This window comes from Triplophysa dalaica, chromosome 7, assembly GCF_015846415.1.
Source record: "Triplophysa dalaica isolate WHDGS20190420 chromosome 7, ASM1584641v1, whole genome shotgun sequence".
NCBI lineage: Eukaryota > Metazoa > Chordata > Actinopteri > Cypriniformes > Nemacheilidae > Triplophysa > Triplophysa dalaica.
In genome coordinates this window covers 11133657-11263401 of record NC_079548.1, presented here as the reverse complement: position 1 = coordinate 11263401, position 129745 = coordinate 11133657, and the positions used below count along the sequence as shown (strand labels likewise).

General features: G+C 38.8%; 3 protein-coding genes across 6 annotated transcripts; 2 read left to right on the top strand and 1 right to left on the bottom strand.

Moving 5' to 3' along the window:
- Nucleotides 1-20353: 20353 nt before the first annotated feature.
- Nucleotides 20354-35446, top strand: gsg1l (gsg1-like). Its single transcript, XM_056753783.1, has 5 exons — nt 20354-20893; nt 24610-24657; nt 27154-27306; nt 29806-29917; nt 33417-35446. The coding sequence occupies exons 1-5, from the start codon at nt 20605-20607 to the stop codon at nt 33727-33729; spliced, it is 915 nt and encodes a 304-aa protein (XP_056609761.1). The 5' UTR covers nt 20354-20604; the 3' UTR covers nt 33730-35446.
- Nucleotides 35447-51573: 16127 nt separating this feature from the next.
- Nucleotides 51574-69030, top strand: fbxl16 (F-box and leucine-rich repeat protein 16). Of its 2 annotated transcripts, XM_056753917.1 has the most exons (7): nt 51574-51681; nt 52154-52369; nt 58140-58803; nt 60495-61003; nt 63581-63665; nt 63751-63814; nt 64808-69030. In XM_056753917.1, exons 2-7 carry the CDS (start codon nt 52338-52340, stop codon nt 64954-64956), a joined length of 1503 nt encoding a protein of 500 aa, XP_056609895.1. In that variant the 5' UTR covers nt 51574-51681; nt 52154-52337; the 3' UTR covers nt 64957-69030. The 2 variants fall into 2 exon arrangements, with proteins under 2 accessions (XP_056609895.1, XP_056609894.1); XM_056753916.1 differs by lacking the exon at nt 51574-51681 and having other exon boundaries at nt 51996-52369.
- Nucleotides 69031-70309: 1279 nt separating this feature from the next.
- Nucleotides 70310-122894, bottom strand: septin12 (septin 12). 3 transcript variants are annotated; one of them, XM_056752687.1, is made up of 11 exons: nt 122623-122894; nt 114689-115966; nt 88351-88599; nt 83262-83390; nt 76798-76879; nt 76145-76282; nt 75426-75543; nt 73993-74088; nt 73567-73663; nt 73306-73357; nt 70310-71494 (listed from the first exon to the last, which is right to left on the bottom strand). In XM_056752687.1, the coding sequence occupies exons 1-11, from the start codon at nt 122675-122677 to the stop codon at nt 71335-71337; spliced, it is 2454 nt and encodes an 817-aa protein (XP_056608665.1). In that variant the 5' UTR covers nt 122678-122894; the 3' UTR covers nt 70310-71334. The 3 variants fall into 3 exon arrangements, with proteins under 3 accessions (XP_056608665.1, XP_056608667.1, XP_056608666.1); XM_056752689.1 differs by lacking the exons at nt 114689-115966; nt 122623-122894 and adding an exon at nt 94710-94845; XM_056752688.1 differs by lacking the exons at nt 114689-115966; nt 122623-122894 and adding an exon at nt 92623-92850.
- Between the last annotated feature and the right edge of the window lie 6851 nt (nt 122895-129745).

Here is a 129745-nt window from a genome sequence, read left to right as displayed (position 1 = left end):
TCTTGCAAATCATTTAAGATTTATAAGCCTAATACTGTAATGAGGGTAGAAGAAAATGTGTTAAATAGCCCTGTGGTATAATCATCTCTTATTCCTCCAAGTATTTTGAGCTACAATAGGTTTTACGACTATAATTTCAGGGGTGTGGTATTGCATTTGAAAGTTATTGAAAATGTGACAGTTTTTTCCTTTGTTCGTTGTTTGCATTTATGTAGTGAAACAGCAGCAACAATGTCTATGGCCAAATATATGCAGATGCATAGTTGTACGTGATAGACATGTATTGTAAAATCAATGGGCATAAATATGGAGTTTGTCCTCCCTTCACTACTATACCAGTTTACCATCTTCCAGGAAGAATTTCAACTAGATTGTGGAACATGGACACTTGCAGAGATTAGCTTCCATTTATACACTTAAGCAAAATAGAGGTCAGGCACTGATGAAGGGTGTCTCCAAACCATTCGAGTTTTCTCACATCAGACCTTTGCATGAACTTTATTTGTGGACATGCCATTGTCAAACTGATTTAATTTTCTTTATTATGTTAGACATTAAATGTTTGCTGAACAAAGTAAGTTGTACACATAATAAATTAAAACCTAATTGCAAACAGATGGGGTTTGCAATTGTATTCCAAGTTCCTTTAATAATATTAGGAATACTAAACTGTGTTTGGTTGCTTTAAGATTGGTTTACAAGGAATTTCAAACCAAGGTCAGACATTTTGTCCATGTCCAAAAACATCTAATATTTCTATAGCTTGAGCACCTGGTATGGATTTAACCTTGAGTCACGGAGGACTTGTGTCATGCAACTCTCATTGCTCTAGGAAAATGGCCATAAGGGGCATCTTTTATTGATTTCTCAGTCATTTACAGAGCGTAATCAAAACCTCAATTGTAAAATTGAGATGGAAAAAAAAGTTGGGAAGGACAGAGAATGCACAGAATGTTTGGAACACAGATGAGAGACCATATTTATTAGTTTCTGTTGAGTTTTATGGTTTGATTCAAGGCCAGTGTCCAGCTGGGGACATGGCAATTAAAGAGCACCATCTACTGCAAGCTAAATGAACTGCAAGATATTGTTGATCTTATAAGATTTCAATGGGGGGCATTTGGTTTTACTGTCATAAATCTATAATATGTGACAACAGTTTAGTTATGACTTTAACAATCAATGCGAATACATTTGTGATTGTTTATGATAAAATATCATACAAATTCTAATTATATATCTTACATGAGTAACATAGTTTGCAATCTTTATAAACTGTTGACATAATTATGCATTAAATTAACAGTTAAACTTCAGGTAAGAAGTTTAAATTCATATTACATGTTCAAAATACTCCTTCATTTTTAAATATATTAATTAAATTTAGCATTAAATTGACTATGTACATAACTTCAGCTAGGCCTTCACATCGTTCCCCTTTTTTGTTGAAATCTCTTCATACAGTAAAACTGGATTAGTCAGAATATTCAGACTACATTTATAAAGATGCTAATCAATTGGCTCCATACAGAATATAAATATCTATCTTGGATTTTCTTACGTTAATGGTTTCATTGGGGTCACAATGATGATAATTGGCACATCAATAAAAAGTGGCGATAGACACGCTTTAATTCAATTTTGACCCAATCAACATGCACATCTTAACTGAAGATTAAGCAAGCTCTTGGAGTCTGAGAAGTTAATCCAAAGATATTGGAGTCCTAAAAGCTGCAAAGGCTGCCAGGAAGATACAATCTCAATAATTATGTGAACTCATTTCAACACCAAAACCACAAACTGCAATGACCTCGCCCTAAAAGCCCAAATCAGAATTATTTTTAGACTATAAGAAAAATCTATTTGAATGAAAATGTCTGTTAAAGCTCTCAGATTCAAATGGTTTGACATCTGGGTGTGTGACTGAGTTAGAGTATTTTTTTGTTAATTTATACAGTTCCGCTTCAAGTGTATTATTTTTGAGACTTGCGGAAATACAGATAATATATACGATATACAGTTAAATAGAAGCGCTTCCACACATGAAAAACATAAAATCATATCCTAATATATATCATAAGGGTTTAATCTGTTCACTGTCCTTTCAAAACATTGATTTTACAGAACTTCTAGCTCAATCTAGCTCAAGACTAAAATGTGACCCAGTCTGTGAAAACCCACACTCTAAAAAAATAATTTTACATATTTGTTCTCTTATGTTTTAATAAAGTAATATTTTTTGATTTACCATTTATCTTTTTTTTAATAATGTGAACATTTTGTGAAACCTTGATATGTTTAATATTGACTTGAGTTAGGGCATATCAAAGATTAAAATCATAGAGAAATTAATAGTTCACACTTTGATGCTCATTATCTTATGTCACAAATTATGAAAAGCAAAGAGCAATATTGTCAAAAAAGACATTATGGATAAAAAACAAAACAAAGGAATCAAAAGAGTAATAAACAATTTTGTTAAAATGTCATTTGCATTCAACAAAAGATAAAGACTAACCAAAATGGACCAAAGTAGCAGGGCATTCATTTCTGTTTAGGTGTATAGAATCTGGCCTTTATTCACTGTTCTGTCTCGAGCCACAGAGATAAGAAATTGACTGCAATGAAGCTGGAGAAACACTTTCCACTTGAGGATTCCTTATATAACGTGCGACTGCAAAGATGTTTAAGAACAGAAGCAGGACTCATGTAAATAATTCAGTTTGATGTTTGTACATTTTTGAGGATAACTTCAGGCAGTAGTCAATATAAGAACAAAGTGTCAATTTAAAGAATGATATGAATGGTAAAGAACATTGTTGCTCTTACAGAAAAGAACTTAACTTAATTTGGAATTTAATTGGTTGCAATGCAAACTCTGACATCATGTCATTAACTAACAAGAAAAACTTGTGGCTAGATGCATATATTTTTTCAGTTTGACAACTCCTCAGGCCCATTCATCACTAAACTGGACATAAATATAAAATATTGTTGATATGTTATGAAAGAAATACAAAACTTGACATTACGTCAGGTCCGGAAGGGTTAAAGATGTGCTCATGTTGCACTTGATGGAGAGATCATTTTTCAATTACAGGATAGAGGGTGAAGGAACACACATTACACAATCTTACAGTGTCTCAAACAGCTGTGCAGGGGATTAATGGAATAAAAAGGAGATGGAAAGGAGATTAAATGGTCCCCCTCGTGCGCAGCTTTCAACTTCAAGAGCATCTTTGCAGTGTTGCCAAAAGATTACAACCATTTGACATGACGTTGATGGAAGCCCAGCCTGCTGTCATATGCCTTGAAAAAAAACAAGACGGAGAGAGAAAAAGAATTAGGCCTTAAGATACAGGGCTTTCTACGTTGTTTCATATTTTTATTGGCTTTTTGCTTTTAGTAGACATCAGTAAAAAAGACAGAAAAATGGCCGAGACAGATAAAAGTGGATCAGATTGATTCTGAAGCTGGATTCCCAAAAGTACTTTATGAACAGGTAGAAAAATATGAAATACATGAGAAAAAACATAAAAAGAATAAGACCAGTGAGATGAAGAAACAATATTTTCATGTATAAAATTTGTTGATTATGTTGACCTAAAGGAAAGTACTGTTGTTGTCCTGTGGTGTAAATCTGTCACTGTACAAGAAAAGTATTTGAGTTTGGTCAGACAGACCTACATTGTAAAAACTGAATTATACTGTATAATGTAAATTTTTTATTGTTTTCTTCATTTATACATTCAGAGAACTCTTTATAGGGAAGCTTTAAAGGGATAGTTTACTCAAAAAAGAAAATTCTGTCATCATTTACTTATTATTTCAAACCCGTATGACTTTCTTTCTTTTGCAGAATACAAAAGAAGATATTTTGAAGAATGTTGGTAACCAAACAATGCCCACTGACTTGCATTGTTTTTCAGTAGAAGTCAATGGGTCTTTTTTGTGATTTGAAAAGACAAGAGTAAATGATGACAGATTTTGTGATTTTTGTGAGTGAACTATCCCTTTAAGGTTCCATAAGGTCTTCCGTCTTCTTTTAGACTCATTTCCACAAGACTGACATCTACCTTTACAAAAAACTTTGACGAAATGCCAGAAGACAAATAAAGGTCATGAGGGCAAAACTGGGCTGATAAAGTCTCTCTATTAAAGCAAATGCTCTCTAAATGCTCTACAGATATAAAATACTGACGTTTATGGATGGTCTGGTAATGAAGTCAGTGAATCAGCCTCACAGAGGTGTCCTAAGACTAAGGATTCACTCGACAAAATGCAGCAATTAAAGAAATGTATTACTAGATGGTTAGTCACTATTACTGAACTCTTCCTTATCATACGACGGTGTGGATCATTAAAATCCAAATAATTTACCCATCATGCTTTGCTGCTCCCTGCAGCTTCCTCCGGGGCTGTCAATTCCCACAGTAACTTGCCAGGCTTGTTTGGGGGATCTGGCCTCCCTCGGGCTGAGGAATGTAACTTTCTGGCTGTCACATTATTGTGCTGATGCAAACATGACTGCCATAAACAATCCCAAAAAACTGCCATTCAACAATTCGTGTATCCAAGGAATCTCACTTGTTTATTTTCCAGGAAAGTGATGATGATTCAAGGAAAAAAATCCATCCATGGTGCACTGCACTTATTTATTGAAAAAAGTAGGAAGAGGAAAGATTTCTGGCCTTGACTGACAGAGGTGCAAGGCCAGTGTGACAGGGGTTGATAGGGAGGCTAAAATAGCATCAGGTTACTGAATGGCACTATTAAATGAAATGAGGTGGTACGTTTTATAGGGTGGACAAATTCCATTTGCTGTTTTAGCCACACGTGAAATGAGTTTTGAGGAAACAGTCCCTATACCCGAGCAAGATGCTCCACCGTGCTCTCTTCTTATAAGAAGATTTAAGGAGGCTGACTATTGGATTACAAACTGAAGCCAAGTCACTCTTCTTGAGCTGAGGAACAAATTACGTATTACTGATTTCTGGTGTCTGGGATGTTGAAGACCTCAAATGACACTCAGTTAATAGACCTTGAATGACACTTATAGTTTGCTATTGGCCAAACATTCTTATCATATCTTGTCTGGATGCTCAATAAAACAGAACAATGCTTCAACTAGGCTATAGATTCACAAGGTTTACACCTTTCGGAGAAATCGGCATTTGAATAGTTTACTTACAGGTGTCTCTTCACATTAGGATGAGATATGAGAAAAACAACAACAACAACAAAACTTAAAGGGAAAGTTCACCAAATATAAAAACTATATGTCTTTGAGTTATTACAAATCTGTTAACATTTCTTTGTTGTGATGAGCACAGAGAAAGATATTTGCAAGAATGTTTGTAACCAAACAGTTCTTGGCCCCCATTGATTACTATAGGGGGGGGGGGGAAATAACAATGGTAGTCAATAGTGCCCCAGAACTGTTTGTTTTCCTACAATCTTCAAAAGATCTTCTTTTGGGTTCAACAGAACAAAAAAAATACAAAATGCATTCTCTCAAATATCTTTCTCTGTGTTCATCATAACCGAGAAATGTATACAGATTTGGAAAAACGTGAGGGTGCATAAATGATAATATTTCATTTTGGGGTGAATTGTCACTTTAAACGAAAGCTTAATAAAAACATGAGAATCTTGAAATCCATCAGTTCTGACAAAAATGAAGCAAAATACCGATCAGACATATGCTATCTGAACTTTAGTAAAGGGTAGTTGAGACACATAGAAAAGACACTCTCATTAACCTTTCCAAGTGAAATTTGTAAATTAGAAACAACATGGTGTATTCAATTATTCATGAGAAGTCGAAATTTTCCAGTGCAACCAAATTCTCTGGCAACCCCTTTGTTTAAAGATTTCCATTTTAAACAGTCCTTTAAAGCTCCTGTGCCTGTGGTGCTGTAATTAATGACTTAGAAGAGAGGTGCAAATTGACTTCATTTGTAATTGACAGGTATTTCATTAAAACGCAGGTTGGCATCAGAAGTGTCCACTCACAGCCACATTTTCAGTCAGTTGTAATAGATTCATCGGGGTGGGACTCACAGGGACTGAAGCACAAGTCACTACTTGAGATGTTTTCGGTTAGACGGAAGCTTCATGTCTCTTGTTGCCATCTCAAGAAAAATCACAAGTGAGAGCTCTCAAGTATCTCTATACAGTTTCTCCTAGATATAGATTAAAGTGATAGTTCGCCCCAAAATAAACACACTTCTTTGATCATTAACTCACCCTTGTGTCATTCCAAATATGTATGACTTTCTTCTGCAGAACACACAAGATGTAAGATATGGCTCCCATTGACTTCTATTCCACTGAGACTTATCTCAAAATATCTTCTTTTGTGGTCCACAGAAGAAAGAGACACAGACAGGTGTGTCCAGTAATCTCATGTGTATTAAACAGCCTGTGCAGTCAAAAACTGTGATACTTCTTACCCACGCAAGAAATATATATGAACATTGACAATTACTTTAAAGCTCTGTATATTTACTATATATGTCAAAGAAACAAAGTTGATACTTGAACTAAAGTGAGATCTCCATGATGTCTTCTTAATTTTAAAAGAACAAGTTCTGAACTAAAAAAAGCGTCTTCACAATTTTAAAACATCATGTCACTGTCCTTAACAGTTACATCCCTGCGGTTGTCGTAATCATGCTTGTTGGTGCCAGGACTGTTTTTCACTTTCTGAATCAGTAAGCCTGACACAGCTGAGCTGTAAAGCACACACAAAATGCCTGGACTCTTTCTGGAACAGAGATCATGGGAGATTGGTTTTCACACAAGAAATGAATCACATGAGATACAGCTCTCTGGTGAAGTCTATTTTCGATGGTGCTAATTATATCAAATGTGCATTGTTGAAATCCAGAGGACACAGAAGACTCGAACTGTTGTTGTGTTTTTTAATCAGTATGCATAAACCAGCTCTACACAAACCCGGGGGATTGCGTCTGACCTCTGACGCAAGCTGTGCCAGGTTCAGCGATTCGTTCGCAATAAAGTATGCAACCGGGGCTATTTTAAGAACATCCAAATATGATTGACGGTCACAGTTTATCACCACTGAATCCACTGACGTAAAGTGCGTTCAGCCAATTGAGCTTTAGATGCACCTAGCTGAATAACAAAATAAAAGCAGAACAGAATACAAAGAATGCGTCATTTATTTTGCAGTAGACTTCTGTCTCCCAGTGGGATGGGTAAGCAACCTGCTCTGTCCCAATGTAGGACACTGATCCATCAACCACCTGCCTATTCTGTCAACCCGTTCACACTCCAACAGACGTTCAGCCCTATGAGGCCGGGACCTCCCCCCAACTCATATTTATAATCTGCTCGAGGTGCATGTGGCACCACGCCTTTAGCAGTGAGTCGGCCTGAGAATGCGGTGCGTCGCAGACTCGCACACCCCAGGGATGTTGGTCATTTACATGCAACCTATTCATCCCAGAATGCATCGCCTTTATACTCCTCTCTTCTGTCTGGTCTCTTTAATTACGGCTCAGACCAAACGGATGGTGCAGGGAGAGATTAGACGCCTGTTACCAATGGGACAGCGAGGAGGATTTGGCCGAAGGTGCATGTCATACGCAGGCATCCATCACTCACAGATTTTTCATTCACTCGCGCGGACGAGTCGTATTAAAACAAAGACAAGACTTTTCTTAGGAACGGGGAACAGGCTGCTGCTAAGAAACTTTATAGGATGAGACAAAAACAATGAAGGGAGAGCTTTTCCCAGGAGCTTCAGTCACCCTTCAGTGGAGCTGGCAAACACATTCGTGGGCTTGTTTTTGTCAGTCTGGTTTCAGCGATCGTTCATTACGTAGGCACACTGCCAAAACGCTGAGGGAAATTTGTTTAGCTTTTGGCTCCTTCAACACCGTCCATTTAAAAAATCGTGGCACATTCTTTCAGGTGCCCTTAACTTATTCAATTTCTTCATGTCCATTTAGAGAATAAATTAAAAATCAAATCAAACATATTAAAGGTAAGGAAATAATGAAAAATATGTATATTCTATTTACGTCTTTTCTTTATTTCAAAGTGTAAAACAGTGTCTAAACCAGACGTGGCGTGACGCGACAATCCCATTAAAACAAGCTGTGGGTCACGTCACGTTGCGTCCAGTGTGGACACTGTGTTACACTTTGAAATAACAGCATACAGGTTTCTGCGCCGCATTCAATGTGGACAAAATGTAAAAATATAATAGTTCTAATGGGTTTGATGTCTTTTGTTGCGCCGTGTTAGGTGTAGACACGGTGTAAGGAGAATTCTGTACAAAACAAAACACCAAACAACAAAACAAAACAAATACATATATATATTTTTTATATATTATATATGATATATTCCAAGTTGGACTTCACCGGTCACGTTACAACTTCGTGTTACACTAAACAAATGTTTGAACAAAATACAACCAATAGAGTTTTTATAACCGATTCAAAATATTAAAAACTTAATTATCTTAATTATATATGTATTCTAAAAAAATACTTATAATAACCTAACAGGATAGCGTTTCTCAATGGGGGGCGGTACCTAGGTGTGAACAAAGGGGCCAATGGAAGCTAGATGTTTGAAAGGGGGGCTTTCAGGTGTTCATTGTGGGCCGTTAGCAAGTTTACACCAAACATCCATGCAAGACGAGATTAAAAATGTACGTGCAAAAGATTAAGATCTGTATCAGGAGCAGCTAGAGCGCAAACTGTGGTTTTAATGCAGCCGTGAATGTTTATACCACACGACCACCACTGCACATCACAGTGCTCGTGATGTGTACCCAAAATCCTAGCTCTTCACACGACACAACTCGAAGCCGCGGCAGCTTTAAGCAATTATTGAAAAAACATATAAATAAATTCTTGTTCTCCCGAGATGCTAGCACCACCTTGACTGTACAAAACATTACGCTACGAGTCCTCACCACATCGTATGTGAAAAAAAAACATTTCAAACAGTCCACTAAAAGGCCATGGAGAGTCAAGAAATTAAATGTGACCCTGGATCACAAAACCAGTCTTTAGTAGCACGGGAATCTTTTTTGAAAAAGCCAGAAATACATTGCAAGGGTCAAAAATATAGATTTTTCTTTTATTCCAAAAATGATTAAGATATTAAATAAAGATCATGTTTCATGAAGATATTTAGTAAATTTTCTACCCAAAATATATAAAAACTTTATTTTTATGAGTGGGCAGCCTGCTACAGTGCCTCTGATTAACAACATCTAAGGCAATTTTCTCAATATTTTGATTTTTTTTAACTCTCGGATTCCTGAGTTTTAAACTGTTGTATCTCAGCCAGATATTGTCGGATCCTGACAACCCATGCATTAATAGAAATCTTTTTAATTCAGCTGTCAGATGATGTAAAAATCAAAATTTCGAATGATTGATTCATAAGACTGGTTTTGTTGTCCAGGGTCACAAATGGGTAATCTTTTTTTTGGGGTAGAACATGAATAAAGACAACTATTAGCTGTTCTGAAATGTTCTGAAATCCAAACAGTGATTGCAGCTAACGCCATCACAAAATAGCATTCTCTATTAGTGACGCAGTTCGTCCTGTATAGGATACATCCGGGTTAGAGAGGCTTATAAATGTGCTACTAGTTTGCACATGTATTGATGGCCCAAAAAAGGTTGAGAATCACTGACATACAAGTTGAGTACAACATGAGGCATAATCCACAACAATCTATTTTTAAAGATTTTTGTCGACACTAGTAAAAAACGGCTTCTCTTGGATGAATTCTCTGAGAGATTACATCATCTTGAATCATGTCCCTGTGCTGACTGCATGTGATACTATATTTAAAAAATTCTCTGTCAGCCCAAACACAGCAGAATTCCCTGTGCTCTCATCTCCTTCCACTTTATTCCAGTATTTTGTATTTACATGCAAAGCCTTGGCAGAGGTCAGGGGCATGTGGCACACAGGTGGTGGGATCTCACAGCCACCCATACAGGATACAGGCATGATTCCCTCATCTATCCCCTATGGCCAATGGGCAAAAACCTTAATCTGGTCTCACAGCACAGCATTATTGTTGTTGGTAAATTGTGAGACCATTTGCTGAACCAACGGGAGGTTCTTCTACATCATCTTACAGACCGCCTCATCTGATGGCTGGGATGCTGGACAGCATAGAACGCTATAGAGGGCCATGATTTAAAATGTGTTGCTGCTTCAAAGTGCTTCAACATAGTGTTCTCAAGATATCATGCAGCCAAAAAAAAAAAATGGCAAAAACAATACTATGAGCCAATCTAGCAGGTGGTCGATACTGAGGGGCAGCATGAGGGCCAGTATGTGAGGGCCACTTCTGAGGAGGGCCAGGTGGTAAGTGTCATTCTCCACCACCTGCAACACTATGCCAGCCAGATGCTTCGTCCTATGGTGGGCTTAGGATGACTTTGCCCATCATATTTATTTGTATATGTGTGTGTTGAATTACACTTACGTACATGTATGCATTTTGCAGACTATTTTATAAGCATTAATGCATTTTATCAGTTATGTGTTTCACAAGAAACTCAAACCCCTAAGCGTGGCGTTGCTAGCGCAATGCTCCACCGACCGAACAACAAAAAGAGAATTACACCCTGCATGAAATGGTCACCTCGAATGACTCACTTGTGTTAACATTGGCCTTGCCAGCACCAAGGTAAGTGATTCATTAAATCTCAGTGTCGGTGGGTGTTGAAAGAAAGTCTCGTTTACATTCTATTGAGGTTACACGTAGGTGGTCTGTCCCATCCCGGAGCAACCATCCAGTCCAAATATATTGCTTAACAGTATACTCCTACCTTCAAATATAAAACTCAGTACTAGAATATCTGAAGGTCCTTCTCACATATTGAGGGCTGCAGATGCCACCGCACGGGTTCCATCCCACGTCATTCTGGGACAGAAAGAGGGAACCTGATGTCTCTCTCTCTACGTCCCCAAACCATCTACTCAATCAGAATAGCAAATGATGATCTGCTAGAACTGAACATAAGCCGCAGCCGCTGAGAAACTCTGGGAAACACCTTGAGGCGTACATCTCTATCACAGCATGTGTCCGGTGTCTTCTCTGCTTTCTTCAGCCAGTTACAAACATGCACTTCTTACTTGGTCACGCAGGACGTGGCCGTGCTAGTTCTAGAAGAGAAACAAACAAATTTTAGAATACGCATAAATATCTTTCTCCTAAACCCCTCGTCATTATGGTATGATGATATATGATATGATATATGGGGACAAACAGTATATGATCGGATAAGATGCATTGCAATATAAATATAATCTTTACACATTAAATAAAAAGTACATTGGTATAAAAATGGTTGGAAAACTAGAAAATATATAATACTAAAATAAAAAAATTGTTGAACAAATAGTACTTTTAACAGGTGTAACAGATCTTTTAAATGAAGTTCTGTAACAAGTGTTGCTTCATTTATCACCTACGGGACTCTTAATCCTTCATAAAATCTTTGTTATTTTACGAAAAGCCCCTAGTCAGGACCCCTGCCTCTCACTGGATGACTTGATCTACACAAACTCAATCTAGGGAGAGGACCCTGGCTTTAGAGTGTAAGTACTGGTCTTTGAACTGGCTCATCACGTTGACAGCTCTTGCCCAAATTAACATCTGTTCCTCAGGCAGATGAGTTCTAAGCCAAGAGGCAATGTGCTTGACTGCTAGATAAGATACAGGCCTTGTCTTCGTATTAAACAAGCACAAATCTTTTTCCCAAAAAACTAAAAAGATTGGAGCTTAGTTCCACATCACAGTTACGAGATACGTAGCACAAAAGTCAAGACCACTACACACTTTGCATATAAAATATACCAGTCCATCAGAAGCTCTACGTATTCCTTAAATTGTTCAATGTTTAAATTAAAGTTAATATAGCAAGAAAGTTAATATTGTGTTTAGAACTTTTATGTCTTAGACCTTGTGACCAACCTTTATCATGTTTATATTAAAGGAAATTAAAAGGCATTGCTGTAAATGTTCAATAAAAAGCAACACAAAAAAGATCCATGTATATGAGAAGCACAGTGCTGAGCGGAGGATTAGAGAGGACAGCAGCACACAAGTCTGCTAAACCCTTGGGAATTAAATCTCATAAGTGTTTGACCAGTGCACAACATACTGCTGGAAACAGTCACTTTACTGAACCGAGGGATGCAGACTCACACACACTAAACACAAGCAAAACTGTGCTGCGAGGAAGGAAAGATATGATAAATCACAATCCACAAACTTCATTAAAAATTATACCACATTATTATCAACAACAAAACAACAAGAGACTATTTTAAATACTGCTGTAAGGCAGCAGTCTGATGGAATCCCAAATAAAATCATTTGCACGGAGTAAAAATAATAATAATGATTAATATGTTATGATATTTGAATTACCATTAAATTCTGCAGGAATATTTGAAATATACATTAGGAAAAATAACAAAAGACACAGAGTCAAAACAAACACATTTTATATCAATAACACCACCGAGTTAAACAGCGCTAACTAACTAATATAATATACTTCCACTATTTTACCTTGCATAACATGGTTATAGATGTATGGTTTACAAATTCAAGGAGAAATGTGTAATTTCTGTGACATAAGTGTCAATTAATGATCGTTTTTAGCTGGAATGCAAACAAAGCATTATTTTGATTGTGCTATAGAACAACAGTGTTTATACCTTTCACTTAAAGTGACCACTTACACAAACACTTATGTCATTCCTACCCGTTCTAATAATACGCGGTTGCACAATTTTATAATATCTCAATGGATACAAGATGTTGTTTGGTATCCAACGTTCTTCAAAGTATCTTCTTTTGTGTTCTGCAGAAGAAAGAAGGTCGTACAGGTTTGGAATGATATGCAGGTGAGTAAATAATGAGACAAAAATGTAATATTTTGGAATAAAGCTTATTCCTGTCATATGAGGCAAGCAACAAAACCGAGTTGACGCTGAAGCTGTTCATCTTCCTGTGATGAATTTGTCTCAGTGGACCTCTAAGGTAATCTAAACAAGTGAAGAGGTCAGACTCTGCTTTTGCCTGAGCTAAACAGCCTAATTGTTGGGTATAGAGATTAAAGCAATGGCCAACATTTATAGAGGATTGAATTGAAGCAAGACTGATAACTCTGCATCATCATTACACCGGTATTACACAATGGCCAGAATTCACTTTACTCTCTATTGCGCTTCAACGAAAGCAAGGACCGAGAAAACAATAGCACTGATTGAATTGAAACCTACAATAACCACAGAGATAGATGGCATATACTTTCAATTTACTTGCGAGTCAGAAGTCCATGAAAACAAATGAAGCAGCTGTTGCATTTCAGATACTTTATTAATATTATATCAATGTTCCGGTGCTGTAATCTGATTAGTGTTCCAAGAGTGCAGACATTTAGTATTACAACATTGAGATACACTGTTTGTGTTTGACACAGTAATAGCTAAAAGAGTCACTTCACTATGGGAATCATTTAATTATCAAACAAATCTTTAGCCACATGAATACAGATGAGAAAGCATCATTTTCAGCTTCATCAAAAAAGCATCAGTTATGAAGAGAAAGTTATGAGAGTAGTACAGAATAATCAGGCAGGAAGCGGAACCACATGGATTAAAAAGTTGAATGAATTCAAACCAAAGTACAACTAAAAGAACAAAGTAACAAGGAGCAAAAGTAATCCAAAGCATGGCTAAACCCAAAGCACAGAAACAAAGACAAGTGAAACACAAGGCCTTATAAAGACAGAACCAAACTGGGTAACAAGATAAACTTGAGAGTATATCAACAGGGAACCAATGAACAAAATAAACTACTACAGACTACACAGGAAACAGGAAGTGACAAAAACACAGGGGAAAACAAAGACAGAATCTCTGAGAAATGTGAGTTTTCTTCATTAGAGTTTTGTATTTTGAAGAATTGATCTATTCTTATCTTTTCATATTATTGGTTTCAATCTAAACATATATATATATATATATATATATATATATATATATATATATATATATAAACCCAATATAAAGATTATGGTCAGCTTCATGACTGAAATGTTCCTCTTGACCTTATTAAATTGTTTTTATAGACAAAACATAATTGTGTACACATTCTATTTTCATTACAAAATAGTATTAATTAAAGAATAGACATAGAAACCAACATTCTTGTTTTCAAAAGCATTTTGAGGATACCACAAGCAGATGGCTGATAAATTCCAGGAGTACTTTTCAGCAAATTTTAGGCAAAGGGTGATTTCACAAGAGATGCCAAAATATAACAAAAAAAATTTAATCGAAATTTGTATAGTTCCTATTATGTTATTTCTAGTGGTGGGCCGTTAACGCCGTTAACGCAGTGAGACTCTTATCGCGCGATAAAAAAAATGTCGCCGTTAATCTATTCTCAAAGTTGGGTTGGGAGCTGGGTCTATACTACGCAAGCTATGATGACTTTCACCTTGATATTTTAGCGCGGATGTATACCAGCTTAACTGCACTGTACGGGGCGAGAACGAGATTTTTCAACTCGCGTGATTCGCGTCATTCGCGGAAGCAGAAGCCGCCTCATCATCTCATAACCAGGGCTTCATTCGCGCGATTTGCGCAGCAAGTAGGTCTATTGGCTCTTTGCATTAACACTTAAATCACTCGCGCTTGACACGCCATTCGCGTTTGGTCTGAACACAACATAACGTTACTGTGAAATTACCGCATCAAACGTGACGTGCTAACATGGATCCAGCTATGAAGCCGCCGGGTTTGCTTCAGGGAATATTCATTTTTAAGAAGCTTCCCAATAGAAACATCGACAAGACTAAGGTTGTTTGCACCTTGTGCAATGCGGAATTGGTTTAAAAAAAACACTTTCTCTCAACAGGTACTGGTCTAGCTTTAGTTGAAACCAGTAACTTTGTATTGAGATCTAATGTATTATGGCTCCTGTATGACATATCGCTTGTTGCTCCCTCACTCTTTGTAAGTTGCTTTGGATAAAAGCGTCTGCTAAATGACTAAATGTAAATGTACTTTAGGAGCTCTTACAGTCTCAAGTACCACCTAAACGCAAATCATCCCTTAGCTAATGCGAAAGTAAACACAAGTACATCTTATTGAACATAACTTATTTTCATCACCAATTATCATAGTAGAACAGCTTTCTCAAGCAGTTTGTGATGCATTTTGGAAACAGGAGATGAGCCCCTGGTCTAATGCGCCACCTGGCTTGAGAAACCCGTTCTCAAAGACTTACTTTTAGTCATTATTTGGGTAGCACACATATTCTGAATGCCTTCGGCAGAATTCAAATGAGCCATTTTAATCTAGATTAATCTAGATTAAAAAAAAAAATCTATGCCCACCACTAGTTATTTCACAGTTTTGAAAAGGTTTTCTTACGTTAAAATATTAATCAATTGGAAGATGACTTTAAATTTTAAATGGTAGTGTATGTAAAAGATATTATAAAATATATTAAATTATATATTATATATGATAACACACTATAATCAAGTAATGACACAGCTAAAAAGAAAACGCGTGACATAATTCAAGTGTTTTGGGAAGCATATTAAGATTCAAGTGCAGTTCATTAATGTGTCCTCCATGAACCATTAATCACTATCTTGTCATTACCAACGCCCTTCCTCACCTGTTTGTCTCTTTCTCACACTCTGCCTCTGCTATCCTCTCCTCGATTTGTAGCACGCTTATTCCCTTAGCTATAAAATCTTAACATGATTTGTGTACCTGATGTTGTCTATTCTTCAGGTGAAACAAGAACCCTTTAAGTTTGATAATATATTGTAAATAAAATCATGAGTCGCGGGTTTTGGGAGAAGCACATTAAAGATTAAATATTGATCCTTCACCGATCTATGGTGTGTCATATTTCCCAAATGCTTTAGGACGGCTGTGGGCGCCTACTAGACAAAGACACAAATCCGTACACGGGCAGGGGTGTCTGGATGCGCACGAGGCCCATCTATCAGTCTTTTACAATCCCTTTGTAAGAGGGGTCTGCTCAAAAGTTAGTCGAGGCATCTGATGGCTCGTAAAGATTTCTATTCCAATAAGCCTCAGCTGGGGAGAGGAAAGTATAATTGGAATTGACAAGCTGGCAAGATATCAGAGAGAGAAAGGCAGTCGTTCTTTTTGTGAGAGAACAGAGGAAGGTCTCTGGAAAAGAAAAATAGAGCTTCTCTAAGGTTGGCCACACATCATATTCATAACTTCTGAAGACCTTCTGAGCTTGACCCTTGGAAGCATAATACAGTATATCCCTGGTTTTATAGCTTGGAAATATATAGCGTCAAACTCACAAGTTTGGAGAAGTGGAGGAGCAGGCGAGTTTCACACAACCTTAAATAATAATGAATAAAACATGGGGAAGCAAAGCCAACGCTAGAGAGATTCAAAGTGAGAGAGAAATTCAATACATTATTCCGGGCTGGATTTGGGTTGAAATCCCAGACACATTTCTTACAAAGTAAAATTTATGTAGTAATTGGAGACAGGCATATTTTGGACACTGTCACTGTCTGAGCACAATGGGCAACTGGTATAATAACCAACGGGTCAAAAAGTGATGTCAACTACTTTAACTCTGTTTATTTATGTAGATAAATTGTAATTAAATCAACTGCTTTTGAACACAAAAACGCCACCTATCATTATTCATGGATAAATTATTCACTACATGGCATTTCTCCTCTTTTCACAAATGTCCCTAGCCCTAATACAACCTGCATCCAACAAGTAGATATGTCCAAGTTTATGTCCAAGAATTGAAGAAGGCTGAACTCCACGGCCAAATTCCAAGGGTCATTAGTTCACCCAAAAATAAAAATTCTGTTATCATTTACTCACCCTATTGTCATTTCAAACCTGTATGACTTTCTTCCACAGAACACAAAGAAGATATTTCGAAGATTGTTAGTTACAGAACAACGGCAGTACCCATTGATATCTATTGTATGGACACAAAACCAATGCAAGTCAAAGGATACCGGCGTCGTTCATTGACAAATGAAGCCGGTGTAAAAGCTGCCTGGAATTCTCATTTTGGGTGCCAAAATGTTACATATTAAACAACAACATATTCTAATTGGAATATCAATGTGCCACATATTCAATCTCATATTACATCACAGTAAATGTTAGAAAAGAGGAAATGAACACACAATGTGCTAATATCCTCCATTTGTCTCTTCCTGTGTTTTTGTAAAGGAGAAAAAGCGATGTGCCTGCATCCATCAGAGAGGTATATTGTAATAGCCTTGTTTCTCTGGCTATAGAGAGGGATCAGATTTACACCCCCTTTCTACTCACTGGCCACCGTGCTGATGGATGCTACTGAGCTAGTTTGGTTTGCTCCCTCTCTCCCTAAATCAGAAATGAACATGGCCCTATGGAAGATCACTCTTATGCCGTGCCATCTGTGAAATGAAGGTTTAGAGAATGGCCAGGCAGGGGCACCTGACAAGACAGGAACTGAGAGAATTAGAGTTTAATTTGGCGAAGGAGCCCTGTGCACCTGAATTTTCGGAAGACATTTATCTGTGAATCCAATAAGATTTCTGTATGACGGGTTGTTATGAAGCCGACACATCCAACTCATTACTGCTGACATTCACAGATGCTTAACAATAAAAATACTGTTGACTCTTAAGTTGGGCATCATCTTCAAAAATAAAGATTCTTTGTCCTGTGGCTCCTAGTTATGATCTGATCCTTCTCACCATATGGCAGCTATTTGAGACATTTTCTTTTTTTTAATCAAAAGTTTACCAAAATCAAGAGAGATTATATTGTTTTAATCATAGGGCTAAACACTATCAACACCAGTGTCTTGCGTCAGGGATGGCATTATTTTGAGCCTTTGATTTGGACATCTGTAGAGGTGTGAGACTGACGCACAAACAGCTGTCGGCTCCTCTTTCTCCGTTTCCACAGAGGTTATGAGGAAAGACAAGCCAACAGCTGTTCCCAGAGCAGATTAAAACCACCTACCATTCAGACGCTAACCAATTCTGCCTCATATAGTACACAGATCAGCACTGCTAAACCTGGTCCACTTATGTTCAAACAAGATCCTTAGGCATCCCAGACTCATCGCAAACCACATCTGAGGTACAAGAATCAACAAAGTACTGACCGGTTTTTAACCAAGTGAAGACAGGTTAATGCATTAATGGTCAGGGACGAGGAGATGAGAAGAGGAAACCCGCCGTCTGATCATGCTGTTGGGTTAATCACTGCAAGTCTGAGAAGTACCATGGGAGAGAATCTTCATTTGTATGAATGGAATATGAATGAGCTTCACTTATTAAAAACTGAGAGCATATCTGAGGAGTGCATAATCTGACACGTTTAAGATCTAAACTCTGAAACTTCTTACGCTCTGCCAAACTTCTCAAATGGAAACCGCAAATGTTCTCAATCACTTGCAAAAACACAAAATCAAGCTGCAAACATGTGCTTTCTAACACAATACGGCGGTTTTAAAAAGTCAGTAACCAGCCAGTTCTTCAGTTTTCTAAAGCCATGCATCTCAACACAGTTCTGGTTCCTCTGGTCTGAATCAATAACAATCTAATTTGCATAAGCGTCATTAACATCTGAAGAAAAACGGACTTCCATAACTTTATGCCAGACAAATTTGATAAAAATGGTATTTGAAAATGACTCCTGACCGTGGAACGGATTGAATGTGAATTTGGGCTGATATAGACCGATAATTTTTTAACATTGAAAGCCGATAATAAAACATTTTGACGATCTACAGTATCAAAATTTTTATATAACATTTTATGATTGAAACAAAAGGCAAAAAGTGGACAACTGCTTTTATCTAAAATCATTGACTGCAGAAAACTAGGCAACTATTAGTAGTACCAAGTCTACTTTACACTAGTTTACGATAATTTAACCTTTAGTGCGGCACTATTAACTCAACAATCCTCAGTCAGATACAAATGCACAAACACAAAATAAAACACCAACATTAAGAAACAGCTTGATTTAAAAAAATACCATAATGGTTTGACAATCTCCATATTCATAATGGCAAAAGTCAATGTCACATCGAAAAAGGGTTTAATTGAACTTAAGAAGAACAACCCTCATAACTCCTGTGGATCTGTTGTGTCTAGAGGGATTCCAAGGCATGACAGATCGGAATATAATTCGACATGACAGCCCGAGAAGCAACACTACACCTGCCTGTTTGTCAGCGTGTAAGGCTCAATTTGTTATGGCTTATCAAAAAAACTGTGTCTTTGTGTCTCCCCTCCATGAGCTGATTCATCTTCCCATTTTAAGAATAAATATGCTAAAATCAGCAACCGCAAATCTTTGTTGCTCTGAAATGTAAAAACACAGCCAGGCATCCTGTATTGCTTTTTAAAATGAATAATGGATGCTTCAGATTGCAGAAATACATGCCAAACTGGTTAGATGAAGAAAATTCTGTCATGAATTTCAAGCTGACCAGATAGCAGTGTGGCGTTCCAACCTCTTGCCCCCCAAAAAAAACATTAGCTGACAGCTGGACCTCACCCTTCATCCTAATATCATAAGGTCTGACCCATGCAAAATCTGCACACAAATCACACACCTTTTAAATTGGCTGTAGCTCATAATGTCTTGATCTGATAAAAAGTTGTATGTTATAAATTATATGGCATTTTTATAGTCATCACAGTCTAAAAATATAAACAGTATTTTTAGAACCAAATTACGCCTTAAATCAAGTCATTATATCTAATTCCTGCTCTAAAAATATTTACAAAAATTACTGTTTAGTAACTGACAATGCTGAGCCCTTTGAGATATTTCACCCTTTAGCAGAGAGCAACTCCTACACTGAGCATTTTATTGATTAAGAAGGAACCATAAAATTTTATGTGATGAATTCTTGTTGCCAGTGCTCTGTCTGTAACAGAGGTCTGTGTTTTGATCGATAAAAGCTGCTTTTGCTCTGAACACACTTTTCTGAAAAGAGTTCACATATTTAAAACCACAATACATACAGTTAACATAACACAGTGTGTAAATAATCAAAATATTCATACTTGAATGCTGAAATTGGTACATTTATTTTCATATATAATGTTATAGAATTTTACACACGCTATATTAATAAAATACGACTTAAGGCGAATGGGAGGCTTTAGGGCAAGACGAAAAATGATAAGATTGAGAGAGAGAGAGAGAGAGAGAGAGGGGTGGGGGAGAGATCACAACTATCGAAAGCGTGAGTGCCTCAAAGATGCCTCAGAGATCTGCCTCACAGTCACGTCTGTCTGCTTGTCACGCGCCCTTAAACCCTGAGCCACCCGCGAGCATCAGAGGAGTGACGCGCATTTCTATGTGCGAGGATCGAACCTGTCATCGTGATCTCTCGGGCCGGTGCGCAGAGGTGAGGTAAGCGCCCGCTGCGCTTGTCTTACCACTTTACTCCCGCATTCTCGCGCCCATCAAGATCTTCAGAAGCCGTTTGAATGAACTCATTCAACACTTCTATGAAGGACTATGAAGACCACTCGAAAATGTCGCGCTTTGCTCTCCGTGGGTTTAAATCTGCTGGCTCTTTTATTCTCGACAACGGCGTTCATCACGACCTATTGGTGCGAAGGGACACAGAGGGTCCCCAAACCCAACTGCAGTAAGGAGAGACGGCATAATTGTATTGACTACGGGGTGAACGAGACGGACCCGAGCAAAGTTCACTATAGCTGGGAAACAGGTGACGATCGCTTTCTCTTTAGACATTTTCACACGGGGATCTGGTACTCGTGTGAGGAGAATATCCACGGAGGAGGTGAGAGGCTCAGATTTGACTACGTTTCGAAATGATAAAATATTTAGGCATATTAAAAGCATTCAATAAGACTGAACTGTTTAACAAAGTTTATTTTATTATCATGCGTAACGAACGCAGCATGAAGCCAATACCATTTGTGTTCGAGAGGAGGTAGGGTTTAAATTAATGGAAAAATATATGAGAATTGCTTAACAGGTGGCTCAAACTAATATATTTTATAAAGCCTCTCGTGTTTTATGATCAAATGTGTAGAAACTCCAACAGGTCGTGCGTAAAACAGTGTTGGCGTGTTGCGCAATGGATTTTCACTTCTGAACGAACGCGCGCACGCAGCTTTTTGGAAACATCTGTTAGGATTTACTTCAATTTCAACGAACTTTTAAGAACTTGTAAAAGTTCTGCTAGGTTACAACAACAATCCCTGTGGAGGAGAGTGAAATATGCAGCTCATGGACACCTGCTTAGCCTCACATTAGGATTTTTTTTTTGTTTGTTTTAAATTGGTTCGAATGACAAATTGGTTCATGTAATTACACCCTGATTGAAGGACAAGGAATACATGTCTCTTCACACAAAACCAGTACTTAAATCTCCCAACTGAACTCCAGTATGATTAAAAAAAGCAACGTTTGGGCACTGCCTGTCAGGAAAAAAAATCTGTTCATGAACTAGTGTCCGTCACAGACTGACAAACATAACACACAGCTCAAGGTTTTAATCTTTGGGATTAGTACAGTATGATGCAAAACCATATGCCAGAGGCCAATTCGGTAGATTAATCCAGCATGTCAATGCACTACATGCAAAAGGTTTAAAACGATTTACAACAAAGTGTAAAGTCACAGGTGGGTGAGACAAACACAAGGTAGCAGGCTACCTGGTTTAAAGTCATACAGTGAATGCTCTTAACAGATATCCTGACACAATGTTTTCAGTAAAAGGCGCTAAACAGAAATGATGTTCAGTATTGCATTAAATTAAATCCAGCAGACCCAGTTTGAGAAGTCAGTCTGAAGAGGATTACGTTATTTGTCCGCATTATTGTTGAAACCATTATCTAGTCATCAACTGGATTTATGACTAATCTGACAGGAGTGTGATACAAGCTTTGTGCTGCAAACACATCCTTTCAAGTTCAACTCTGCTCTTGATGTATTTCTAGCATGAAATGAAACACAGCAATTTAAACATGGAATATCTGCTTTATTTTTTTATCTTACAGTTTAAGGTAGCTGAGGCTAGAAGCACACAATCCATAAAGTGCAGACTTTCTTTTCATCTCGGCACGTCTGTACTCTTTATATGTATATTAACAATTGGTTGTCAGTGTTACGCAGTTGAAGCATCCATAATAAAAGTGGTATCACAACTGCCAACTTCAATACAATATTAATATTTTTTTTTTGGGGGGAAAACGTGCCCATTCATTTTTTACATAATGTATGCATGTAGAGCTTGTTCCATAGCAGTAATTACCAACAGTCTCATTTAACATAAAACATAATTCAAACCTTTATTCAAAAGAGGATATAAAAAAGGGGGGCAGAAATGAACGAGGACTTAAAGATATTTTTCTTTATCATACAAATCCCACATAATAATGCTGATGGGGACCAAAACGTTCATGCTCATTACTGATGCAATTACCCTGTACCGACCTCAGATTGCAGATTAAACACATTAGGAGCCAATCAAAAGCCAGGGGCTTTAATTCATATGTAGTATTTTGGAACAACAGGATTGAATGAAAATGATTAGAGCTTTGAATGCTAATAATACGTGTGGCAGCCTATGTGTCCATGTATGATTCGGCTTCTCCTGGAGGGACTTTGGCCTGTTTCCATTATCTTGATGTGTTTTGGCGATGATTCTTATTTTACAACAGATAATACTTGTCTGTTTAAAAAAATTTATCAGTCAAGACCTCTGAAATTATTTGAAATAGCATTATTGTTATTTACTTTAATTATGTCCTTTAATTTATTAAAATACTGTATGTACAATAAATCTGTATTTAGAAAGTTGGGCTTAAATAAATCATTGTAGATATTTTATGTCGTTGATATAAATGAAATGATTACCTCAAGTAACTCACCAAACTGGTAAAAGAAAGCCCACTAGAAATTCAATTACTCACGTTTTTGCATCATTGGTCGTTTTGGAATTGGTTAATGTGTTTCCCTTGCTGCAGTGAGTCTGTTATTCAAATTGAGGAGAGGTTACCATGGGCCACGTATCTGCCTGGCACAAGGATTAAACTCCCTCCAGAGGCCTTATTTGCTGGAAAAAGACACAGTGGATTTGTAATGAGAAAAGAAGTGCACTTAGAAGGTCCAAAATATAAAACCCAGAAAATGAATCCTAATGAGCCGTCAGTCTAACTCTATCCTCTCAGGTTGTTTTATATCTGCTGTCACTTGAGCAAGTCTCTGAGAGCTAACTACTAGTGGCATTTCTGCTGTTTTGACGTTAGACCGAGATTCCCATACTCCTTAAATTATGACTGCTATTTATCAAAAGTCTTCATGGTGCGATTTATCTGCATTAATTTGACCGGGTTCTGATTTGGTTTTAAATGCTACATTAAATCTTGATTTCTCAAGGTAATAAAACTTTAAATGGCTTGTGTAGCTTGTAATGTAGATGATGCGGTGCGCGTAAAGTTTTGTGGAGCAGGTATATGAGCCCTGTCTGTGTCTGACAAGCTTGAAAGACTGAATTAATGGTGATGCATTTAATCTGATCTTTCAACTGGTGCATGTTGCAAGAGAAATTTGGAAGAATTTCTTGCAACTGCTATATTGTTACGACCAAATGAAAATATTAAAAATCAAACAAAAGACAGATAAGGTCAATGAAACTACCGCCACAATATTTAGCATTCTGATTTTTCTTATACATGGTTCGGACCTCTTTTTCTCTAGGCACAACAAAGCATCTACATTCACCACTGCGTGAACTACACCATTGTTCAAAGTTGCAGAGTTAGGTTTTATAAAGGAAAAGCTTTGAGTCTCAAATTACGCTCACCAGTTTAATTAAAAGTTCAATCTGAAGGGACATGGAGGATGCGCCACAAAACGTCTCCATAATTCTTTCTGCTCTTGTCCAGAGATGCATAGGACAGGCTTAATTAAAAAGTTATTTTGATCAGACCACAAACACAAATGGTTTAATCCTTTTGCATGTGCAAGCTTTTTTTTAACGTTTGGTCAGTAAAAAAACAATGGTAAAGCAATGGTATGCTTTGAACAAATTCAACTTAGTTGTGTGAGGAGTCACTCACTAGTCACTACATAGTGACAAGTATAAATGGTATCCCTACTTAACCTTGGAGTCAAGCTATGACTGGCATGACATCAGGATTATCCAAGAAACCAAACGACCAATGGCTTTTGACTTGTGGCTGGTTAGGGCAGAAACATGGATTGACACGTGGAATATAATATAAATGTATTTAAATAAATACATACAATACGAATCGTGTGGAGACTGTGGTGCCTACACGACAAGGTATATGAACACCTCAAGGTCTTTTGACAAACACTCAAATGATGAATGTACTGGTATGAAAACTGTAAAAGCCATCTTATCACTGTACTACAGCACTGAAAAGATGAATTTAAGCTACGTGACTCTTGACTTTCTGATTGGCTGACAGAGAGCTATTGGGGCGCAGATGTTAACCCTTTGGTCACCTTGTGTCTTCCCAGGTGAGAAATGCAGGAGTTTTATTGATCTGGCCCCTGCGTCTGAGAGAGGTGAGTAATGGATATCATTAGCCAAGCGTTCAGGCTTGTCCGACAGCACACGCTAAAACCTGCACATGACAGATCTCTTATCTCCACATGCTTAATTATTTGACGCATGTGTTTGTGCATGTACACGTCTATACACAAGTGAATGTGGATGTGTTAGTTTACATCCTCGGGGTCCATAAAACATTAAGCTGAACTAACGCTGCTTTAGCTCTGGGTGACAATATGAGATCAAACTTTTGTTTACTGCATATTTTATTCTTGAATCATACAAACGACCGTGTGTTCGAATACATGCTTTACATTTAACTTTTTTCTAGAAACACTCTGATACTCTCTGATATCACGTATTTACAAAAATCTTTTTCAAAGGCCAGATTTAATTGTTGATGTTTGTTTGAGATGGCAAAGCATTGACTGGGGAAATATCATATTTTGAATATGGAATTTCATTTCAGTTCAAGGGACTACTGCATAATACATCTCTCGCCATGAACAAATCTAGAGATAATACTCCACAATCAAAAAGGAAAATGAATTCCACTTGCAAATTACGTCTGCGACAGTTTCAGGGGAGAGTATTTGCAAGGCAAACTACACCCTTCCCTGTTCATTTTAGATCCCATTTCTGTCGTATAAGTCTCAAGGTCTTCATTATTATTTATATTTGATGAAAACCCACCAATATTCATGGAATCAACCGAAGTCTGTGGGTAGTGCATTTTAATTTGTTTTTTTTTTCAAATTCATCCCTCTAAGTGTTGTTACGAAAGTCTTCTCAACAATTGTTTGTGCACAAATAAATGAGAGAAATGTTATAAATGACCGTCCTAGGAATATTCTTTACCCTCAAGTTAACAGAAGGCTAACAGTTTTTGCTTGCTACCATTTTGCTACCCTCTCACAACGACGCCACAACTCAGACACTAAATAGTGATTTTCTTGGGGACTGCCTCGAGAAACCCCCAAGATAATCTACATGTTATTTCTCGTTGCCACTGAAGAATGCTTTGGGTAGACTTTCAAAGGTGTCCCACTGTGTTTGAACTCTTCAAGACAAATGCTCAAGACATTAATATTACATTATGCCGTCATACTTCAGATTAAAAGGCTTTAATCACTCTCTCCTGCTTAAAAAAAACAACAGAAACCATTACAGATTCTAATAGCTTTAATGGTTCTAACAGGAATCTTACTGGTTTAAATATAAGCTCTTGGGGTCTGTAGTACTAGTCATGGGCTTCTATTGTTGGCATGTTGTCTGGGGAATAAATAAAACACCATCCTGCAACATTAAGATCACACTGAGAACGCATTAATAGAATATCACTCAAAACACGGTGCAAGGATATTATGTTGTAATGGCTTTAGTAGTAAGAAGTTGGTGGTTCGTTGTGTTCAAAGTTTTATCACAATGTTTTTTGAGTGACTCCTTTTGTCAAATCGTAATTAAAAGCGGCTTTGATCCTATGTAAAACTGAGTGTAGATCAGAAACTGATGGGAGACGCTCCGGAGGACCTGGATCTATAATCTAACGTCAATCTTATTTTTCCATTACGCTTGGATCTACATGCAGCGCCGCGCAAACCAATCTACCCGTGACATCAAAGTACCGCGAGAGCAGTAAATTTCGAAAATAATCGCCGGTATGTTTGCAGCACTTGTTAATCTAATATACTGAAACCGCATGAAATGCAATGCAAAACACACGCGTGTAGAAAATGGCGCTCCTGCTGTAGGCTACGATAGATTGAGATTCTGTTGTCCCGTATGGCTCTTTTAACACAGTTTTACAGAGAATAGGATGTTTATTGAACATGTAAGTGTGTTTGTCACTCTTGCGTGTGAAACCAACCGTATTTAGTCACGGAACCTTGACTAACAACTGTATTCTGCTGCTGTGTAATAATATCTAACCTTACATTAAAATTGCTGAGATATGATCGTGTTTGTGCCGATACATGCCCTGTGTCATGTGTTTCTCTGAGGAAGCTGCAGGGGATGGGGAATTGTGCTAATTAGAAGAAACTGATTGCAGTTATTGAAACACCCTTGAGTCTGTCTGATGGATGAGGTTTAAAGTTTCCCTTACAACTCAAAATCATAATAAATAATGATTAAATATTCTTTTGAGACACAAGAGCAGTTTTGTTTTTCACATGGCAGATGTTGCTGTCGTGTGAAGTCTGCCTTTGCTGAAACAGTCAGCTTCTGTGGAGAACACAAGAGGGTGTATTTTTACAGTCTCCTTTAGATGAACCATTTTATGGAGTGGTTTTTATTATTAAAAAATCTTATTTTTCTAGTGAACTTAAACAGTATGCTCTTTGCAAACTCAAAGATAATGTAATGAAGTATGGGTCAGTTTTGCACACCGGGGAGTCGTTAAATTCTCACTTGATCCTGACAGTGTAGTAAATAAAACTGACAGACAGAATTAAAGCTCGACCCCTTCGCTCACCAGCATGTGTGTGTGTTTGTGTACGTGTTTATTGCAGGTGTCCTTTGGCTGTCAGTAGTGTCTGAGGTGCTATACATCATGTTGCTGGTCGTTGGGTTCAGTCTGATGTGCTTGGAGCTTTTTCACTCCAGTAATGTAATCGATGGACTCAAACTGAATGCCTTCGCCGCAGTCTTCACTGTGCTGTCAGGTACTGTAGGCCTCCACTCTACACATCGCACACTTAGAAAAACTAATTGTGCATTGCCTCATTACATTTATAATGTACACAACAGCATGTTTTGTCTTGCTTGTTACACTTTTTGCAAATAAGGTTGATACAAAATATTCTGGGATTGTATAATATAAACACTTTCTCTTCTGATGATGAAAGATAAAAAGATGAAGTCCCTGTAGAACAGGTGCTCTTTAACCTTTTTAGGAGAACCTGAGAAATGGATGGTTTTGTGTAAGAAAAACATACATACACTGTGAAGTTAAAATTGTACATAGCCTACTTTATTGGTAGTTGAAAAATAAAATAAATGTAAATGTGTCCCATTGTGTGACAGTAAAAATTCTAACAATGAAGATAATGAAATCTCTCTTGTGCCATTTTATATTATAAATATTTATTATATAAAATAATATTAACGGTTTGTTTACATGTCACACCATAGGATATATGTACGGTATACAGGTGCTGGTCTTATAATTAGAATATCATCAAAAAGTTGATTTATTTCACTAATTCCATTCAAAAAGTGACACTTGTATAATGTATACATTCATTCCACACAGACTGATATATTTCAAGTGTTAATTTATTTGAATTTTGATGATTATAACTGACAACTAATGAAAACCCCAAATTCACTATCTCAGAAAATTTGAATATTGTGAAAAGGTTCAATATTGAAGACACCTGGTGCCACACTCTAATCAGCTAATTCACTTTTTGATGATATTCTAATTATATGACCAGCACCTGTACATTTGTCAGACACTCTGTGAATCCATTAAAATAATCATAGTCACATAGTTGCATTCTTCCACTTTATGTTTTTTAGCTAAAATTAATTTTGACTTCAATCAATAATCAGTAAGAACCCTATTTAAGTCCACTTTTGTGGCACTTCACCACCTGTTTAAAAATCAGTAATCATTAAGTCAAAATTAAGAAAAAATGTTAACCAATAATAATTTCACACCCAGAGCACACTGATGTGAGAGTGAGATGATGTGAGGAAAACAGTCTCCCCAGACTACAGTTCTCCCTGCAGCCCAGTGCAGCGTGGGTAAACCTCAGCAGTAAGAAAGCCAGAACAGCTGCTGCTGTTTGAATTTATGATTATTTGATTCGCTGGATACCAAAAAGCTCTGTATTTCAATACTCTGTAATTCTGCCTGTTCAATTCAATTCAGTTTTATTCATATAACGCTTTTCCAATGTTTCATTGTTGCAAAGCAGCGTTACAGGAAGAAAGTCAAAAATAAACAAAAGGGTGTATTATTAAAATAACAAGGGTCCATCTTTGCTCTCGATTGTTGACGGAGATTGTCTGGGAAGTTCACAGGATCTCCCAGTAGGATGGCACACATGAAATAGACAAGTTCTTACCTGAGGATGGCACATGAAGTCCACAGGTTAACACATAAGGATGGCACATGAAGTCCACAGGTTAACACATAAGGATGGCACATGAAGTCCACAGGTTCTCGCATGAGGATGGCACTGTAGCATCAGTTTCGGCCTCATAGAGAGAGAAAAGAGGAGAAACGCGACCATCCATCCCGAGATGAGCTTCAGAGCATTCACCTGACAAGGATAAACATCCACACTCAAGTCTTGCATGGGACAATCAATCAATGTAGATCAATCAGATGTGTTTTATAAGATTAACAACAGTTTCTGTTTTATATTGGCTGATGACATATGCTAGCAAAAGTGTATCAGCTTTTTCAGACATGAGAAAAAAGAAATCAAATAGGGTTACAACATTTTACGCAATTGATGGTTTACTGTTTAATTTTGATTAAATTAAATTAAAAGCTCAACCATGATGTTTCTTGATGGCGTCTTTTGCTTAACACTATGGTTGTAAGAATATGTCGGTAAAGACAGTGACATTAAAAAGCTGATATTGTGACAGCCCTACTTTAGACACTAGATAAATGTTTTTTTACTGATCCTACTGTATGTACTGTACACACACACACACACACACATACACACACACATACACATACACATACACATACACATACACATACTGTACAACCACACAAGTTCGGACCCGGTCCTCTCTCTTCGACGGTCCGGTCACTCGTTCCTTTTATATGCTCCCAATCTCCTACGTGATTCGAGCCCGGTGTGCGCAGAGCTGGCGCTCATTCACAATTACTCACCGGACTCGAACCACGGTCTCGCCCCGCCTACTCTACTACAATGTGATTGAAAACATGGTATTTTCTCCACATAATCCAGAGGATCATTGGCTAAATTATTTTTTTTGAGTGAATTTAAAATCTCTGTAAATATCCATACATCATATATTCTTATGATGTTAATCCTACACAGTTATATATTCACGTCAGTATGCAGTACTTCATATGCATGTCCATCTTTTTTTATCTATTGAACAATCATATATAAAAAAAGTTCACCAGCTGTTGATGTTCATATGCACGTGTGTTGATTCCTCAACAGGGCTCCTGGGGATGGTTGCTCACATGATGTACACGCAGGTCTTCCAGATCACAGTCAGTTTAGGCCCAGAGGACTGGAGGCCACACACATGGGACTACGGATGGTCCTTCTGGTAAGCGTCTCGTCATCAGCTTGTCCTATTCAGTTCAGATTGATGATAATGTAAGTAGCGGGTTTGTTGATCCTGTAGGGATTCAATTTGAAGAAGGTCATTTTAAAATGTTAAAAGCTGTATTGGTAGATTCTGATCAATATCTGAAGGGAATTCTAGAAAGCGGCAGCTCTATTTGAAGTTCTGTCTCCTCGTATCTTGTGTCATAGAATTCACTGAAGCAAAAAGACACACTCAGAAGTCACAGATGTGTGGGTGTCTGGTTCTCATTCTGCCATAAATGAATATGGCTCTTGTGAACTCTTCTCATTTCAAGTAAAAAATGGAATGGTTTTCTGAGTGTTTTTCTGTATTTTGTGGACACAGAAATATTGGCTAGCAACTAAGATTATTGCTTAAGCCCAAAAAAGGTAAAACCCTTAACAATAGAACCGCCGAGGGGTAAGATTTACCCATGGTTGTTTTCCAATTTTACATAACAGATTTTTGATCAAATATCCAAGTCGCCCAGTCATTGACATTTACTTTAACTGTGTTATTTAGAATCCCCTGTTGTTAAAATACTTTTAACCAGATTAAAAAGCGGGGCATTTATACCTATAAGCGCTGTCGGGTCAAATTTACCCCATGCCTTTATTTTTTATGATTACCCCATGTTTTATTCTTTTGTCCGACTTATAAGTGACACAAGTTAATAATTATTTAGGTGAAATTGTGCACTTGAATTTGTCGTTCAGGGCTGTACGTACACATAGCACCGGTGCTACAGAGGTTTTAAGTTTTGTACAGGCCAAACAGTTGTAGCACAAGTATACTGTGTGTCTGTTATCATCTTTAAAAAAAAAAACTGCAGGACATCACATAAATAGACAGGTAAATGAAAAACCACATTAACATTATACAAATGGACAAATTAGGACTATTTCATTTGACGTTTTTTTTCCTTTAAAGAGAGCTTTCCGCAAGGAGAAGCTCTCGATTTACCGGTCAATCTACGATCCTACTCTCACCTATGGTCATGAGCTGTGGGTCATGATCGAAAGGACAAGATCCCGGATACAGGCGGCCGAAATGAGTTTTCTACGCAGGGTGGCTGGGCGATCCCTTAGAGATATGGTGAGAAGCTCAGTCACTCGGGAGGAGCTCAGTGTAGAGCCGCTGCTCCTTGACATCTTTTCCGGATGCCCCCTGGACGTCTTCCCGGGAAGGTGTTCCGAGCATGTCCCACCGGGAGGAGACCCCGGGGAAGACCTAGGACATGCTGGAGGGACTATGTCTCCCGGCTGGCCTAGGAACGCCTCGGTGTCCCCCCGGAAGAGCTGGAGGAAGTGTCTAGGGAGAGGCAAGTCTAAGCATCCCTGCTTAGACTGCTGACCCCGCGACCCGGCCCAGGATAAGCGGAAGAAAATGGATGGATGGACATTTTTTTAAACACTATACAGTAGTAAATACTTTTGTCCATAAAAATGCTGTTTACCATAGAATTTACTACTGCAGGAACATTCTAGTGTACTATAGTAAATATTAAAGTATACTATAGTGTTTACTACAGTTTATACAGTATCTCACAGAAGTGAGTCCACCCCTGCCTTTTTTTATATCTTTTCATTTGACAATACTGAAGTAATAAAACTTTGCTACAATGTAAAGTAGTGAGTGTACACCTTGTATAACAATGTTAATTTGCTGTCGCCTCAAAAAAACTCAACACACAGCCATGAGGGGTGTACTCACTTCTGTGAGATGCTGTACATTTACTACACAATAATTATTTTATCATCTGGTTCAAATTAAGCAGACTTTTATTTTGGTGGGTCATCGCGAAGACGCTTGAGCTTCAGTGTGTTTACAGTAGCTTCACTCAAATGCTCGTAAAATAAACTTAGAACAACTCTGTGGATCGTATCCGATCCTTGTGGAATCCACAAGTGGCACGCTTGTAACATGTTAAAGTGTGCAACTCATTCACTCAAGCAGAGGACACATTTAAATAGTAGAATTCTGCTTTTGTGATTCCTTCCATGTTTTCCATGCTCTAGATCAATGGACTTGATGCAGCCAGAAAATATGTTTTATTTCAAAAACTAAATAAAAACGTTAAATAAAAAAAATTATGTACAGCCCAGTCGTTGCATTAATTATTATATCGCTAAGAAAAGTGATTTTCTTCAAAAAAAAGATTTTCTTACTTTAGCTTTGAACATTAAACAATAGCACAAAAACATGGTTGATGACTAAAAATATTAATTTTATGTATCTAGACATAACTTTGTGATGACAATCTTTGCCATATCAAAGCAATATTCATGTGCATGGGTAAATTTGCTGCCGGGGGTTCTAGTGTTAAAAATAATAAAGAAATAAGCATGCTTAGATAAACTAAACTTGGCTCTGCACACTGTAGTAGGCTTTGTGAGAGATCTTTTTATGTCTTGTATGCTTTTTGTTTTCCTAATGTTGACCCGATTGCTTCCATTGTTAACCCAACTTGTAAGTCGCTTTGGATAAAAGCGTCTGCTAAATGTAAAACTGCTTTTGGGAAGTTTTAAAATTGTTATGTTTATTCATTTTTTGTGTTTTGATGAGCTATGTGAACCTGTTAAGTGTAAGGAAAGTACACATTTTGAAAATAAGAAAATTTGTCTGTTCCTAATCCATGAGGTCTTTCCAAAGTTTCATCACGCCACATTAACCTTATATTATATACTAAAGTCAATTATTTACAATCTAGGACAGGTTTGTGTAGATAAAATTAAATATATTGATTTAGAAGATTGCTTGATTGAATTCAAAGTTGTAGGAATAGTCTCAGTGGGAAGTGATAATTTTTTACATTTGGGGAAAACCTGATTAAAGTGAAGGAGGGAATTCAGAAATGCTTCACCTGTCTTCAACTCAACCGTTATCATTGTTGCTCTACATTACGTCAGCTCTACAGTGATTCATTCAGAGTGAGACTTTTTGACTCCATCTTTCAGTTAATTTTTTGGAACCTTGCCTGTCTGTTAGACCATAGACTGAAGGGCTGTATTGGATCTCCCAGCAAATGATTTGTGTTATTTTGGCGCTTGGATATAGGAGACATGCATTGGGGTTCTGACAGGCATGAAAGTGGGATTTACATTGGCTGAATTACCACAGATGCTTGCCTGGCATCCATTAGTCTAGGATGAAATTGCTTCATTTGTCCTCCGCCATCTGGCGAATTTCTTGTTTTTGCTTTCTTCTCTCTATCTTGACTACCTTTTCTACTCTTTTGGAACCTACAAATCAAAAAGGGTAATTGAAGCTTGAGCTAGTTTAAACGCTTCAGCTTCAAGGTTTAATTTCCTTCAAAGCTAGAATTTCTTAAATGCAAGATGAACCATTGTGCCCATACATTCTTCAGTCAAGTAGCTACAGATTTCTGGTTCAAAAGCAACACCAACAGTATAATGTATAGATATAAAATCTTTGTCCATAACAGATCTCATTGTCTTTCTTTGTTTGTGTATATCAGCATGGCCTGGGGCTCCTTCACCTGCTGCATGGCTGCGTCAGTCACCACCCTTAACTCCTACACAAAGACGGTGATTGAGTTCAGACACAAACGGAAGCTCTTCGAGCAGGGCCTGCGGGAGGAGCAGACCTTTTTGGACCCAGAGGCCTTTCATTATTTCCGTGACAGATCGGTCCAGTCCATCTCCAGCTCGGTAGACGTTTACCCAAGCCACCCGAGCAGTCATGGGAGCAGTCGTGGGAAAATGAGGTCCCCGCCGGCCCCGTTGGACCAGGGGGACAACACGGAGTCTTTGGGAGAGGAACAATGCTGAGTTGAGATGCATCCGGTACTGCACTGGTGGCCTTGGCATTGACTGGAGAGCTTGAACGGCTCAAATGGACTGAGGTGCAGGGGCTGGTCGAAGTATTGTTATTATTTTTTTAACATGCAGTTCAGTTTATGCAGGACGCTCATAAATAATTGTGTGAGGCGTGAGATTAGCAAACTGGGCCTTAGCAAAATCTTTGATTGTAAATATAATTGTAGATGGAATAGCTGAGGTAGGCAGAGGCAAATGGGTAGCAAACTTACACTGCCGTAAGGACTGAGCAGCCTCAAAGTTTTGTAAGGTGCTAGAACTGAATCTGCTGTATAAGCAGGGCTAGGAATTTGAGCTTTGACCATGTTTATATTCATCATTGGTGAAGGTGCCCTGAAGGTTAGACTTGTTCCTAATTATTTACTGGTCTTATAGAGTCTGTGAAATGTCCTCCTCCCTTGGTGAGATCTGCTTGAATATGCTTTGATGTTAAAAACAGCAGAGTAGTTTAAATCCTGCCTTCAATACTGCTGCAGGTGAACGCAGAAGCACAGTCCTTTTCAGCTGCCAAGTCTACTCCGCACTTGGAATTGCCTGTTTCTGTCTTTGTGGTATATTACTGGGTTGGTTAGCAGCTGTCAATGACAATATTGTAACTCCCCCTTCACTTTTTGTAATATTTGAGCATCTTTCTATTGTTAAAGGAATAGTTCACCACAAATGAACTGTCATTATTTACTCGCCGTCAATTTTGTTTTAAATCCATGTGCCGTTATATGGTAAAAAACTCCAAAAGTGGATTTTCACACTCCTTATAGCACACAACCAGCTGGCAAACGTTTCTTTGATGTCTGCATTTACATCTGCAAGACATAGTTTGCTTATCTGCAATACGTCTCATAGATGTCTGCTGTCAGATGTCATAGACATCAAGAAGACGTCTGTAAGATGTTTATGATTTAGAATGGTTGTAAAACTGCTCTTTCTAAGATATTTAGCAGACGTCTTGGAGACATACCTGTGCTAGCCGGGAAAGAACACTATATACAGCTTACGTGTAAAGTCGCAACATGATTGGACAGCTTTTATATTTTAAAACAGAACTCACCGGACATCCACAATAATGCTGTGTGCTTAGTTATACATGCTCAGTGTATGCCTGCGCATATGAGGGTATTTTTAGCAAGCCGATAACCCGCCAATACCTCACAAAGTGTTTAAAGCAGTCAAATGGCGCCAGGATTTCCTCCGTTACATGCGCAAGCACAGATCTAATGACCACTTTTTTGAATTGCCAAATCACTTTATTTTCAGGTCATGTATTGTTATCACTTCCTGTATTTGGTTCGGTTTAATCATGCTTTTGGTCCGTGTTGCGTTCATATTTCAATCAAACCGCATCAGAGTTCGTTTGAAAGTGGACCAAGACCCATATTTTCAGCGGTCTAGGTGAAAGTTCATTCTGGTTCTCACATTGTACCTCACTAGAGAATATTTATAATCCACAGAAAAAACAGCAAATGAATTTAAAACAAGATGAAATGAGGTAAAGGACAAGTGTTTTGGGCAACCAAAAGAACAAGATGTGAACAAGTGTTTTGGGTAACCTATTCCTTTAATGTTCAAACAATGAATGGAATTCTGTCTATTACTGAATGTATGAGATTATATATTTATCTATGTACACACTATAATCCTGTCTTTTTCATTTGATAAACAAGAGTTTGAAATCTGTCCGTTTTTGTTTGAGTTTTATTTGACTTTCAGTGGGTTTTACAGGCTTTACAAGCAGTATTGCACTGTAAACAATAGACAAGATGTTAATGTCAGAGAACTTGGCTGGTTACTTTGTCTATTTTTACTTCACTAATGATATAGTTCTAAATCATGCCAAAGCAGGATTAAACTGTAACATGTTGCCTAGCAACACACAGATTAACAGTCTGTCTGAAATGCTGTGAACACAAATAATCTTTTTTGTGAGTTTTACAAACAGGGCTGATGCACTAAATATTAGCACTTTTGGAATCCCGCTTGTCTACATGAGAACTAACTTGTATTCAGTCCAATGTAAAGATGGTGGTAGCTAAATTGAAATTTATGAAAATATAAATTCTTCCCAAAAGAAAACTTTCTGTCCTTAAAAAATGTCATCACCCCTCCCTAACATCTGTAGCTGAGAAGCACTTTCCTGTGCACAATCTCGAAAATGATTTCTTGGGAGATTTGTGGTATTCAGGCTACTGAATTACACACTATTTACAAGAAGTCATAAAACTGCTTGCTGTAGTAAGCGGTAGCATGGTTTAGAACCTGCATAAAGAACAAGCTCAGATCAAACAGCCAGTTCAATTAAAGAGGATTGATCCTGCAGTGTGAAAGCCAGCAGATGAAGCTTACGCTAATGCAACCCCCATAAAACTCATGCAGTTGTGTGAAATCTGACAGAGATGGATCACACTTCAATTCATTTGTGTTGAGGAGAGTGGATGTCTATCCCATAATCATCATCTGTTGTGTTCCTTCTTTTTCAAGGCAATTTTTTGCCATTCTATTTTAACCTCTAACTATTTTTTAACTTAAGTCTTCCCGGGAAGTTTGTAATACAGGGGGCTTTTTTCGGTGTTATGTACTAAAGCAGAATTCCCATTCACAGGCATCTTAAAAGAAGACAAAGCGCTCAGTGCATGCTCTTTTTAATCATTGCATGTTTCATGAAATGTTACAGATGTGCAGTGCTTTTGTGCCTATTTCCTGGTGAGTGGTTGAAATCTACAGGAAAGAATTAATAGCGCAGTGGAGTGCTGGGCCATTGAAAATCACACAGTGAGACACATCTGGTGATCTTGCCACCCAGCTGACGTCCACCCATCCATCTTCTCATCTGTCAGTTTTCATATCTGCTGTTTTTTGGAGACCACCTGTCCTGTCATCTACCCAAACAACTGTGTGTGATGCTTCATATCGTCTGGATGTTTTACATAATAATAGACCTGTGCATGACCCTTGAACTATTGAACACGGATTATAAGCACCTCAAAGTGAAAAGCAATTACATCTATCTCCATATGGCATAAGGGCTTCATTCTCTCTACTCTTAAACAGACCATAGAGTCTTTTAAATTAACAAAGCAGTGAAAGGGAAGGATTCGGTGATGGAGGAGCAGGATGCTTTTTTTCCACGCTGAGTTTTACAAAGTACACAAAACAAAGCTTTTTTAATTGCATTTTACAGGGAGGGTAGTGAGGTACAAGCTCAATTTCAGCCCTGGAGATGAAACACAATGAGCTGGCATTTGGGGCAAGAGATTGCACAGTGGGAGTGGAGGAATTCATCATGGTTTGGTGATAAATCAAGGAGAAAGAGTCACTAATTAAAGTGCATCTGAAATCTTGCCTAGCAGAATTGCTTACAGTATTGTAACGTTCAGCTTGGTGAACGGTGAATAAAAAAAAAGTGTATTTTGTTTTTGTGAATAATTCACACACAAAAAATGAATTTCACCGTGATTATACCAGATTGGGTTATTTAATCCATAATAATTACCTTCAAATGACAAAAGGAAGTATACGCCTGGCCAAACCGAGATTTTTTCTAACTATTCACTTAACAAAAATGCACAACACAACATCAACCGTAGCCCATATCCTCAGCGTTTACATGTCGTTTAGTCATGACAGGTAATGAAATGCTGCTAAGGGAGTTTATGAGGTGGGCTCGTTTCGAGACTGCCGTTGGACGGGTCATTTGTTTAATTTTCATTAGGTGCTCAGATGCAGTTGGTGTCCCCGTCGCTATGATACACGTGCGTATCAAGGTATGCGTGCGCTACGATTCAGAGTGGAATCTTTCATGCTTCCTGCCCCCGATGTTGCTCAAATAACAGTAATTAAGACATGTAAATTATAATAAATGATGTTCCTCACAGTGGGCGAAACGGAAGGTTGACAACAAGCACAAAATAAGATTCAAGCTACGTGAAACCACAGAAACTACAGCTGCAGGGTGACAACATTCATTTTCCATAACATGAAGTGAACGATTTCTGGATTAAATAAGACATTTTAAATGTAGGATGGGGTTCCGACTGAAGTGTGTCTACATTCTCTGAAAAATTGTTAATCCTTTGCTGTTGGTGAGTGTACATTTGGTTTGCCTATTATTGATGACCTTTACCAATTAAAAAAACTATTTACGACATTACATGACCTGCCTGGTTATCAATGCTGCCTTCACGTGTACTTGGAAGTTCCCACTTCTGATGTCATGATTCCAAGATGGTTGTGTTCAGGTGCTTGGCTTGTTGTCTGAAAGAATGGAGGACGCCAGATTCATGGTTGCGTGTGTTTTGGGATAATGTGATATGTTAGTACATCCTACTGTAGGCTATAGTATTGCAAGTCAGCTTGCTGTACTTTTCTGCATTATTGGTGAAATACATCCTGTTTTCACAGTGTGGGCTATAAAACATACAGTATGCTTCAAATGGTTATTTATATGTGTAAATATGTAATTAACGACTAGACTAGACAATGAAGCTGTTGCGCAAAAACTAAAAATTTACAATTTTTGTCAAAGCAGAAATCCTTCCCCCACCCCCCATATTGTTTATTTATAGGCCCGCGCCCATCTCGGGCATCAAAATTATTTCAACTTCCCAGTGGGAAATGGGAAATAAGACAGCGTGCAATTTTTAACTTGGAAACTCATATTTTCGATTTTTCGAGAGGGAGCACATGTCAGCATAATGGTACGTTCAAGACACTTTGGACATAACGTCTAAATAAAGATTTACCTTTTTATGATTTAGTAAAATATTAAACATTAACGGTTCCAGAAATTATTTCTGGGTTCAGATGGGAACCATCCTAAATCCGAGGTGTCTGGAATGCAGAATAATACTGCATATTTCCCACCACAAACCTGGAAGTAAGGTCTGGATTACTAATAGTAAAGGTAATTAATAAGATTACAACATAATGTTACTCTCCTGATAGCACACTACATCTGGCAGATGTCTATTTGACATCTTCAAGACCTAAGCAATACATAGTTTGCTCATCTCATATAGAAGATGTCTGTAAGATGTTTATGATAGAATAGCTGTAAAACTGCTCTTGACGTACTTAGAGACGTTCATGTGCTAGCTGGGTAATGATATAGTAGCAATAAAACATTAGGCCTACAAGTGTTAAGTAACATTGAAAGAGCTCAGTTTCCCACAAATTATGTCCATGTTGAGGTACGAAATATCCTAAATCCGAGGTGTCTTGAACGCAACCTATGCACAGTCGTGTAAAATAATTTGTATCTGAAGTGAATACAGAAATATAAGTATTATCATACATACGATTTTTTTATGTTTGATAGCTGTGGTTACTGCAACTTTTTGATTTATCGAAAAGCTCTGTTCCTTTTGAGTTGCACAAAAAACAGCTGTCAGATAAAAATAAGCATTAGTATGGTCAAATAATTTGTCAGAAATGTCATTTTAGGTAAATAAATAATAGCAAGTGTGTTGGTTTAACATGAACTAGTTATTAAATTTAAATGTGTAGGTTTTATCTTAAAGACACTTTGTAATGTGAAATAAGATACACTGTTCTCTCAGTCATCACAGGGTTTCAATTGGTCTTTCAGATCGTGACATATGCTCTAGACAGAGAATAATCAAAGGTCTTATCAGCTCTTGATGGATGGTCAAATAAAACAAATCCATCTGTAAGACAGGATCAGACTGAAGAATGGAAACCTGATGTTGAAACATCTACTCAACTCCCTCCCTCTCTCTCGCTCTCTCTCTCTCTCTCTCTCTCTCTCTCTCTCTCTTTCTCTCGCTATGTTCATGTTTTAACAATAATTGATTTACAAAAATCCAACTGCAGCAAAAAATATGGCATAGCCACTGACCCTGTATATCTGTATTCATTAAAATGATTGACGTGTAGTGTCCTGAAGCAACACGCTGTTCACCTTGTAGTGACCCTCATGTATCTTTAAATGTCCTTGTGTCTGTGGGATTTGTTCCATAGCATCACTTACACGTGTGATATATATATTTGTTTTGGTCGGGTGATGGCTGCACAAGTACAGGGTGTGGGCGGATAAGGACAGACGTATGGTTTGCCCTGCATCACTGACCACTTTTTAATGGGTATAGAAGATTTATGCAAGCAGTCAGAAAGAATAGGGCTGTATCCCCCTCACATAGCTCAGCTTCAGACTGGCTCTGCATATATTTCAGCTGTGCCACTTTTATAGCGGGCGGCGCATGCCTGAAGGATATTAACTGAACTGCAGACTTTTCCACAAGAGCAACCTTAAGCCATTTTGCAAAACATTCATTAGTTTATTGTAGTTCTCATCTTCAATGCTGAATAATTTATATAGGCATTATGACATCATCGTGCATCTCCATTTATTGCATAATTATAACTTCTCATTGGGAAAAAAATGAAATTGGGTCCAAATGTCCGTCTGACGATTAGAGTTTATATACTTGCACATCCCAAATTTGATCAGCGTAACCATTTTGAGGGATTTTTTTAATCAACAGGAACTTATTTTCATCCTTTTTGCTTTCAAAACAATATACGGATAAATATATACAGCCTACCTTGAATGTAAGTGCGTTCGACTAGTGCCACTAGCGGCTAATGTAATACTTTTTATTTTAAGTTACGTGTAAGTTACAATCCTGTTTCTTAAATTGTCTATTTTCATAAACCACTTACCAGGTCAATAGCCTGATAACTTCAGATCACATCTATAATGTGACTGCTGACCAAACATTGTTGAAATCTTTCTCGGTTCTATATTCTCTTTTGTCTATTGATTTCAAAGAGAATGAAAGGACACCTGTGATCTGACAAAAGGTGTCAGAAGCAATCGTGCAATACGTTCACTTCAAGACCCATAGTGAATACTACAAGCTTGATTTGTATTAACTCATTCACATACAAATCACTTTGTTCGCCATTACATTCAAGGGCAAGCCAAATGCAAAGCAATCTAATAACCATAGGATATATGTCATAGCAGACATTTTGTATCCATGAACGCTTGTTCCTCTTCATTGCTTTTCAAAATCTATGTAGATGTGTGTCATTAGCAACATAAAGTAATGCTATAAACCCTCTATTTAGGGAAGGAAATGGGTGCTTTGTAAAAACAAAAGCACATGAACATTTGTAACTATACACTCTAATTTCTAGCTTAGAAGCTCGCGATCGATAGTTTTATTCGCATGAATTAAATCCACCTCATCATTTGGATGTGTTGTTCAGTCACACTATGAGATCAGTTTTGCTTCCTCTTCTAAATTGGGACTGATTACTTCTCAAGCCATTTGTCATTTGTTAGTCGGCGCAGCATCTCCACTCTCTTTGACACACTCGGTGGGATTCTCCATCAGTTAGATCAATGGATTGATTAATTCTGAAGAGTCATAGATGGTTTTGTTCAAAATATGACTTAACTAGACTAGACAAGCCCTTATGTCACCTCCCTTCATTCCTTTCCACTATTTTCCATCTTCCAGGGTCCCTTAAAGGAATAGGTCTTTGTAATAATAATAAAACCTTTGATACAAAGGTTATAAACCCATACCCGCTCTCATAGACTGTCATTAATGCAAAATGAAAATTAAGAGCCCATCCACACAGAGACGCATTTGAGATGAGATGAGAGATGAGATGAGATTCAATTTATTGTCATTACACATGTACAAGTACTATGCAACGAAATGTATCAAGAAGGAAATACAGCATAACATGAGGAAGGTGGGGAGAAAAACAAGCACACAGTACACATAGACAAGACTTGCAACAGGGTAAGTAATCCAGCTCCGGCAAGCAGCCATCCGGTCCTGCAGCCATTACGGCGCTTAACACAGACCTGCTTGCCAAGCTGGCGGGTCAAAGCGACGGAGGTTTGGAATCGGTCAGAGTCTGTGTTTGTGTGTGTGTCTGTATGAGTGATAAGGTCCAAAAGTCTGTGTGTGTGTGTATGATGGGGGAGGGAACGCAAGAGCGTCTCGCCACATTGCCCTTCAGGGTTGTTGCTCCAGTATCGGCCTCGGCCAAGGCCAATCCTGGTTCAGGGGGGCCGAAAAGATAAGATTGCAGTTGTATATGTAAAGATTTTGCACTGTATCTGCGTTTCATATACACAGATCTGGTGTTTTGAGGATCCTGAAAAGGCTATTTTTGAAAACGGGGTCTGTGAATGGATATATCTGAATGTACAGCCGGTCCGTGTAGTTTTTTAAACAATGATGTCATCACACCAGCGCGCACAGTTTATGCGCATTCTCCAAGTCTTTTTTTCCATTTTTAGTGTATCATTGTGGCAGAATAACAGCAGAGTATATAGGACTGCGCCTTCTAGAGTTTCATGCCAGAACTTTCTAAGTCATTTATACTGATTATTTTGGCACTTTTGTACCCCATGAAAAGAACTACAGCCCTGTAGAATTGAGAAAAGAAAAGACTTCTATATGATAATGAAAAAGAGCATTTTATTAAGGATGTGATTTGGCACCTGGGACTGCAATTGCATTTTTTCATCAGGCCATAGCTCATATCACATGGTGTTTTCATTATCTAACCGCTGAATTCTGACACGTTCTCATTTAAATAATTGATGCACAGAACATACATTTTACAACTCTGCCTTCACAGCTGTAATGTACTCAGCTAATGTACTGCATTCAACACAAAGACATTCACAAAGCAGACTCTCACACAGTTCATTTGCAGAGTTCCCTTTAATGTGCCGCACGGAGTGTAATAGTGGCAGTCATTTGTCATGACATTTGCAGAACATTTTAATAATCTGTGCGATCGTTTCAATTTCGTTACGAGTGCAAATCATGTAAGCTACATTGTTTTGTCGTACACAGCCTGCATGACATGCATTTCGCAAACAAAACATTAATTGTTCATTAATGTAACATAACTAGATGAATATGTTTATTTTGCCCCCCTCCTGCTCTTTTACACGTCAAGCATTGCAAGCATGCCGTATAATTTAAGTGATGTTCTGTAAATGGCAAATGCAGTTCTCTGGTCTTCATACACAGAAAAAACACTCACTTACATGATTAGTGCTAATCAAATTCTGCCATAGGGAGGTTGACTACTCCTTAATGAGTAATTTGGGGTCTCCACTATGATATCAATCAATTCACATCGGTCAATTCTCATTAGGATCTATTGCTCGCAGCTATGAAATGGCAGACACACATTATGGACTTTACTTGCTGCCAGTCTGAGGTTTTCTCACACTTTTCACAGGGGTGTTTGTGAGTCTGGCACGCTCTACAACCCCAGTGACAGGTGAAACAGATGCCTTGCCATAATGACCCAGTTTGCCAGGTGAGGCCGGGCCCACAGCAAACACACGTCCAGCTTAATTACCCTTCCATTAGCTTGGCTGAGACACCAGATCCATCAGAAGAGCTTTTAACTGAAACATTGGCCTTATCTATATACACGGGAACACTTAATAGGATATGTAGGATGTGCAATGACCAGTGCTGATCCTTATAGGAAGTTTACGATCCAGATATTCCTCAGGCAAAAGAGATGAAAAAAGGTGTTTGATCATGGTGCACACTATTGCGTACTGTGACATCATCCATCACCATTTATGTAGTTATGAAGATTTCAAGCACGTCTCTTGGTGTTTTAGTAAACTGACGGTAAAAACTAATCGTTTTGCCACATCTGGCTGGATTATTGCTTCGAGAAGTGTACAGTAGCATCTACACCGTAAACAAAATGCCACCCTAATTTTATTGGCTGCATGCTATTTCAACTACATAGGAATAGTTCATCCCAAACTAATAATTTTATCATTATGTACTACTTAGCCTGAAGTTGCCTTACAGATATTTGGAAGAATGTCTGTAACTGAACAGTTCTGGGTCAACATTGACTTCCATAGTGGGAAACAAACTACTATGGTGGTCAGTGGTGCCCCAGAATGGTTTCGTTTCCTACATTATTCTAAATATCTATTTTTGTGGTTAAGAGAACAAAGAAATGTATACAAGGTGAGGTTGAATAAATGATGACTGAATTTCATTTTTGGATGATCTGTCCCTTTAAGGCAAGTTACACTTTGTTAGTGTGTGATGTTTATATTACTAAGAAGGTAAATTAGGTTTAACTTGACAAATGAATGTATCAATTGGTTCAGTTCAATACAACTTTGCACTAATGACACCTTAATCACCCTAAATCACCTTAATGCTTTTAACAGGAGAAGCTCAAGCTGAAAATCCCCAGTGAGTAGGGTGCAGTAACATTGAAAAACACTGTGTTTGAGGACATGACTTCAAATAGGCTAACGCTCAGTGTCCCATATAAATATATATATTTTGACATGATTATAATTTAATATTTGGTATTTATTAATATATGTACTTTTTTATTTTTTCCAATGTATTGGTTCTCCCTGGAAACATATGTGTTTCCCCCTAGCAATAAAAAAAATATTGTACATTTCAGAAATTAGCTTTAAAGCTTTTCTCATTCATCTCCCTTCTATTCCCTCAGAGGCTACTCATGTCATCATGATGAGTCTATAGGCGGTTCAGCAACAGCTGGCCAGTGTAATGAATATGCTCAATATCCGGCAGGGAGAGCACTCTTGCGGGTTAATCCTGTTTTATTTTACTGTTATTAACCATTTGGCACTTGTGTAGTGTTGTATTTCTTTCCTTTCATTAAGTTTAATGTTTTATTTAAAACTTATTTTTGTTTTATGTGTAGATGCTCATTGTATAGACCACACAGTAAAGGTGCATAGCCTTGACCGACAATTCAAACTTGCATTGCCCACTTTCCAGAAATCTGTCCATCACATTTGTTTTCACGTTGATTTGTCCTGTTTGTTTAGAAAATGGTTCTGGTTTACTTTGCAGTGTAATGGGAGATGGCACTACAAACAACTCTTTGAAGAGTGTCTTGTTTGATACTGAACACAAGGGATTCTGTCACAAGCTGTCACCAAAAAAATCGAAGTCAACCACATTTCCCTTCTAACTCCCAAACGACTCCAAGGCTCAGAGCTGTATGATTTTAGCCTCCTTGTTATTTACAACAAATGCTGTTTTTCTTTATCTTCACCATTCTGCCCTCTAGAGGAAACAGAGAATCAGTTGGAAGCTTTCAGACCTGTATGAGGGACCTGAATGTTTTCAGCTTCAAAAAACGACCAGTGCTAAATTATAAAGGGTGCTCTAAAGCAAACAGTTAGCAAAGCACTGTACCTCTGCTGCCATCTATTGTTACGAGCAAATAAAAAATTCCAGAACATATTACATCAAGTAGATGTCATTTTCCATATGACATTATGTTGATGTCATCAGTAAACCAATGTAAATTGTTAAAAGCAAATTATCATCATTATATTAATACATTTACATTTATGCATTTAGCAGAAGCTTTTATCCAAAGCTACATACTTTGCATTATCCTATACATTTCTTTCTAAGTATGTGCAATCCCCTGGGATCGAACCCACAACCTTGCCCAATGCTCTTACCACTGAGCTACAGGAAAACTACATATAACATCATGCTCATGATGTCAGCACTTTGTCCATATAACATCATGCTGATAATGTCATTATATCTGTAAATATCATGGAACATAAATGTGGTAATAATTAACCACTGTAGCCCTATGTGTAAAACTAATATGACATTGCTGAAAAACATATAAAAAAACGTATACACTTCTATGGTTCTATATAGGCCTAGCACTAAAAGTGGTTCTTTGCTCGTAATCATAGGGTAACAACTTTTATATAGCACCATATCTTGATGCTTCAGTGGTTCTTCAGAGGTTCCTCAGAGGTTTTTTGGGGTGACCAAGGTGCTATATAGCACCGTTTCCCTATAAATAAATCCTGTTAAGCCACTATGGTTCTTCAGCGGTTCTATATAGGACTGAAGCACCAAAATATTGTTCAATATAGCACTAAAAGTGGTTCATCTATGATCCATGAGCCCCTTTCAGTGCTATATAGCACTATTTTTTTAGAGTAAGCAGAAAGGTGATAGATTTTAAGGACACGTGAAAATGACTGCATTTATGGAGTCATTGGTGTAGTACCACTTGGAGAACCACAAGGTGGACTCAGATATCACAAACACGTGCCTCTGTCCTCGGTAAGAGCTAGTTTTCTAAAAAAATAAATCGATTATAAAGATTAGACTTCCTCCACCCTTGTAGTAGGCCTACACTTTATATTTTGAAAAGTAATTATTTGTGACCACCACGTCGTCTTTTTAGCATATACATTTGGATTTAGATCTCTTAATTGAGTAGATGGATATCATATTCACTGACTTTTTTAATCAACATTAGTTTATTTGAATTTCTGTGAATGCAGAAGAAAGTAAAGAGTTCTTTGGTAAAAACAGATACCTCCACTTTTTAAAGATGTCAAAAATCAGGTTTTGTTATTTTGCATTCCAAGTGTAGGCTAATATCAATCAAACTGCAGTTGGGTTGCTTTAAATAAGTAATTATAACTCAAAAAGCTAACTAACACCAAAAAACATAATGAAAACATGAGTTTTTTTTTGCTTATAAACTCTTCAAGTGTCATTTTTTAAAATAAACGTTTTATATAAAAAATCATACTTCTTATGCATAGATAAAATCAGTTGGGTTTCACGATAATGAAACACATATGCATACAGCCAGACTTTTTCAACCTATTTCAGTAAAATGCTACTGAAGTAAGTAGTACAGAAGTTCTTACATTATTTTGGCAATATTTATACAAAATATTGGCAGTTATTTGCAGAAGCAAAAAGGTCTCTTTAAGTCCTTAAAATCCTGCAAAGAAAATAAGTTTGTATTTACTTTTAAGCAATACATTTTTACATGTGTTTATGAAAAGTTCCACAATTATAATTTTTTTAAACATTATTCTTATGTGATAAACAGTTTTCATGTGTCTTGTCATGCTGTCAGTCTTTCAAATTGCTGTTGGAGGACTCAATGTCAATCCCGAGGTTTGACTTTGTTGTATTTTAACAGACACTGGATTGGCATAGCCAAAATACATCTAGAAAAGCTGGGTGAAAGAACATTTTAAATGGTCTTTTTATTTTAGTTTATGAAGTAACAAGTATATGAAGATATATTGCTGTCACAGGGTCATCCCTTGATTCACTTCCCGCTGTAGAGACACACGTGCTTGTGCAAATGCTGACGGGTCAGCTGTACAGAACACACTACAAAAATTGAGTAATTTAGTAGACAAATACCAATTCAGACACCCCAAATGCACACTCTCAGTAGTCCCCATTCTGTTCAGTTCAGAGATGATAAACAACAACCCCGTGTGTATCCATGCAGCCCAACACACACTACAGACTTTTGATGAACCATCGGGACATCACACTGTGTGCTCAGCCCGTCCTATCAGAGCGATTCGACCCCTGGATGGAAAATGTTAAATCTCCTACAGATGTAACGGAAAAAATGATAAGGGAGCGTCAGTATTACGTCTCCATAAACTGGATGTGGTCCATATGTGTGCAGCAGGTGATGGACATAATACATGAGACAGAGAGAGACAGAATGAGACATTAAGGAGAATATTATCACTTCCCAACACCACACATATGCTGTTTGAGGGGGTTAGACAAAGACAAGCCCCCTCCACCCCCCCTCCCCCAGCGCCGGCTAAAAATACTTCCATTCAGCCGTGCGCGTTCCTGCCTTTGATCTGCGGGCCACTCCGGGCCTCGCGCGTCATCGCTGACGTCAATCAGGCTGGAGAGGGGCTCCTGTTGTAGGTGGAGCGGTTTGTGGATGGGCTGCAGCCGCTGTGAATGAACAACCGAGCGCTGCTAGATCTGCTTTGTTTACAGGGGCTCAGGCTCCTGGATCTTCCTTTGATTATGAATACGCCACCCTTACAATCTGCTAAACACAACACATGCATGTTGTTAACATCACATAGAGGTGCTTGACAGTAAGGGGGTGTGTGGACTGTTGAGTGTCCAGCAATACAGATTTTCTGCCAGAAGACGTGTAAACGTTTAGTTGTCATGACAGTGCCATACTCCGTTGAATTAAACCGTCTGGGTGTGCAGACAACCCAGCACAACAAAAACAAAACAACATCTGCCTTTGTTTAAAGACTTCAAATATTTATATAGAACGGTTTATATTACAGCCAACCATGAACAGATTTTTTCTAGGTAAATTACTGAATCTTTTTTATCCAATCTCTCTGTTTAGATAATAATCATATGTTGAAGTTTGATGTTTATGCGACGGCTCTTTGTTTACGTGTTCCTTGCGCGGGCCAGGGGTCTTTAGAGCGATCAGAGCGGGTGATAATGGCAATGCAATGATTCACGAGCCCTCACATATAAATCTGAATGTAACTCAATAAACAAAAACACACACACTCACACACACGGTAACTTGGCAACACACTGTTACTAAGAGACTGATTGCAAAGGAGGCTGGTTTCTATGGCAACAGCTGTGGCTGAGTCATCCGCAGTGCAGCATGTTGCCGGAATGGTAGGCTGATCACTCTTTAAGTCATGGTGAAAGTACAAGGGCCTGAGAATCCAAATAATGTTATGTCACAGAGCGATGTGACGCAACACAACATGCTTTTATTCCCCAAATCCGCCTACTCTGGGATTTATTTAGATGGTACGCATTGAGGATGGATGAACTCTTACAACAGTCTGATTTATACACTCAGTGCCCTTGTATGAATTGTTGTATTATTCTACTGAAAGTTGCAACAAGCTACTCTTTTTCCGCATGCCTGGGTGGATTTAAGGTGTACTTGAATCCAGAGGATTGCAGAAGAGAACAGATCACACGTGTTGTCATCATTCCAGCTGATGCCTACGGAGACATCTGGATGAAGAGCAAGGCTTGGCTGGAGAGAAATCTGATTGGTTGCTGATGACCCATTCTACAAACAAACATAATGTAAAATCCTGCCTCATAAATAATGCCACTGTTTAATCTCTCAAGTGTGCTTAACTAAACTTCACACATATCTTAGTTTACAATAATAATAAGTAGCTATGGAACAATCTCACATAATACCTCGGTATAAAGTCCACGGTATATGCTTTTTGTGATATTTAAAATGATGACTTGGAAACGTGCCTCTTTTTTTCATTCTCTAATCATAACTGTTGCTAAGAGGTATGAGTTATAGTATGAGATGGGTCTAATGACCTCAAAATCCCTTTTATAAAATAAATTATTGCACCAGATAGACCTTGACAAAGGTAACATCTATTATTTTTCTAACATTCTCTATGTTACGAAGACCTATCGTTTCACACAGCCATGTGAACACGGTAATATTGAGACAATTTTGCTATTACGATAACACAACCTTGTTAATTTTGTTACAACAATAATAATCAACTTTTTGTTTATAAAATATCTATATTTAATAATAATAATAATAAAGATGATAATAACAACCATAACAACAATAATAAATATTGTTTATAAAATCACTATCATTTATTGATATTGATAAAAATGATTATTAGTTCATTTTATTAATTTTTTCGAGTTTGAAAGACTCCCAAAGCACAAAGTCCGAAAGCACTTTCATGAAATGGGATCTATCGGCTTTGGTATTCCACAGAAGGAAAGGGATTGTCATGTGGGTTTGAAATTAAACATTTTTGCTAATCAGAGCTACACAAATTATGCTATGATTTTGAACATAACCGAGAAAACAGACTCTTAGACAAAATGATTCAGTGATGTGATTCTCTAGTCCTCATAATAAAACACACTTACGTTCAAAACACCCCTCCTCCCACCCCTTAAAGAGATTTAATGGATAGTTGTTCAGTCCCACTGAGGATCATTCAAAAAGCAAACAACACAGCTGGGCTGTTCAGTTTCTCCACAGATGTACACGTTCAGTTGTGATTAGTGATTCTGTGAATGGGATATTGAATTTAATGTTTGGGGGCGTGGAGTCCTTGGTATTGCACTGGGAATGACTATGTGCAGCAGACTCATAAAATTTACTTAATGGAAACTGTTGCAGTAATTTTCATGTTTATCTAAATATTCTTTGGATGGATGATCTGGTTAGGGAAATTTACCACAGATTGTCAAACTCGTTCTCACATTTACTCTGTTATCACAACTCTACTGACCACACTTTACTGTTGGTGCATTGATTTGACTGCCAAAGCGAGCAAGCATTGCCACAGTTTGCCAGGTGTCACAGATTCTTGCTTTAATGTAAACAATCCAGCCACCATTTGTCACCTCAGGTGCAACTTGTTATTTGGATTTGCATTAAGATTTGCATTTTCTTTTTGCATTTGATACTTTAAAACGAAATGAATTACACTTAAAAATTAGGTTGCTTAAAAGGTTATATACGGCAATGCCATAAAAAATATATTTGGTTCTTTAAAGAACCATCTCTTTTTTACATTTTTATAATCTGAAGAGCCTTTTTTCACCTTAAAGTTTTTGTGAAACAAAAAGGTTCTTCAATTTTAAAGGTTATTTGTATAACCATTTAGACAAAAAAGGGGTATTCTATGGCATTGTGGATTGTAAGAGTGTACAATCCATTTACAAAGTGAACATTTTCCTAAATTATACCAAACACATAAGCCACTTTCATACATTCTTTGTTTGGGAAACACAACTGTATACTAACTTACAGGTGTGACTCTAATTGTCCAACTGACAAAACAAGAAACTGATGTCAAACACTATTACATCTTGCAATATCGCTGAATATATCCAGTAACCAAAGCAACTGAAAGAAATATCAAACATGGTGCATCCCAATTACATCATTATGTTCTATCACAATTGACGTCATCCATCAAATCTGGACTTTCGTCACCCATCAAACCTGGACTCTCACCTTCCATATTTTTCTTGAAATAGTATGACCATAAATGTCGTCCCATAATCCAGAGTAATCACATCTTTATAGGATTTCCTAGTCCTGTAGTTAAAGCTCTATAGACCTACGGTGAACCGAGTCTGCGAGGAGGGGGCAGGTTTGTGAGGGAATCCTTTGTATGGCATGAAGTCATGACTGATGAGATTGGTGCCAGACACGGAGAGAGGCCCCTCCATTCAAAGAACATGCAAGTGGAACTAGATTTAGGACAACTGTGCTCCCTTCTGAATGTAAAAGAACCAACGTAATCCCAGGGGCACCCGTCTAAAGAAACAAACAATTGCACATTCAGTGTGCCAGATGGCTGGTGAAACCAAAAACCCAATAGCCCCAAATATATGATTAAACACAATCTGTCCAACCACCCACCATTATCTACCAAAAGAACAAGGCCCAGTTGCCCCTTCACTCATGCATTATTAAGAGGGTGTGCGCTCCTTCTACCTACACCAAAATCCCTCCATTATTTATACTGAAGGACTGAGTAGGATTCTAATAGCCATATAGGATTTCTCGATTTGTTGTGCAGGCCCCGTCCAGCGAGGGAGGCTTGGAGTGGGTGGGAGCAAGTGAGCGGCTATAAATAGACAGCATTCTAGCTCTCTGACTCCGTGTGGAGGCTGACAGAGGATGCGCTCAGCATGCATAACTAGTAAAGGTAGCACGGAAGAATTATTGTGCCTGTGTGCTGCCACACGCTGAAACACACTTTGACAGACCTGGTAATGAAAAGGTGTAAGGAGAAGGCTTTGTCCGTCTGTAGAGAGCTCTAAGCGATTTCTGGTACAAATTTCATCCAAGCATATGTTGTACGATTCAGACTTCTGGTTTGAGGACCGAAGCCAGTGTGAAAGTGTTATGTAATGTAAGCTTAAATGGGCGTCGGTTACATCCCATGGCTCAGGGCAATGCTGAATTATTGACTGGAATGTACATCAGTCAAAGAAACATCACAATGTGTTTGCGGTGTTAAAATAACTACTCCAAAATATAAAGGTATGTTTAGTGCGGTTGCCAAATGTAAGTTTTAGTGCACTCAAAATTGTCACCCCAAACATTTAAGTTGTTTTTGTTTGGTTGTGTTTAGAAAAGTGAAAACACTACCTTACATCATTCTTGTGTTAGACTCCACGTCTTCTACATTATGTATGCGCACTTCTTCAAAATGCATGCAAATACGTGGTTGCATAATAAAACATTGCCTTCAGCTTCCTTTCGACTAAGAGTTATCCAACGCTCGCAAAAAAGATTGCTCTTCAATGCTCACCAGCCCAAAGCGATGCATTATTGATATTTTCGCTCCTATCTCTTTAAATGGGATTGGTCTGTTTTGTGTGCGTGTGCATGTGAGAGAGAAAGAGACAACTAGTGGGAGGCAAGCTTTGTGTGGAGAAACAGAATGAACGGGCATTAGATGCTGTTATTTTGAGCCAGGTCATTTATTCGCCTGTTTATTGTCGCTTTCTAGGCACATATGAAGCGATAACGTCCGGCTGTGGCATCGGGATAGGTTTACACCTCTTGTGGCAACATCATCACCTCCGCAAGGAAATAACGGGCAGGGCTGCTGGTATATTTATTTATTTTTACCTCATGCGTCCTGCAACGTTGTGGGAAACGCGGTCGAGCCACGCAGAGATGTTTCACTGATCATGGTTAATGGTGAGCTGCATACGAAAGAAAGGTAAGATTGTCGATCGTTGTTCAATGCAATTGCATGTTTTTGTCAAGCCTAGCTTGCGCTTGACGCAAAGGATAGCCTACACGCTCGAGGATACAGCTACTGACAATAACAAATGTCCCGGGGGAACAAACCGTGATAGGATGAATATCAATAGTGTCGATCCGAAACAAAAACGGAGAATGCTTGCAACATTATTGTCGTTCGGGTGCTCTGGCCGCGTCTCAACGCCGAGCGCGCTGCATCGTTTCGGGGCATTTTAACGCGCGCCGATTCCTCGCGTGTCTGTGATGCTTGAAGACGCAGCACGCATCCATGACGCTCTAAACATGCTGTCTAGGTAGGCAGCTCGTTAGGTTTTGAGACACGGCCATTGTCTCGCTCATGGGATGCTGAAAATGTTTCTCATGTCCATGACGTCATCTCTCCCTCTTCTGAGGCAGATCTTATACATTGTGAGGTAACATGCAAATGTTTGGCACGCTAAACAGAATTGAACAAGGCCGCTGTAATGCTTATGAATGTTTATACAAACGCACGACTGCGCTATTGGAGGCAATGTCTCCTCTCTGTTTGATACATCTGTGCAGTGTTACATGACGAAAGGAGTTAAATGTGTATCAAGCTTGTTCACGGCAAGCACGTGGCAAGACACACCTCTCGATGCATTGCCTCGACCGGATGTCTTCACAAGTCTGGTCAGGGATTGAATGTCTTAACCTGTTTAGAAGAGTATTTAGGCCTACTATTTGGACTCCGCTGTAAAAACATCAATAGGTTAATCATGAGAGCTACTGTTTGTGTTTATGAGAGAAAGCAGAGCTCAATTGGTACATTGCATAAGCGATGCGTTAGGTTGTGGGTTTGAATCTCAGAGAACTCAGTGACTGATAAACAGTGTACTGTGAATGCACTTTAAGTCGCTTTGAATAGTCTCTGGCCTATATATTGCCTTTGCTTTTCAGTACTTTAGTGGTTTAAGTAAGATCTGCATGAACCCCTTTGACATTGACCCAGGATATTTTCCTTTGTCTAATATCAGACAGCTAATATATCACGGGTGAAAGTGAGCATTTGTGAAGGACCACTCACTGTTGGCTGTGTAGTGTGCCCTATCCTGACAGAGATAATATCAAGAGCCTCCTTCACTAAGACTCCTATAGTTTTTTACATGACATGATTTACAGTCTTTCTAGTTTGTTAGAAATAGATTGACATCCTGTTCCTGTTGGGTTTTTCCTCAATGACCACCTCAAAGTACCATGTTTTGTAATTAAGTCCCTTTTTAAACATCTTTCATGACTGCTGTCTGACATGAGACAACATTTGTACAGCATTGATAGGCATAGAATAAAAATTTCAGCAGTATAATAATTCTTCTGGATTTATTGATTGTTTACAATCTGGATACAAGCATCATGTTTAGTTTGCAATATTATCAGGAATACCAATAATAACCCTTAAGAATACATTTACTGTCCATTTTTATGCCTTTTATCAACTTAGAGGAGCCTACATTTCACCAGTATGTGTGTTTCATTGAATTAAACCTATGATTGTATTATCACTACTCTTTACAAGTTGAGCTACAGAAATAAAACAGAAACAGGTGCAGATTATTTGTCACATCAGTATAATTTCTCAACTGTGTCAAGGTAGTGTGAAACTATTGCTCTATTTCTAACATTGTCCCGCTTATGAACTTCTTCCAAAGACCGATCTTAATTTCATCTAACTTCCTAAACTTAATTTCAAATTTCACCATGGAAGTCTCAGAAGTGCTCCTAAACCACATCTCAGTTTGAGAATATGACTAGATTGTGGGGTTGCTTTGAACATACAAATCCCTCTTAAAAGGAGCACTGCCAATTCTGACCCTTCCAAGGAGATTCTGCTATCCCATCTCCCCAGTTTCCTCTCCTCCCAACCCCCATCCTCCGTGCATGCCAAGTGTCACACATCTGTCTGTAGCAGAAGAGCTGGGGCTCCATTCTCTACTTGTTTGTTTTTGTAGAATTTGCGTCTTTTGTCAGTAAATCCATCTAACATGGGTAAGTAAGCCGGGTCTGTGGGCGAAATGAAAAGGATTGGAAAGTGGCAGAGAGGAGAAGGGCCAGCTGCTTTTTTAACACTCCAGAAAGTTTGTTTATATTGTGTTAATCTCTCCTGTTATGTCAACTGTTTTGGTTCTTTTTAAAAAAGACTTACAAAATTACATTTTCTATTAAAGAGTGTGTGTAATTGCCATGATGTCTGCCAAAACAGATGCAAGCAAATAAACTGTTTTTCCCTTACAAGTTATTACCACAGTAACCTGTTACCACAGTAAAACTTAGCTGCAAAAACAGTGAGTTAGAAATAAAATACAAAAAGTATAAAGATGTGTTGTTTGTTGTGTTTTGTGCTCTTCAGAGAATTATTTGTGCCCCATTTTAATTGAGTTTAATGACCCCTAGTTATTCAAAATGGAATTGAAGGTCAAACCCTGCATGAAATGGCTTTTGGATATGGGTTGTTTTCCAGGGAATACAAAAACTGATAAAAATATAATACTAAGCAATACACAGCCTATAACTAATGTAACCTATTGTAAAGAGAAGAAACTGTGGATAAGGTTCAGAGATTTAAATGCTGGATGACTATAGTGCTAGGAGGCTCATGGCTGACATACACAATATTTAAGGGAGGGATCACAAAATAGTTGATATAAAAGAACAAAATGTGAAAAAAAATCTGTTTCAGGTAAAGTCCTGTGTTCTCCAGGATTTGGAGAGAAAAAGGCAGCCCTCATTACAACTAGAGGAAGTGCTTTTCACAATTTTTCAATGACCCAATATGCCTATATGGACCTTTAACGCATGAGAATGAGCTAAACCTAAATCATTTAGTTAGTATCTTTCTATATTTTCTTTGAGAATTTAATTTAAAAAAGAAGTTCTGTATGTGTGGCACTTTTATTTGGAAACTTATAAAGGCCCTTAGGATGCTAACCACGTGCTGTTAACCCCCCCCCCCCCCGATTTTTTAAGAGGTTCTTTCTCCCTTCTGTGTATCCAGATGAACTCTTATGAACCCATCTGGATAGCAGCCATGCCCTTTCCATGTCCTGCTCTCAACTGCCTTCGATACTGTGCTGCTTAACTGTGACGGAGACTGCCCACTTTTCTCTTTTAAATGCTTCCGCGGGCCACAGCTGAACTGATTTGTTCTAGTTCTTTGAGTAACACTGTTTTTGTCATGTTTAAGTGTTTATTATTTGAATTTGAAGTTGTTCCTAAAAATTTGCATTATAGTATAGACAAACAAAGTTGCATCACTGCCATGGTATGTGATTTCTCAGATATTTAAACCAGTGAATATTGAAAGCAAAGTATTGTGTTATTAATGTTAATAATGACAATTCATTATTGTTTTAGCGAAAATCATCATTAGCAATGATTAGCAAAGACCTGTGTCTACATTTGGTCAGGCCAATGAACTCATCCTTTCACAGATGGTTACCTTTAAACTCCAAAATCTGTCAATACCCACCTTTAAGACAGTTCCCAGAGGAACACTACAGCAGTTATTATCAAAATTGCACGTCATAAGTGTGTTCAGTTATGTAATACTTTTTTAATGTATTAAAAGCCATTATCATTACTGACTGTCTTGAAAACTGGAGGGTGGAGGGAAAAGACGGCATATGGATGGTGCCTTGGCAAACCTCCACCGCTCCTTTCTTGGCTCATATCTGGGTACAGAGAGTTCCCATCTAACCCCGTCCAGAAAATGTCACCCATCCTCATTTTTTTAAATCACTTGTTACTCTCCACACCGAAACATTGGCTACAGCTGTTTTGACAGCACATTTCTCGTCCAGTGAGTGAGTGCTCAGAGCACAGAGAGCCCTTATTGAGTCAGTTATCGAATGGTTCCATTTGCGACTTTTATTATTAACTCCTAACTGCATTGCCTACACAAATGGCAAATATCGGTGGGCCGGATCGCTCCACTGCAGTGCTGAAGTGTAGTGTGATGTGCTGGCGTACTGCTGTAAATGATCAGGCACTTCAGTAGCTCTCCTTGGTGCTGAAGTTGCACAAACAGGTCCCTCCACCAAAAGCTCTATATTCTATTCACTGCCTCTTTATGAATTACTCATACATGAATGCTTTCTTAGATTTAACCGTATTTTGTTCGTTGCAGTCTAACAATTGGACTTGTAATGTATATCTTAATATGCACTCTTTATCTGTGGCTCAACTGGTAGAGTATTGTGTTAGCAGTGCAAAAGATTGTGGTTTTGATTCCCTGGGAACACACATATTGATTAAAAAGTATAGCTTGAATGCACTGTAAGTCGCTTTGGATGAAAGTGTCTGCCAAATGCGTAAATGTGATTACAAATATGAAATTACATGATGAGCAAATGAAGACAGACTCTGGCTTCTCAGATTTTACTCTTTAGAAATAGGCCAGGGTTTTATTCTGTAGCGTCTAATCTAGAGTCCTCAACAGTTTCTCAAACTGTGCTCTGTTTTATTTTGTTTTAATTAAAAGTCAGAAATATCGAAAGGAACTTTTCTTATCAAATTTTATCTGATCGAATGCACAGGATATTACATCCATGTTGTTATTGTAGCTTTGTGCGCTTACAGGATGTAAACAATTTACTTGTGTCTTATTTTAAGGGAGGCAAAAGTTGAAAGTTAAATAAGATAACTGAGAACTGAACAACCTCCACTCAATAACCTTTTCTTATGGGTTAATGTTAAGGCCATGTAAGACAATGCTTTAATAAAAGTCTCTTTAAGATTTTGCACTAACTGTCATATTTTCCTGCTGATATGCTGTAACCTTAGAAAGCTCTATCTCTTGTGTGGGGGGTGGATCAGGGTGGGGTTTGTGGTCTGTGCTTCAGAGTTTGGTTTCCGGGGGAAATTAATTTGTTGCGCTTCCCCCCTTCTAGTTTTCCCGAGCTGTAAAATGATCTGTGCTTTTACATACATTTGGTTTATCCTGTAAAGTCTAGTGGTGGCACAATCCAAACACTGACATGCAAATTAACCTTTTTGTTTTTCTTTAGTTAAATTTGTAGCCTTTTAAGTGTCCTGGTTGGACCAGTGTATTTTGTTTTACTGCATGAGCATTTAAGCTGTGGAGATAGTCACGACGCTGCTTATTGAGAAAAATGTCTCAAAGCAAACAACACTCATTGACATTTTACACCTGAACCATTAGCAAGCTGAGCACGCACACCTGCATGGAGGTTTTAAGGTGGAACGGGGTGATAAAAGGAAGCTAAATTTCAGAGCATATCTTTTACTTTGCTTCCCGCGAGACATAAAACAAAGTTTGTTTACATTGCTTAAAACTGGTTAAATGTCAATTCGGTTTCAGTGCTGATTTCATTTTCTCTTGCTTTATTCAGACAAAGCAGCAAAACTACAAAATGACATTCTTATTGCCTGAACAACATGGAAAAAATGACTTGAAGTCTTACTGATGCATTTAGAAAGTCCTATTACAATTATATCTTTTAGTTCTCACTTATAAATTGAAGCGGTTAGATGTGTTTTGAAGAAGTCAGTTGTTTATTATTTTCTTTTGTATTGTGCATTTTTCAGCATAATGAGCCAGAAACAATTAAGTAAATTAATTATTTAAGTGAAATTCTTATGAGCTGTAATCACATTTCTGCACAGCGTTTCCGCAGTAGTTTCTTTTATGCATTATTTTCACTGTCAAGATCTTATTCCATCCGAGACTAACATTTTAACTCTACACACAGGCTTCCAATGCTGAATATGTCCACTCCCAGCGACCTCAAGTCTCCCTGCGTGACACGGAACGGCATGGTCAAGCTACCCCCCCAGCCCAACGGCCTCGGTTCGGCCAGCATCACCAAAGGCACTCCGGCTGCAAAGAACCGCCTGTGCCAGTCCTCCTCTGTGCCCACCATCTTGCCTCCCCCCAGTCTCCCCTATCACCTGGAACCCCTGCCCACAGCGGCCTCGCTGCTGGGTCCCGATCTGGACACAAGCCCTGTGACTGCCATCAAACCTCCCCTAAGGCAATTCTCCAAACCACTGCTGGAGAGGCAAATGGTGTTGGATGAGAAGGTGCTGAACCGGCTCTTATGGTACTTTACCTCGGCGGAAAAGTGCATTTTAGCACAGGTGTGCAAGACGTGGAGGAAGGTGCTCTACCAGCCCAAGTTCTGGGAAGGCGTGACGCCCATCCTGCATGCCAAGGAACTCTACACAATCTTGCCCAATGGAGAGAAGGAGTTTGTTAGCCTCCAGGCTTTTGCTCTTAGAGGCTTCCAGGCGTTCTGTCTGGTTGGTGTCTCTGATTTGGACATTTGCGAATTCATCGACAACTATCCTCTGTCGAAGAAGGGAGTCAAGTCTGTCAGTCTTAAGAGGTCGACTATAACAGATGCAGGACTTGAGGTAAGTGTCCAGACAGTGTGCCATATTTTCAGGAACCAACATATTATCTTTTGGGGTATATAAAAACATTGCCTTTTAACATTACTTTTGTCATTTTCATTTTAATATTATAATGGACTTTTCCTTTGCCTAAAATTTTATGAGAAATAAACACATGCCTTGTTTTAGAAACCTAGGCAAGGGTTTACTAAGCTGAACCTCTTAACTAGGGCTTATTATATATATATATATATATATATATATATATATATAATATAAATAACATATGCTTGCAATGACCTATGATTATATATCAGCCCAACCAAAATATATTAATGCCCACCCATTCGAGCCATCCTAGTAACGGGTACACTTTGTCAGAAGAGGAACGATGTCAGACAGGAAATAAGTGATGAATAAGTGAATTTATTTAGCGCCCAGGCAAGAAGATGAGAGCAATTGTAAACAGGCAAACATCCACAGACCATAACAGGCAAAATTGATAATCCACAGAAAATAGTTACCAAAAGTCCACGAATGGTTTAAAGGACAACGTCAAAATAGAACAAGACTGTACCATCAACATAACAAAACATTGGGTTAAAATAGAGTCCATGGGATGGGGTTCAGGTGGAGTGGAATGAGAGTTAGTGTGGTGTGATCAGAGAGGTCAGAGGGGTTCAGTGCATGATGGGAAATGTAGTACTGGGATTAAAAGTCTGGTGATAGTGATCATACGTGAAGGGGAAGTGTCTTTAGACGAAGGCAGGGCAAACGTTACAGTACCCGGCCTGCTTTTAACTCAACAGGCTATCTTAAAAATGTGCCTTTCATGATTCGAAACAACAAACAGGATGTGACGCTGTCAGTAATAATAACGAAATTGACTAAACAATAAAACTTGTACTGTAGATATTCTTTAGAATGTATTTTGCCACCTGTGAAAAGTAGTTCAGTATCCTTCAGCAAGACCCTAGTTGTCTTTTCAAGCAGATAAAGTGACATTTTCATGCTTATGACTAACCGTGACTAAATATTAGCTCAGAAGTGCCCAACATACATGGTTAGAAATAATTGTTTTGCGAGAACATGCAGCGATGATCGCTCTCATAACACTTGTCTCAATGCTGTAGCTATTCTAGGACTGGGCTTTTGTTGCCATGGTGAACTCTCAAATTGTTCGTGACGGCATCCAAGCCTTTTCCCCTTCAGATACACAAAGCAGCATGTGCAGAGAGGCTGTGGTGCTTGTTCTGTCGCTGCACCTCAGGCTTGTTTGTGTGTTATGTAGGCCAGGACAGATATCAGAACACAACGCCATTTTTAGATCATGACCACGTAGTACTAGATATGTCAGCAAAACTTATAGAAAAAAAATGTTTTGCCACTTATTTGCTTTTTTCCTAGATGTCAATGGAAACTTTAAATGAAAAAAGAAGACTTGCACAAAGCTCTCTTGCTCTTTTTTTGGCATTGTAACTAGGTCAGCAGGGTCACAATCCGTCAATTGTGTTACCACAAAAGTGTTCGAATGCATAAACACTTGTTGTTTATCACAAGAATTGGGTCAAACTTCCAGGTGGGCATTATTTAGGCCATAGACTAGATAAGTTGGTTGCATTAGAACGGCTTAACATCGACATAAATTATGTTAACAATTGGAATGAGGATATAAATAATATGAAGGACTCATGCCATCCTGCATTTTTTAGGTGATGCTGGAGCAAATGCAAGGCCTGATGCATCTCGAACTATCCGGCTGCAATGACTTCACAGAAGCGGGCCTGTGGTCCAGCCTGAACGCCCGGCTGACCTCTCTCAGCGTAAGTGATTGCATCAACGTGGCCGACGACGCCATTGCTGCCATTTCCCAGCTACTTCCTAACCTGTCGGAGCTCAGCCTGCAGGCCTACCATGTCACAGACACGGCCATGGCGTATTTCACCGCCAAGCAGGGGTACACCACCCACACGTTGCGCCTGAACTCCTGCTGGGAGATCACCAACCACGGAGTGGTCAACATGGTGCACAGTCTGCCCAACCTCACCTCCCTCAGCCTGTCGGGCTGCTCGAAAATCACAGATGACGGCGTGGAACTGGTTGCTGAGAACCTGAGGAAGCTCAGGAGCCTGGATCTGTCCTGGTGCCCACGCATCACGGACATGGCCCTGGAGTACATCGCATGTGACCTGCACAAGCTGGAGGAGCTGGTTCTGGATCGGTGAGTAAGCGAGCGGAGGCACAGCGGAAATCTTGCTGATGTCACTATTACGGAGCTTCAGTTGGTTGTAGTCAGATGTAGTGCGGAGCAGAAATATGAGACTGATTGATTTGATAGCCTGTTTAAGGTATTTTTTGGACTTCATAGCTTTATGGACAGTGAAGGGATGACAGAGAATCATGCGAGGTGTGAGTGAGAGAGAGAGAGAGTAAAAAAGAGAGGAACAGGAAGTGGATCATGAATCAGGACTAAGAATATGTTTAAACATGATAGTTTTTCCTTTGCTTTTTCAAAATGTTTCACATACAACCAACAGCGTTATAAAAACAATCTGCATAGCATGGATTCGGGAAAACACATAAAGACGCTGTATTATGCATGCCAGGCCAGTGGATGGCGATGTTGCATTGTAAAGAAACACTTCATGTCGGCGCCCATACACATACCTTGTTTTTAAACTTAAAGTGCTTTTAATACACTTTGTCAGCGTAGATCTATCTATAGTCTGTGTCCATAAATACTATGTCTCAGCTGGTTGTAGTGGTGCAGTAAATCTACTTTTTTTCTGGAGAAATGATATATATATTCATTATGTTCATTATATTATGTATAGCCTATGTCACGCAGCACAGACATACATCATGGAGGCCACCATTATTGTTTTGGGAATATTCGCAGCTCTCACTAAATCCTTGGTGTTTCGAGTCTGATGTCATCATGCAGCCTTGTTTTTTTGGCAAATTTAAGAAGCATTGGTAGTTTAGATGGTTAGAGTTAGGTTAGGCTTACTCTAGGCTGAGTTCTCTGAAATCCTCTCAAGCGATGGATATCTACGTTCCGTACCGCGTCATAGCTCATTATCATAGTGTTTATCTGATTTCAACTCTCCTCGAGCTCTCGGTGCTCTATGCCAGCTCACATTGAAAATGAATGACTTCTGGCCACTTTGATGCTCTCGACGGCACAGTGAGGGTTTGGGTTAAAGTAAGGGTTTCGTAAGACTCGAAACACCAAGTATTTAGTCAAAATCAACAAAACAGAAAGGATGAAGTGAGAGCCGAGTCCTGGCACATGGCTACAGACTGAACGCGTAATATGCATGCGTATTCAGAGTTTACACAGAGACGATAATGCTTTAGTTTTCAAACGTTTGTGACCTGTTTTCAAAAGTTTGTGTTTTAAGTCCCTCAAAATGTTGTTGTTGTGTAAATGAACACCCAAAACGCATAAAAAGTTTCATATTTTTAGTTGAAAACTTTATGAAGTCTTGTGAACGGTCTTTCAAACTTAAGTTGCCTGTAGTATTTTTGTGCAATATGGTTGGTAACACACTTGGCTATTTCTGCCTTGATCAAAACTCCTGCAACAGTTCTGTAATCTACCAACAATGAATCAGTTTTAACCCTTTCACATATAGTCACTGCAGCTTTAAACAAAAACAAAATGTAAACTGAGTATTCAATGTACATCTAAAAATCTCTATGAAATGCGTTCAAGAAGTTGTCATAGAAGAAAACTTTTATTTTCGTACATGAAAGGAATATTTTTTTTTTTTAATAAGTAAATTTTAAATAAATAAATTATAATATGATCATTTAATTTAAGTGATTTTGTAATCCTTTTGGTTTTTTAAACCATCCATTAAAGGGATACTCCACCCAAAAATTAAAATTCTGTCATGAAATACGTATTATGTATTTGTTCTGTTGAACACAAAGGAAGATATTTAGAAAAATGTTAGCAACTGACATGGCTGGTGTAGTCAAAAATGGTAGTCAGTGGTCCTGACAACTGATTGTTTTCCTAAATTCTTCAAAATATATTCTTTTGTGTTTAACAGAACAAAAAACCCAAATATTTATCTACTTCTGTAGTCAGTGGTGTCCCAGAAAACTCAGTTGCTAACATTTTTTCCAAATTTCTTTCTTTGTGTACAACCAAACAAATAAATGTATACAGGTTTGGAACAACTTCAGTGTTTTGTTCCCTATCCCTTTAACCCCTGTGCTGTGTTCAAAACCCTTTAACACTTGTGGTGTTCCCGGGTCAAAATGATTTGAACACAACATGAGGGTTAAGAACTTGGTGTTTGTTGGTTCAACATTTATACGGTGGGGTCAATTTAGCATGATACACCCCTCCTCTATTTTGTGTAACATGAATAAAAGTAAATACTTAACCAAACATGAAATGACCATAGGGTTTTAATAAAGGCTTTTTTTGTGTTGAGCTCGGTCTAGATGAAGCTATTAATACATTTTTGACGAAATACAGCATAGTACAGTAATAATTTCATAATTTGGGGATTTCAAGGAATAATTCATTCAAATATTTTCATCGATCATGATTTAGTTGTTTGCAGCTTGTATATGACTCTTTGTAAAAACACAAGATAGGATACTTTACAAAGGGTCTATTGTTGTTTGGCTACCAACATACCTCTTTTGTGTTCTGCAGAAGAATTGTGTGTATATGATAAAATAAATTTCATTTTGGAGTACACTATCCCTTTAAAAGCGACTAAAGTTATTGTTTGCTCATAGAAAACAAAGTCTGACATGATTCTTCTGTATTCAGGTGTGTAAGGATCACAGATACAGGCCTGGGTTACTTATCCACCATGTCCACTTTGAGAAATCTTTATCTGCGCTGGTGCTGTCAGGTAAGCAGCAGAATTCAGCATTCATCTTGTTCGGCCAATGAAGAAGAGTCTCATTACGCTAATAAATTACCATATTTGTGTCCAGGTGCAGGACTTTGGGTTACAGCATCTATATGGCATGAGGAGTCTTCGCCTTCTTTCTCTAGCAGGTAAAAACTTCTCTTAAAGTACAGTGCTGATAACAGTGGAACGGTTGTCGGTGATGAAGTCCTATAAGCGAATGACACGGTCATGTTTTTAAATCGATTGTTTCTGTGAATACCTGAGCTCAGTTAATCCATTAAAAACATATAATGCAGTCAGAGTATAAATACATTGCTTTGAAACGAAAAGATAAATATTCATTTCAGGGCTCATATGACACGGCTTAAACAAATATTATCGTTTGATTTAGATATAATGCAATGTGTTAAAAACTATGTATTTTCCACATACGCTGCATGTTTGCATCTTCTCTTTTCCCCGCCTCTCTGAAACGCTTGGATTTTTTACAAACTTGCGTATACATTTGGGCGGTCTTAGTCAAATCATACCATGAACTGACATAGATTTGTGGGGGTGTGGTTACACAGGCAGTTCTGATTGAGCTTACGGTTTTAGATACAATGCATCTTTTGTTCCTACACTTAAATTTTTGCAATATTAATTAATTAATTAAATAGAAAAACACGCACAGTATTCGTGCCAATGACCCCTTTAAGTTAATGAACTCATAACCATGTTGTGTCTTTAAAGAAATAGATCACTCAGAAATAAAATTATTTCATCATTCATTCACTCTCATGTCTTTTAAAACCTTTATATGACTTTGAAATACAAAAGACGATATTTTGAAAATGTCAATGCAGGCCAATGTTGTTTGGTTACCAACGTTCTTCAAAATATCTTCTTTTATGTTCTGCAGAAGAAAGAAAGTCATACAGGTTTGAAATGACATGAGAGTATGCAAATGATGACAGAATTTTCATTTTTGGGTAAACTATCCCTTTAAATAAATCTGTTGTTACACCTGGCTAGTAATCACATCATGCAATGCAAATAATGGTGTTGTGTAACACATCATTACAAAAAGGAAGTGAATTGTTGAACGAAGGTGTCTGTCTGCATTTGTATTAATCCAGTTCTCATTTTCTCTGTCCCAGGCTGCCCTCTGCTGACCACTACTGGCCTATCAGGCCTGATTCAACTGCAGGAGTTGGAGGAGCTGGAACTGACCAACTGCCCTGGCGCCACAGCCGAACTCTTCAAATATTACTCCCAGCATCTGCCGCGCTGCATGGTCATTGAGTAGAGCGGGCGCCAGCACCCTCCACATCACCAAAACTTCCTCCTTACAGACTGATGATAAACCCGACTTCATCCTGAACCCATGGGAGAACCTAGAAATTGAAAGGGAATTTTTCCAGAGGAATGAAAAGGGATCACTGACTTGGAAGGACGAGAGAGGTTGAAACGGGCCTCGACTGATGAGCGAGAACGAAAATGTACAAATCGTCAGAGGCTTGATCTTTCATTTAACAACATGAGCCCCCCCACACATACATGAAACATGTTCCTCCTGTGAACTCAGAGACTGGCTTTCCCGTCTCATCTTTTATCTTGAAGTGAAGAAGGTTTGTGATGCCTCATATCTGAGAAGAGAGAGGTGAACCAAAAACTAAAAGGGAAGGTATGAGTTAAAGGAGCCACCGAAGGGTCTTTACGCTTTGTCTGGCGGTTTCTCGCTTCCTCGCGTGGTGCTGCCTCTTCATCTCTGTGTCTTATTAAAGGGAAATTTTAAGAACTTTGGAGATGAACAGCTATGTAGATTTCACATCAATACTACTCGCTTATTGTCATGCCGTTGTCTTTTTCTTTAAATCTTATTTTTTTAAGTATTATTTTTGATGACGACTGTGAAACGGTACGTGACGGACACTTTAAATAAGATGGGAATCCAGGTACGGACTCGAGAGGTACGACTTCGAGAGGAACCAGCATAGTCAGAAGGTTATTCTTAGTCCCAGCAGAATTCTCTTTTCCAGGTATTTTGAGTCCAGCTGGGAAGAACGCAGCTTCAACATTTTTCCTGTGGGACTGTGGTTTGTACATTAGATAGCTTTGTATTTCATCCCTTTGTTTTAATTCCATTTTGATGGCAGTCGATATTAGTGGTTTACGTGCGGGTTTCAATATTAATCCTGATTCAAATGAAGATGAGATCTACGAGTGATCCCATAATGCATTGGGCTCGCATGACGGCTCTTCACAGACTGAAACTGCACATGGATGCTTATTTGTCACCGGGCCGAATCATAACAAAAGCGACAGCATGGCAGTTCTATTACAGTACGGGCACACCGCCACTTTTAGCCCAAAGTAAATGAGTCTGTTTGCTATTAAATACACGAGATGAATACAGTTTACAGCCATTCGTGGTGAATACAGACGCAGGCCGGTGCAAACATCCCACAAAAGCTTCTGACAATAGACTCACGTAGTTGTTTTGTTTGTAGAATGCTTTCCCATTAAGCAATATCCAAATGTCATTTTTGCACGCAGGGAAATTTACAGAAACTAGCCGTTTATTCCAACCGTGACCTCTACGCACTCACCCCATCTCAAACCCTGCGTTTGTCCTCTCAGGAGTTTATCATGCTGCTCACTTCATCTGGGTCTGTTGTGCTGCCGAGCTTTAGGTAAATACTGTCCACCAAGTCTCAGATTATGGCCAACTTGAATGACAACATCCTTAAAACATTTTTAATTCTAAGCAAATTATTGTGGGCATTAGTGGAAAGGTATGGTCATATATGTGCTATTTCTGTTTTTCGGGAAATTGTACAGAAGGGAATTCTTCAGATCGATGACTAACGGGGTCTTCAAACATACAGCTAATCTCTCTCCAAAAGGTGCGGTCACTTGATAAAAGTGAATTTCCCTCTGGCACAGATGAGGTCAGAAGAATTGCAACATCTCCGTTCTCAAAGTGGACACTATCCCACCCAATCCTAAATCCTGTAGGCTTTAAAGATAAGAGACTATATCTGCTACACTTACACAGCTGATCTTTCTTCATGTATATAGTGGCCTCTTTAATGAAGGGCTGGCGGCGTAAACGGCCCCTTATCCGGAAAAGACCCCGGGTGGTGATCTCACCACCTTGTGTGACTTTATCTTTTGAATCATTGTGTTTTTACGTTTACTTTTCATTGGTAGCGGGTTAATTTATTGACATAATTGCACATATTTATTTATTTATTTATTCAACTTAATAATAATAATTGTTTGTTTAGGGGTAGGGGAGATGTTTTTTGAAGGAAGCAGAGGGCGCAGTTGATTTGTGAATGAAGGTCGGGTTTGTATTGTGGATGAATCGTGTCCAAGCAGCTTATTTTTGGTGATGGCCGAGTTGACCCATCTTAGACCCTGCTGGCTCTCTTCCCCTCGTGATTTGTTTCTATTGTTTTATTTTTGTTGTAAAATGGCCGTCTGTTGAGAGACACTGTCATCTAGTGATTTGGGATTGGATGTTGAATATTCTACACCAGTTCACATGCCTGAGCTCACTCAACCCTGCATTCGGTTGCTCCAATGTTGTTACTTGCGGAAAACATGCAGTATTTACAGTCAACGGGTTTTCTTGCGAAGAAAAGAACAGCTTTTAAGATCCCCATCAAAAAGCTTTTCATCCTTTATGTATCCATTGATAACAAACCAGAACCATTTGAGATGAAATACAGAGTGAATAATTATTAATATATCACAAAGTGTTTGAGGACATATATGAGGATATTGTATTAATCTTGTATAAAAATCATTTTTCATTTCAAACGACTTTCTCCTCTTTGTATGGAATGAGATTTTATGCGCGTGGGATAAACTTGTTTTTTACATAATAGAACCCTAAATATTATATAATAGCTCATGCACTAACCCCACTGTAACCTGTATATATTTTTCAAAATGTTGAGGTCATCCATCAGGAGGTTGTGTTTTTTAGGCTGCTTGGCTCTTATCTACACTGCTCACGAAACACAGACCAGGGAGAGTCAACGGAGAAACTGCGAGAAATGTGCGACTACACTATCTTCTAAATAAAGTGGCAAGTTATGCAAAAAGGTCTTTCAGCGATGAATTACATCAGCAATCGATAGTATAAAAGACTGATTTAACGTTGTAGGTCGAGCTAATATCAAAGACAAGAAGAAAATGAACAGATGTTTATGTGTGTGTACTATGACATTAAGTGGGCCGTGTGCATTTGCCTTCTGGCTTCCCCGTACGACAGAGGTGGGCAAGTTGATTTAATAGAGAAAGTGAAGCTACATCACACGGTGTTGAATGTTGCGCCACCTTGGGAGGATGAATGCTAGTGCGTTCAATGCAACGTTTCGTTTTTCTTGTTTTATTAGGAAATATAACTATAGCAGGTCGGTCTTGCTGTGCTAAAAACTGCAATAGCATTACGCAGAGTCATTCAGGAAAAAACCCTGGTTCTTTCACTTTCGATTATTGCATATATCAAACAAAACAAGTAATGGTACATATCAAAAAAAATATAATAGCAGTGGAGTAATATCCTTTCAAGATGGCGGCGCCACTGCAACATGCAACATAGGGCATGGAGTCAGCTTCACATTCTCTATACTGGTACTACTGTGTGAATTCTGCTTTATTACAGACAAATCTGATTGGCAGATATAGAGCAGTTCTTTCTGATTTAAAGCATTTTGAAAGCCAATTTTCATGAATAGTGCTATTCTATTCTCACTCAATGAAGTTTTACTAGCTTACCACATCAAGAGTGTGTTGGCAGTTTCGGTTCAGCCTCCAGCTTGCTTTTAACTCTAAATGTCTGGCGCTTTTACGCTAACAAAATCATTTATTCCTCTTCCCATCTTACATTTCAGGACCTTTTGGATTTTGGAGACAAAATGTCAATTATGTGATATAACAACAACAATAGTGAATGAAAACTATTCTGTTGGCTTTTTGTATGTACTTGTTCATGTAATACTTCTATAATATTAGTAACGCTTTTGACATTCATACAGGGTCCGTAACAAACGACTTTTCTCCTGGTGCGAACACCTGGTCGCGTTGACTGTTGTTCAACAGCCTATGAGCAATGTTAGATCTCCGCCTCATTTATTAGCCATTTCTGTTCTCTTTTGTGACTTGGGCATGTCACAATTCACGGTTCTTTAGGGTAGATTTCTTTCTGTAAATACTGTTGTAGTGGTTCATTTGAAAAGAATGATGAAAAAAATCAAGTTTTATAAACTACATCTCATGGCTGCAGTGCCTTGTTGTTTTCAATTGGTTGGTTCCAGTCTGCACCGTTTTAGTAAAAGTTGTACAAAATAACACAAGTGTGTCATTTATTTTGTAATCTATTCACATTGTTTAAATACGTCTGATGAGCGATTACTCTACGACCGTACATTGACTTGTGTGTGTACCCACACTTGTGTAAGAAACACATTGGAATCCAATAGAAAGCACCACAGAAATTTTAATGGTTTCCATTGGAAGACCATTTTCCAGTAAAACCATTACAAAAAGCCATCCTGTAGTGTGTTTTGAGCATTATTCCAATTAGTATGAAAATAGAATCCATAGAGACCATTACAGTTTCCATTAAAACCAATACGGCTCATTTTAATTGAAAATCATCAGAATTTCTGTAATGGTTTCTGTTGGGTTTCTATTGTTTTTCTCAGCAGGTTTGTATACCTGGCTGAAAAAACAATAGATCCCTGCTCAAAACACAATAGAAAATGTTATGGGTTCAATGGTGATAATGGGAATTAAAACTATAATGGCATCTACTAATATGCGATAGACTATATTGGTGGGGCGAATTCCCTGCTGAAAAAAAACATAGAAACCCAATAGAAACCATCACAGAAATTCTAATGGTTTACATTAGAATACTCTTACAACCCAATAGCTTTTTCCAAATAAAACTAGTGTGAACTAGTGTATATGAACTAGTGTTTTGTGCATTATTCCAATAGGATTTAACATCCCACCAAGAGTTCAATAAGAACTTCTTGAATGTGCAGGGAGATTATAATGATATTGGAATAAAGCCCATAACACACTACAAAAGGGAATATTGTAATGGTTATAATGGAAAAAGCTAATGGTTTGTAATAGTATTTAAATGGAAATTGTTTGTTTCTTCAGCAGAGTATTCTGACACACTGACTAAAGTGTCGGTTCTTTTATAAAAAGTATCTAACACAAAATTGATACAGCTAGCTGTGCTTAGCAGGTTAATAAAGGCTAATAAAATGTTTCATTCAGGCTGAAAAACTGCTTGTTTTGCAGTTCAAGAAAGGTTGATAAATTTGATTTCAGTCAGACAGCCGGTCCTCTGTTTTATAACCGCGGGTTATATAAGAATCCTCAGCAAGCGTTTTCACAAATTCAGCCTGAGGTCTGTGTTCCTGAATCAAGTCACAAAAAAAGAGCAGTCTGAGCACATGGCGCAAAGATCAATTTCATTTGAAACACTTTGTTGGAACCGGAAGAACCCAGAGGACCATCAAAGGCTGCTGAAGGAAGTTTTTAGAAATCCTAGTTTGATTTACAGCTTAATTTAACATCACTAATGGACAAGCTGTTTATGAGCACATTATAACCATCAGGCCTCATTGATGGTGGTAATTTTTTAATCATAACTCAATCGTGTTTACATGTATATTAATATTGATAACAAGGAAACCATGATGAAGCTGTTAATACATTTCGGGTAAAAAACATGATGGTGTTGTACAAAACAATTTGGTTATGTACATTAGCTTCAAAAAGCAAAGACGCTGAATGGGAAAGTAAACATGATGTGTACCTTTACTAGCGAGTAAAACCATTTCTATGTATAAAATAACTGTAAACTTGACCCCTCAAACATTTGTATGCATTGACAATCTATATTTCCTCATTTCTTTGTCCATCGTCGCATTTGATCAATAGCAGTATCAGACACCAGCCCTCCCCAGGTCAAAGGTTATATTTGAAATACTTCCCATTTTATAAACATATTGGGTTTCATCACAGCAGTTGTTCATGAATAGCAGTAATTAGACTCTGTTAAGAAAATACCTTCAGCTACAAAGCAGCTATGGTAACAAAATATTTTTTCTAAAAAAACTCTCTCTTACTTAAAAAAGTAATTTTGTTGTAGAAAATCTAGAAGAATTTAGAAAATCAAAGAGCTAAAGGTACATGTCACATTGCCGGTTCAGTGTATATGTGAAGATACGGATTATGGGATTTTCTTCTTCCGGTGGCGTATCAGGCGTGTAGGCACACACGTTTTTCAATCTTCCAACGCACCGTGCTATTCATTCAACCGAGCATGAGGCAAAGAACACTTGAAGTGTGAGAAAGGTATCAAGAGAGAGGAAATAAAAGTAGAAAAATCCTGGTTCAATTCAACTCATAACACATCATCAGCTTTCTCAGGCCTACAACCCAGATCCCTTACCAAAATATAGATTCATTTCAAAAATAGAAGTTTACATGCCTAAAGCAGAAATGTCTTTAGTCAAACGTGTGAATTTTCCATTAACGGCGACCTAGAAGTGGAACGTTCGTCTTTCCCGTTCCGACGGGGCAGGATAGACCGCCTAGACCTTCCATCATGTTTGAAAAAGGTGCGTGAGGGACTCCGTCCCATTCAGAGGTGACTCTCTGCGTCGCTTTTCTCAAGGGTACCGTTCTCAAAGGTCAGAGGTGAGAGGGCCAGTCCATTGGCATTGCTTTCATTGAGTCTTTGCACTCGGTAGCTCTCATAGTGGATGTTGTGAGTCACATCCTTCAGATCTTGCAGATGGGACCTTTAAAAACAGAACGCAGCGGAGAACACTATCAATTTTGATCACAGTATCATGCCCTACGGGAAATAAGCACAATGTAAAATAAAAGCCATTCTATTAGAGGGAATTGAATTGTGTTCCGGAAGGTGTCCCTACATCTATCTGAAGAGATGTGTAAAGTTTTTATCATACCGTTGTGCGATTTGACATGCGTGTCAAGAGCAAAAGTGTGAAAAGCAATGTGAAGTTCTATATTGGACATTCTTTGTTTTCCATTTCAGCGGGGACTGACTCTCTCACCATCTGTTAGCTGGCAGATATCCAGGACCTATAGTGAGAGAGTTCTGTGACCTGTAGTGACCAGATGTGACTCTGTAATTAAACTGTCCTTTACTAAGCTCACAGGAGAACCGTGTACATGGGCTATTCTCAGCTGTGCCTCCAGTTTCGCCTCCCGGGTTGTTTTAACTTAAGGTCCCTCTAGCAGTCTCCATTTATTGTATTTAAAAGCTCCATCGGTGAAACACAACCGAGGTAGGGATTTTTGCATGTTCTACATTAATGCTTGAGCTGCCGTGAGACTTTTTATTTTGTATTGTGTATGAAGCTGGATCTGATCAATATTGGCTATGTAATTTCCCGTAAACAAGGCTCATATTATTAGTTTTGGCCATTCATGCACATCATCCACAAAACAGAATGTTTTTCTGAATTTTGTCCAAAATAATCATCCTTTGACAAAATAAAAAATTGGGGGGGGCTTTTATTTGGCCCTTTTACAAGTATAAGAATGAATAGTTGAGAGTGAAGATGTGAGAAGGGGTGTGGGATCGGGATATGTCCAGGTTAGACGTGAGTCAACATATATTTCTGGAGCTTAGACATATGTATAAGTCTGAATATACATCTGGCGACACAGCTTGGACGAAACCAGGTAAATTTACCAAACAATGTGGCCCGAACTTAACTTCCGGTAGACCTCCGCAAAGAATCTATAACTGTTGAGTAGGTTTTATTTAATTTAATACAATTAATATACAAAAAATATTACTTTATGTAGAATTAAATTAAACATAAAATCAATTGTCATGCATTTACTTAAAACAAGAAAAAGCTGATAACCAGTTGGCGAAAAATAACTGGTAAAACTTTAAAATAAGGTTATATTTGTAAACATTAGTAAACGCATTCCCTAATATGAACCAACAATGAAGAACAGTTCTTCAGCATGTATTAATCCTTGTTAATGTTACTGTCAACACAATGATTCATGTTGGTTTAAAATTACAATGTTTACAACCATGATGTTATTAATGTATTAGGAAATGCTTAAAATACCATGAACTAAGATTAAAAAGGCTGTAGAAGTTTTGTTAGTTTTTTACCTGATGCATTAACCAATGTTAACAAATACAACATTATTGTAAAGTGTTACCATAATTATCTAATTCAAAAGGAAAAACTGATTCCAAACTGTCCCCCCAACTTGTGTATAGAACAGACTTATGTATGGATTGACTCATTTCTCCCCATGAATATAACCTGAGATGCTGGAATGGCGTTAAGGATGAATAAAACAAACAAACAAAAGGTAAAACGATAAAAAAATATTCGACCCAAACAACTGTTTTCTTGTTTTAAGCATTAAAAGCAAAACATTTGTTTAGATTTCTCTGAATTCAAGACAGAAATGCCTTTGCTCCTGTAGTGAATCTAACTTGCTTTAATGATTATAGATAATTGTTTTGGATAAAAACATGTTTTTTTTTTGCAATGTGACTATTTACAAACTTCAAAACAAAAACATAAATAAACTTAAGGGCGGAACTTACCTAATAAGAAGATCTCTCAGATGTGCAAACTCACAGTGCGCAACATTTTCAACTAAAAACAAATCACAAAAACAGATATGTTCATGAGCTCATACAGAGAATTTCCTTCACTGCACATTTTACATCGACCACTTGAGGGCAGTGTTGAATAAACTAAATCATGGACAACAATTTGAAAAAGCTCTGCTGTTATATTACAAAGTTCTGTTTGTCAGCTGTCAGTGTCAATTCACACATCAGATGCTCTCTTTTCACTCTCACCTTCAATGATTCCCCACTTCGTTTTTCTTCCCAATACTTTGTTTCCGTTCACTTGATGTTCCTTGTCGGTTCCAACCACAGCAAATGGGATGTTTTCCTAAGAGAGAAAGAGACGGTTTAATCCATACAACAAAATCTCTGAATATCAAATTCAAAGTTCATGAACATTCATAACGTCTCAGGTCTATCTTTAAATCACAGTCCACGAGATGGTTTTGCCTATTTAACCATCTGAGGAAAATCAACGATCCAATCCCAAACAAGACTAACAAGATCATTCATGTATCACATACAGGCAGTTTATAAGAGGTTTGTTCAGAAGAACAGCATGAGCAGCTGTTGCTCTAGCAAACACCACTAATGTAGTCAAGAGGTCTTAACATGTCATTAATACATTAATACAGTCCTTGAGAAGTGTCCTCATACCCTAATCTTGTCGTTGAGTATTCGATCTTCAGCATCCTCATCATATTCCCTCTGCGGATACACTCTGATCCCGTTGGCCTGGAGATCTTGTCTTATCTGGAAAAAGAACCTTCCAGTTAGATGGATTTACACCGATTTGTACGAGCAACCACACACACGAAACCGCACAATCACCCCAGGGGCTCAATATGACAGAAGCCCCTCTCTCGCGCGCTAAAAGGCCACGGTTAAGGTGCAAGAGTTCACAACAAAATTCTTCTATTTTTCCCAAAGCCAGAATTTCAGGCCCGAGGTGCAAAGTATGACAGCGTAATGCTTCAGCTGCCATCTGTATTTGTGAGTGCGGGGGAGGATTTTGGAGTGTGCCTGTTGTACATGGATATGATATCAGCGATTGATATCTTGAGCACAGTGTGACGTCCGCCCCCGCTCTGAGCTCGGCTCGGGCTATTGAGTAGTGAGAGACAGCTCCGGATAATGGGCTGAAATGACAGAGTACATCATTATGAGCGTTGTTTGCTGTATATCGATGGGAGACACGCCGCGCGAGGGAGCCGTCCGTGCAGTCGGAGATGTCCAAAAGCATTCCGCGGGGAGCACTGATGGCAACAGGACCAGGCTGGAGGATCAGCTATACATTAGTCAGACGAGAGCACGTCTCCCCGCGGAGACGCTGCAGACGCGGCTCGTAACCTTAGCGTGGCCTATACATTTTCCTCTCTCCTGTCCAACCCAGTACGAGCAGTCAAATGCTACGAGACCTTTGCAGATTTAAATCTTGCTTTCGGCTCAGGTTTTTTAATCCGCTCGGTTTTTGTCTACAGATGAACTGTGAATTTCAAACATTTACAGCAGCAGGTCGTACATATTCATGACCTTAATTATGTGAAGGACTGAATGCGTGTGAAAAGCAAATTTACAGTACCAGTCGAAAGTTTGGAAATGCTTGATCTATTGATCTTTAAAATCTTTTCTTTTCAAGGTGTTTGCCTAAATGTTTAAAATCAAAAACAAAATTGAATTATGCCAACATATCGATTTCTTTCAGTAGAACATTTTATTGGAAAAAATAGATGAAAACAATGAAGAAAAAGCAGCCAAGAAGAGCCCTGAATAGATGGGAACCCCTTGATACAGCATCCCAGGGTGAGACCTGATAAAGCTCAATGACAATAGTAAAAAAAAACAGATTTAGCAAATTCTAGCGTCTTCTGCTTTGAAGATGCGCAAATATAACGTTGTTTTGATTTATTTTAGACGCTTTCATTTGCAACGCATTTCCCACAGTTAAAATTGTGCTACTCTACAATTTTGATTTGATGATATTTGAAAAGTATAAATAGAGAGTGAGTGTTTCCAAACGTTTGACCTACTAGTGTATAGAAGGGACTGGATAGCGTTATGTAGTAGTGAAGTTTTTAAGAGAATCTCACCCTCTGTTTGAACTCCAGCCGTTCTTCGAGAGTTAGCGTGTCAGCTTTGGCGATCACAGGAACGATGCTCACTATCTTCCCGACTCTCCTCATGAACTCCACATCTATGGGACGTAACCTATTGAAGAGCGAAGAGGATCATTCATAAAGTGCACAATTATGTCTAATGCAAACATTAGCTGCTCATCACATTTAGCACACACAGTAGTCAACTAACCAACATCTAGGTTTACATTACAGTGATAGTTTACCAAAAATGTAAAAATCTGTCATGGTTTACTCACCCTATTATCATTTCAAACCTTTATGACTTTCTTTCTTTTGCAGAAAAGAAGTTGTTAACCGAACAGTGCCGGCACACAATATCTATTTTATTGAGACAAATCCAATGCAAGTAAATGCGTTCATCGCTGTTCGTTAACAACATTTTTTAAGAAGAAATTCATAAAGGTTTGAAATGACAAGAATGTGAGTAAATGACAAAATTTTCATTTACGACTGAATTATCCCTTTAAGGGCTGTTAGGAAGAACTTTTAAAAGATGATGTACAGTATATAACCCAAATCTTCACTGACTAGAATCATTTCACAGTTCTCAAGGTTAGTGGCTCAAAACGCAAACTCAGACCACTGAGATTCATATTAATGTGACGGAAGCACAACAGCATTCGAAAAAATCTAGTGTGAAGCACGTGAGGCCTGTAGGAAGTGACACACACCAGTGTCCAGTGGCCGGCAGGAAGTAGACGCAGCAGTGGACACGGCTGTCAGGGATTCTTTTCTTCCTGTTGACATTCAGCTCTTCCTTCAGGTATTTCTCGTACTGTTCATTGACATACTTTACAATGGGCTCCCAGCTGAGAAGAGAAGTCACGGAGAAGCATTAGATCTCAAAATATTCTAATGCTTTACAGTAGATGCAGCTGTCAGACACAGGTACTTGTATAAGGCATTTACAAAATAATCAATTATTATTTGACACGGGACAAAATACAAAAAAAGTCATCTAAACAGAACTGAAATGTAATGGGTTTGATTTCCAGGAAAGCACATATTGTTAAGATGTATAGCTGGAATTCAGTTTGGATAAAAGTGTCAAATGAATAAATGCAAACTGCGGATTGTATGAAGGTCAGATTCTTTAAGTGAGGGCAGTCATTTAAGCAAAAGAAGAACATGCCAAACATATTTTATGATTCATATACATTCTTCAATTCATATTTCGTTGGACACATTCCAACAATTTAGAATAAGGATGTAAACTGAATGCAAAAAAGAAACATTTTCACTCAAAGTCTCAGACTTGAATATGCAAACTGTTCGGGTGTGATGCCTATAACAGTATAAAAAAACATTGACAAGGTCTTCTCACCAGTTCTCATTGTTGATCTGGTCTCCAAACCCAGGCGTGTCAATCACAGTCAGTTTCATCTTCACTCCTTTCTCCTCGATGACTAGAAAATTACAAGACGAAGATGAAACAATTGAGAGAGGACTAAAAGATGTTTTAGGTGAACATGTATTCCATATCAAAGGTGAATGAACATGAATTGAGGATTGTTTTAACAACACCAATTCTTGAGGACTGAACTGATCAGGTGAAGTGTCACTGAAGACCCAGATCATCAGATTTGTAATGTAACGGTGCACACATACATTGTACTACATGAAGCCAGTCTGCCAGTAGGCACGGAGGCACGCAGCCCTACAGTATCCCTGCATAAAGATCAGGGTTTAGTGATTGACGTTTGCCGTTAGCTCATCATGCTAATCCTTCTGGATGAGGCAATCAGGGAAAATCTGAGCAGGTTGTAATGAGGAAAAATTAAACTGTCAGTCAACACTGAGATTCATGAGTCACAGGATTCGATTACCGTATGTGATGAGGATCAATTTTTCATATGCAATAGAGAATATGCCAGTGTGTGGACATCCCTCGTGACCAAATGATGGAGACACATGCAGTGGCCTCCAAAAGTAGTTGGACACTTTAGCCACACTTAAAGGAATAGCTCCCCCCCAATGTCATCATTTATTCACCCTCATCTTGCTCAAAACTTGTATTTGCAGGGGTTTTCCTGCTATAGAGAAACAGAGGCGGGCACCTCCGTCAAATGTCGTGCCGCCTCGGACTCTCGCCAATATTTTATCGGGTGTCTTCACAAGAAAGGCTGCGTGCATTTTATCTGACTGTCATTTGTATGTGCAGTGATGGCGCTGTTTCGTTATCAGCACACTGAGGCGCTGCAAAGAGTTGCAGAAAGAGAGCTGTGTTTCACGGCTGTTTGTTTTGCATTTAAGTACGTTTAATTTCTCGAAATTTCTTAATGAACATGACGTTCATCTTAAAATGTCTTTAGCTGTGCAGTTGGATCGTTGAATCAGCGTATACACATCGAGTTCATATTTGAACCAATTAATTTAAACTGTTGAACTTTTCAGTCACTAGCAAATATAAGAGATCATTGAATAATTTAAGTGAACCACAGAGAATGCACGATGTGAATGAGCTTTGATAATTTAGTAGGACTGGTTAATTCAGTTGGCTATTGTGGGCTGAAAAGTTGAAAATGATAAAAAAGCTTTATTTGATTAAAAATATATTTCTGTTTGGTTGAATAAAAGTTATGTTTTATATAAACATTTACTTGCAGCATGGCCTTGTAACTTAACGGTACTGTTAAGTGTGTTGACAAAATGTTTATATGCTCTCCTTTAAGTCGCTTTGAATAAAATGTCTGCCAAATGAATAAATGTAAATGTAAATATAACCTAAACCTTGTCATTTTCATCCAATTTTATTAGAACTTTGAATATGTCAAAGTCTCTTGTTTAAGACACTTGAAGGTATGGTAGGTCTATGTGTGTGTGTACAAGATCAGGATGGCACCCCCTCCGCCTCTTTATTTAAGCAAGGAAAAAGCCTATATAGACCCTATGACTCTTTTGTTTCTGTGGAACACAACAGAAGATATTTTAAGAAATGTGTCAGTGGTTTTGTGTCCATACATTAACATTTATGCATTTGGCAGACACTTTTATCCAATGCAACTTACATTGCATTGTACTATACATTTGATTGTTTTTTAAGTATGTGCAATTCCTGCGATCGAACTCATGACCATGACATTGCTAGCGTCATGCTCTAACCATTGAGCTACAGGAAAGCTGTTCTATACTTTGGAAGTCAATGGGGTGGGGAATGTTTTTTGGTTACCAACATTATTATAAATATCTTCTTTTATGTTGCGCAGAAGAGAGAAAGTCATACAGGTTTGAAATGACATAAGGCTGAGTAAATGATGAAAGATCTTTTCATTTTTGGGTGAATATTGTAATCCCTTTACTAAAGTATGAATGAACTGAATCGTGTAACAAAATATAGTGTCATTTTGCATGAATGATACCACAATCACATCAAAGTTTCAAATGAACAAAAAACTGCAGATTACAACAATGTTTAGTACAAATTAGTGTACCAAAAAAAATAAAAGTATTAGGATATGTCCATGTGACAAACGTAACTTTGCAAAAGTAAGAGCTCTATCATTATTGTTTACATTGGGTTGCTTTGCAGTAGTTGTACATTATGCAATAGGATGTACAAACACTGTACAAAATGCTCCTGACCTGACTCCGAACAAAGCTGAGCTATTTTCCCCCATAGCCTGTTCTCCCCCACTGAGGGAGTGGAGCTGAATGGCAGCATTGAGCAGGCCTGCACTTCATTTTCTGCACTGTGCCGTCTTTGAGAGAACGGGGTATTGTGTAACACCCGTCTCCCCTGGCGGTCAGTGTACAGGAGGACTTTTTTCACAGGCTGTGAGGGTCACTGGACAGCTTTGTACTGTGTGGAGGTGTCAGGCACCCTGTGACTTTGGTTCTTCTCTTTGTCTTCAACAGGCCTGTACTCTGTCATGAAAGAATGAGGCGGATACTACTAAAACAGAAGACAGCAAGACATCTGCTAGACAAAGTGTCTCAATTTTGAAACCGCAGGGGCGGTTTGGCAGTTTAGCAGTAATCGTGGCTGTATTATTGAGGGTACGGGAAGTCATATTTCTGTTGTTAGAGCTTTTATAAAGGATGTGTATCACAATAATAAAATGAATGTGGGTGGCAAAATTTTGATAGTTTGGTCCCAGGAGCACCAGAAGACAAATTTGAGCATTAGATAGCAAAAGTCTAAATTTGCACTCGAATGTTACAGCTTTCTATGAGAATTAAAGGTGCTGTGTGTATTCTTTGGAGGATCCATTGACAGTAATGTATTATAATACAGAATAATTTTATACTGTTTCTATTATCATAGAATGTGCAATTTTTCTTTACAGCTTTCCTGTGGGTCAGTGGTTAGAGCATGGCACTAGCAATGCCAAAGGTCATGGGATCGATCCCAGGGGATTGCACATAGTCAGAATCAAAAGTGTATAATACAATGCAATGTAAGTTGCTTTGGATAAAATCGTCTGCCAAATGCTTAAATGTAAATGTCCCATTGCATGGAATTCACCATGTTATTTGTACCACCGCTCTATAAGGACAAACTGCTCCACAGAGCACGTAAATACTTTATCTCCTTTGTCAAAGAAGCAAAAAAAGTGACGACATCTTAGTTCTGTGTCAGCCACCCTAGTGCTTCGAAAGGTAGGGCTGAGTGAGCCGATGGTTGCAATTCACAACCTCACTCCTAGATGCAGCTAAATTTCATACAATAAGATTTGTGTAATGAAAACAATGAGTGGTAAAAAAATATGTTGTGATTTATATTCCGTAATAGATGAGATCATAATAGATTCACGCATGATGGCTAATGCAGACGAAACAGCAAAAGAAAGTAAACATTTAGGCTGTGCGTCAAGCTCTGTCAACTTGTCTTTCTGAAAGCCAACAAAAAAAACAGGACACTCTCATTCACGGCAATGTTTACGTTGTGCTACGCTGGGAAGTCAGTGAGGGTTGTCTCCTGAAGCCCGGAGATATCTCAGAAAATCACAAACTGACTTATCTTCAATCTTCTTTTGTTAAGAAACAGCACACCCAGCTTCTTATCCCACCCTCTTTCTCATTCTACATGTCAAACATTTGTAAACTATAGGGCCATACGTTTTGAGAGGTCTGTGAGAAATGAGGTTTGGTTGTGGTACAGAAATACAACAGATGCTCTGTGAAGAGTTCTTCTATAAATTTCTTTTTTTACTGCATTGCAATATAACAACACTAAAAACACTTTTATACACAGCAGTTATCATAAATACCCTGTGATTTCCATCAGTCAGAAAGAGGACAAAACAGACCCATAACCGAAAGTTAAAAAAAAATCCATTCCGATCAAAAGTTATGGGAAATAAAACTTTGAAATCTACAAACAGATTTAATTTAACCTTTGGTTAACTGAAGTGAAAGTTAAAAAATCCAAAAGTCTGCCGCAGCCTAAAAATACTCAACATGTCTTGAACCTTTCAAGGGGAAGTCAGAACCGGAAGAGAGATAAACAAGCAGATCTAAGACTGAAACGTTACCCGATAACATAACCAACTGACTCATGTCGAGATAGCAGGCAGCAAGCCGAAGACAGAATTTGGTCAAAGTTTTTAAGTTTCTTACCATTGCCCGGACACCTGCAGAAGGTTGTAGTGATAATTAACAGCCCAGCCTTCGTGCCGCAAGCTCTCGGTAGGGTTTCGTAATTGGATATTTCTACACCCATAACCAGCTTGAGGTGAAGTTCGCAGATCTTCATACAATTCTGCTGTCAAGTAGGCACCGCGGCAATTAACATAGGACGCTACGCTAATGACCTAGCGTGCCAAAGGCCTCCGCGCATCAACTGACTGACACTTAAAACTACAAGAAGCGGCATCACTTGTACAGCATCCAGCAACTTCCTGTGACAGAATCATTACATTGCGTCCTTTATACATCCGCTATGCCAACCTGCAGGTCATTCTATTCGAGTTCAGATATGCGGTTAAACTAGCAAACATGAGTAACTCCATAAACTCTTGACCCCAAAGTAAGTGGCAGGGGTAATTCAATAACGGTGGGATGTGTATTGTATTATTTAGTCTCTTTAAAGCAGCACTTCAGACCTTCATAACCTTTTCAAAAGGGTCAAATTTTTACCTCGTTCTTTCAGGGAGTTTTTCAATACGGCACATGGAGGACCGCTATCAAATTTTGTGTTTGTTAGACTCTTGTCAGTGCATATACAGTGTGAAATGAAGATGGATAGCTGGGTGTGACTACACCAACTGAGGTCAGGGAAACACACACACACAAGCCTTTCATTTAAAGAACTGGTGAAGTTGGCTATGCCATCTGAATTTCACGCCTCTTTCCAATGAAGCATGGTGGCGCCGGCAGAAGCAAAATGGAGATTCATTGCTTTTTCATTGCTGTATGCGGGATGTTTGGGAGATACGTGATTATCTGTGCATACGTCCTAAAACCTCTTGTCGTAGTAAATAAAAATACCTGAGAAGAACTCAAGCATAGCCGCTCTTAGTCTCAGTAGTCTCAGTGTGAGAGATATCCTTCCCCAAAAAGCCAAGAATCAAAGGTAACCCTTTAGAAACATTCCAAACCTAGCTTTAACAAAACACAATTTCCACTCTTCATCGGAGACAAGACCCAAGCCCTTATTGGCTGTTAGTCTGGAGAAGTGAGCAAAACAGATATATTCCTCAATCAATTCATCCACTCAGCTGAGCGTGTCTCACTAAAGTCACACGTCTTGTATGGGTGGGCTCCATTAGACCAGGAGTCACCTCTTGACCCGTGCGAGCTCCTACTCTCTGACAGAGACCTCACGACAGCTGCAGCTCGATCTCGATGCCACGAAGTTGTGTGATTGATTTTTCCGAATCCAACCCCCTCGCAGGCATTTAAATTTCTCTTTTCTGCTCAAGATTAAACACTGTACAACTGTAAAAAAGAGCTGTCCCTCCTGATGTCACTTTTGTTTTAACCCATGAAAATGCAGATATCAAATAGATCAAATTGCTTAAATGCATATTCAAAAAGATATTTTGAGTATATAATGTTACAATGTATATAATAATATGTAATGTGTATAATGTACATACACTGAAAAAACAACAAAGGCTGTGTTCAGACTTGACTTCTTTTTGAAGCAGCTAGATTGTGCACCGTGTTAAAAAAAATGTCCTGTCGTTTCCATAACAACATGCGAGGAACGTGATAGGTCGAGAAGGCTCTTGCTTGAAAAAATGAAATGGTAATTTTTTAATTTTCACTTTAAACAACTTCTGATTGCATTTCTAGCGAGGAATGAGTATTGTAGTTTTTAAATATGTCATTAGTTATTTCAAAGACGCTCTCTGTTTTTTAATTCAAATAGACATCCGTTACGCTGCCTATCTGTTACAATGGGAGGCCTTCATGCACAGACGCTGCGTCCAAAGCCATGGTGTTCGGCTGCTATTTGTAACCAAACGCTGCCAGCATTTTGTTTCATAAAAAAGCACCTTTGTCAACTTTTTCTTGTCAAAAAAGAATTTGAAAAATTTGAATTAAATAAATACAATAAGAAAAAAAATAGATAAAATCCCTAAAAAGAAAATATTAAATTATGCATAATTGTCCCGATGAAATCTAAAGAAACTCTAATTTCCAGCAGTCTTCTAAAACATTCTTGTCTTCATTAACTCCATTGTTATGGAACTCTAATCTCGAACAAGTCTATTCCAGGAGACCTGATCAATTCAAAACTGTCACTGCCAAGTGTTTGTTTTTAAACAGTTATATTATCTATTCATGTGTGACGGTGAAGCCAAGGATGTAGAACATTGTATGAGTGCGTGTGTAACTCACTGTGGCTGACTGACTGCAGGTGGACAGTTTTGGAGATCTTCTCCTCATGGTTGGGAGTGGAGGACTTCCTGCTGACCTTGGACTTGAAGAGCGTGTTTACAAGCGTCGACTTTCCCAACCCGCTCTGACCTGTCGATGAGAATGAAAGCAGATTTAATTACTTTTGTTTGTAAACTGCAGTAAACAGCATATGCAACAGACCCCGAGCATGTTTATTTGCCGCTCGACCTTTGCTTAGCATTAGCAGCGGGAATAAAACTTTATTACTGCTCACAGATAAGATGCCGCACATAAAATCCAGGTCGTAAAGAAATCACGTGGCCAGCCGGGGTTTGCACAAGCCTTTGATGCTGCAAATCATCAGTGATGTAACAGGACCGGGTCAGGCCGAGCGTCTTATCTGGTGGGTGTCCAAACATGCTGACAGCACCACGCCGACAGGAGCTTTGGGGAGTTCTTACGCTTAATGACTCCTTCACGCTGGCCCTCACGGAGATCAGATCGCAGAAAAGAAGCTATTACCAAAGAGGGAGGCTTATCAAGGCAATCTCAATTCAAACAAATAAGGGGAAATCTATAAGGCCACATTCGATGCCTCAAAGGACATGTGCTGTGTTAATATGAGCCGCTTAGAGAGTCGATGATGAGCAGGGTATCATCTGCCTGCTCTGAGGGTCCCTGGGGACCGCCGGTCAGCTACCCCACACCGGGCAGGGGTGGGGAACGTGCTAAACATTCTCACCGCTCTGTTTGTACCTGTTGAGGGGCCCGGGTGCCTCGGGAAGCCGTCAGCAGATGAAACAGAGATAGGCTTGACAGAGATTTGACAAAGATAGACGACAGAGCTGAGGAAATCTGGCCCCTCCATCATTGCCCACCTCAACAGAGGCTTTGATGGATTTACGCCACAGCCTCTCACCACGGGAGGCAGCTGACATCAAATTTATGACAAAACGACAACACCCACACACCCTTGCTGTGCGTCTCCAGTCCTTCTGGGGCTTCTTGATACAACCACTCAGACAATGGCTGAGTAAGGCCGGACTTCCTGAAACTCTCAGTTTAGTCACACATACTGTACCTGTTGGACATGAGGTGTTGAAATGAGGTAGAAAGACTAGACAGAGCGAGGCGTATGCTTTGAGTCATACATTGGACAGGCACTCAGAAGTAACAGCTTGTCATTTATCTACACCGCATAAAACTTTAATGCAAGCAGTCATTTTAGAAGCGTCATGTGTGTTTTAACTCTATAATTTAGTTCTGAAAAGGACTTCTAATGGTGCAAACCTACAGAAGAAACAGCGGTACACATTGAGATGCAATGGTTTTGTGTCTATACAACAAGAACCATTATTCGGTTACCAACATTCTTCAAAATATCCCCTTTTTTGTGTTCTGCAGAAGAAAGAAAGTCATCAGGTTTGGAATGACAAGAGGGTTAATAAATGATGACAGAAGTTTCATTTGTGGGTGAACTATCAAGAAGATCTTGATTTTCACAAATATAACCTGATACAGGCAGTTTACAAAATGATCTACCAACACAATATCTACAAGCTGGCCTTGCTAATATCACATTGCCAAATCTCCATTTGGGAGCAGAACGCTATGGGTTTCAGTCTAGCAAAGAGTCTGTGGGTTTATGGGAAACTGAGCGAGTCAAAGTAGCTTAAGTCCTGGGGCTACAAGAAAGGTCCTGACCTTTACGACCGTGGACAAACTACACAGTCCAACAGTCTCCAAGTGCTGCCATATGTGTGTGTGGATCTTGCGTAAGAGCTGCCAAAGGCAGGAAAATAGGGGCATGCGAGCGTAATGCACTAAACTCTTCCTGTAGATGACACACAGTTTCCTCCATTCTATGCTTACAGTCTTGCTGCTCATCCTGTTGTATATATCTTGCTTTCACACAATCGCCCATTTTCCTGTATCTTGTGAAGTTCGTATTCAGCTGTCATTCAATGCTATTATATATGTGACCCTGGACGCCAAAACCAGTCTTTTGGGTCAATTTTCTGAAAATTAGATTTTTACATCACCTGAAGGCTGAATAAACAAGATTTCTTATGATGTATGGTTTGTTATGATAGGACAATATCTAGCGGAGATACAATCGTTTAAAACTCTGGAATCTGAGGGTGCAAAAAAATCTAAATATTGAGAAAATTGCCTTTGTTAGTTGTTAATCAGAGTCACTGAAGCAGGCCATCCACTAACAAAAACACAGTTTTTATATATGTAGGGTAGGAAAATAACAAATATCTTCATGAAACATGATCTTTCCTTGATATCCTAGTGATTTTTGGCATAAAATAAAAATCTCAAATTTTGACCCATACAATGTATTTTTGGCTTTTCCTAAAAATGTTCCTATGCTACTTAAGACTGGTTATGTGATCCAGGGTCACATATTAGCTTTCCAAATGCCCCCATGATAAAGTTACCTACTAAAAAGACCTGCATACATTTTCAACTTGTTTGGTGTTGAAAACAAATCAACTTTTCTTTTAGAAACCACCCACACACCAGAACCCCAAATACTATATTTAACAACATAAACATATTTTAATAAAATTAACCAAACATACATTTTTGATTCCATGCTTATCGACCGAATACTTAATGGTAACCAATGAGTGGTCTGTCACTAGTTTTATATAGAATGTGGGAGTCACACCGTCTCATTTTCACAACCACCAAAGAAAAGAGATAGATAGCGGTTCACCTTTGATGCATGTCTAGAAAAGCAGGCATGGTGAGCACCAGCATATTTACAACCAAAGCAAGGATGTAAGCAACACAGCTCACTGGGGCAAGGAACAGAGTCACGCAGAATAAATGTTAAGAAGTAAAGAGGCGGTTTAGGGGGGAGTGATCATTGGACCGGGCCTGTCTGTGCTCTGCAGAATTCACCACTACCCCTGATCTGCTTTAACATGCCTTTGATCTCCTTCCACCTTAACAGGCTGCTCTGGGTAGCAGGTTTGAAATCCGTCAATGTTGCAAAAAACGAGAACAGGTGAAAACTGATACATCAGTGTTAAAGTGCAACTAACTAAAAATAGTTACTTGTTTTTTCCAACGAGTACTGGAATGACAAAACGCTACATTACTGATCTTTGTAAATGTCACGTAGTATTGCTTTTATCCAAAGCGACTTACATTGCATTATCCTATACATTTTACATAGGTATTTGCAATCCCCTGGGATCAAACCCACAACCTTGCGTTGTTAACGCAACGCTCTTACCACTGAGCTACAGGACAGCTTACACAGTTTTTATTGAGCTATTTTTTTATTAATAGCTTATAATGTAGTTTCCAACTGTCTCGACAGAACTATAGCTTAACCACTATTATAACTGAACCAGAGTTTAAAAGTAGCTGACATTCATGTCTAATATAAATCCTGCACACAATGAGAAGATCATATTGCATTTGTTTAACTGACATTATTCTGGAGTGACATGGAGACTAGCAGCCTTTGAAGGTTTTGGCAAAATGTCCTTCTATTTTCACAACACAGGAACCACCGGGAGAAAACAACGGAGTGAGGAAAAACCTGGCAGCTCGCTTAAAAAAAAAAGGGAAGAAAAAAGAATAGCTCTCATTGGAGAGTTGGATGGTCTAGAATTTGTGATGCTGCGCCCATCATAAATCCCCTAACTGGCCCAGTTGGGAAGCACTGTGGCGTGTACGGCTCCAGGCTGGCCCTGCCTCCAAGCCCACAGACAACACAACAATAGCCCCTGCCATTTCATTAGGTAAGGCCCACACTCAGCCAACACCTCCTCTTCTGCCCCTTCTTGCATGCTTACCCACACTCTTTCTAAAAGCACAGGGGGATCATGGGAGGTTCCAGCGCTATGATTGGCCAGCCTTGAATAAGGGGGCCAGTTTTAACTGGGCAGATGACCAGTGAATTCTAAGCACAGTTCCCCATACGCTGGCATTAAATATTTGACGTGACAAAACAAAACCACTGATCTTTAAAACAAGGCAACATATGAATATGTAAACATGTTGTTTAATATGACTTAGCTGGCCATTTACTATTAAGTGTCACCACGGTTGTGATGATTGTAAAGTGATTTTTATGTGGCCATTAAGTTTCTTAAAGAGCATGTTAATAGACTAGTTTCACGACCGCTTGAGAGGGTTAAGACAGAGTTTTAATAGCTTAATAAAAAGTGTCTCTTCGTAGAAATTAACTTCAGCAGCAAAAATGGTGCAGTTTGATTCTTTTGAGTGAATCAATTAAATGCCAGTGAATGAATCCAAAGTGATTCCTTTGAACAACTAATTTAAACTCTTAAAGGGATAGTTCACCCCAAAATTAAAATTCGGTCAACATTTACTCACCCTGTTGTCCTTTTACACCTGTACGACTTTCTTCCGCGGAGCACAAAATAAAATATTTTGAAGAATATTGGTAACCAAAAAACGGCGGTAACCATTGACTTGCATTGGCTTTGTGTGCATATAACAGAAGATAATGGGTAGCATCATATTCTTCACAATATCAGATTTTGTGTTCTGCATAGAGGCTTGAAATGACAAGAGGGAGAGTAAATAATGGCAGAATTTTCATTTTGATTTGAACTATCACTTTAAAAAGAGACCGTTTTCCTCTCATGGCACCATTTCCTCTTCACCTGCATGTATTTCCTGTCATAGGCAACTCACTTCCTGTCTCATTCAGCCACTTCTAAAATCATCGTAGGTTCATGATACTTTGAAAATGTGTGACTGGCTTGATTTTACTCAGACTTTTTGAAGGAATTGACACCTCCCAAAAGCAGTGCGATTTTCATCACTTCATCAATTGTTTTAAACCATCAAAAAATTCATGAGACAAACAACGTCTAAGGTAAAGTTCACACTGACCACAGAAAATAAAGGTGTGAAGCTATTTTCACTGAGCTGTTACACTGACACTGTCTGCTAAATGATTAAATGTTATGGATCTAGATTAAAGGTTCAATGCATGGTGTTGAATTTGCTTTGCAGGCTTTGTTCGCTTCTATTGAAGTTCCAACTCAACAAATTCTGCATAAAAAGTTAAACAAGCCGATGTTTCACTTACCAACAACCATGATATTGAATTCAAAGGCAGCCTTCATGGTTTTACGTCTCATCTGGTCCAAAACCGCCTCAATTCCAACATATCCGAACAGATCTCTGCCCTTTATAATGCCTTGTGTGTCAGATTCACCGAGGCATGGCGGAGAATGTTCCATCTCCACTCTCTTCTCCTCCACCTCTTTCTCCTCAATGACCTCCTTCTCCTCCTCCATCTGGACGGATGGTTCCAGATCCAGATCCTGTGCCGTGTCTGCCAGGAGAGAGAAGAGTTAACATACAAGGCTTAACCCCATAACCTCCTCACATAACAAAACAGGACAAAACATAACTGCAGTATTCCTGTAGCTCAACTGTTAAAGCATTGTAATAGCAGCGCAAAGTTCAGGGGTTCAGATACTGATAAAAAGTATAGCTTGAATAAGCGTTTGTTGGTGTGGAGGTGCCCACATTTCCTGCTGTGTTCAATGCAAACACTTGTGTGCCAGAGAGTGTTATGAGCATGCTCAGAACGTGCAGGTGGAGATTCATGAAAATTACCATGACAGAAACTAAATGTAACTTAGGCAAGGTGGGGAAGTGAACTTGCTGAAATGAGGTTTTAGGTTAATTTGTTAATGTTTGATATGTATTATTAAACGCAACAAAAATGTAAAGTTCCCCCAATGTGCATTAAACTGTCACACAAACTAACACAAAAGACAACTGCACGGAGATGTTTCTGCTGCATGAGCTCCAGGTGTACAGCTCCATTCACTTCACTCGTGAGAGTAGTCAGCACAGAGACCACAGTTCACGCCGCACTGGTTAACTACTGAGGCACAGGCACCTGTCACCCGGTCCGGACGGAGGATGCCCCGCCTGACTTAGCAAGTTGTTGAGCTGAAAGTTGAATTCAACAGGCCACGCCCCACGGTATGTTGAAATGGAAAAGACAAGAAGACGCTTAAAGAGACAGTTCACCAAAAATGTAAAATGGTTTTACCATCTACTCATCCTCACGTCATTTCAAACCTGTATCGATTCCTTTCTTCTGCACGACACAAACGGATATATTTAAAGAATGCTGTGGACCAAACATCACTGACTCCCCTCAAGATCCAAAATAGCTTATTTGTGTTCCACCGACAAAAGAATGGTCTTGAATGACATGAGCATTATGACATGCTAAATACACGATGACAGAACTTTTACTTTTGGGTCACCTAGACATTTCCAGCATCTAATTCCAGTCCAATGATGACCGGGGAGTTTAAATGTTACCCCAACATGCCTCCAACACAATTTAACTAATTGAATTAAAGAATTTGAATCTAGTGATTATATTATAGTGATGTTTTGACCTGCCACACTAACAAGTGTGCTTCAAAGCAAAGAATATCATATCACATTAAAATATTATAAAGGATCATCTCTTATTTGACATGACAAGCAGAATTACGCTGCAAAACGCACAGCTGCTTCCACACCCATATCAAAGATGTATAACACACATCCAAACATCTCACTTGTGTGTGAATGAGCTCACACTTCCACCTGAAAACATCCACTCAACACCTCACAGTTCTTTGTCAAGTCTTCATTTGAACCTGATGACTTCACCTCCTATGGCCTTTTAAGGGTTGAACACCTGTAGGCAGTCAGCTTCTGATAATGAAGTTAATAATAAACAATATCAATAAGCATACTGACATCCTCCTAATTTAACATACTGATAGCTAAACAGTGCAAATCTACAATCACGTGTCTATGAAATCAGCAGCATGTGCTGTGTTTGATCTGATGAGATCACAAACCCTTCTTGAGCATCCAGCAGCCCAGATCCCGTCCAGATGACTTAATTAGCTATAAATATACTGTACGGCCTCTAACCACCAAAATGGAACTAATCCTGGGCTTCTTATTTCCTAACTGGCTTCACATGCATCCATGCACCTGAGGAGCTCAGCAACTGCACCAACTCTGTGTATTTCTGAGGTGCGTGAACAAACCCTCACAAGTCATTAAGTCTTCCAAATATTACAATTCTGCCATCATTTACCTTCTGTTAGCTATGAAACATTGAGATCTAAATGTCCTTGAGCTGTTTTCAATCACCATCTACGTTCATTCAACTTCTTATGTGTTCCACTGAAGAAAAAGTCACACAAGTTTGCAAAGACTGACACAACTTTTCAGTCAAATACGGTAGAAGCAAAACTTACTAACTCATTGAAAAGGGAGAACGGGCAGCGAGACTGTCGATTGACAGATTTATTTATTTGATGCAGTCGGAAAACGGCCTGTGCTCTAATAGAATCTGACAAACAGAGCGTTGCTCAGCTCAAATAGAGAGCGGGGAGAAAATAGAGAGGTTAGACACACTGTCTTCCAGAGGCTTGAGAAAAGCAAACAGAGCGAGAGAAAGTGCTAGAAAAGTGAAAGTTTGACCTTTTAAATCGAAACCATCTATATTGTGTCCAAATGCAAGCAAATCTGTGTCTGGGTTTGCTCTGTGTCTGCTTTTGCTATCTAATAAAAGTGCAGAGATGAGGGCCATCTTTATTTGACACGAACTAGTAGCAGGAAACAGCGCCCAGTGACAGGAGACAAACTGATCATGGTCCAAAACTAGCACTCTAAGGCCCGGTTTCACACACACAGTTTAGCTTAAGACAAGACCATCCGTTAGATGAATGTAGATATTTATGTTGCTTTTATAAAAAGGGTGTAGAAGAAACATAACTGGTGTGCATCTCGAAACAAAACAATGGCACCGATATGTTTTTTGGACATTTCTGGGCAAGTTATATTAAGTTAAGACAGGTCAGACATTCAATATATTCTTAGACTAGTCTTAAGCCTTGTCTGTGAAACCAGGCCCATATGTGAACTAGTTATTTAAAGAAATGTAAAAGGTTATACTTTATCATGCATCATAAATTGACTAATGGGTAGTTGACAAATATACCGTACATGTGTGCTATGGTGTGACATGAAATATGATTTGAAAATGTAGAAAAACTGTTTATTAAAATTTGTATTTATAATACAGAATAGCATAAGAGGATTTTTTTGCTGTCACACCATAGGACACATTTACGATTTATTTGTCAACTTCCCCAATAAGCACTATGCCTGCAGTCTATAAACTGTGTCATATAGGCCTACGCTGCTAAACATAAGAATGTGAGCCACATGAGCACTGATTTAACACTTCTCAAGCTAACTGCTTAATGCTAACATTTGATCTACAACCAATACAATGCCTACAAATAACCTCTATAAACTTGACATATGAGAATAGTCATATAATACATATTTTAATAGCTTTTAACCAAAGTAATAGGCTATATCTAAGAAAAACTGTTCTTGGCAGATAATGAAAGAGAGAGACAGATGTAAGATCAATAGAGCATGTCGATATGAAGCATTGTTAATGGCCATAAAAGTTTCTGCAGCCTGTATTTTCATTTATGTGGCTCTGTACAAATTTTGCAGTTCTGCCCAATAGCCACAGCACTCTGAAGCTAGCCCTGTACCGGGCCATTTACAGCCACGCATAAGTTTATAGGGAACTCGAATGCATTTAAGGAACTAAATTGTGGTCAAGAGAACAGCACAGCAGAAATGATCCGCAGACAGGAAAAGAATTACACAGCAATAATCTTGAATACAGTTAAAATAGAATTCCTCAATAGTAAACTAAATAAATCTTGTTAAAATGAAGCATCATGGGAAGTAATTAATCCCAGGGCCATATGAAATATGTTTTCTGCCCATGCAGGTCAACAATACCACAGGCAAACACATGACATCTGAACCTCATCATGGCACCATTTTTAAGTTCTTTAGCTACATCAACTTCCTGTTTATTTTCATTATGAAACGTAAAGAACTTCAAACGTTTGCTTCTAAAAGCTGCAAACAAGAGGAAGTGACTCAAGCTGTCTGTTTCACATTAGTGAGCATCTCAGTATTCTTGATACAAAATAGTGCACTTTTGAATGAGGGTAAGCTATGAAATAACCATGCTTCAAAAAACCTCACTATGAGTCAACCATGACTTCCTTCCTGCCAGAATATATCTCAACAAATCTCTCCCGCAAACAAAGCAAAACAAGCTAACAAACATTGAATACATCATGTTTCAAAAGTGTGCTTTCTTAGGCAGCCATGAGCCTCCCCTCCCCCTTTTGGCACTGTCGAAGTGCTTCACTGCGCTCGGTCCCATTGTTATCAGAGGGCAGTGAAGCTGAGATCCACAGAAAAGCCCAAGGGATGAAGCGATTCTTACCTTCTCTCATTCGCAAAGCTCCGTCCAAACCACCCTGCCCAGTGCTGTTCACCAAAAGACCCACCGGCCCACGCTGGACTCTCCTCAATTCCCTCTGATGTTCCTCAAAACTGTCCCAAAACTGCTTGTGCTGTGTAACTGTCCATGCACTTCTGCCTCTCTCTCTCTCTCTCTCTATAGAGAAGTGCGCAGGGGTAACGGCTAAAGCAGCTCACACTCATTCACATGCAGATTGCCAAGCAGCTTCCACTAATCCCAAAGAGGACTTCAACCATCAACCCCTCCTCCTCCCCCTGCATCTCTCTACTGCTCTTCCCAGCTCATTTGCACACGAGTGAGGCTGCTGCCCGTCTGCTGGCCCACGGCTCCCCTGCTGACCACACAATGAGGCAAACGCATAATTGACCCATAAAATCAATTAGGAGAAATTTTAGAGCTGCTCTGAACTGTAGGAATCCATGGACTCATCAGTCGGCTCATCAGAGAGAAAAGGAAAAGCAATTGCAGTTACTTTATAAGACCATAAAGAAGAAAAAGTCATTTTTGTGCCGCCCATGCTGTCATGCTGTTTGCTGGTGGATTGCTTTTAAAAGACAAAGTAATGGCTAATCAAACATGAGTGGTTTCTATACCGAACAATTTTACCACTTACACACAACTAACACTTGAGTTTAAGAGGATATTATTGGCGCTTGGCAACCCTGGCATCACTGGATTAATAATATATGCATGTACTTTTGAAACGTTATAGTGTTATAGCGCTTTTCAGGGCTAGATCTGGCGGGAAACAAACACCAGACGGGTTTCGAGAGAGAACAAATTAAACTCCCGTCCAGATCTGTTTAAACATGGAGATGTAAAGTATCTCTGCACAGTTTCACTGAGGAACCGCGTTTCTTTCGTTCTCAAAAAAGGCTGTCTGACTTTTCACACAGCTGCCGTGTTTAGTCTTCAGGTTCTTTACAATAAAGTTCAACTCGTATAAATTAAAGTCAAGGGGACCGCTGAATACACCCATGTAAGGATCGGCCTTCTTCGATATAGGGTCAGAAACAGTGAACATGACAAAGAATGTGTGTGCGCTTAAAAAATCTTCAGGTACAATTCCCTAATGTGACTAGATTTGTGACACTTGAGATGGCCTCTGTTGTAAAAATGCTAAATGTAAAAAAAATAAGTAAATGTTTTAAATTGAACAGTTCAGAAAATATGCAGTATGAAGTATATTAATTATTAGAGATGCACAACTATATCGGCCAATAATCGGTATCGGTCGATAAAAGCAACTTTTTACACCATCGGCTATTTGCCAACAGCCGATGATCAGGCCCGATATAGCCTGTCTATCAAAAGAGGAAAATGCAATGAATTTGTGTTCTGTATATATAAAAAAAACTCAACATTTAGACGTTCGATATAAAAAGTCATTGTATTCATTAATAACATTCAGGAAGTTAATAAATATTGATTTAATATTCATAATCGGTATCAGCATCAGGAGATATCACTCTGAATAATCGGGTATCGGTGGAAAAACGTAGCATTGCTGCATCTCAAGTATAAACGATATAAAAATATAGTAAATAATTTGAGAAATTGTGAAAAAGCTGAAAGTTTTCTGTTTAGTGTTAGGTTCTAATGTTTATATTGTTTACTAGCTGTATACTGTGTACAAAAGCACTAAAAGTCTATTGAATGTCCCCATTTAGATAGATAAGTAAATATGTGTGTGTGTGTTAGCAATTGTTTTATGTTTGAATAACAATACAATTCCTGTTTGATTCTTGATATATAGAAGTCTTGACAACTATGAGGCTACTCACACATAGAAGCAACCAACACCACAAAATAAAACAGACACATTCACACTTTCGATCAACATACATCAGCCAACTGTTAAACCACAACATTCAGCAACATGTACCTACAGCACTCCTACATCAAAATAACAGGTATAACATGCACACACAAACCCCATTTCATTAGCAATGACAGCTAGTTACTCAATCTCCAAGACCAGAAATGATCCAACGAAAATCACAAATGCTGAATTATTAGTAGAATAATAACAGAAATCAGTCTTTTACCTTAGCAGATAAGTAAGATACTGAAGTGGTTGCCAGGCCCCATGTGCTGTCAGAAAGTGAATTGCGAACTGTTCAGGATGTCAGTTGCAAGTTTGTGTGAGTGAGTGTGTGTGTGCGCGAGGGTGTGCCGTTGCACAACCACAGACAGCACTCTTAGAGTGATGCATTTCCTTGCCTTTGGGCCTCTCTCTTCCTGGTTGTATTTTAACTAGTTTTATGCCACACAAAACAATCGCGCACTTTCTTCAGCCGTGTTATCACCATAGTTACCAAATAAGATTGTTTCTCAAGAGCGGGATGTATTTCCTTATGTCTTTAGCAAAACCATCTGTTTAAACGAACACTGAATCCCACACTCGAGATATGAGGACATGTCTTTGTGTCGAGGTTCAAAATCCCAGACAGGTAATGTCACAAATGGAAATCCAATACATTGTGAATGAAATAAAATGCTCCGGCTCTGCTGGGATAGATATATCGAGTACAGGTTCAACTTTTAGCTTCTCATAACTAAGGTTGCAGAGAAGATAGTATGAGAAGCAGCACATTTCCATCGTGCACTCTCTCTCTCCCAACACACAAGTGAACAGGCAGGTCTGCTGCACATTACCACACAGAGCATCTCTGCTGTTTTGGGAATTCTCTCTTCACCGCTGACAGGAAAAAGCATTTTGATTAATGCAGCAATCGCGAAATGACCTTTGCATGCGGCGAGAGCTGTCTATTTTACATTCAATATTTGATCATTTGATAAAGTATAGAACAAGCCCAATGACAGCAATTCATCACCGTCATCTAAAAGCCTTTCGCAAAGCTGCGAGCCGCATGCAGGGTCTGAACGCTCCACTGCGTCTACAGCTAATTAACTGACTGAGATTTGTTAATGGAGTTTCTACAAAGTGCTCTCGACCGCCACATCATTCCGGTTATTCCAGGTCATTATTTTGTGACTGATAAAGCTTTCAGATTTTGAATCCACCCACTGTGTAAACAATATCATTGGCATATACATCACAGGCAGATATACTTTTTGTGGTGGGACTCATGGCATGCGATGTATTCTGAGAAGGACTGATATGACCAAACGTGAAATAAATATGTGCTAAGAAACAGGCTCACGAGAGAAATGACTAGAACTCGACCTACTTAATGCACCGAGAAAATCAACAGAAGCCATTTGAGGACAAAGTTGCGGCGACACAATCAGGGAGAGAAATGAAGCCGACCAAGTGCCAAATGCAAGTCAAAATTGGCAAGTAAATAAAGCAGAGGTACTCGCCAGCTGGCCGCCGGCTTTATTAGGGACTGCGGCACAATACACGGTTTAAATCACATCGAAGTGTCTACTAACGAAAACATGTGTCATGACTCACTTGTGTTCTGACAAGTGTTACTTCACTGGAAAATTTACCATCAGTGTTTTGTTTGGGATGTGTAATGTTTTTCTCCAAAACTTTTATGAAATATTTGTAGCCACTAAGAGACGGAAAGTGTTTTGTTTGTCCAATATATGTTGTTTGACACAAATAAGAAAAACGCTCTTCAGTCTAGTGCTGTCAATGCGATTAATCGATTCCAAAATAAAACTGTGGTTACATATTACATACTGTGTGTGTGGCGTGTATATGCTTATATAAATAAACATACAAATAAACATGTATATATTTAAGTAATATGAGTAATATGTATAAATATTTGTTTATATTTACCAATAATTTTAAATATATATGAACGTATGCTTATTTTTTGTATATTTTTAATTTGCTTAAGCATATGCATGTATGTGTTTATAAATACACAAATAATATGTACAGTACACAGACGTATTATGTAAACTCAAACTTTTACGATCAAGATTAAACGTTTGATAGCCAAATACCTAACTGGTAAAAAATATGTCCAGTGTTTTTTTCAATCCCATTGGAAGGTGTGGCAGACTTGTGACCCCGCCCACAAGTATGCTGTCATGTTTTTGCTTTACTTTTATATCAAGAACAGAGAGCTGCGACTGCCCCTTTCTGTGAACCTCCTGCCATTACCAGATTCAATAAAACTCACTCCTATTGTACGATCTCCCTCCAATTAGATGAACCTCTTGCTGTGCAAACATACAGATTATCTAAACTGATATGTTGTTTTTTGCGGATGTCGCAGTTGAGTAGATTTGCGAGAGAGGAAGTATGTGTATGCTGTGCCACGAGGGACAGTGAATTGCCACTAAACGTCTCTATTACTGCTGCTCTTTAATTAAAAGCACATGTAAGCACAGACGCTGTCAGTTCATTCATACTGTTGCCAGGGAAACCTCCCCGAAGAGACTGGAGCTATCAGGTTACCAAGGAGATCCACCGCCACACACCGTGAGAAAACTTCTGCTCTCTACTTGTGTGGGACTCGAGGGGTTAATTCCATTACAGCATTTTAACTTTATCCTAATCCAAACATGCTTAAAAGAAGGTGGAGGACAGGAGTCAAGGATTCCTGAAGTCTCATCCTGGGCGTCTTCCACGCATGGTGGGGTGAAGACAGACAGAAAAAAACGAGAAAGTGCCGAACACAGACATCTGTTGCAGGTGTACTTTTGGACTCAGCTGATGCACAGCTGGGTGTTTTGCTGAGAACCTAAGCTTCTGGATATTAAGAGCGATTTTAGACTGTGTGAAGTTTTTTGGATCAAATACTTACCTATCTCACAATTGTTTAAAATACATATTGCGTGCAAAATAGTTCTCACAATACAGGCCTTTCTGCACGTTTGCTCTGTCATTGTCGATGTTTAACTTTCAAGTTCAAGCAACTTCCTGTAACAGTTGTCACAAACGGAGACTGTCTATGTTTGACGGTGACCTCTTAATCTGACGGGGTCAATACTACGGCTGTCACGCCTGAGGTGACCTCCTCATAAGGTTTGAGGTAAATAAACGCTTACTAGTAACAGCCAGTGATTCAGCTTTACCAGAATGACAAATACAGATTTACCACCAAAAGCACAAAAACAGCTGACTCGCATCCTGCCCTGAAGCAAAAAACGCAAACTATTGCATAAATGGCACACTGTCATTACAAACGCAGACATAAAAGAGTATGTCATTCTTGACAGCTTTTGTGTTTGAGTCGTGACATTTTACTGTGTAGCTTTGACCCTTCAGTCGTTATAAACAATTCTACCATATTCAAAGAGGAATAAACTCACTTAACCGTATCGACACAAGTTACAAGACAACTTTATAGTAAATAAAATCAACTATAAACAGCCTGCTGCTTATTATGGTGGATATTTTACTATTTCTTTTTAGCTTGGTTCAGCATACCTCACCATGTTGGTATCAAGAGGTCTCCGCATCAGCCTAACTCTATTGTTTATGTAAGCAAAACCTGTGTGGCTCTATCGACTCTCGTTTGGTTCTCAAGGCAGGATGCAGTCGCTCTTAGGGAGGGACGACCCTTGCAGGAAGCCGTCATGCTGTCCGAGAGGAAATCACCTTTCCCCTCTCCCCTTATCCGGAGATGTGTGGGCTGGGGCAACTCTGACCTTCTAAAGCAGATCTTCAAAACAACGTTTTAGGATTCATTTGCACCGAGATGGCATGTAGACGCATTAACACCAGCTGATAATACATTCCAAAATTGCACAATTATGAGATGAAAATTTACTCATCATATACTTACCTTTAGTCATTGCAAACCTGTATGACTTTCTTCTACAGACCACAAAAGAAGATTTTGAAAAAAGTTAACAAACGAACAGTGGCGGCACCTATTTGCTTCTATTGTATGGAGCGCTGTCGCTTTTCGGCCAACAACATGTTTAAAATGTTATTTTGAGTTCTGCAGAAGAAACAAAGTCATACAGGTTTGAAATGACAAGAGGGCGAGTAAACCATGACAGAATTTTCATTTCACTTTAATGCGAAATTTGCAAATTCTCTCGAAAGCTTACAATAGCGGATGTGGCCTAAAGGGGGAAGAGGCACACATACTGTATGTTCTCTTTTATTTTAATTCTTGTGACGGAAAAGTCACGTAAATAACCACAGTCTACACTAAAGCAGTTTTCTTTTTAAGAGTGATGAAGCTCACAGTCCTATCATTGCCTGTTAAATCGTCTCACGATCTTAGTATTAAAGAGTGTTTTACTAACATACCAGGTCCAAAAAGACCTTTGCCTGGAATGCGGAGTACCATCGCAGCGAGTGTCAACATGTAAACACTCAACAGGTCGGGGCGAGAGAATTACCACGTCGCTTATAGCTGAAGAAAAACACTCGCATGGAAACCGCAACTCCCCTGCCCAGAGCAAGGGCTGGTTACATAGAAACCACAGTAGCAACAAGTAATGTTTTTCCTCGATTGGGCCATCCTCCAATTTGCTTTCAATTTAACCTCATCAGGTGTAAAAACAAGAGTGTTTTTAGAAGCAACCACTCAACTTAAAAGCATTCGTTTGATGTAACGTAAAGATGTGAGAGATCAGAATGTAGAAAAAACTAAAAGGTTACAGCAAAAAACAAAACTCCCCATCCTCCATTATAACAGCTCATCCTGTAAATGAGTAGTTCACAAATAGACTGAACATGTGTCCAATTTTCAATTGTAAATATAAGTCATATAAAATAATGAATTATACGTTTTTTTTTTTTTACATTTTTATGTCACACCAATGGACACGTGTAGGTTATATTGGTCAACTACCCAAATACAAAAAATGCATACAGGCACTTGTAGTTAGACTGAGTTTCTATTTGAATACACTTCATAAAAGTTAAAAAAAAAAAAACATCACATCAAGAAATAAGCAATATAAGAATTAAACCAGATACCGTAACCAAAATATAAAAACTGAAAAGATAAAAAAAAGCATTTCTTTTGACCCCCAATAGTGACACAAGATCTCATTTGTATCCATAATCTGTGCTAATGTGAAAGTTAACCCAATGGGAGATAGATGAAGGCAACCACATTCCAGATGAACTGCCCTGCAAGATCAGCATTTCACAATCCCACCCTTATCCCATGATGTGGAGAGGGGCTTCTATAGGGGTCACTAGAGATCGGGCATCTACAGGGATCAAAGGAGATTTGACCAACATGGCGCTGAACACCAGTGAATGAGAGCTCCTGTTCGCTCTCCATCCAGCCTCTCCTTCACTCCCTGACAATCACAGCCCTATTAGTATGCCGTGTTTTATTTTATTTTTTGCCAAAGGCACTTTGCAAAAATTAACTTTTAATTATTGTTTTTAATCTGACAAAAAACTGTTTAAAGTGAAACAAGAGCAAATAGGCATCTTTCAGAATTGTGTATAAATCGCCACAAAAAGAGTTCCCTCTCAAAGTGGTCTTCGTGATGATCACAGAATGAGTTAAAGCGTGTTTACGCTCTACAGTGTAAATGAATCTCGAACAGAATAAAAGAATAAAGGAATTCAATCAGATGGACTAATCTGATATGAGAACTCTGCTACCCCCTAGTGGATGATTCAGTAAGCGCTCCATCAAAAAAAGGCATACATCACAGTCACAGTGGAGGGGAAATCTGTATTCAAGACCAAAAATATGAAAGATCTCATGAAAATGAAAATTAGAACCCATCCATCAAACCATCAATCTTCTTTTTAAAGCTGCAGTTATTATCCAATGTGATCTAGGTCAATGGCAATGAGTGTGTCATCAGAGAATGTAATTATGTTGTTGTTGTGATAGGGAAAAGCGAATATGAGAGAAAGAGAGAGATGCTTTAGTCTGGTGCAGCACACCAGACTGTGATAAACTCTCATGTCTTGGTAAACTGCTTTTACACATACAAACATAAACCTGCTACCTTGTCAGGTGACACTTATCTTTTACCTCATTCAAAAATACTTTAAAAATAAAATGTTTTAAAAAAGTTTTAATTTAATTATTTAATATATATATATTTTTTTTAAATCTCCAGCAGCAACAGTCTGTAGATTGAAATACTTTTTTAATACAATTTTGCTTTTTCAAAATGACTATTAAGAAGCACGCATTTAAATATTTGGCAACTGTAAAAACTATTATCTCACTTCACTTAACCTATTTTAGCGTTATTGAGTAAAATCCAAGTGTTAAAATGATTAAAAAAAAATATGTGGAGCTCAAAAAACCCAGCCCCCTCATAGCCATGTAAGCAAATGGCCAAACACGTACATATAAACTATAGAAACACGTCCGCGCTTCAACCCACAAACACGCCAGCAAGGAGCCCATCGGTCTCCATTTCCCTCTTTTCCTCTTCCATCTCAAAAGGTTAGAGACGTTTAGAAAGCAAAATTCTGGCACCCCTGGCTACACCGTTTGATCCTGACAGACTGAAAGAAGGGTGTGATTTGTCCAATAGTTGAAAGCACATCTGCTGCCTGACCTGTATTTCCTGTGCTTTAAGCAACTGATTCGGAAAGACCACAGGGAAACGTGTCGAGCAGGCCGCACCGTATTCCCCCAGTGAACATATCACAGAGTCTGTGTGTGTGCTTGTGTCAACCAGAAGAAAGTCTATAGGCTTGTGTGTGAATGGAGAGAGAGGGGGAGCTAATGTACGTTAATGCATATTTGAACACACCCGCCCGTCTTTTCTTCTGGGCCAGCCAGAAAGTCATTACATAGAGCCGTGTTCTTTCCGCAAGCTATAACTCTAGGTCTTTCATATTAGCCTTGCCACCATTACAAGTCCAGCCTTGCATCGCTTCCCCTGGGTTTGTTTGCTGGTGAAGCCGAGACAAATTGCAATGCCTACAGGCACCAGACAAAACAGTGGGAATACTGATGGTCCTGGTCTTTGCAGGGAGTTCTGCTTCCAGATCAATCCCTGTATCACGCAGGACAATCTTATCTAAACTCTGCTACTAATAACCCGTGTCTACTACACACGGTTAATTACTCTATCACAGCTAAACGCTGGGCGCTGGGTCAACAGAGGAGCCAGAAAATATGGGAAATCCTCACAGGAGCAGAGTTCAGCTAGCTAGGTGTGACAAGGAGCTGGTGGTGTATTTCTTTTGGTTTGGATCCATTTCAAGGTTGGGCTGAGAGGAATAAGGATGAAAACATTCTCTAACACATCACACATTTGATGGTAACCCAGTCTAAACACTATGGTCGGTCAACACCAGGATGACACTAAGTGCTCATATCCGCACATACAGTACTTGTGTAAGTGGGACTTTGAGTCTCTAATAGGCTCCAGACACAGATAGAATCTGAGCAACAGAGAAAACAGTTTTTATTAGCATGTAGTCAGAGCTCCGGTCTCACATGCCCAGCATGTTTGTATAAGGCGGTTCTCTTGAAAAAATGGACAAACACTGTTAATAGCTTTGCACTTGTAACACATATATTTCCTTGCAGATTTAACGTTGTGGAAATGTAAATTCATGGTTGGTTTATTTGATTTTTGGGTCCCAAACGTTGCCTCTTTTCGAAACATAAAATTCCAGGTTACTTTGTGTACTTTTTGCGTGTTTCATCCTTACGTGTTGAAGTAAAAAAAATTGTGAAATCATACCTGACAACTCAACTTGTAAAGCAGTACAATATGCTCACTGTGGTGAATCTAAGCAGGGTAACAGCAGTTTTGATTTTTTTTTATGGATTTTTTTAAGAACTTGTTTAATAACTGATTTAAATACTTAAAACGTTTAAAGCCAAGCCGATTATACTTTTTTTTGTTTAAATTCATAGCTCATATGTGACCCTGGACGAAAAAAAACTGTACATTTTTTGAAATTTAGATTGTTACATCATCTGAAAGCTGAAGAAATATACGCTTTCTATTGATATATGGTTTGTTAGGATAGGAAACTATCTGGGGGAACAACAACTGTTTACAAAGCTGGAATCTGAGGGTGCAAAAAAGCAAAATATTGAGAAAATCCCCTTTGAAATTGTTAATCTGAGGCACTGTAGTAGGCCTGCCAGTTTTTATACATTTACGGTAGGAAATGCGAGTTTGTTTTGGCAACCTGAAACTATAATAACTCTAAATGTGTGTGATTATGTAAAAAATGATTGATATATATAATATTACATAATAGGGCTTTGTAACTGTTTCCTGCTTAGCGATGCTCTTTAACCTAAAGAGCACATCCTTATTCCGTTTCCACTCAGCTGGCCATAAATGGTCAAGGCCATGTGAAGCTGAATCTTTCCTTTGCACCAACAATAACAGGATTTCACCAGCAGATGCTCTGTTTGAATGTCTCTCAGTAAAATGATCCACTCTGCTCCCCTGACTCTAACAGAATAACCTATCATTACCAAAGGGTCAATTCAGAAGCGTCAGATCTTCCACGTGCCTTAAAACATCACTTTGTTATGACGTCTAGATCTGGTCAGTCCAATTAGTGTAATTACAAAGCAGTTCTGGCCTACTAAAGATAGTACTTCTCAGAATAAGCGTGTGTTCTACATTTGAATGAAAATCACATCTTTTAAGTGTTTTATCAGCCAAAACTACCACTGGCGCCTCCTTCAAAAATAGGTGCAAGACGCCTCTATCTTATCAAACACTCCTGTGCTCAAAGATTTAAAGAACCTCCTTCCTTTAATCCCATCCCCTGTTGTCCCTTGTCCTGTTGTGTTCAGCAGGGTGTCTGCGGTCCTTATCTCCAGACAAATGGGTGAAGACTCTGTGAAGCCCCAATTAATCTCCCTGTGAAATGAGCATTAGCCTCATCAATTTGCTTAACTTACTTTGAGAGAGCAATGGCAGTAATTGAGTGCTCATCTAATTAGAAATCATTTACACCCACAAAACATGTTTAGCATGGGGTCCAGTCCCTTTCAATAAACCAGATGACTGGAACGCTTCAGGTCCGGGCCAGGTATACGATCACACGGGTGGAAATGATCTTGATTGTGAAACACGACTGACTTTTCATCTTCGGGCCGGGTTGCATGGAGACACCACATTGCTCATACAGAAAGATTTAAAAAGATTAATCATTGAACTTTACTGAGGAGCTTGTGGGTTTGTTCAGCATTCTTGTAGAGGCTAGAGGAATGCAATGGCAGTGGGTCAGTGGGTTGCCCCGTCAGCCACAGACTATAGGTCGCTTGTAAGCTGCACTGTCGCGGGGGAAGGAACGCCGCCCAAAGTTGGCACGATTCTTGCTTATTATGGTAACTGGATGGAATTCAAAGGCAAGCATTAGTGTATCATGCTGGCCTTATCTTTTATGTTTAAACACTTGAGTGAGTTTATGGCTTTCAAAAGAGAGAAATACACAAGTTTAGTTTAGCGCACGGATCCGGCATTTCCTTCCTTGCGAGTAGTTCCCCGTCCTGCTGAAAAGAATAAACACAAAAACAAACAGCCTTCCGTGATGAACAGCTGATGCGCCTCTCGTCCCAACAACACAAGCCTATCATCCTTTCAAAGAGAGGAAAACAGATGCTTAGAATTAGATAGATTAGTTCTGGAGCTTTTCTGCCATTTATGTCACGACCACGATAAGGTGTCAACCTGGACCTTTTAGAGATCTCAGTTATGTCTAAGAATTATCATCTTTGTAGATGCTTTCTTTCAGAAATAAAAATGCTTCTTCGGCAGTACAAAAGTTTGACTATAATATTAATATAAAAGAGTAGCTTAGAAACAGTAGTCTTGATCTATTAAGAAATGTTGGCGTTCCAAATAAAATCTAAAATAAAATTGCAGGTTTTGGGATTCTTGTAACTCTGAGCACAGATCTCTTCAGAAATTCTGTGAAATATACACATGAATCTAAGTTAATCATGCAGTTTCCACTGCCTATGAGAAACAGTAGAGATTTTGTAATATATGTGTATGACTGATTCTGTATGAGAGATTCCAAATATTAGTATTATTATCTGGCACATCCAGACATATCAGATGCTAGGGAAGTACCGAATTCATACAAACAGCAGGCCATTTGGACAAAGAGAGACTTGTTTGCCACAAACGACATATAAAAACCTCTTCTGTGATGTGACTTCAGATTCCAGATGCCCCCAGGAAATCTTTTGCAATTCGGCACAATCATATTTTGTGCATCAAGACAGCTGGATCTGTGGGAACTGGTGAAACATATCTTCAAGCTTTACTGTAACTTGAGCTTGAAATCATGGAAAGCTCTTAATGGAAGGAAAACAAAATACCACCACTGATAGAGGCATTTATTTACACACGCTGTTGTTTTAGCACCTGATTCACATAAGGAATTACGCAAATCAAACCCCAAAATTTGTGTTAAAAGCTATTTCTTATTCTAAAAGCTGGTCATGTAGGATAAAGCATTCATACTTCTGCATACGTTACTGAATTAAGCGATTTCTTAAGATGCAGATTTTTGTAAACTGTAAAAGTTGCACAGCTTCTAAAATGAAACAAAAAGGAATTAAAAAAGAGAGATCTCTTTAATAACTATATAAAAGTTGTTTTTCTAGACGATAATGTGATTTAGTTGAAAACAATAAGACTTTTGTTCAAAAGTCTCTCAGAAGTAAAAGGACTCCAGCTAAGAAAGCTTGTGAAGAAAACTTGTTGCCACTGCATTACATCAAATATGGATATATTTTTAACAAACAATTGTGGGAAAAAACCCCCGGGACAAAGTTTATACGTGAATGAAAGAAGATCTACATAAATAGCATCTTATGGGCAATAACATCTTCCTCTGGATTATTACTTCATACCTTAGGCAATGTAATGTTATAATCTTAAGAGTTCTTTCTGTACGACAGGATATATATTTAGGGGGGTGGCAAACTGTCAAAAAGAAAACATAACACCCCTCATAACGGATGAGTCACTCGAAAGTATTAGTGAGAAAGAGCACTTTAGAGTTAACAGTTTCCTGTTTATGAAGATGCCGGTGCCTTGAAGGCTGATAAAAAAAAACAGAGAGAGAGAATGTCAAATAGCTTAAAGGATAACAGCGAAAAAAAAGAACCCAGCCTTTCATTTCAGATCAGAAGAATAAACATTCTGCTCCCAGAGTCTCTCACCCTCAGTCTGTCACTGCCATTTGTTTGGACATTACAGTAACAGAAATAATTGGCTCTAGCCTCTATCAACTCGAAACCCAACTTTCTTCTTAGACTTGTCGAGATAACCTTCTTCACAAAGGGTATGAAAATTCTAAAACACCAAAGCTGGCCAATCATGCAAAATCTCTCAGTATCGATATAAGGTCTTTAAGTATACAAAATGAGATTTCTCTCTCTTGAAACCCGAGTACCTGTTGCAGGGCTCCAGACTAACTTTTTTCACCAGGAGCACAGTGGCCCCCAACAGAAAATTTTAGGGGCACAACCAGAAAATTTAGGGGCACATACCGTAAATCAACATGCTAACCAAATCTACTAATTTCCACTGTATTACTAATAAATACTTTAATAATAGATGCAGAAATTACAATGTTCTGTTTCAAATTCAGTGTCACATTTTATTCTGCACTTTTGAAGATGCAACAACAAGGTAAACTGACAGCACCATCGCTGTCATGACAGTACATATAGTAAACAAAATACCATACATTCAGAATAAAAAAAGTGCTTAGTAACAAAGTGCTTAGTAACCTTTCGGTCATTTCACAGTTACAATGTGACTTTTTTTCGCCACACCAACCTCTGACTCTGCATCATCATCCGATGGTGACACTGTAGACTCTGGCACTGGTACACTAGCCGCAGGTCGGATGAACGAATCAATAGTTCGCTTGCTCATAGCTCAGACACACGCACATATGTGACCCTGGACGACAAAACCAGTCTTATGGGTAAATTTTTCAAAATTGAGATTTATACACCACATGAAAGCTGACTAAATACACTTTCTATTGGTATATAGTTTGTTATGATAGGACACTATTTGGCCGAGATATAACCATTTAAAATTCTGGAATCTGAGAGTGGAAAAAATCAAAATATTGAGAAAATCGCCTATAAAGTTTTCCAGAAGTAGTCCTTAGCAACGCATATTACTAATGATGGGAAATAAATGAAACTTACACCATTGATTTACCACAGCTTAAACTGTATACACACACAATTTCATAAAAATAATTCTCCAGGAACATATAAAATTTTACACTTGAGCTGGCCACGAGTCATCATTAACAGAGGCAGATCTACATGCTAAGATGATGTTTTGTTTACATTTTGTCAGAGCAAAATTGGCATAACTTTGACATAAACAACTCATGAAAACCACTACTTTGTAAAGAAGGTATTTAAGAACGTATGTGACTGACTGACCTGAACTTTGAAAAATGTTCCCACTCAAGCGGGTTGAATTCTGAGTCCGCAGTGAACACTTTGTATTCCTTCATGGCATGGAGTCGAAGCGATCTAAACATTGATTGAATTCGTCGTCTTCCGGGGCATCCCCTTATGTCAAGCCGGTCTCTGGACATTCTGTATTATCTTCCCAATGATTTGCGAAACAATCATTTACTAGGTTCGTTAAATTATTGCTGTCATTAGCGTTTAGATTGAGCAAACGCGCTTCCATCAGAATCCATGTTTTGAAGCGCGATCATGACGGATTGTGTACGCTGCGCACGTGAGACGCTATAGCAGGCCGTTGCTAAGAGGAAACAGGTTTGTTTTAACACTCTCTATTGGCTTACCCTTGTAATGACATAGAAGAGAGTAGATTAACTTGAAAGCGGAATCTCTTAACTTTACATAGATAGCAAACTTGAATGGGTAGTTTTCATAGAGCGGACAGCAGCGAGTTAAGTTTGTAGGCATGTTTCTGGCCATTTTTTGTTCGCGATATTAAGGGATCGACTCACAAAAATAAAGTTTTGACATATTTAGGGTAGGAAATTTACAAAATATCTTCATGGAACATGATCTTTACTTAATATACTAACGATTTTTGACATAAAATAAAAATTGATCATTTTGACCCTAACAATGTATTTTCGTCTTTTGTCAGAAATATACCCGTGCGACTTACGACTGGTCTTGTTGTCCAGGGTCACATATCAGGTTGTGATGATATTTGTCTCCGTTTCCTTCCCACAGATGTTTACGCGCGCTCGATTATCTCTAGGCCCCTCCCCCTCCACGCATTTTAGCCACTTACAGTGGCCATTTCCTATTCTTCTCACACGCATTGGCCGCCTCACAGACAGGCATCACTCAATGAAACGCGAGTGTGTGCTCGCGTCTCATGAGTATGTTTGCGAGTGTGTGTGTGTGCGTGTGCGAGTGCGAGTGTGTGTGTGTGTTTGCGTGCGTGTGCGCTCGCGTCTCATTGATTATTTCATTGCTCATTTCATTGATCATTGACGTGCCCCTTCCACGTTTAATGTATAAAAAAAAACGGAGGGTGGGGGAGGCAAATTTACTGGTAGCAAATGTGCGACTGGATGTAAAATTCAGTCGCACACTCTCAAATTTTGGTCGCAAAATGCGACCATTTGGTCGCAGTCTGGAGCCCTGTGTTGGTCTGTTGTTTGACCCCGAAGCTCTCGAAGAGAAATGGAAACTCATGCCTGAGAGAAAGATCAATCAATAGTACATGAGAATGGCCTTTCTGAATCAAAGGCAGCTTAATGTGCGCAGAGAAGCTGTCAAAACAATAGGCTTTCTTTCTGCATAACAAAGTCTTTGCCGTGTGAGATCGGGACCCTCAAAGACCATACAGTATCGCCCCCTTAAGATATTTTTGGTCTTAATACATAATGTTTTAAACTGAGAATAACAAACACTGGTCAACAAGCCCATTTCCACAGAATGAAGGTGCAACTGTGTTTACCTACAGTGTGTTTACATGTCGAGACAATCCAGCTACATTGTGATTACAGTTCCCAGTCTGTGATTATATCCCCAACCCAACATTTGACCGGGAATGAAGCCCTAAAGTGCCATTTCCACACGTGCTCGTGTGTCTGAGGACAGCAGCCTCCAGTCTCAGCAGGTATTGCACTACAGATCTCAGAACAGTCACACCATGAGCCACAGCTCTGATGTTCAGATTTAGATAATCTACAAAGAAATGTTTGGAATGAAAATCTCGGTCTAACAAATAAGGGATTAAGTTGCATTTCTGATGACAGACTGAATCAATGAACCTTTGATCAGATGCCTTGATTAAAGAATAAAAAAGGTAAAGATCTTGAGTATTTTTAATTATAGTAAGATGATAACTTTCTGGCTAAAGGATGCTGGAAGGCCCCATTATATTGATCCAACATGCAATGACAAGCTCTTATTTGTGCCTTGAAGGGATGAAATATATATCTGTCGTGAAATTTATTCAGCCTCATGATGTTCAAAACATGAATGACCTTCTTTCTTCTGTGGAACACAAAAGGGTGATGTTTTGAAAAATGTCTCAATAAATGGCAGTCAATGCATTACAAGATGCATAATAAATGCATAACAAACTCAATGGTTACCAAAAATCTTCTTTTGAGTTTTGCAAAACACAGTCCGACAGATTTGGACTGACATGAGAGTCAATAAATGATAAAATAAGTCTCATTTTGGCTGAACTTTGCCCTTTAATTTACAAAAATGTTGAACCATTCAGTTGGCATTGGCAGATGGCATTGCTCAAAGCATACACTGTCTACTTTTTTGTTAAAATACTTTCTCCATTAACACGCAAAAGGAACTATTTACAAATGCCTTTAGCTTCAAGTCTGTCCTGACTACCGTCCAGTGCCTGAGAGCTTATGCAACACAAAATTCCAAACCGCATAAAGGTGTGAAGCTTGTCATAAATGAAATCCCTGTAAAACATGGACAATTTACAGACGTACCCCACTAAGATATACTTTACACTTGTTGATATTTCTTGACTGCTGATTTCTTTATCTCCAGATGAACCTTGGTTGTAAATTCACAGCATTTTGCCCCGTGTTAAATCACCTAAATACCCCCTTGCACTCCACCAGTGCCTGTTCGCCAGAGGAAAAACAGATCAAAAACGCCCCAAACCAGCTGCCACGCATTACTGCTGGCACATTCTAAATCAGCGATTCTGTCCAAAGTCCTGAGTGATGGGCTCACTCCCCGTCACATGTTTGGAGTGCACAGCCCATTAGCAGATTTTCTCTTCGAGACACTATAGCACTCGTTATTAATGAACAGCATCCATCACATCATATACAAACAGTAAGCATGTCACCAGCAGCTTGAATCCCGATTTCAAATGAAAGTTTACTTTTTAGTGAAATGTGCAACACCAAAGACAAACTTTTGTACAAAGCAGGACTATCTACACAAACTCCCTCATACGTGTTTGCTTTTGCTTCACTGACACCTCACTCAAAATATTCATAAATAACAAAACCACAATTCTTTACAGATGAACCATAATGTCAGTATAACTGATATCACTCTTAAGTGCTTGTGGCAGTATTTGTGATTTAACAAATTTCCCCCCGAGATCCTTTCCATCCACAGTATCGGGTTAATAATATCTGTCCTGTGTTGTATTGTGCTGAACTCAATAAACCTTAACAGACTGTCACCACAAGTGAACATCTGAACTTTTGATGTGTGCACACTTTCCCTGAGGCGGGAAATTTTCCACTAAGAATGAATTAATTGCAGGCAATTACACATTTTCTCAGCAGAAAATACTGATTTCTATCGGATATAAATCCTCTTGACTAGCTGAAATAAACAGTGTACAACATGTACCTGTTTGAACTATTATGTCCAAAATGCACGATAAGCTCTATACTGTTATTGGCAGCAATATCAAATTTGTCAAAATATAGATGGAAACATGACAACCTGATGTCTGAACCAAATGTTATTTCATCATTTATTCACCCTTTTGTCATTCAAAATCTTGATCACAAAATACGATTTTTTGAGAAATGACTTAATGCAATGGAAGTCCATCCAATGGAAGTCAATGGCCACCAGTGCTGTTTGGATACCAGCGTTCTTTAAAATATCTCCTTTTGTGTTCTGCAGAAGAATGAGAGTCAAACAGGTTTAGAATGGGTACAATTTTTCAAGAATTTCATTAACATTGACAACATTGAGAATTAGATGAGGTTCCCTATAGGAGAATCTTTTCTTCTTTTTGTTTTCCCCTCATGTGAATGCGCGCTAGCATATTTCATTTAACACACTGCAACGCCTTCAAATGTGAAAAAAACATTACAGATCAGCTTAGACCTGGCGGTTTCGATGGTTATTTGTTAAAGATTCACCAGTTCGAATACCGTTTCTGAATGGCAATGCATTTACACATTCAAACCTGTAAACACCGCTCATTTCTTCAGCGCCTCAGACGTGTGCACAGCTAATAAATCATCGATGACAGCGAGATAAATTATTCTAAATGGGAGAAAAATAAATCCAAATCTTTCTCGGAGAAGATCACCGGGTTCACAAGTGTATAAATGTCCTGGAAAACAGGCAAGTCGATTCCATTACTGACCCACCCCTATGAACCTTAGATAAGAATTCGGCTGCTTGTTAATGTTGTCTTATCTGCTAAGGAAACACATTTTCCTCCAAATACAAAAAGTAACCGTGATACGACTGAAAATGTCACAAGGCCATAAACATTTGTTTGAAAAAGAATACAAATATTCTAAAGCGAAAATATTGTTTATTCAATGACAGCATGCTCTCTGAATTGACGCTGACTGATTGTCCATTCCAAAATGTAGAAGTAAACTGCACTAGATCTACCATACTACTGCAAAGCAAAGTGTCCCTTGTTCTCTACCTAAGCTGGAGGGGATAATGGAAGGTTGGCCTTAAACATCTGCTTGGGAAGAATTTATTCCCTAAATCATTGTCATTAGATCCAGAATAAATTGTGCTGTAAAAGGAGCAAAGAGCTTTACATTTGACAAGTGGAGACATGAAACCAAGGCCTAGCAGATGGGGGCAAGTAGACAGACAGAAAGACTAATATGGAAAAATCTTTCTGGATTTCAATACTGCAGTAATCTAGCATTTTGACAGAGACTGCTAGATTGATGAGTTTGTACACTCAGTAAACCCCCAAATACCTGGGGAAATTCGAAGGTCATCCTGATGCAAAGCAATGCAGATAAGCAACCTGCAGACATGCTTTATTTCCCCAAAAGAAGCTGTGGCAGTATTGGAAGAGAAACCCTCGTCTGTCTTGGGGATCTTACTGTATTTATGAGCAACCTCAAAGCTGATTTCGTTCCAACCCTCTCTCTCTCTCTTGCAGTGTTAGAAGAAGAAATGGAGGAAAGGCCCTTGGCTGTTTTTGTTTTCATGTATTAACTGGGAAGCAAAACATCTTTGAGCTAAAGGGAGTGATAGCAAAACAATAATTTAGGCAGCTAACACACATTAGTAGAACATGTTTCATCCTAACAGCCGGTCGTAACACGATGAATGATTTTAAGATTAACTAAATATGTCTGCATAAGTGTCAAACATCAATAGGTGTAAGAGGAGCTAGAGTTGAACATGAGTTGGCCTGTCAAACATCTGCTCAAAGTTTTTTCTTTTGCACACATGTCACATGAAGAAGATAAACTCTTGGGGGAGATGCATTTATATGATTTGCATGTTATAAACCAAAACCTCTGTTAATGGGATAGTTAAGTTATTTACATTCAAGTTGTTCTAAACTGTATACATTTTGTTGCTCTGCTGAACACAAAGAAGGATTTTTGGAATAATGTTTGTAACAAACTGTGGCTGGCACTATTGAATACAGTAGTGGGAAAAACTACTATGGTAGTCAATGGTTTCTCAGAGCTGTTTGGTTTGCCACATTCTTAAAAATAAAGAATTTGTGTTCAACAGTACTAAGAAATTCATACAGGTATGGAACAACTTGAGGGTGAGTAAATGATAAAAGAATTTTCCTTTTTGGGTGAACTATGAAACCAAAAACTGGGTTGAAGATGTTTAAATACTGTATGTGTTCAGTGACACTATACAAACTTGCCAGATATCATCATGTTAATTCTATCCAGCCAAACATATTTCTCTTGGTTCAAACAATTTCAATAGTTTTAGACGATTTTATCTGTTTGCTGACCAATGGAAGACTGAGCAATTACTAGGAAAATATCCAGTGTTCCACACATAAAGCCAAGAAAAAAGAAATATTGAAAAAAAACTATAAAGTCATCATGATTAGTCCAAAAACTAACATTAACATTGATACAGACAGCTTAAATGAACTGGAAAGCCCTATGGTCCCAGGCGACTTTAACACAGTTGGGAGCATGTTGCGTGTTTGGCCTAAACAGCAGATGATCTTTTCCCTTGTTATCACAGGAAGCAGAGCAATAGGCCTACATATAGCAAAATGATGGCCGGGTGACGTAAAGCCTATATATAACCCCCTTTTCAAATGTAAAACAAGACATCATACAGATGGAACATGGTGAAAACATGGGCGGGTGTTTCCCACTGGCTTTGTGAGAGATCTACATCCGCACGCGCTGCGCCCAGATATTTTGAGGGGAAAAATGAAAGGAAAACAAGACACCACAGCGCCACTTAAAAACACTGCCTGAAGCAGATATCATAACAAACAGAACACACTTCCCAGACTTCCACTGATGCAACCATCGGGAAGTCTGTTTTTAACCATCCCATCAGCGCATCCGTTTGCAGCTCAACTGACAGTAAACAGTACAGTTAGGCCTGAGGTGCAAGCCTGGGGCTGAACCTATTTTGCCCCATTTACTAACACTGGAAATTATAAATCACAGTGTAAATAAAGCCATGTTTACGTTTCAGACAAAACGTGTCAGAGGGGGTGCCGGATGGCCGGGAACTGTGCAGATGTCAAGACGCCCACCCTGATGTTAGCTTCCACAAAATCAGTGCTGCTAGATAAAATGTCACTAGAATCTACAAGGCCAAACATAGTTGCACGCCTCCACTGATTCCCTCTGCTTTTTTCTCAGGGCAGGAAATGCACTCTGTCCTCTCTGCAATATGACCCCAGGAAGTGAGGATGGGCAGAAAAACACAACAACAAGAAGCAAATATACAATATGTTGCAAAGATAACTCCCAAGCTCATTTCTGGTCTGAACAAACAAAACCCTGAGTTTTCCCAACATGTATTTTTGTCTGAAATATATAAAAACTATATAATGTATTATGGTTTGGGTTATGCCGGTTTCATATCAAACACGTTGCAATTCATGTGGACACAACATGCACGCATGTCCAAATTTTATAGCTTTGCCATGGAGATGCATCTTCCACGGAGATGCAGCAATAACAACAATTTCTAAACAATAACCAATTCATGCCATAAGTAATTCCCTTTACTTTTCATTAACAGTTTCCCTCTAACTACAAAGATGTCCTGATTCACAAGACAGACACAACCACTATTGGATAAATACGTGAGGACCATACTGTTGACAATAATTCCACCCTTATGCCTGGATATCATTAAGTCTCAGTCCTGAATTCATTTTTGGCGATTGGTATGTAAAGCCATGAATGTTATTATGGTGCCAACACTCCAGGCCCTGTCTGGATTTCACTAATCCTTAACAGTAGGGAAAGTGGGGCGTCTTTGGATAGGATGAGATCAAGATTGACACACCTGAGAAATTAAACTGTAGAAGGGGCTGTGTCTGTAGCCTCTGCCTGCGTGCAACACAGCTATGGCTGCCAGGGATCACTTTACTGGGAAGGCAGCGATGACAGGCTTCCATGAACTGTTATCACTGCTTGCACTCAGCCATTTGTTGATATGCCTGGAATTCCTCATTTTTTGCCCCCCCACGCATCTTTCTCTCCACCTCTACAGTATGTCGGCAAGGTGTGGATTGACAGCTGTGATGACAGCAACACTTCAAATAAAGACCTGCCTTAAGACCCACACTGCTCTGTTTGCTTAACTATTCATATTCACCATACAGGGCTTGCTCAATAGAAAATCTTTTTTCAATTCAATTTCCACTAGTTGAACTTACCCACCTCTCCTAGTCAACTTTAATAACCCAAGTTTGACCCTGAACTGAAAAAGTAGTGACAAATACAGCTTACCCTGTGATCTCTTGGGCTCCAAGTGTCGTATTACTGGTGTGTCTTTTTTGACGCCATTGCTCAGTGGGACCAGAGGACGAGCTTCAACCACCGGATGCTCCACTCTGGAGAAAGATGCGATTCTCTGTAATATGGAGCCCACAGTCTCTTTGGCATGGACATCATCCTGATCCATATCATGCTTGATCTCCATTTGGACAGGGGCCACCTGGACCACTTGTGGTTTAGAGACCATGTTGAACTGAGGAGTCTGGGCTAGAGAAAGTAGAAGAGGAGATTCAATTATGTTGGGAACTGGAATAGCTCCATGAGGAGTGATTGCCTCCTTCTTGTCAATGATATTGTTGTTGTGGGTCATGGATAGGTCGGTACTGTCCAAGCTGCTGATGGATGCTGAGGAACTAGCTGACACAGTCAGACTGTTGGATAACGTGTGGAATCTTGGTGGTGGTTGAGGTGCTGCAGGCGATTCTTTCTGAGACTTAAAGACCAGGTTGTCAAGGTCAAGTGGGAACTTGTGGAGACGCACTGGTTCCTTAGATTTAGAGGACTGCTGATTTAGAGAGGAGTCTCTTGAAAAGGGACTGCTGTTCTGGATGTTGTGAGGAATTGTGTTCCACTGTGAACTGACATTGGTGAATCTTGACCCAGGTGAAGTAACTCGTCTCATTCCTGCCATCTCTGCCATCTGGAGGTCCAGAGAGGGCATGGAGCCATGACTAATACCCATAGGGTCAGTCGGAATGAAAAGAGGGCCCTCCAGCTCCGAATGGAACATGTTCCCATGGGAGGAGTACTTCTTCATGGCAGGGCTGCCCAGGCGTTGAACTTTGTATTCCCCAACACCAACAGGACTCTGGGGAGGGCTGGTGTAGGAGCCCAGTTTGGATGAGGCCTGGTACTCCAAACTAGAAGAAGAGCTGTGGAGACTGTCATTGTCACTACCTGGCCCTGAAGATGAATTAAAGCCATTAGGGTTGAATTTGTTCTGGAAGGACGCAGCTCGGTTGATCCCGGAGTTGGCGTTGATGGTGGGCTTTCCCATTGTCCCTCGGTTGAAGGAGAGACTGGACACCATCCTGCTTCTCATAACAGGGCTCTGGGCAGGACTGCAGTTGATACTAATCCTGGAGCGGTAAGGTGGGGATACCTGATTCCCTGGATTCCTCACATCATTTGTCTTGTTGAGGATTGAACTTGGGCTCATTGGAGATGTGACTGAAGATGAAGGGGAGAACGTAGGGATATCATCATCAATGTCAAAGGACCTCTTCAGAGCTAAACAAGAAAAAACATGTTTAATGTAAAGACACTTTAAATGGCTGTATAAAAATAAATGTATATAAAACACAACGAAGGTAAATTGTCAAGCTAAAATTGACCAGGTAACCACAAAGCAAATTTCTCTTGCATAAAACTAGGTTATCATTTTTCAGGTAACATCCTAATTGGCGATAATAATGATGCTACATCAAAGTTTTGGACTTCTTCTATGATTGAAATCATAAATCAACTAGGACAGTCATTTCCCATATTTGATTTAACGAAGCACTAAAATCTTAAAAGGAGACACTTCATGGTAGGGCAGCCTGGAGCCTTTCTGAATAGATGCCTGTCAAACACATTTTGAAAGGCCAAGCTATAATTACAATGGTGTCTATGCAATCTTGCTTTGAGGCTAAGAAAGCAATATTGAGAATAGATGTGCTTTATTCCAACACAGAGTCTCGAGATAATAAGTTCAAGGTCTTACTGTTCAAATACCATGTGACAAATAATTTTACTTGATTTCAGTTCCGCCAACTTTTTTCATTCGTTATGACCACATATTTCCAAGAAAATAAATTAATACTGTGAACTAACAGACATATGAAGCATAAGGTACAAAATTCTTAACATAACTGAGGTAAAAATAAGTCCACTCCTACGTCAAAGGGATAGTTAACCCAGAAATTAAACAATTCTAATCTAATCGAAGACTTTTTTAAACATTATTTTGAAGAATGTTTGTGATCAAACAACGGCGGTACCTATTCACTTGCATAGGTTTTGTGTCTTTTCAATAGAAGTCAATAGGTATTGCCATGGTTAAAAATATTTAAATGTCTTATTTTGTGTTTTGTGCAAGAAAGAAAATATCCCTTTAACTTTCATTTTGGCTCACCTTAAAACATGTACTAAGAAAATATGATGTACTGGAAGTGACTATGTTAAAAGGCCTTATGGGTAAACCGTAAATCTGCACCTTGAATATGTAAATTGTAGTGACACGGTATAATCCCGTCATTCTCGAAACAAGCTACACAAAGCCGAATGCAAACAGTGCTTTCCGACCTCTTCCCTTTGTGAGAGGCAGTGGCCTTTCCTTTAGTACAATAGGCCAATTCAAAGACAGCTTGGGCGCTGGAGGCTTGGATTACAACAGCCCTTCACCATGACTGAGAATTCCAGTAGAGAACATTACAAGTGACCTAGCAGCTCTGTGGCAGACCCAATTAAAAGGGGCAGCTTGAGTATTTTGTGTAGACTGCGTCGCAACATGCGACAGCTATTGGAACAGTCTGGGGTGTGATGCCATGTGGTTATATACTATAGCACCATAACACGGCATTAGAGGCGAAACTCATGATTGCATGCTTGTGTTTTCAACCCTTTTAGGTGCTTTTGCCCTGCCTTGTGTCAACAAGCAGATATCAGTTTAAAGCTATCACTGAATCTCGCCCAGCAGCTCTGATCGTATCTCTGGCTGGCAGGGGCAGGGCCGGAGCCGGAGCCGGGCTGCATGTTTTCCTGTAGGGTATGCTACCAATTAGAGTCACTGAGACTACAGGCACTAAATTAAATCACATTTCACGCAGAACCAGCCTCTTCTTTTACAGTCAAGGGACCTGTATTTCTCTTCGGCGTTCATCAGCCCCACAGCTGTGAAAGTTTAGGCCTAATCAAATTCCACCAGCAAGGCCCTTTGTGTAGCAGATACACAGTCTGCGCTTAGCGACTACATGCAATGTCATTCTCTTCAGCGTCCCAGAAGTAATTTAATACGTTGAGAACACTATCAGGGCACAATTTAATTCAAAGGAGGGAGGTTAAAGTTGTAATGTGTGCTTTTACAAAGGCACTCGAAGTTATGAAGCAGTGCACTTTGGCAAAGAAGTACGCACCACTTAACTAGCGTTTCAGAAAGTGAAAGAGAAGACACGAAGCGAGGGAGAGATCGCAAACCAAGTGGCGCAGTCTAACATCTTTTTTACAGCGTAGCACATGCAAGTGTAAACTTGTACTCCCCTTTGACAGAGACGATCCAAGGCCGGTATCAGGTAATTGCTGGCACCCTGTCAAATGCTCAGGAAATAATTACGCTGGCAGCCGAGCACACCATCTCTGCTCTGTTCAAAATAGTGTCTAAGAGTTTAATCCGCGCTGTTAACACATACAGAAGCAAAACGTCTGCTTCATCAGATAAAAGGGAGGCCACCAGAACTCCTTCTCCTCTTAGTCTTTCTTCCCCACGCAGCACAGAGCGTTGCAGCTAAGCATCTTCTTAGGATGTAAGCTGTTTGGGGTGGGTAATGTCTATGGGAAATGAAATGGTTGTCAATGCCTCGTGATGATTACACACTCCCTGTTGAACAATTTGTTGACCTTCCATTAATACTGACATTTTGGGTGATTTAAAATTTCCCATAAAGCACAACTGTGGATTGCTTGACCCCTTGGCCAAATGTAGATAAAGTCTAAATTGTGAAGTTTAGCATTTTGTCAAACACAATAATTGCATTTGGATCAAAAGATGTTCTTAAGCAAAACTAAACCAAAATTCTTTGCACAATTTGTCTGTCATACTTTGATATACAGTACATCCTCTGTCAAGCAACCCGTCCAACTAAAAAACACATAAATATATGTAAATAAACATGAGACCACCCTAACACAGTTTGCTGGTGTATCTTGTCTCAGCTGGTCTCCCAGCCTGGCCAAGCTGGTGCCGAAACATCCAAATCCAGACCACCGTGACCAGGCTCGGAGACCCATTAAAACCATCAAGCCGGTTTAGGCCACTGTAAACTGCTCTTATTTCATAAGGACCATGTAGAGAAAATTTAAATGATGTCCTTGCATGTTCACTATGTGTTCACCTAGAATAAGGATCAAGAAGTTCATGAATTTACGACACTAGCTGCTGTTACTTTGGACCTAAGGTTTATGGCGAGGGGCTGCAAGGCAAACAGAGCAAAGCCTGTGGGTGGAGGGGGTCGTCAACGTGAGAGATGGGGGAGGTCAAGTGTACAGCCTTACTGTCACAGATTTATATAGGAGCTCATGAGATCTTCCAGCTGTATCCTTGCATACTGAATTTATCTTTGATAGATGCATAAAATCCTATGATTAAACCAATTAAAATCTATACTTTTATAAAAGCCCCTTTTTACTATCTGATGGTCCTGATAGGGGAAAGTTTCTCCTGTGGGAAGTATACACTGTTTGCACGTCTGTTGGTGTGTGTGGGGGGGTCACATGCGCAAGTCTGGACCTGTTGTCGTTCTTCACCCCCCCACCGCACATTCCTCACAGGTATACTCAGGCGACCCCTCGAACAGCACCCTAAGCACATAGCTCATCCACACAGACCACCTCTGCCGAGGCACATCTGGAACCAGAATTCGGCCTGCCATTTCCAGAGTTGCAGCGATGCGAATAAGGCCTTGTGCTCACACCCCTGGGGGCCATGAAAAACGTACACACAGTTACACATACCCACCAATGCGCCTTTATAGCCTTTTGACTTGATTGTAGGCCCTCCATCCACCGGATCCAGTATAATATAATGTGTCATTCACCCGTGTGCCTTCAATAGCATTTTAAATTCGGGATATAATGTCACAAAAGGGAGTAAAAACTCAAGAGTAAAAGAAACATGTGAAAAATGGATTGATTAGGGTTCAGTGTACATAAGACTTAGTTACATGGAAACACGCCTGATTCACAAGCAACCAAAATAATTTGGTAGAAAATAGCACAACAAGCACTTGATGATTTTGATTTGAATCACGCATTTATGCACTATTCTACACCATTTTGTAGTATAATGGAGTGAGTAGTGCGTTCACATTGAAAATTCTCAAAAAAGAAGTGCAATTTATCTACACGGAGGACGCACTTTGTCAAACGAAAATATTAAGTGTGTTCAATTAAATATTAAGCAGTTTTGCTTACGCAGCGGAAGGGAGGCCGAGCTATAAGACGCCGCTCAGGCAAAACTTTCCTACAGAGTGATAAGGCTTCACTCTGATGATGCCTAAAGTAATTCTGGGCAAAACATATCAAAACTACATTAAATGTATAATGTACAAGTTGATTTTTATTCACACGCAGTGTGCCGTGCGATTGACATCATTTATGCTCGTCTGGGAAATCCATATACTTAGTATAAAACCATCTATTATTCCATTTGGGACGATACCACCCTTCTTAAATTCATACACTACATGGTTGAGTGCATAGTTTAAGTGCATAGTATGTCATTTGGGACACAGCTCTATTGATAAACAGGCACTGACAAGGTCTTTGTGACAACCTGTCAAAAGTAAAAGTCTGGTTAACTCGGACAAATTATGAAACACCCTCATGAAACAACTGTGGTGTGGTATACTATATTATTATTAACTTTATTAAAGTGTAGTACATGTGCAAGTTATATAAAAAATAAAATAAAAAATTTTTTTAGTTGAGTGTAAAAAAACGAATACATTTTGCATTAAGTTGCCTATAAAAATCCAAAAGTAATCCATTTCATGCTGCTGAGCCAAGGTAAAATAATGAAAGCATCATAAAACGAAAAATCCATCAACATTATATTCCTAAACTCTTGAGTATTTTCTCAAGCTGTAAGAATAGATAACATCTCAGAATAACATCTTAGAAGGTCATGTACTCTTATAACAGAGTTCAAGTTCAAGGGTAAATTTTGGAGTGGAGTTACACTATTGACAAAAAACAATGACCTTTTCAATTCAGCCGACCTTTTGCAGTTCTTTCCTTTTTGCTCTGTGTTTTTTTACTGGCTTGTTTTATTTCCCCATCATTTAATTGTCAACCAAGCACATACATATACACACACTACACAAATCCCTCAAACTTAGGCTCTCTAAGCAAAGCTTTACCAGGCCCCCTGTATCTTCTCAATCTTTATTCCATGACTCCTTTAATACTATGAGGAATGTATGGGCTGAAAAGACTGCGGAAAACAGCATTTAACTGAAGATTGAATTTTTAGCATGATTTAACAGCATATGACCCAAGAAAAGCTTCAGCTAAACCAAAAAGTGTTTCTGAGAGGTCAGTCTAATGGCCGTCTCACATTACACAACAGGAAGGAAGGCTGGTTCTTTTTGCCATTTTCTCTGTTCCCTTGATATCCACAGCTTGACATTTCAATGTGTCAGTCATCACTCACTGAACAGCCACCGCCATGAATCACAGAAGTTAATGCCCACAATTAAACCTCTACTGATAAGAAAAAGATGACTGCCGTTCAGTGAATTTTGACCACAAACGGCCGTATGAAAGAAGCATGGCTAACTCGCCACACGTCCCTCAACATTCCAACCCGACATCCTAGAGCCAGACGTTTGCCTCAGAATGAACAGCAGTTCTGTATATCTTCACTCGAGCACATGGAGGCACACTGGTCTCTTGTTCAGAAATGACCCTTTTGGCTAGTTTGAGGTGAAGCTGAAAGAATGTAATGTTTCTCTTGTGCCATCTTTTACTAGGATCACATGGCTTGGGAAAAAATCTGATAAAGAACAGCTAACTGTAGCACGCAAAGCCAGAAACAGTATGCTTTCACCTCTTTCACTCGTACAACACAAAAAGTTGACCTCATCTTTTGGTTAATCCAATTTCGATTTGCTTAAGGCCAAATTGATGAAAACTGTGATTCGTTTTTAATTTATGCAATGACATATTCTAAAAATAAAGGAAGCCTACAATGATGTCGTACATTTCAGCTCTAAAGTCACAAAGCCAAGAAACATGTTTCTTCACTGTCTTGCAAAATAGCCTTCAATAATCATAGCCATCATAATTGAGTTCTGCAGAAGCATCTATCAGACAAACTACTCGGAATCTCTCACTTTCTCAGACAGTTATCTCCACAGCACACGGCCGTAATAATAGATGGTGTTTTATTCGGGGTGCTTGAACTAATTTGTTTTTCCTCTTCACATAAGCACCTGTCTAAACACTGAGAGAAACTATTGTTCTCCAGTCCACTCTGTTGTATGTCCATGACGGATCTTTTGGAAAGGGTGCCTCTCTGCCTCGGAAATGTGTGTCAAATTCAGCAGTGACTGTGGTGAAGATTGTCGAGATAAATACTAATGTGTTGAAGCAATGAAATGTAAAGAGGGTTTGCAGATAATTGCAGCACATCAGTGTAATCATGTTCAGATTCTAGTCATTAAATCCACAACCTACACTGCTGTAAACAAGTTTGTACAGTTTGAAAGCTGAAAAACATGAAAATGAACTCATAAGCATATGTAACTGAATTATCAACAGAAATCTACTAAGATGTAAAAGTGTCCATAACTAACTTTATTGAGAGGAGAAATTGACTGGGTTTGTTACCAAAATAGCAAATAATTTATTTTATGATTTTTCATTTTTTTAGGTTATTACAAAAACTTCGAAATGCCAAAAGCTCACGTTTTTCTTTAAAGTAAAACAAATGATTGCCTCATTTCTTTAATATTATTAGGATACATCAATCATAGTGCATGCGCGTGGAAAGCATTTTACGCGTTACAATTTCTACGAAACGAATACCCTATTTTCAAACAAATGTTCAATTTCTGTGAGTCCATAAATCACTTCGACATCTTTTCTTAAATGAATGAATGGATGAATCAATCAATGCGCACACTTACCCTCAAAATCAGACAATATCCCCTCCAGATGGTCATTCACCGAGATACCTGACATCCTGACTTTCTCACCAGCAAAGCTTCCAGGGTCAATATCACGCAGTTACAAGAAATAAACTTTACTGAAACAGCACAGAAGCGCTTGAGCACAGCCGCCGATTTCGGACACTTTTGTTTCGCTTACGATGCAACAAAAAAGTTGCGCTTTGGAGGGAATTTGCTTTTCATCTGAGAACGCGCACCAGAACAACGCCAAATTTTCTATCAACACCGATTCAGAGACCATCCGATAACCCTCCTCCCTCCCTCCGATAGTCCTGCCCCCCTCTCAAAGAGATATCCCCACCCATTGCCCTTTACCCCACCCCGCGGCTACACCTGCACAAGACAAGCGTCCTCTTTCTCTTTTACCCCTTTAACTGGTTGATGTTTTTGAGTGGATAACTTTTCTAATCTTGAAAGGATTTTGTGTAATTGGATTTCATAAGTAGTCGATTATTTACCAATGACACATAGGCTTATTAAATAAAATATTATGAATAATATGCTAAATAATGCTGAAAAAAAACTATGATAGTTTACATATAACAACACTATATGCAAAATTCCATTATGTAATGGCTTCTGGGCCTTATTCCAGTAGCATTTTAAGGAATATTTTAATGCAAATATTAGTCATTATTTTTTTAATATCATGGCATTCAAAAATCTGGTTTTGTGCCCACACAATAGAAACCAATGACACCAATGGGGTTGTTTGGTTACCAAAATGCTTCAAGTCATACAGGTTTGACACGACATGAGGGTGAGTCAATTATGAAAGAATTTTTGGGGTAAAAAGTAGTGAGTTATTGATTTTCATCCAACATTCTGCCAGATAACATCCCACCGATAGAATCCAACAATTGCCAGTAGAGACCCAGGGAACAAAATGTTTCCATTTCCATCATTCCAATAAAATACATCAGAATTTATTAGATGGTTTCAATTTTTTTAATCATATGCTGTTGATTTTTTTATCATTAGGCAAACATGAATGCATGCCTGGCTGTCTCTTGCCCTCGCTGAGGCATATTATGTATTTAAGAATGTAGTATGTGAAAGTTCAAGGCACAATTTGCTTTGAGATGTGGTTTAGGGATTTACCTGGATTAACACATAAATTGACCTCTCTCAGACAGGCTCACTATGGGCCATGTTCACTTTATTTAGTCGAGAACAAGTGCACTTTTAGTAGTGTAATTATTTTCTTATTTTTCCTTTATTCAGCACTGCTTGCTTGGTACAACATAATAGATTTGCTTCTTTGTGTGCAACATAGTCAACAAAGGAAATAATAAATGAGAAATTTCTAAAAACATTAGCTTGGTTTATAATCTTTAAAATAGCAATAAAACAATTTGCTTCCAAGCGAGAGACAGCTTTAGAGTTACTCTGTTCTGGGAGAAAATGTATTTTACAATGCACGTCCCTCTGTGCATTTTGTGATGTATGTGCTTGTTTTTAAGTAACATTTTTCCATATGGAAACAACAGAAAATGTGGCAATTAAAAGTAAAATAAATCGGAGAGTGATCATGTGACCGAGTTCCCAGGCTCCCAGCGTCTGTGTTGAAAAGCCAGACAGATATCCTCAGTGGCCCTCATTAGCCATAAGAGTGTAATGTGCTGAGGATTAATGTCACTGAGTCTCTTAATACTCAGGCAGATGGGTCCTGACTGTAGGAAGAGTTTCAGGCTTTAGTAAAGAAAAAGTCCTTGACCGCACCACTAACCACCTCTGTTAAATTACACGGTTGTCTAAAGGACAACAATTTCTGGAAGTTGAAAAGTGCAGTTCCATGTGTTTGTGAGTTGGACAGAAATGAAGGGAAGGGAGGGATTAGATTAGTTGGTGGGATGTGAGTATTGTCAGCTATTGTACAGCACGTCTGAAAGCCTGAAGAGCAATACAGTGATAAGAATTTGTGAGGGAAAAATAGATTGGGTTTTGGAGAAAGAGATTTCATCTTACACAGTTAAAAGCTTGATTTACTTGAACTCAAGAGTATTTAGTTATCGTGCCCTTTGTACTAGGGCCTGACGTCAAAATATTTTCTGTAGATTGTTAGAATGAGCTGTTTTGCTTCGTGTAAATGTGAAAAAAAATTAAATGTTAATTGAGGTTCCAAGAATTTAAACAAAAGATCTATGCGACCTTTAAACAAATCGCTATTAACGTAATATGTGTTTATGCAAAACGTATTAGATCATTTAAAAGAGCCCTTTTTGTACACGTCGTAGTTAAACAATAAATGTCAGAGAACCAGCAAACACAGCTGCTCCTGCAGCAGTAAATTACTCATAAACTCTCTCAATTTCCTGCACGCTGCAATCGACTGAAACGTTATTCAAAACATTTGGGGAGCGTTTAATCCCCTTTAGCTCGGAGTTACTTTCCCACACCAAACAAATAAGCAGGAAATTGTCAGGCAACGTCTCAGAGGTCATGTCCGAGGCCTTTTAATATTATATGTCAATGTTAAGCCGAATGAATTAAAAGATCATTAAAACAGATTTTGCTGTACATATTTGTGTACAATGTGCCCTAAAAGTGCATGAAAAGAAATATACGTATCGTAATTTATAATAATGCGTTTGTTTCAGTCTTGCATGGAGCAATTATAATATTTTTGCTTTTATTTTACATTAACAACAGAGTAGAGGGAGAGCAGACCAGACTTGAACTTGCACCCACAACATCCATCATAAGCCCATGCTCTACCCACCATAATGTGCCCGTATTTTCAAGAGCTGTCGAGTTGCGGCTAACCACTGAGCTGAACGATTACATACTGGTAAATATCTGTGAGCAAAATATCTGCATGATCGCCGTAGCCCAAGCATGCTCTGTCGAACCTCTCCGCTCTGCAGGCGCCCGCTGAAGCGGACAATTATATCTGGGGCTGTGCAGGTTGAGTCAGGGTTATTGGCTGGACAATAGCTGACCTTTGACCTCACCTGCCTCAGGTCACAGATAAGGTGCTCTCAACGAGGTATGTACCCTTTAGTGTTAACATTGTGTTCGTAATCTGGTTCTAAAGGGGTGAATGGAAGACTTTTCAAGCCGTTGAGGCAATGAAATGATCATTGGCTCCTCGTGGCTGCAGGGCGTACATACCTGTATGCTTTTGTCACTGCGGCCGACAGCCGTGAGCGGGGAAATATTTATTTCGTATTCCCTAGACGATCTACATCAGCCCTTTCATTCCTATTTTTCGGTTACCAACATTGCAGTGTCGCTGTTGAATTATTCAAGGGCGGAACGGGAACAGGAGATTAATATTTGTCATGCTCTGTGATACTGTCCAGCTGACCAAAACAGCAAATGGAATCTGATCGAGAAGCTCAGTGCGTGAGAGGTTTCTCGCTAGAAATGCGCTGTGGGTCTGTGCACCCTATTCCCTCATCATACTCTTCCTCACAGCTGCCTCCAGACAATAGGGATGGAGGTGAGACGCTGCACAAATCCCAGGATTTTTACAGTATACTATTATATCCTCTGCGGAGAGATGGTATGTCTGGGATGCAGTCTGAAGTTACCAGAATGTTGAAAAAAACAGGCAGGTTCTTGTTTTGTTCCGCAAGCTTTATGGTTTCTTCATTATGTCGGCTAAATCACCATCTCTATGGCTAATATCTGTGTTGACATTGCTAATTGATTGATGCTTTTAGGAGATGCACCTAAAGCAAGGGGCGATTGGTCTGCTGTCATCAAACCCTATCCAGAAGTCAGGGGAATGACAGGCAGGAGAAAGCTGCCCTCTGGCCTCTTATCTCCCATCATTCCTGTGACCTCCTAATCATCATCACAATCTACTGCATTGCGCTGACCAAGTCAAGCATGACAAAGCTGCTAGGGCTAGTAGATCATGAATTTAGAAGCCGAAAGAGTGGTGATTTCTCTAAAAAACCCATTCAGAATTTGGACACAGGTGCTTAATGTTTCCATAAAGGCGTGATGGGATTATTTACAAGCATAATGAAATTGGAAGTACTGATGTTGTACTACAATGATATACAATGATACCTTTTTATTTACTATAAACTGCATGCATCACGGTGTTGGGTATTTGCATAAACAAACAGCAAACAGGATGTTTAAAATGAAATTTATTTTTGTTGTCGATGCAATATAGACCGCATTACTATCAGTTCTGAAAATTCATTATGCAATCAATTTTCTATGGTTTCTTCTTCCAAGAATGGAACATGAAGCAATGTAACGTGTGCACGGTTAAATGGGCAACTTAGTATGGCTAAACTCCAAATCTTACTCCGGGCTCCAGACCAAAGCATGACAGATGTTCAATGTTAATATCAGACTAAATAATAAAGAGCTGTCAGCCATCCAAAGCAATAGCTTTGCTGCAAGAACATGTTTTTCTCTCTCATAAATCACTCTTCTACATGTATTAGTAGCCTACTATAATATTATAGTTAATCATTGTGCTCATAGTATTTTCAGAGCTCATAAATAATTTACACACTTGAAGAACTGAAAGTTGCCTATGTGTAAATGTGTCAGTTTGAATTAGAAATCTGGAATGTCATCAAAATTACCCTAAATTTGATATTCATTTGGTTCTGTTGGACTGTGCAACATACCTTTTGAACAGCAATACAGAATACAACAGAAATTCACCAACCCACATAAACACTGGGCAGAAGTTCTGAACAAACACAACTAAAACCCAAAACAAATCAAATAAACAAACCAATTTTTTAATAAAAGGATTATTTTCAAATCACTGAATGTGTCTAACAAAATACATTTTTCATTTCATTTATCACTTGCTCATAAGCTCCATACTGCCACCTGCTGGTTAAATGCATAATGTACATCGCTGTGTAGCAAATGCAAAGTCATGAACTGGATTGAATGTAGCTTTATTGATGAATTGTTTAGTAGATATGCACATTTCCCGCATATGATCTTTCACAGAGGGGATAATCTAGGGACAATCTGATAACCCTGTTGCATAGCCTACTGATCTGTTCACCACATACATATATTAATTCTCATGAGAAATGCAATTCAAATACTAAAGCTGCTCTAAAAATTCTGGAATTATGCATGCGCCACAGCACATGTTAAGGCACAGCACTCTGTCTGGAGAGTGAGAGAAGGTTTTATACTGTAGGCAAGCAAGGAATTTACCTTTAACTGGGTCCACGGTGCAATCGGACAGGTTGATAGATGAGCAGGTAGCCAGGCTTGGTGTGGAGCATGGAGGGTATACCTTCAGAGAGATGGGGGTGTAGGTTAGAGCTGGTTGAGGTGAAAGCATAAATAATTTGTTTTCGTAGGAGGCGAAATGCATTTTTGATGAGGACGGCCAAAGGAAGGCAGTTTTTGTTCCCAATCACAGAAAACACACACTCATTCTCTTTAGAAAATAATAGATTGCGTTTCCTCTATAAAGCTTTATATAAATTTGACAAGTGCATAAAAGATGATCATTTTTGAATGATTATCTTTTTCTTTACTTGAGTGATTTTATTGCTTTCAACTGGTATACACTTTGATCTCTAGCAAATGCTTTAAAGCAGTCCTGGAACGATGTGTCATGCATTCTGACTTCTTTACAATGTTAAACGTGTTGTCTTCTCATGCTTAACATGGTCAACTTGTCAAAAACGAGTTGGGGATATTACGTAGTGTTCTCGATACACTCCCCCAGAGATCGTACAGGTTTCAGAAAGTTTTCTTAGTCCCTAACTGGACAATTCTCCCAGAAAAGCATGGCCATATGAGAGCAGGAGAAGGAGGATGCAAAGATGTCACTGTAACTTGTAAGGAAGCAGGAGAGAGAGAGAGCATACGTTCGCGAAGTTCAGGTGTTTGTTAGTTCACTGCATTTGTGTGATGAATGTTATATAAACTGTGGTTATAGCGGTGGATTTGGAGATCATTTGAAACTGATATATGGAGCCGCCCCAGCGCTAAAATATGCCAGACATGAACCGCAAGAGTTGAGTGAAACTGATGTCTGTGTTTTATTGACAATGGGTGCGCACGTGCTTTGGTTCAGCCTACCCCTCCCCCCCCCACAAGTGGCTCATGAAACAATCGTAAAGCTGAATATATCTTTTATAAATGTGATCAAACTAAATACTCTTCGAAGATATGAAGTATGCAATATTACTCTATAGCTACAGTAGATTAATATGATATTGGCAGAAACCCTGTGTGTTACACCCGCTTTAAGTTTGATCAATTTGTGTTTATATCTGTTTAGATGTTTACAATTTGAGCTAATGAACACATAAAGCTGAGCCAAGAACATGTCATTTGAACTGACATCATGTAAATGTAAATTACAAAAGAAAATTAACATCTCACACAATAAAGCTATTCCCTTTTAGCAGTATCACATTCTCACTGTAATATCTTATATTGATGTCCTTCAGTTGTATGATTACCCGCAGACTGATGTGACAACAGCGATGACAGCACAGCAGAACCGGAGAGGCAATCACCAAGCCAAAGGTAACATCTATTCACTCACTCTAATTAGATGCCATTGTCATGTCAGCAGGAATTCAATCTGCAACATACACATGACAAGTCAACCTCTCACTGCGAAAGGTTGCGCAAACCCTGCAAAGAAAAACACCACAAACACTTTACATAAATCTGCATAGCACCTAATAAAAGGCTTTCATCAGTTTTTTAATTGATGGTTGCTTATTGGAGTAAATTTCCCACAAGAACAATATTCAATGGTTGTGACATTTAGCCTCCTTTGAAAAGCTAATCTTCTTTTTCTCAAAATGATTAGTTCCAGGTTTCATATTACTCAGCTCTCAATGTTTTACCAAAAACATTTTTACCTTGCTTAGCAATGCAAGGAATAAATTGGAAGCAAAAATACATTAGGTAAAAACCAAAGGAAATCACAAAAAAGCTGAATATAAAAACAGTAGTATAAAAGAAAATTCAAATGCTCCACGTTGACGAAACCTGTTTTCATAAAATTCACATTACTTAGCTCTTTTTCCCTCAGGCATGAAAAACTTAAACAAGGGAAGGAAGTTAACTAAGTGGGAGCAGTCAGTCAGTGAAAACAGTCTTTTACTCATGA

Coding starts and splice junctions, on each gene's coding strand:
- septin12 (XM_056752687.1), bottom strand. CDS start 122,677: ATGTCAGGTATCTCGGTGAATGACCATCTGGAGGGGATATTGTCTGAT. Junction 88,600..114,688: donor GGAGCCCAAGAGATCACAGG/GTAAGCTGTATT, acceptor CTCTCCTGGCAG/ACACGGCACAGGATCTGGAT. Junction 75,544..76,144: donor CTGCCGGCCACTGGACACTG/GTGTGTGTCACT, acceptor GCTCTTCAATAG/GTTACGTCCCATAGATGTGG.
- fbxl16 (XM_056753917.1), top strand. CDS start 52,338: ATGGTTAATGGTGAGCTGCATACGAAAGAAAG. Junction 63,666..63,750: donor ATCTGCGCTGGTGCTGTCAG/GTAAGCAGCAGA, acceptor ATTTGTGTCCAG/GTGCAGGACTTTGGGTTACA. Junction 63,815..64,807: donor TCGCCTTCTTTCTCTAGCAG/GTAAAAACTTCT, acceptor TCTCTGTCCCAG/GCTGCCCTCTGCTGACCACT.
- gsg1l (XM_056753783.1), top strand. CDS start 20,605: ATGAAGACCACTCGAAAATGTCGCGCTTTGCTCTCCGTGGGTTTAAAT. Junction 24,658..27,153: donor GGCCCCTGCGTCTGAGAGAG/GTGAGTAATGGA, acceptor TGTTTATTGCAG/GTGTCCTTTGGCTGTCAGTA. Junction 27,307..29,805: donor AGTCTTCACTGTGCTGTCAG/GTACTGTAGGCC, acceptor ATTCCTCAACAG/GGCTCCTGGGGATGGTTGCT.